The 126,280-nt window shown below is 38.1% G+C and overlaps 8 protein-coding genes and 1 long non-coding RNA gene across 16 annotated transcripts in view; 4 read left to right on the forward strand and 5 right to left on the reverse strand.

The window, feature by feature from the left end:
- Positions 1-227: 227 nt before the first annotated feature.
- On the reverse strand, positions 228-41,261 carry osbpl3b (oxysterol binding protein-like 3b). Of its 5 annotated transcripts, none has more exons than XM_028013490.1 (23): positions 41,095-41,261; positions 27,168-27,318; positions 22,298-22,414; positions 21,577-21,630; positions 20,442-20,555; positions 20,080-20,244; positions 19,836-19,959; positions 17,943-18,046; positions 17,602-17,694; positions 17,348-17,507; positions 13,431-13,561; positions 12,763-12,864; positions 11,053-11,190; positions 10,375-10,468; positions 10,027-10,271; positions 8,731-8,868; positions 8,519-8,582; positions 8,354-8,432; positions 7,800-7,944; positions 5,794-5,938; positions 5,586-5,712; positions 3,951-4,073; positions 228-1,357 (listed from the first exon to the last, which is right to left on the reverse strand). In XM_028013490.1, the coding sequence occupies exons 2-23, from the start codon at positions 27,261-27,263 to the stop codon at positions 1,261-1,263; spliced, it is 2,655 nt and encodes an 884-aa protein (XP_027869291.1). In that variant the 5' UTR covers positions 27,264-27,318; positions 41,095-41,261; the 3' UTR covers positions 228-1,260. The 5 variants fall into 5 exon arrangements, with proteins under 5 accessions (XP_027869291.1, XP_027869290.1, XP_027869292.1 ...); XM_028013489.1 differs by having other exon boundaries at positions 27,168-27,321; XM_028013491.1 differs by lacking the exon at positions 41,095-41,261 and adding an exon at positions 39,263-40,002 and having other exon boundaries at positions 27,168-27,321.
- Positions 41,262-42,673: 1,412 nt separating this feature from the next.
- On the reverse strand, positions 42,674-46,715 carry spmip4 (sperm microtubule inner protein 4). The gene is made up of 8 exons (XM_028013196.1): positions 46,637-46,715; positions 46,477-46,548; positions 46,342-46,371; positions 46,046-46,236; positions 45,052-45,140; positions 44,789-44,963; positions 44,593-44,681; positions 42,674-44,521 (listed from the first exon to the last, which is right to left on the reverse strand). Exons 1-8 carry the CDS (start codon positions 46,702-46,704, stop codon positions 43,664-43,666), a joined length of 1,572 nt encoding a protein of 523 aa, XP_027868997.1. The 5' UTR covers positions 46,705-46,715; the 3' UTR covers positions 42,674-43,663.
- Positions 46,716-50,996: 4,281 nt separating this feature from the next.
- pde11al (phosphodiesterase 11a, like) lies at positions 50,997-65,858 on the forward strand. Its single transcript, XM_028007828.1, has 20 exons — positions 50,997-52,077; positions 53,732-53,890; positions 54,822-54,911; positions 55,000-55,140; positions 55,291-55,355; positions 55,597-55,717; positions 55,849-55,924; positions 56,003-56,070; positions 56,161-56,253; positions 57,159-57,209; positions 57,362-57,508; positions 57,603-57,710; positions 57,839-57,948; positions 58,025-58,115; positions 60,467-60,567; positions 60,765-60,842; positions 60,938-61,001; positions 61,948-62,022; positions 62,149-62,232; positions 62,966-65,858. Exons 1-20 carry the CDS (start codon positions 51,295-51,297, stop codon positions 63,269-63,271), a joined length of 2,811 nt encoding a protein of 936 aa, XP_027863629.1. The 5' UTR covers positions 50,997-51,294; the 3' UTR covers positions 63,272-65,858.
- A 15,033-nt stretch (positions 65,859-80,891) lies between these two features.
- On the forward strand, positions 80,892-86,995 carry cbx3b (chromobox homolog 3b). 2 transcript variants are annotated; one of them, XM_028012858.1, is made up of 5 exons: positions 80,892-81,122; positions 81,432-81,572; positions 81,665-81,821; positions 82,400-82,548; positions 85,758-86,995. In XM_028012858.1, exons 2-5 carry the CDS (start codon positions 81,433-81,435, stop codon positions 85,876-85,878), a joined length of 567 nt encoding a protein of 188 aa, XP_027868659.1. In that variant the 5' UTR covers positions 80,892-81,122; position 81,432; the 3' UTR covers positions 85,879-86,995. The 2 variants fall into 2 exon arrangements, with proteins under 2 accessions (XP_027868659.1, XP_027868658.1); XM_028012857.1 differs by having other exon boundaries at positions 80,893-81,137.
- A 983-nt stretch (positions 86,996-87,978) lies between these two features.
- On the forward strand, positions 87,979-92,048 carry snx10b (sorting nexin 10b). Its single transcript, XM_028012856.1, has 5 exons — positions 87,979-88,151; positions 88,233-88,333; positions 88,438-88,539; positions 88,716-88,925; positions 89,105-92,048. The coding sequence occupies exons 1-5, from the start codon at positions 88,059-88,061 to the stop codon at positions 89,214-89,216; spliced, it is 618 nt and encodes a 205-aa protein (XP_027868657.1). The 5' UTR covers positions 87,979-88,058; the 3' UTR covers positions 89,217-92,048.
- An 8,650-nt stretch (positions 92,049-100,698) lies between these two features.
- On the reverse strand, positions 100,699-112,462 carry skap2 (src kinase associated phosphoprotein 2). Of its 2 annotated transcripts, none has more exons than XM_028013693.1 (12): positions 112,268-112,462; positions 111,081-111,186; positions 110,920-110,945; positions 110,613-110,711; positions 109,807-109,887; positions 108,795-108,878; positions 108,567-108,691; positions 108,243-108,306; positions 106,849-106,959; positions 106,613-106,717; positions 105,579-105,691; positions 100,699-101,052 (listed from the first exon to the last, which is right to left on the reverse strand). In XM_028013693.1, the coding sequence occupies exons 1-12, from the start codon at positions 112,305-112,307 to the stop codon at positions 100,960-100,962; spliced, it is 1,047 nt and encodes a 348-aa protein (XP_027869494.1). In that variant the 5' UTR covers positions 112,308-112,462; the 3' UTR covers positions 100,699-100,959. The 2 variants fall into 2 exon arrangements, with proteins under 2 accessions (XP_027869494.1, XP_027869493.1); XM_028013692.1 differs by having other exon boundaries at positions 110,613-110,714; positions 112,268-112,460.
- A 4,624-nt stretch (positions 112,463-117,086) lies between these two features.
- Positions 117,087-119,347, reverse strand: hoxa2b (homeobox A2b). The gene is made up of 2 exons (XM_028009034.1): positions 118,244-119,347; positions 117,087-117,908 (listed from the first exon to the last, which is right to left on the reverse strand). Exons 1-2 carry the CDS (start codon positions 118,626-118,628, stop codon positions 117,286-117,288), a joined length of 1,008 nt encoding a protein of 335 aa, XP_027864835.1. The 5' UTR covers positions 118,629-119,347; the 3' UTR covers positions 117,087-117,285.
- Positions 119,348-119,516: 169 nt separating this feature from the next.
- On the forward strand, positions 119,517-122,541 carry LOC114139241 (uncharacterized). The gene is made up of 2 exons (XR_003594404.1): positions 119,517-120,653; positions 121,139-122,541. It is a non-coding gene; the product is annotated as an uncharacterized LOC114139241 (long non-coding RNA).
- A 2,959-nt stretch (positions 122,542-125,500) lies between these two features.
- Positions 125,501-126,280, reverse strand: part of hoxa10b (homeobox A10b) — a 7,971-nt gene continuing 7,191 nt past the window's right edge. For both annotated transcript variants that reach the window (XM_028013684.1, XM_028013686.1), the window contains one exon: positions 125,501-126,165. In XM_028013684.1, the coding sequence (XP_027869485.1) occupies positions 125,910-126,165 (256 nt within the window). In that variant the 3' untranslated portion in view covers positions 125,501-125,909. The remainder of the gene's footprint in view (positions 126,166-126,280) is intronic.

Raw genomic sequence — 126,280 nt, forward strand, 5'->3', positions numbered from 1 at the left:
ATTTTTCTTCGGCAGAAATAACAGCGTGCCTCTAGGGCAGTAATTCCATCCATACTTTGGATGTTTTCCCTAAGCTGACTGAGGCAAACTTTCTTTTTGCCACTCGTCCATGAAGCCCAAATTTGTGGACTAAACATCTAGTAGTGGTAAGGTGGCTGTTTATATACTGAGATCAAATTACACAAACATGGGCTCTTTTTATTAATAAGTTGACTACTGAGGGTTAACAAGTTGTACTGGATTTTATTGACTGGTATCAGGGTACAGAGATCTAAATATAACTTGAGAACAAAAAACAAACAAACAACAAACTTGTTTTTATCTTTCTCCAACACAGTACATTGTATTGGCCTGTTACATAAAATAACTTAAGATTTGTGGCTACAATGTAATAAAATGAGCAAAGGGGAAAGTTTAAGGTTTATGCATTCTTTACAAGGCACTATAAAGAATGACTAACTGCACTTAGTCATCCTGCAGTCTTGAACAACAAACAAATAACTTGACAAATAACAGGAAAGAATAATATTTTATTACTCTTTTATGAACATTGATTTGGACATTATTTTAACTCCAAACCCAGTGTCAAGATGGTGCAATGGATAATGTGGGAACAAGTGATTGGAATTAATGTTGGCTACCGATGCTCATATATTATTGTACAGTCATTCAGAGTAATAGCTAAAACGTAATCACTTTATGAGACATGAAGACACCCTCAGCACAGTGAGAATATAAAGATCATTTCAACAGTTGTTGCATATCCTTACAAAACAGCAATGCAAATGCAAAAATTAAATTAAATAAAAACAATAGAAGTACAACTAGTAAGGCATTAGGCGAATAAACATGTGTGCACACAATCACTGAAATATCAAGGCTCGTTTTTCTCCGAGGTAGAGAATGTCCATTATAAGACACAACCTTAAGTGACTAAGTAATTCAACATTTTCAAGCTGGAATTATGGAAAAAATGACATTTTCTTTCATTGATTTTACCAAGTTTCTTCCCTTTTCTGAGAAGCCATAACATAAAAGATGCAGAAATGTGGGCAAAGGTTTCAACATCAGCATTCCCTCCCAATGGTTCCATGAACAGATTTGCGCAACACAGATAAGCACTTGTTATTAAGGCAATAATTTGAATGGACTGCAATATAGAAAACAGCAAGTTGATGGGTAGGAGTGGGCTACAGACATCGCCAGAACCAGCCTGGGTCACAGTGGAGGCTGTGTGGGTAGAAACTGTGGGTTCTGAGGTCACCACAGAGTTGGAAACTCGATGTGGGAGAAGCCGGGGTCCCTCCTCAGCTCCCAGTAAGTGTTGTTGCTGACCCAGGCGTCCTCCTTTGACTTCCTGTGGAGATAACGTCCCAATCAGAGCCGCATAAACATGATGACGATGACAAAGTTATCTCACAACCTTTTAGTTACTGTGACATGATGCATGTAGGACAGAAGAGACAATAATTGTAACCCTGCAAGGGATTTTATTTCTTTTAGATTCTGTACCCAAAGGGAGTCAGCATTTTTTTGTGTGGATGATTTACGTATGTTCTATGCATTGAGATGGTTCAAACTGTTGATCTTAGTTCAAACGTACTGTTCCGGTGAAAAGTTTGCATACACTCATTGCCGACATTCATATTGATTTGGGGCTTATGTTGTTTTGGGTTTTTAGAACATTTTCAAAAAGAAATTGTTACATTTCATGAGATTTTAAAACTTTACATATAGCGCAACATATATACACCCAGGCTAATATGTTTTTAAATGTTACTAAGCAAGATGCAGAGAAGCCACACATTTTTATTAACCACCAAAAAGATTCTGGCATTATTCTGGTTATCTAATTTATTTTAAATCTGGTGGTTCCTTTGCACTGACCAAGCATCTAGCTGTATCCTTCATCCATTCCAAATCCAGTTTTGATGTGTTTTTGCCCTGCTGGGACACACAACTGGGTCAGTTTTATCCTTCTATCTGTTGATTCGGGGTAAAGTTGGCATTTGTTAGATCTCAGAGAGTTAGATCTCTCCATTACTCCACCACTCTGTACAACCCACTAGTGTTACTAGAATCAAACAACCCCAACATGAGACTCATCCACAAATTTAAATAGAAATAATTTCCTTTTGTCATTGTGACCAAACAGCTAAATCTTGTATTGTCTGTTCACAAAACACTTTCCCTGAATACATCTGGTTTTTGTTTCAGTTCACTGCTCTCTGAGTCTTAGCAGTTTGTGGCATCTTCATGAACATACCACACCCAATTAATTTGCTTTTCTCTGAGGGTGACAGTTTGGATCAGATTATTAAACCTGAGTGTTTCAATAGGACAATAATCCCAAAAACTAATTTAGATTAATCAGTCTAACGTGAAGCTGCTGAAATGGTCTTCCCAAAGCCCCAATCTTCTCATTGTGAAGCATTAATAGACTAAATATAAACGCCAGATCTGTGCTAGGAAAACTAAAAATTTTAATGGTCTCTATAATATCGTGGCCAAGCCTCAAGCCTTCTCTTCCACTAAAAAGTGATAGCTCACATCTGTTTTAATGAATGGTTTCATTTACTGGTGTACACTTTGGCTTTTGGGACAAAAACCTTTCTTTCAAGCATTCTAAGCATGTTATACTTTTGTGGTTTGGAATAATTATTTTCTGTATTTGTATTTAACCCAGTGGCGACTCCAAAGGTGCTGTAGCTCCCTCCAATGAAGACACAGAATCCCCAAGAAAATAAGAAAATAATAATAATAATAATAATTTCTATCTGATGACATGTTTTACAAATTTTGATTGTGATTAAATCCCAATATCCCAAACAAACGTAACAACAAAAAAGGACAATGGCAAATTGTAATGAGCTTCATTTCACATCCTGTAAACCAGTGGGTGGGAGAGCTGGACTGTTTGGCGATTATTCAGATGGAACGACCAATTCTGCAAAAGAATATCCACCGTGTCTGTCTGAGTCGCAACAGAGAAGTTTCAGAAAAAATGATCTAAAAACACATTCTGCTTCTGTTGCATCACTGCAGTCAGTCAGGAGCTCCTAGCAACATGCTGCAGAGCAAGTAAGGGTGAAGGTCTCTTATATATCATGCAGCATTACAATCCCATCTCACATTTTCAGACTTCAATAAGTTGATATCTGTGTGTATCACATTTCCGGTTAATCAAAGAGCTGTAAACTTATGTTTGCTTTGTTGGAAAAAACTTGAGACAACAATGACAGTTGAACCACTGACCTGGGAAAAAAATCTCCAGGACCCTATATCAAGACAGAATTGTTTAGCGCCTTCCTCCAGAACAACAACTATCCTTTCCTTTTGTGCACAGATCTGACACCAAGAGACTGTCACCTGACATTGAGTTTTGGTGTTGAAGACCAAGCTTGTTTCTAAATAAATGGGTTTCAGTCGTCTTATTTTGTATGGCATCACTGAAAAGCCAGAGATTGTCTATGTATTGTGCTTGGTGCTTTGTTGGTGACTCTAGTGTCTGTTGAATGTGTTGTAGAGAAATGTAGGGAGTCCTACTTCACAGTGCTCTCAAGAAAATGGCAAGCTCCCCTATAACACCTGCAGAAAACTGGTTTATGTTTGGTCAATGGTCCATAAAATACCTGAGTGGAATTCATTCATATGGACCTTTTTCATTTACTATTATCTGGTTAGTTACCTGCATTATTAAGGCCTTTTTACTTGATGACAAATGTTGACTGAAAACAAAATGAAACACCAGCATTACCACTGTGTTATTAAACCATTCCATCTCACAAGTGAATCTAAGTAGCATCTTGGTTTAGGTTTCACTAATAGAAATATGCATCTACCCTTTATTGCTCAAAATAATCTATTCAGCACAGAACACACTAAAAAAGGGGGAAAGGAGAATAATGAAAGTTTTTCACTTGAACTGTAAGTGTATCTACTCATGCTACCTGAAGAATTTAGGCTGATGTGACACATTGTTCTCCTCCAGGATTCTCCGTCTGTCTCTCTGCAGCTGTTCAATCCTTTGCTTTTGTTCTTCTGCTGCTTCCAAGTTCCCCTCCTCCAGCAGTCTGCCAGAGACACACGCTTTCATTATGCAAACGTGGTTCAACATTTATGTTCAATTTTCAGATTTAATCTCCACTCTGATGTTTTGTTTGGGACTCATTACCGTAAGATAATTTAATAATATAACCAGAGAACCAATCATGCGGAGGGGCAGAGTTAGAGACGTTTTTTTTATTTTTTATTTTGATGGCTAAATCATGAATGTTTCTTCTTCTTGTGCTGCCTGAGGATAGAGGTGTTACACCTGAAGCACCCATATTTAAATGTGAGCTAAAATTAGCCCGCTCAACCTGCCTGCTATTTTTATCGGTTTTGCTGTGGTTATTTTTGAGTATGTGTTGAAGAAGATCACACTTTTTTGACTCACAAGAGCCTGTGATTCCGAGTCCTGATTGTCAAATTACATTATTATCTTTCGAGCATTTAAAGATACCTTTTTAAACTTTTCTTAGTGAAATATTATTAAATTGTTCTTTTATGTCAGTAATTAAATTAAAAAATATAATATATACTCACTTTTATTAAGTTAAAGGTAAGTTTGAAGCATTTTTGTCTGTAAACATTATTGGGGACAGCAAGTGAAAATCTAAAATTAAAAATTATTTTCACAAAAATTTGAATGTTACATCTAAAAGGATATTTGATATAAAAATGATCACCTATAAAAAGGTTTTTCCATATGCTGTAAGGCAAAGACAATTCAAAGTGCTAGTACAAGGAAGTTAAAAACAGCATATAAAAAGAAAAAGCATATCAAACAGATTTAAAATGAGACAGACTAAGTTTAAACAAGACGGTTTTTTCCATTTGCCGTACAACATGTGCCCTTAACGTCGTTATTAATAATGGAAATCTCACACTTAATCTCAAGCCACCTGGATTCTGTGCTTTCTCCAAACTCTGTGACCTGGATTTACCCCCCACAAAAGGCAAATTTCCTCGTCTGAAAAGAGGTCTACGAAGCAGCTTAAACGTTGACTCTGACTTTATACAAGAACAACAAATGTAGCTCATGTCCTCGACACGTCTGCTTATGGCAGCTTCTAAAGTATTGACCCAACTTTGACAAAATCTTAGGCTAGTTTTGCTTTACAATCCCTCAAAACCACAGTTATCTTTTTAGTTTGCACACATTTTCAACCAAACGTTTTCCTTCCATTCAACCTCTCATTAATATGATTAATACAGCGTAGTAAGTCTTTACTAGATGTCTTTAGCAGAGACCTTTTGTCTTTGATAAAGACAAAGATAAACATGATCTTTAACAATAACCATTTATGGCAGTCAGTCTGTTTAATAGTGTAAACAATAACATAGTCATTTAATAATATTTCTGTATTAAGTCTCCTTTTATTTGTGTTTTGTAGAATTCAAATTCTAATAGAAACTGAATTTTAGGTTAAGATTAGCTGCAAGACATTAAATTTGATAAAAGTAACTCTGAAATGCAACCGTATCTCATATTTAATTACTGCTAATATGCAGGCACATGCAAATCTTCTTTTCGCCTTTACCTCTGGTCCACTCGTAGTCTGGTGTCTGTAGGGGGCAGCAGCTGTTTCAAAGAGGGCTCCAGCTCATTTAGCTCAATTGCAAACTTTGTAAAGCCATAGTACTGCTCATAATTCATTGGCATCTGGCCTAGACAGAAATGAAATGAGACACATTAACCAGGAGAATTACTAGAAGAGCTGATTGCGCTCACTAATGGCAGACACATACTTGCCCTCCAGATGCAGGTAGCTGACGGCGGGTCTCCGCAGTAAACTGCTTCGTGCCACTTCCCAAACAGTCTGTGGATGACCTTTCCTTTGATATCCGTAATGGTTCCCTCCACCTCATTTACGCTCGAGTTCCAGTATCTGGCCTGTAAGAAAAAGCCCCAATAAGCGACGGCCGGGGGATGAATGAGAATGGACATCTCATGGTAATGTCCTCTTCCCGTCAGCAGATGATACCATTGTGTAAACAATCCTCCTCTCCTGCCCCCTCAAGTGTGTGTTTGAGTGGGGGTGAGTAGCAGCAGGGATAGAGTGTGTGAGATGAGAAATGAGGATGCATAATGAGTGCTGACATGTCTCGACTTGCTATCCTGCACAGCTTTAGGACGTCTTTCAAGTGGCACACGAAGGATCACCCTGCTCCTCTTATCAGGGTAGGCTGATGTATATCAGCAATTAAAAACATGCAGGGCAATGCAGACGACAGGCACCATCTGTGTGGCTAGTTCATAAACTAATGAAAGAGAAACAGAATTTACTCTAATACATTCAATTTACGAACAAACATATGATGAAAGCGAATGATTCTATAAATAATAATATTACGGTCTTAACCGGGATTATATTTTAGACTAGCAGAAGTGGCATCATTCCCAAAGCTTAGACGCTGTTGCAACACTATTATAGCATTGCATAATCAAATGGTTCTCTATAGAGAAAAATATATATTTTTTTATTTATTCATTTAAAACGATTGCAAGCAAAGCATATCAGTTTAACATGGAAAAAGGTTAAGAACTTGTATTCATTTTCTATGAATTACCATAGAAGTGATTTAGATGCTTAGTATTCTTTGACTGTAGCAAAGTTTTGTAAGTATGAGGAATTAAAGTTTTCCTTTGCTGTTAAATTTGAGAGGGAGGAGTACACTCACTAGCAAATTAAGAGCTTCTCATTTTTTATTCCGTTCTTTTCTGATGCACCGCCTGTACTGCAAATGAGGCATTCCACATCTATCCATCTTCCATCCGGCTGTCACTCATGAGAAAAACACTAAGATACTTCAGAGTCTCTGCTTGAGGCAGAAACTGACCCTGGACCTGGAGGGAGCAGTCAACCTTTTTCTGATTGACAACTGTGGCACTTAGACTTAAAGCCACTTAAAGCCACAAACCACTACAAGAGTAAGTTTTGAAAATGCAAAAAGAGCTTTGTAGAATTCTACAAATTGTATAATTTGTAGAATTACAAATTCTACAATTTGTAATTGTACTATACTAACAAAAATATATAACTTTTGTTAGTGAGATTATCCCTGACTGTTCCTGATTTTGTTCATTGTTCTACATTTCTTGTACTATTTGCAATATCTCATTTCACATTTAATTCTTGGGATTGCTTTCTAGTTTTATATAATCATTCTACTGATTTTTGGGGTCAATGTCCCAAGAACCAGATGTGCATGTGCGCATTCGACAACAGCCTCCATAACTGCTATTGAGAATATTCAGCATAATAAAGAGAAATTAAGTATTTTGAAGTGATTTATTAGTTGGCACAAAGGTGGATGACTATTTTGGAGTTGTTTTGAAACTTTCTATAAAAATTAAAATAATTAAAAGGAAACATTAGTTAAGCTGAATGTCTAATTTCTTATTTAATCAGGATGGCCATTCTTTCTTCCATCAGATTGTAAAAGCAAATGAGTTATTTTGTGTAAAAAAAACACACACACAAATGTTTTTCAAGTGGTTAACAATTAAAACACTAGGGTGATGACAAAAAAAAAAAAAATCACATTTATAACCTTTTGGACTGTAAACCATATTTGAACAAGCGTTTAGCTTTACACACAGATAGTAAAACAAAAACGTTCTTAATACATATTTATGTATTATCCTCTGGTACATCCGTTACCAGAGGAGTGTTAATGATAGTAATGAAAAAAAGTGCAAAAAAATGAAAAAAAGTGCATTCACTTTGAATGCTTTCAGTTGTTTCCATCACCTTGATAAAAGTGATCTTGCATTGGCAAACATCGCTGTTGGAGTTTCTGATTGAGATCTCCCCATAGTGCTCGATCCAGCGCTGACCACTAAGGATGTTGTGGATGCAGGACGTCACTTTGTTCCATTCATAGTGATCCCCAAATCTAAAGGGAGCAATCATAACAATTCTATTACAGCTGTCACTCTTGGACTCTTTTTGTACAAGAATGTCCACATACAGATTTGTAGCTATTTTCTATTTCTGTATGTATTGTAGGTGGCGAAATGGTTGTCTTAATTTATTTCTTGGGTATTTTGATCTATTGTAGACATTATTATACACATTTAGATGGAGATCACAGCTTTAAAAACCAATACATCTCCTAAACAAACCTAAATGCACTATGACTAATGGTCGAAGTGAAAATAAAGCAAAAACGTAGAGGAAAAATGCAAAGTCAGTACTGCATTAGGATTTATTGCAGGATTTTTCTTTTACTGTAGTTAGTGTTAGAGGGAGGATAAACAAAAGGTTGGGTCAGTGCTTGTTATAATCAGAGCAAACAGACTTACCTTGGCAGCGTGACATGAGTGGTACCCACAGGAACAATCTCCATTGATTTTCCCCAGAATTTGTTCTTGCATCTCACATCTAAAGAAAGCAGTTTAACAAATTACCATCGATCCTACGCAGGTTGGGAATGAATAAAAAGAAAAAAACAAACAGTATCCACATACCTTGCCAGAAGACAAAGTTTTTAGATTCTGCATGGCAAGCTGAAATAGGTGGGTGATGACTAACCTGACGTTGTAGAGAAAAACAACATTTATCTTTAATGTGTCACACACATAATATTGCTCATTCAGGTAGGACTGGTTGCCTCAGACTTCTCAGTCAGTCCACATATTGTGGTATGCAGAGCTGACAAATGAACCAAAAGCAATCCTACCTGCTCACCAACAAACCGAAAGCCTTTGTCTGGACGGTCGCATTCATACGTCTCTCCCAGAACAGGATTGAAAGGTTTTCCTCCAGTCCTGTAATAGCTGGACGCGCATCCGGACACAACAAATGTGGCGATATAAATCTACACAAACAGAAACCAGAACAGTTAGAAGTGTGTGTGTGTGGTGATCTTTATGTCAGACTCAAACCATCTTATGAATATTGTTCATCTTACCTTAGTATCCACTAACATTGGTGCAAAATGATTACCAGATAACATAATACTGCAATAAATACTGGAGCTGAAAAGTCACTGAAAGCCTGCTCCACCTCATTGTTTAAGGTCAGAACATGCACTCCTTCACTAACGCGACTTATAAACACTCCTTAGACAGTCTTAGTTGATGTCTCAGTGGATTTTTCTTTATGCGTTTGTTATGCTTTAACATAGATTTTCCTCATAGATTTTTTTAGTCTGCAATGCACAACATCTTGTGGCAGCCTACTCTCCATGTACTTGTATAATTTATCATGCTTTGTACAGCAGACTGAATATATTACTCCACGTACAATCAATTTCTTAAAATTATGCCTTAATGCATAATACTGTCAGCAGATTTTGGCTGTACTGGTCTCACACAAGAGAAGCAAATTTCAATATGTAAAGTTTCTTCCTTTAAAAATAAAACAAAAAACATACAAGAAATCCTTGGTAAAAAAATATTTACTGACCGACAAAGAATATTTAAAGTGAGCACTTTTTCTTAAAGGGACAGCCTTTGAGGACGCAGTGTCTCCTCAGAGCTTTAGTTTCCAAGCTGAGCCTCTGCCTCACCTTCAAACTAGCGCCAGCAGTTTGAAGGAGTTGCCGGCTAATTGCAAATCAGGTTTTGGAATTAACAAAAACCTGGAGGAACTGTGCATCTGCTGAGCTCATCACACCACACTAAATGATATCAAAGGCTTAACAGAGGAGCAATGTTGTGATGACTTCCTGAAGGAGGAGTGTCAGAAAGAAAAGGAATTTTTAAAAGAGACAGAAGCCCAATTTCAAGGCCTTAATTTACAAAGTCAAATTTCTTTTAAATCTTTTTTGATATGTGGAGTATTTTTTATAACAACTGAATGTAGTTATAATCAAGTAACTATGTTACAATCAGGTAACATAGTTATTTGATTGTGTTATAAAATGATATTATGTGCCTAGAAAACACATAATAGTGCCTTTTCTCAAATAAACAACACAAGACAAAAAACAAATCCCAAAGCAAAAGGGCAAACAGACAATTTTCTATCTCACCATTCGTTCAAAGGGGTCCTGTGTGATAGCAGCTCTGTCCAGCAGCTCGCTGTACTCCAGCTCCTCACAGAGTTTTTGCAGGGCATTGAGGGGCTCGTTAAGATGCACAGGCATCGTCACCTTGGATAAATCTTTGCCTATGTTGTTTCTGAGGATGTTCCACAGGCTGATTGTGTTGTTGGTAGGGCTGGGCGTGGGCAGACAGGATCTATGTGTACAAAGGACAGAGCCCTCTTCCACAGAACCTGCATTGGAAGAATAAGATGGATAAGCTTGTAGGCGAGAGGCTTTCAGAGAGGGAAAAGCCATTTACCAAATTTATCTTTGGACCTGCATGGCGAAAATTACCTGAGTTAGGTCTTTCACTCTCTGTCTCGTTGCTGAAATTGTCCATCGAAATGTTGTCACTAATGTCACTGATGTATGAGTCATCATCTGACACCTAAAGAAAAGGACATGGGGACTTCAGCTAGTAGACAACTGACATACTTGCACAAAGGATGTGGACAGGTCTCTTTCAACATCCTGTCATGTCAGCACTGGTTTTAATAAGTTGAGATAAAGGCTCTCTGAGCACACAGAGACAGAGCTGCACCTCGCCTCGCTGTATTTTTAGATGAAAGTAATTAACCTCTATTTTCACATTTCTGCCGCTCAAACTGCCAGGCCATTTGTCATGAAGTATGAAGAGAAGATTCAAGGTTAGAAAAAATGTAAATGCATTGATGCTTATTGAAATCCTACATTTTCCTCTATGTAATATAACCACTAATTGGCAAATACTGCTTTAAAATGTAGTGTTGAAGTAGTGTTTTGTGAGAATCCCTTCAAATGTTAAAATTCTGTATATTTATTTTTCTTTGCAAATCTTTAAGTTGTTGCTGAAGACTTGCTGCAACACAGCGAGATATTTCTGTAAACAATAAAAAACGTCTCTGAATGCCAAAAGTAATCCTCATTTCATTACCCAGCTCTGACTGTCAGGCAACACTACACGGGATTCTTTAGTTTACCAACCAAACTTACCTCATTTTCAGAGGAGCTAGCTGACAAGAGAACCTCTTGTGCGTCAAAGAACTCTGACAAAGACTCTGCAATTGAAGCTCTGCTCTCATTGGAAACTTGGTGCACAAGAGGATGAGGGTCTTCTGCTGAGTCCTGCTTCTGAAAGGAGCAACAGTCATACTGTAGTCACAATAAGAATGAGAAAAAAGCAAATCAAAGCTCCAATTGCTTAGAATACACAGCACCTTCCACATTGATTGACACTTCTGGTAAACCTTGTAAAACAGATTCATCTTCTACTGCAGCAGCAGAACCTCACTCTAGATGTTTGATAAAAGTACTACCTTCATGTTAAAAAATTATTTCCTTCATGACATTTTTAAAATGCTACTGGGACTTCAGCTGAAACCATTTAGTCAGATTAGACCAGGAAATTTCATAAACAACCACTTAGCTTGTGTTAAAAAAGGATGAGCAGGACAATAATTACCGTACATCAACTTCACATCTTAACCAAGGGTACCAGTAAATATGGAAGGTCCTGTCTTACAGTAAATATGTAAAAAGATATACTTCTGGCATGCAGGATACTGAAAAACACTGATATCAAGCATTGTCTATCACAACATGCTCCATGATATGATTGGATTTCTTCTTTGGAATAAAATAGAAAAAAATATTAAGCAAAAGTTGAAGGTTGACACAAAAAAACATGGAGTTTTACTAACAGAAATGGTTAGTAAAACTATAATGAAAATTTAGTTTCACAGATTTCTTTTTGCAGGGAAGTGGAGCTTTGGTGCTGCATCTCAAAGGTCTCACAAGAGTTTTGTCTCATTTCAGAACTTTTAATGATCCGTGGGAGCAACATTATTGCACCTTTTCTCTTTTTAATGAAAGAAATTAAATAAGATTGTTAAAAATTCATGTTCTTAACACGATCATATCATCTATGTGGTCTGACTCATTTTCTTTTTGGTCACTTCTGGACATTATAATACACTTTGCCACACTTTTCTCACTAGCATTTTAATGTATTTATTTAGCTGTTTTTTAAACGTATACTTTACATTTTATAAAGGTTTAGAGGTATGTAAGGTTTTGTGAGGTGGGGTGTGCAGGGGTGTGTGTGAGTGTATTAGATTGTACTGTATGTGTGTCTACTGCATTGTTGTCAGTCTGTACACTGTGAGTTACTGTAAATAAGAGCAAATTCCTTGTATGCGTGAACATACTTGGCAAAAAAAAGCTTGATTCTGATTCTAGACAACAATAGGTAAAGTATTTTTTGAATGAAATGGCCTGAATTTAATATATACAGAGGTGAGGAAGGATAATGAGAATAGATCTGTATTACCCTGCATTATTTCTAAAACTGGTTAATTAACCTGGACTTAATCCCAAAAGGTGTTCTCATTTCCTTTTGTTCTTTCAATAATTTTCAAGGGATACAATGAACAGAATCAGCTCCCACTGTCTGCATACCTGATTAAACAACAAAAGGGTTTACTTTAGTAGACAATGGGGAGTTTGAGGTCTTTTTCCAAGCTGCAATGATGTGTACAGAGGGGGAAAAAAAGAAACTTAACATACAACTTATGTTCTTTATTCTTATTGCTGAGTGTAAGGAGTGGAGAGGGACTTCACTGATATGGGTGAAACTCAAAAAAGGGATAGTAGTAATAATAATGGGATGGGGTAGAAACCAAGTCACTGCATTCCTGCACCCACCTGCACAGGGGCAGGGAGATTTATTAGTGTGGGCTCTACGATCTGGGACTCGGCATGAATCTTGTTCAGGCGCTCTCTCAGCTCAGAGTTCTGCGCTAAAGCCTGGAAAAATAATCGGTGTAAACAACGTTTATGCACACACACCCAATCCAAACTATGTCGAAAACAGTAGAAAACAAACTGGTTTCCAACATGTCATTTTTGTTTAATTTGCAGATCTATTACACTCTACTGGTTTAAAACAGATGTGAAGGGATCAGGGGGAAAAAAAAGTTGGCACAATAAACACCAACATTTTAATGTGGCCAATAAACAAAGACATTCCTTACCCCACCTCAGAATTTATTTGTGCTTTGTGCCAACACATTTACTCACTGAGTGTGTGCCAATAAATGTGTGATGCTATAAACAGAAAACAGAAAAAGCCTCCAGGTGGGAGGCAGCAGCCACGGGACACAATAATGTTGAATGTGGTCTTATTTGGGTGGGCAGACATCATACTAGGAGGCTGTACAGTAATCCCGCTAAAATGCTCATCAATGTGTCACGTCTAACAGGAGGTGTGGGAGGACATGCAGTGTGAGGAGGGGGGTGTGTGAAAGAGGGTGAAACACCTAAGCCACTTCCGCTGGCTGAGAGAGTGCATGAGCAACCGCTGCTTCACCTACCGCTGCCAGGGTGTTCTTCAGATTGACGACTTGGGGTGAGGTTGGGGGATATGAGTCGTGATCCAGACACTGCTTCAGTCTCTCCCTCTCTGATGTTAGCGAGCTCAGTACTGATTTCATGGTTGTGTGCACTGAAGCAATGAGAAAAGATTCAAACATTAACCCCTTTTGATATGATCTCATAACTGTGTACATCTAATGTATTTGAACATAATAGGCAGTCACTTAATTATGGTTAAACAGGAAGACTGGATTATTTTCTTCAGTTAAACCCGGTGTCTCACCATGTAACTCCCCACTGTGCAGGGTATTTTTGGCTGAAGAACATGACTTGGGCACTCATTCAACAGTCTGCTAACTGACTTTGCAAAACAAAGAATAATGATGCATGAGGTTAGTGACTACTTGTTGGACGGAGTAATCCTTTCCTCGAACAATCTTGAGTTGTCAAATTTATGTTATGTTGTAAATTTCTCCTTTTATTAATATTTTTAATGTATCAATCATTATATTACGACCACCTGCCTAATACAAACCCAATACACACCTCTCTTGGACACCCCTATGTAAGACAAGGCTGTACTTTTGGTTTCGACCGACTCTGAAATCCTTCTTGTAATGAAACCACTGTTTCATAATAATTAAACTGTGGTTCTGCTGTCTGACCATCTTGGTAAAACCTTTTTTTTTTACCCCTCCTGGGGGTCTTTTTGTGGGCTCTAGTGTCCCTTTTACGAAAGTAGGCTGACAGGAATGGGGAAGTAGAGGAGGGAAGACATGCGGCAAATGTTGCCGGGTCCGGGAGTCGAACCCGCGACGGCCGCGTCGAGGACTCAAGGCCTCCAAATATGGGTCGCGCTAACCACTACGCCACCACGGCACGCCCTTGGTAAAACCTTTAAAAAATATTGCTAAACTTCTTCACCAAACACTGTACAGGTAACCAACCTGGCAGTCATGCTGAACGGGTCCCATCATATTACATCACTTTCAATAAATAGTGGTGATAGTGAAAGATCAAAGCTGAGGGATGCTCACAGCACAATGAAAAATCAATTCTTGTTCAAACTTGATAAAATGATAAATAAGTACCACATATATGATTATGTCTGTTTTAAATTTGTTGCAAAAAATATATTTGGTATATCATCCTTTAACAGATTACATTCCTATTCTTAAAACCATCAAGACCAGTATTGCATTTTGTTTTTAAATATACAGCTGTGTGCTATAAAATTAATGCTTCTCAATTTAGAATGAACTACAAAACATACCTTAGTTTAATCAAATATGATTTTAAATTAAACCTCCTCCTTTGTATAAGCTTAAAGTAAATTTACAGTTTTTAGTCAATGTGTTGTACCTGTTATCAGCAAATGCTACCAATTTAAGTATCAATGATTGACTAGATATACAATTTCCGTAAAATAGATTTTTAGGGTGAACTATTTTCATAATTTTGGTGGAACAACATTTTTTTGTTGTATTTACAAAATACAACACTGGTTTTCAAAACTGTTTCTGAGAAAGATGAATCAATAGGCTTCTCTTGGAGAAATCTGTTCTGATTTATACCCCAGCATATTCATATTCATTTTCATATGCTAAGATGCTACTTGTAGTCCTCCTCTGAGACAGCGCAGCACTGCTGTTCAGCAGTAAATTTAATGAAACTGCCAAATTCAAGTGGTTGCTTCTCAAAGCAGTCATTGCACAAGGCAGGTCTCAGTGGATATTGTCTAACAGTTCTCACCTCTCCAACACAAAGCTTACAAATCACTGCCTCGCTTCAGCAGAAACTGACTCGAAAAGGATAGAAAGCAGACACGGCAATCAGCTATTTTTCCACATGATAGAAAAATGTAATTGTTTGCAAATAGAGGCTTGACTTAACTTTAAAAAAGATGAGGCTTTCATTTTAAACAGCAGCTACATTAAATCATGACGATAATAGAAAACGCTTTGTAAGCCACAGGGCACAGCGCATTTGCTGAATTAAAGAGGATAACAAGAGAGCAAAACTGCAGTAATATTATTTCAATATATTGTTACAAAGACTGCAGAAAGCTTGGCCTTAGGCAGGACTGAGCATTCTTGTAAAACGATATTCTGGTTTTGCAACCTAAGAGGTAAAAAAAATAAAAAAATAATAATAAAAATTTTTTATATATATATAAAATCAACATTTTATTTAACGTCAGGGGTCAGGATCCGATAGTAAACAAAAATCAGTTGAAATACCTATCATACAATAAAGAAATACAATTGTGATGCTAAAACAGTGGGAGAAGGTTCATTACTGCCATTGCATTACACTGATGTGTCAAACTTTGTGCTTAACTTTGACCAGTATCACTGAGGTCTGCAGGCATTTGGTCTGAGCCTATTTTCTAAAAAGTGGTTATTTGGTACAAGTATTCTTCATCTGACAGTTCTGCAGACAGAGAGAATAGATGCAGGGAAAGGCAGAGACCTGGAGTAGACACAGCACAGTGGCATCAAGGACTGTCAGCCTTTGTAGACGGACTGAATGCTCTACTCTCAGTGCACAAAGCAGTCCACATTTGGCCAATTTTAAATAAACAAGCTCCTTTGTATTCCGGCATTATTGTGTCCACGTGGCTGAACGCGGATCAGAGAAAGTTCTAAAGGAGAGAGTTGTCAGTAAGAACATTATAGACATTTATGTCCAAGATAAAAGTATGAGAACAGTTGAAAGCAGCTTCCCGCTCCTCTGACCATGACTGCCAATAGCATTAAAAAGTTTATGGGAGTACATGCAACCTCACCAGATGTGGATGAAAGTTGTAATGCAACTGGGATTGCTTTGTAGTTTTATATAAAGCAATTTTCATCATATGGATTTTCCATCCTAAAATATTCAAGTTGGGACCAAGGTCAAGGTAAATTGCTTCTAGCTACTGTCATGATTATCCCCTGAGATAGTGGACAGGACATTTCCTGGACTTTCTAGGCAGAAATGAATTATTTTAGACACATTAAATCCTAAATCCTTTCCAACATTATGGTTTTTTGTGGACCACCATTTTTTTTTTTACTAATACTAATAGTAGACTAATAGTAGTCTATTACCTTTCTCATATCTCAAACCAGTCTGTCCATTTTCCTCTGATCTCTGACACCAACAAGAAATTTTTATCAACACAGTTATGGCTCTGTGGATATTGTTTTCTTTGCTAAAACACTCTATGTAAACCTTAAAAATTGTTTTTCTGTGAAAAGCCTTGTATATAAATAATTTCTGAAATGTTGCACCACCAAAAACAACACCTCATTTAAAGTAATTTAAATCCTATATCTTCTCTATCCTGATGTCCAATTTTAACTCCAAAAATTGTCTTCAGCACATCCACATGTCAAAAGGTCAAAATGATGTGTAAATGGCTGATTTCTTATTTGCGTTAACAAGCAATTTTTAGCTGATGGCGGAATGATACCAAGTAACTTGTTCTTGTTTGCAAGAATCTTAAACAATTCATTAAAGCAGGGGCTTGGTGTATTTATTTTAAATCAAAAAGTCTTTAAATCCCTTCTTAGAAACCACAAACTTACATATGTAATTACTGAGGGGCACTATGCTAAAATTTGTGATGTCACCATGTACATGCTATGTTATTTAAAATACAAATGCAATATCCACTGTGACCTAGAATAAATTTAGAAGTTTATTTTAACAAGAAAGAAAAATTATGTTAATATTATATTGACTTTCAATCCAAAGATCTTCTTACTAAGACCAGACCACTAGCAGGACAAAACTAATAACCAAACCCAACAGGTACAGAAGACTGACTGATTTGGTAAAAGTGACCAAAGCACGTGACAATCTACAGCAAGCGTTCCTCAAGCATTTCTTCAAATAACCACTGTGAAATAAATCAACAGTTTTAACTCACAGTTAGTGGCAACACGGCAGAAGTCCTCCTGCAGCTTTGCTACGTCAAACTGTGAATCCAGGGATTCGGGGTCGACTTTGTCGTTTCCGAGTGCAGCGGTGGAGAGATTGGGGTTGGAGGCGTGAAGGCGGATCGAGCCAGAGGAGATGCAGCTGGGTACCTACAGTAATAGCAGGAGGAAAAGTGTTTTTATTTCACAAACTCACACCAGGAAAATATCAAGCTTGGCCACACTTTATTGTCATTCTGGCTACCTGCAGAGTTGTTTTGACATCTTTATTGTAGTTTTTATTGCGCCATTTTCTTTGAAGTCTCTTTTCTTTTTTGGGACTGTCCAATGTGGATGTCTAGTTAAGATAAAAAAAAAATCTAATGAGGATAAAGTTTACTTTTAAAAGAAAAAGACAGTTCCACAACCTTTGCAAAATGAAAAAGTCTTTATATTTGGCAGCAGATAACTTGACAAAATACAAGGAAGTTATTTTAAATACATTACGAGTCAAGGTATTTTGAATATGATTTACAGTACGAGTCATGCCGTATTGTAGTCATTCCAATTAGATCTGTTTTAAATGGTTAAAGTAAACAGTCTGACCTGTAGTGCTTGAATAGATGGAGCAGAATAAGTGCGGTGGAGGACTTCCATGCTCTGTATCAGGTGGTTCAGCTCCTGCAGGTAGGCCTCACACACTGCTAAGTCTAATAAAATGAAATAATAACAAAAACAACAAAACAGGACACCACTTTAGCATATGCTCTCTGGAAGATATTCACTGGTTTGGTTTATACCGCTTTTAAAAGTGGTATAAACGTGGTAAGTGTTTGGTATATCACTTTTGAAAACCCAAAAGTGGTAAAGAACAAAATATCTTTTCCAATAGGAACAATAGCATGTAACCAAACAAACCAACCAACCTTTAATGTACAATTTCAACACAACCTGCTTAATTTATTTTGGATGAGTTGGAAAAGTTTAGGAAGGTCAAGTGAAATGCACTCTTACCATTTATTGAGACACACAGAGCATTTTGATTGCTCACTTTTAACATTTGTAAACTATTGTTGGTGAGATATTCCATGTCTGACTTCCTGAAGGTTCTTTATATAGTGATCAATTATATGGATATTGAAGCTATTTCAATGCTCCTCAGATTAAATTATTGGTCATTTTTGCCACATTGAGTGTTACCTTCTTTCAGTCACAAACATTTTTACAATCCTTGAATTTATTGTTTCCTGACTTTGCAGACATGCTTAGTTTTTCGAAGAAGGACATCATTGTTCATGAAAAAAATTAAAGTCAAAACAAACAAAAACGATAGTGGAATATTAATAACAAGTCTGTGCTCACTGGATATTCTAGCAACGTTTTGGTATTGTGAAAACAAAAGCATTGCTAAGCAGCTTGAGATGTTTTCAAAAAAGTTCCTTAATTTATAAAATCATGTCTTCTCAATAAACAGTCTGCTTAGCTTCATAAAGCATGCCAACAGAATTATAATGACTGAAAACTAAGACGAACACTCCAGCTGTAATTACAGATTTCCTTTGTTCATTAACACCACTCAGTGAGTCTTATCTGATATGCAAGTCAGATTTTACATAAGCGTTATTAGTGTTAAAGACAATATGGGGAGTTTTAAGATGAAGTTGAACAGACTTCAAGATATATTGTTTGTGCAACATCTACACTGCACTAGCATAGGCATTAATCTCATACTGTTTTTGGCTTTTATTAAATTATTTGAACTTCTTTGTGAAAAAAATCATTTTATGAACAATTCCAACAAGCTATTGCTAAGAAGATTTAGAGGTACAAATGCTTGAGGTTACTGTGAATTATCTCTAATCCACAAAATCCTCAAAATTATACATACAGATAAAGTTTTACATACATCACCAATGTTATTTGGTTGAAACTCCTTTAGCAAAATGTACTATTTCTGAGATATCAAGCTTTTGGCATAATTCTGACTAGATGTTTAACTACGTTCCTTGCTGAAATGGTAGATTTTATTAATACTGATTGGTTTACTGGCACAACCACCGCTTTGCATTGTACTTGATTTGTCTGCATTTATCAATTATTGCAAACAATTTCTTGCACGGGGGAAAATAGATCAGATGGAGTGGTAGCAGTGACAAGCAAGATCTTATTTCATTTCACTGTACTTTCTTCCTTCTCTACAGTTTGCAACAGAATGCAAAAGGAACTGAGTTCATTCTGTTGAATTATTTACTAACTCAACACTAAGTTTAATCAGCCATTGTTAATACCACAAGACATAATAGTTACTAGACCAAAAGGAAACGGAGATATGAGCCATCAGAGCTTCAAAGCTGAGCATTAACTGAGTTGTTTCACCATCATTTGCATTTCAAAAACTGTGTTGACAGGCAGTAATTTTGTGGTGTTCTACTTAGCAGGGGAATTAGGAGCTTCTTTGAGTGTTACAGAGCTCACATAGGTTAGCGGTCACAGCCTCACCTTTAGAGCATTTGTCCATGTCATCTGATGACTGGAGCCAGGCAGCCACCTTTGCCTGGCTGTTGGAGCTCAAAGGGAATCCTGATGCAGGATGCACTGAGGACTGCCTCCGTATAGACAAGACCTGCAGCGGCAAGCAACCTCTAAATTACTGCACAAACAACTTTCTCTTATTAGTAAATCTTTCTCTACATTAAGTTGTCAATATAAGTCTAATTGTGTGCTATGTAGTGTTCAGGTGCACCTTCCTCAAGGAGGGTCCCTCAGCTATGCCAGGGGAGTTGGGGGAGGGGTACATGGGGTAGAAGAAGGCTTTCTCGTTGGCACACATGGCAATCTCATTCTGCCGATAGAGCCGATGGTGGCGCAGCTTGGAAACCCATTCGTCAAACAGCTCCTGTGACTTAATCTGCCATCAGAATTAAACACAAGATTAAGGAGTTGGAAACATCTGCAGGAAGTTATCAGCCCACATTTCCTCTCACAACCAAGACAATAAATTCATTTAAGTCTTGTTACCGTTAAGGAATCCAAAAGAAAAAAAAAGAAAGGAAACCATGCTGTTCTCCTGGGTGAGTTATTGTACTTATTGGCTTGCTGGTTTACCTTCAGGTGATAGATATTCTCCTCAGCGTCAAGATCAATACACTTGGCTTTCTTCTTAATGGCCATGACGGAGAGACCCACGTCAATGCAGCCATGCAGTTTCCCCTTCTCAACCTGTGAGGCAGCATCAGCACAAAATATCACAGTCATGTTTGATGGATTGTTACGCAAGCGCTGCAGGATGATGTCCAGTTTCAGAACGAAAGAGTAATCCCATTATTGGCTCATGGAGGCTGACTTACTGCCTGGTTTAACAAATGTGACTCTAGTAAAACACACATCATTCATTGCAATGATAAAGAGACTGAGAGGAACTTATGACTTTTGTGTGAAGGTTCTCATGTGTTTAAGAGAAGATTTACAGAGGGCAAAAAGTGTTCTTCACAGGATTACCTGTCCTTCAATTTTACCACATTTTGTCAGACATATTAATGAGTATTATTAAATTTTATGCATGTAAATATTCTGGATGTTTTATTTTTTGCTTCCTTGGAGAACAATAAACTTTGCTTTGAAAGTTTTTTAAGTCTCTTAACATGTGGCATACCAACACAAAGCACAACATCCTTTGGATGTAGAAGCAAAAGTGTAGACATGGTTTCAAAACTGATCAAAACTGAACATTGAAAAGTTGGGTGATATATTCATGTTTGATCAAGAAATTCTTCTGATATCCCAGAATGAAATCCAGGGCAAGCATTTACCTCTCTGAAATAAAATGCTTGCCCTTCAGAAGGCAAATGAATTTAATTAGATTTGGATTCTACCTACATAGGCAGTATGAACTTAGCCGTTTTATGGAGACCCCAGAGATTTTTTAGAGAACATTAAAGAACAAACACCATCATGAAGACAAAGGGAAAGGAAGCCTGGTGCTAGATCAAGTCGTATTTGTGTGTTTGAATGAAAGACTTGCAGCTGTAATTGCAGCAAGATGTGTTTCTACAGCATATTGATCCAACACAGAAAATTTAATTTTAAGCAATTTTCAGTCTCCTTGTCCTTCCTTTTCACAGTTATTCATTCTTTTTTTTGATCGTCAAAGAAAATTTCAATGAGATGCACAAAAGTCTGAAGCTGCGAGTACTTTTGCAGATTACTATATTATCTGACTACATGATAATTATGTACTCACATCAGCGCTGCCCTTGCCATATTTAAGAATCCCTTTGTCCAGGAAGAAGTATCTCTGTAAGGAGAGAAAGTGACAGTGAATACACGCGATGTAGCTGGAGGGATATGGAGCATTCCTGAGAGCAAAGCGGGGACTCTGCCATAACTCTGTAATCAGGACAGAAAAAACCTCTTGATGATGTCTGTAATTAATTTTTCGACAGCAAGATATTTGTCATCCCGGACTCTCCTCTTGTGTCTGCCTGCCTTTATTACTCCTCCTCTCACTCAGAGTCACTCTTTCTCTTCCACTAAATGTAATTCTCATAGCTCATATTGTACATCACGAGAATCAGACTGGCGAAAGCCCAGAAATCCAACTTGAAGTCAATACTAAATGCGGTATAGTAACCAACAGGCCATCAGCTAATGCGTCTGAGTGGAGCACTAAGATATCTAAGCATTATCTTCCGAGGAAAAGCTTTCAGACTGAGTGTAAACAGGCGCTGACCCCGGTCACATGTGACGCTTTCCAAGGGTGGAATCATCTGCTGCATAAGCTCATTCAATTAGTTTGAAGCGTCCATGAGGCGTGTCAGCAGGACTGGAAAAGCAACATGAAAATTGTGAAGGAAAGATGTAAAATTAAATTGACCTTCAGTCATCGTGGCTGGAAATAATTCACTCCAAAGAGAAGCACATATGAAAGGAAACTTAAGGAGCTTGAAATAGTTTAATTTTACCTTGTGCCAACCCTTCATGGGCCACTTCCTCCTCTTCAGCATGTAGCCCTCCTGTTTCTGCGGCTCCAGGACATTACTGACCCCCCCACGCAGACCCTCCACTATTTCCCAGCTGTCCTGCAGGCACAGATGGACGAAAATATGTAATTGTGATGCATCTGCTAAACATCGTTATGATATTGATTACAATTAATCCAGCTCATCCTCATAGCATCTCCGCTATTGGAATACACTGTACATCAGGCAGTAAGAGGGAACAGAGGCTTTCCAATTCACCAAATATATCAGTGGTAAGCTGGGTTTTAATGCATAGCACTTAATGGCATAATGGTCTGACAATTGTTGCATCCTTTGAAGATGTGGTATTGCCCTGATGCTGTGATGACAACTGCAATTCAATACATTGTGCTCTAAAAACTATATTTATTCAGATCAGACACAGAGGAGGCAGACACAGAAAGTTTTAACTTACGGTGCAAAAATCTTCATAGTTCTTTAACTTTTACAACCACAAACTCAAAAGTATTTTACTGTGATTTTATCAAAACAAAATCGCATCGCAGATTACGATATGAGGATGTTTTTCTCCAGCAGGAATAGGGAAGCTGATCAAACATACAGGACAATCCGGTAAGAAGTCCTCTTGCATCTCACAGAAGACTTCAGACTGGGGATCAGGACAATAGACCTAGAAATACAACCTGAAGTACAATGCCAAGCTCAGTAGAATAGTCATATGGCTCAGTCAAAGTCAGATCTGAATCCCATTCCAATTTATGAAAAGCTAGAAAATTGATGGTCACGTCGTGTCCTCCGCCTCAAAAAAACCAACAAAAAAACATGATGTTTAAATCACAAAAGTGTTTGAAAATAATGTGTCACTTTTCTTCAACTACACAAATGTATCTACTTTTGTACTCCATTTATCCAAATGAAATACAACATATGTTGTGGGAGTAGCCTCACAAAAACTCAAGGAATAGTGATACTGTAAGAATCAAAATCCTGCTTTGATTTGTTCCCTCATTTCCTTTGATCATCAGAGGGCGATTGCTGTTGAAACAAAGTGTCCAATGAATGAACTTTCTCCTCATTGTCCCATTTTACAAAATTAGCCTTCTGGTTGGGTCTGACTGTTTCCAGACTGAGATTAAAAGGTTTAAGTCCAAATCCCCAGCAGATACAAAGATTGAGATGATATTTTATCATAAAATTAATCCCCACGTCCATGTTTCTGTTACAGCAGTGAGATTTCCAGGAAGGCTTTAGAAATCCTAAGAGGAATCTAGGATATGTGTGTGGCAGGGGGAGTATTAGGATGTGAAAACATGGGGGTTTGACCCCATTCAGAAATAGTTGAACTTGATATGAATGCAGTGAAGTTTATAAGCTATTTAACATTAAAACAATATAGGACGTATTAGTTTTCTGCCTAGGCTGGGTTTTAAAGAAAAGTTATTTTTAACAAAAAGTGTACCTCCCTCTATTTGTTTGAATATTTTCTGTCAGAAGCTGACTCAAAGAACTACTGTTTGATAGTGCAGACTGTGCATCTGTAATACCATAATCATAATTTCATGTCATTATTTAAGGTTCTGTTTCTTTTTAGGTTAAGATTTGTCTCGATTTCAGATAGGGACCGATTTTTTCAACAGCTCTTCTTGTGCGCTCCACTTTGTTCATTCTTTCTATGTGTTTCACATGATTTTGGTTTGCTCTCTGCCTCTTTGTCACACCAGGTATCTGTCTCTAATCAACCACCTACAGGATCTCTGTGATTATTCTCCTCTCTTTATATAGTCATACAGTTTTCTTTGTTGCTTGCCTGTCATGCGTTTTTGGTCCTCAGTAGTACTTTATTCATCTTTAATTGTTTGGGCTTGCAAATAAAACCTCTCGCTTAGGCTTCTATTCACTTTTTCCTAACAATTCCAGTCTTTCAAATTATTTAAGAATAAAGCCAATTTCCTTAACCAGTTGCCAGCAAAGGTTGGATTTAAAATCATTGTGTAAAACAGTAACCTGTGTCCTGAACCTTTTTTAATTTTATGGTTTTCCATTACCTTTATCATCTTCTCCTGCTGGTCTAATTAATGAAGAAACCAACATCTGATCAGTTTTGTAATATTTTAATGCGAATATAAAGCTAGATTGCCAATGACAGCTCACGACAGCTAAACCAAACACACAAAGCCCTTCAATGTTTTTGTGGCATTAGTTCCTTGTATTTACAGTAATCAGAGAGAAAATGAACAGAAAAAAAAGGTGGGAAGACAGGGAGCAAAGATCCCTAGGCTAGGAATCGAACCCCAGATGGCTGCATTAAGGTCTAATGGCTTCCATGTATGGGGCGTCTGGTCTACCTGCACCTCTGTCCATCGTCCTGCCCCAGGGACAGGGACAGCTGACGTCACGCTGGAGTGGGCCAATTGTTTAAGCTTGAAAAAGATGCTGCTCTTGAGGTCATATCTAACATCAACCATGACTTAAATACCACAGCTATCATCAAATGTAGCTGTTGAGTAAAAAAATATTTACTCAACAGTTAACGTTTTTACGTCACGGCTGTTTTGACAGGCTTTGGGTGTTTGGAAGCGACTTGCACATTGTTGTCTCAGTGCATGCCCTTCCCAGTTGAGCTAACAGTATCTGTCAGGCAGGGTGAATGCTGAAGGTGAGAACATCTAAAAAAAAAAGAAAAAAGAATGAGGGCAGGCAAGGACAAAGCTGGTGGACTGCTCTTTGAGTCTCCCCATCTCAGTTTGTCATGAGCCCCTCCTCTGACAAAGTCACACTGTGACTCATTATCGTAGCGCACTGACTGGACACTTCAAGGTCAACAGATTTCTGATAAAGAAGCAGCGATATGAAGCCCAGAGGACAAGGGCTTCTTACTAACACCACTTACATGGAAATTGTTCATTAAAATGTATCATAGCAGGTTCATTTATTGTTCGTCCTTAAGGACTACGTCTTGACCTTCAAAGCTTAATGTTCTATACTTTTGGTTCCAGTTTCTGATTAAATAAAACAATGAAGAATGAATTGTTTCATCCTCTGCTCTCTGCTAAATATTCTTGCTTTCAAGAGCCATAGTGGCTCTTTCTCTTTGTGTCTTGTGCTGATTGCAACAGGTGGCTCAAATGCACTACTGCCACAGACTAAAGTCAACCCTTATCTCCTGTGGTCTCAGCTGCTTCTTCTACAACTTCACTGCCAGGTTGGAGAGTCAAACACCTGCTGTCAGTGCTTAATCCATTATTTCAGTGTTTTGGATGGCTGGATTTGCAGTAATCCTCCTTTTTTCCCCTTTAACTCCCAGGCTTTCTGGCCTGTCCACACCTGCATGATTCACCGTCCAAATCCACTCTGATTCAGTTCATTTCTCCCAACTTATCTCACTCCTGCCTTATTCTGCTTTTCTGACTAACAAAGTCTACTGACCCATTTCCTAATTTGGATTCAAATTAAACATCTCATCCTTTGTAAATTAAACACCCTACTAAATTTGGACATGACATAATTCTTCATGAATTAAAATAATGAACTTTGTCTGATTTAAGCTTACATGGTAGAGATCTAAACATGCCCCTGGCATAACTGCAGAATTATTTTTTTATTTTGTTATTGTGGTTTTCTGGAAATGGAAATACCTTCTCAGTTCCTCTATTTGTTATTCCCATTAAATGATCACTCAAATGTTTGTCTGGTGGATAATGCTTGAATAATATTAAATTACATCTCCCAAAAAGAAAGTCTGTTCTGTAGTAGTAGCTAAAATTAATAGGTCTGCTGAAAGAAGCTTGAAGCAAAAAAAAAAATCTATTGATTGTTTTTTCAAATGATCTTTGTTTGCTTGGCCCTGACTGATCAGCTGCAGGGTCCTGCTAACAGCAACACTCTTCTTTTAGTGCATGCTGTGGATTGCACAAAAGAAGAATGTTTCAAGGTTTTTTTTAAAAAAACATTCTTAAGAGATTTTGGTCGATATTGAACATGACAGGGTTTCTACAGATTTGTCGACTTAGCATATTTTCTCTGTCTTTGAACATTTCCCAGGAAAGCCAGCTCCAGTTTCTCGAACAAAGCTGCCTGAGAAAAGCAAACGCACCACATCCTCATTGTGGTCCTCAGTTTGGGCTTCAGTGAGCTGCCCTCAGCTACAGATGCCTCAATGCATTGAGTTGCTGATTAACTTCTGTTGACAAGCCGTTGAAAAGGTGTAGCGATAACCTCCTCTTGTTACACTACAGGAAGGGTTTCAACTCCAGTCCTCGAGCATCGGTGTCCTACAACTTACAGATGTGTTTCTGCTTCAACACAACACAGTCATATAATCAGGTCATTAGCAGGACTCTGGAGAACTCGACTGCATGCTGACGAGGTAATTCAGCCATTTAATTCAGGTGTGTTGGACCAGTGACACATAAAGGTCACGCAACACTGGCCATTTGTTATTATCATTAACCTTTATTTCACCAGGAAAATTTCATTGAGATTAAAAATCTCTTCTACGAGAGAATCCTGGCCAAGACCGGTAGCAGCACACTGAGTTTACAGAACATTCACAGCAAAACAGAGAAAGTTGGCGCTGTCATAAACAAATTAGTTAAAAGATCCTCGTCATTGAGGACAAGACCCTTTAACTATGGGCTGTAAAGAGAAATTTGTGACCAGGTTTAGTGATAAAAGGTGTTGAGCAACAGGCATTTTTGCTAAGCCGATTTAGGTAAGTTAGCACAAAATGAAGATTTTTGTGCTCAAATGAGTCATACCAAGTCTCTTCTTATTCACCATGCAAACTGCTAGCTGAGGAAATCAGTCATCAAACATCTCTCCTCCCTCACATTCAAATATTGTGAATTGTTACCTGTCGGCTGTCGTGCTTGGACGAGGAGCTGCTGTTGCTCCTCGATAAGGAGGAGATCTTCTGTGACATGGCTGAGCTGCGCTCCTCTGAACTCATCCTGCTGCTGTCTGGCCCCTTCAGGCTATAGCTGGATCACGAAAGGCATCGTTTCCTGCTGTAAGAAAAAGAGAGTGAAGAGCTGGTCAGAAGAAGAGAGAGTGGCAAGAAATATGCTGTGAATAGGAAAGTCCTCTAAGAGGCTTTTAGCGTTCACTGAAAAATGCATAAGGTTATTCAAAGTGATTAGGTTTTCCATCTTGGTGTAGCAGAAACTTGGTCTTTAATGAGGAAACCTTCACTCTGCTCTCAGAGTGAAGGTTTCCTATCGAGACAGCAAACTCGAAAGTTAGGACTGGGGGACATAAATTAGGGTGCAATTGAGAAACCAGAGGTTTAAATATTTCATACTTTACCCTTTCAGAGGGTGATGAATTGTCAGCAGCTAAGATCCCATAAATCTAAGGTACCCACTTGAAATGCATATGCACAGCAGTGTGGGAACATATACTGTATTCAAAACTGAGGAGAAGTATTGAACTCCTCTCTGCCATTATGATACAAGTGGCCTCATTTGCTGTGTATGAAAAAGTGTTTGCTGTGTATGAAAGTGGTGAAATTATGAACTGTCCAATATAAAATCTGGACTAACAACTAATGTCTATCATCCAGTTAAAATGTGCTTATTTTTTGCTTTAGCAAAAAGACACCAATAAGAAAATACATCATTTCTGCCAGACATGCAACTAATATTCCTTTAGCAAAAAGTGGAAGGTAAAAACACATTCTAATTAAGATTAATCCTCCCTTTGAGACACATGATCCGTACAATTGCTATGACTCATTTCACATTGCATCTCCATAAAGTGGAAATTAAAGACAAGTGGCACGTGTAAACACTCAGTGAGATGTGAGATTGTGAGTGAAATATGAAATGATCATTTCAGCAGAGGGTAAAAATAAATGGGCGCCTTAAAGAAATGTCAGCCTTGAGTCCTCTGCCACACAATCCTGGGATCTTAGTAAATAATGTGCTCATTATTTGGCAGAATCAGAACATCAGTGGTTTGCTAATTTGATCTAAGAGGTGGTTTGTCAACCTATGCTGATCAACGTCCAGGTGTATCTGCATATTTTATCATCCATGCAGGAACAAGCAGAAGGTCAGTTTTACCAAAAATGTGACAAAACATTGATTTTATGGCCCATTAACCTCCTGCTCATTAATGTGTGAAGGGACCATCTGTAAAACTCAAAGACGCAGCTGGTCTTAAGGCTCTTCATCATAGTGGCTTTGGTGTGTAGAGTATGCTACTAGCTAATTTTCCCAGAGTGAAAGGACATTTCACTTCTGTTTACCTTAGCTTCACTTTAAACATTAGCCAAAACCACTTAAGGCTCACACCCTAATCTAAAAAATAAAAAATAAAATAATAGACCAAGCTGAGTTTTTATAATTTGCAAAGGAGATATTAACACTAACATTTTCTGCCAGAAATCAATCTGCGTGATGTAAGATTTTGCCTAATACATATGTGCTTAAACAGATTATGTAATCTGGCTTTGAATCTCGCCACATGCTCTAGTGTTGGGCAAAAAAATGATCAGTAAACACCGATGCCATGTCGCCAAGTCGCACCAGTTCTTCGTCTCTGAACCGGAGGCTGCGGTTAACAGCGCAAAGCACTTAGAATGAATCCACAACAATAGATCAAAGAGGCTGGATGTAGAAAAGAGACACAATGTCAGGGCAGGAAATTTTCCAGCTCAATTAGATCTGAATCCCATTAACTAAAACCATGTCAGGAAAAACAAGCCAAGATTTAGACAGCACTATATGCTGCCTCTCAGTTAATCCGCTGCTTTCTTACTATATTTGCATGATTTATTCATCCACTTTTCTTCTGACCAGACCAACTAAAGGTCTGTGACACAGTCAACTTTCAAGATGCAATTCTCCAGTCTTTCATCATTGTGACAGTAGCATCAGAACGCTAACATTTACCCCTTTTCACTGATGATCACATGCACTGTGCACTCATAGTGAAGCAGCAGTAGCTGTGTTTAAAGCAGGAATGAATGGATGCTGCTTCACTTTACTTAGGTAGGATGAAGAAAACAGAAAGATGAAAACCAGTAGGCTGACATGACGAGATGACAAATTCTACTGCATAATATTATTCATTTAAAATGAGTTACATTTGTTTTCTTAAAGGTTTTATTGGTGCTAGTGGCCTTTACTTGAGAGTGATCAGACAGGAACCTGGGTAATGAAAGAAGGGAAAGACATGGAGGTAAGGTCATCAGGTCGGGTTCAAGCCTGTGATGGCAGCGTTGAGGACAAAGGCCACCGCAGCTCATCCCAAGTTACATATGTTTGAAAAGAATAAATAAAACTGTAATGTTTATAGTGGCGTTTCAATGTGTGAAATGTGTCTAAGAAGAGAAGAAAAGGGGTTGGATGAGTTTTAAGTAGCCTAAATGAGTGTGGTGAGCTTGAGGTTATATTTTATTGCTTGCTAAAAACAAATAAAAAAAATTACAGGAATAACAAGTGCTTATGATGTGGGTAAGGATTTTAAATACATTAGTCAGGGAGGACTTTACCAGTTTCTCCTAATGTCAGACTGGATGGATTTTAAGCACCATTATCACGATTCTACAAATGTGGAGAAATTGAGCAATAGTGAAACTCTTGTACTTTTTTTTTTTGATTATTACTATTTCAGACTGTGTAAAACCAATGATTTACATCTTCTCTCAGGCTTAATGACTATGTTGTACAAAACAAAGAGACCTATAAATATATATAAACCGATGTTCGTTCTAAAGCAACATCAGAGACAAAAAGATAAACGGTTTGCGCATAGAGGGGGATCACATCTTTTGAAAACTTCAGCAATGTGTGGGTGGGCAGTAGCCACTACTGTTTCATAATGAGAAACCAGAATGACAGTTGGATAACATCCGTGTTTAACTAGCAAAAACTAACTGATTTTCTTGGTTTTCTCACTTTGTGTGTTTACTCAGCTTCTGCAGAGTAGTTTAACGTAATTTAGTTTATTTTTGTCATTAAGAAGATAGGAATAGGCAAAAATGAGAAAAAATTGCGCAGCCAGTAAAGGATGGCATGACTAGACTCCCAATCAACAATGTGGAACATGGAAGAAAACTCTGAATAACACTTGCCAAATATAAATACAGTTTAAATTGCATGGTGATGCACTGAAAATGTTAAACCTGCCAGTTTGTCTATAAGCATATAAACAAAGAGCAAAATAAAAGTACAACGTAGAATGTGAAGAATATAAACCAGAATGACTGAAACGCCATGTTTGAAATATATATATATTTTTAACTAAATGTCTTAGCATTGTCACTTCTCAGTGTCCCAGGTCTAGGAGGGGAACCCAGACTGGCCCGTTCATTTCTGGAACTTCCCCTCAAGTCTGAAAAGTCTAGAAATGAGACGAGATGGAAGTAGTTCAACCCAGATCTATTTTTGGTTCACACTATTGAGGTGTTCAGGGAATACACTGGTTTCCATAAACATCCGTCATCTGTGAGCAAGTAGCCACCCTAGCAATGTAAATTGGGTATCTAATGTTTAAGCTTAGGTAGAAATGTTTTTAAGCCTTGTGGACTGTGGCCCCCAAGCATCTGGCTCGTTTTGATTAATTTCATCGATGGTCAATTGGACTGGGATCAAGGGAGATTGGATATATGGCCTCAGTGTTATATTCCTTAAGCTTTTCCTTAATATCTTTAATTGCCAAGAACTTTTCAAAGTTCTCCTCCACAGCTGATGCTGATAGTGGAGTTTTTTGAAAAAGGCAAATGAGAGACCTGTTTATGAGTTCTGCAAATTTCAGCCTAATCTCTCCTTATGCTGTCCCAAGTACACAGATATAAGCCAAAAGCCTTCCAGTCTAGCTCCTCTGCACTTCCTGTTACAGATGTTCCTCTGTCTATCCACCGTCTCCAGAGGCTGCAAGAGCAGCACACAAGCCCAGCAGGCTTTCAGGCCTCATTAGGATGTGACTCACCAGACTGAGAGGCTTTTGGTCGAACACCCCACAGTGAAGCTTTCATCGGAAATAGAGTCATAAGTTGTAGAAATTACAGTGCTTAATCTCCTATTAGCAGTAGATGTGACAGTGTTTCAGAGAAGTTGGGTGGAGATGGACTCTCATTTCTGAGAAAGGATGAGAGGAAAGTAAAAACGAGAGCGCAGGTCTGCTAGAGTTTAGTATTTAGGAAGGAAAGAAAAAAACTCGTAAAGCAGTTCTAGAAGAAGATGCGATACAAGAAAAGTTACCGTACAAGAACATCTAAAATTTTTGTTAATATGCAAAATGTAATAGCAATGGGCTATCCTTATGAGGGTGTTTCAGAAAGTAACCAGTGTTTATGTAAAAGCCAAGCAAAGTGCAGATAAAAGTGTGATTGATAACCCAGTTCTATCAGGCTATTCAACTTGAAGTGAACTCTTAACTGAATCCCTGCCTTGTGATAATGCCTCAGCGAACGAAGCAGAAGAAAATCAATGTTGATTTAGTAATGCCTCACAGGTCAAACGTCGCTCTAAGCCCCTGTGTGGTCGTCTAAGTTGTGCTTACAGGTGACAAGCAAATGGTCTCTAGATATGCCACACAGGTAACATTGTGCTTGGTAACAATGTTATTTCTGCAGCCCACCAGCAGTTCTTGTCAGCTGATTCTTCTTGTTTAAACTGATTAATTGCAATGTAAAAGTTAGTAAAGTGGGTGGAATGCAGAGTCCTCATCTCGTAACTGGAAGTTATTTATTTATTTATTCATTGAATCTATACTAAATTTGTTAGGGTCAATTCTCCTTTATCTTTTTCACTTTTCTTAATGTAGTTAATTATAACCTTTTGTGAAAAAAAATTGTGATAAATTGTAAAGTATGAAGAAAATTATGCATGGATTTTCATTGCAAAGTAATAAAAAAGGGGAGGTGTGCACATATATTTAGCCTTTTTTTAGAACTACTTTTCACTGTGATTACAGCTGAAAGTCAAATTTTCGTTGTTATATACACACCAGATCTGTGGAGTGAACAACTAATACTTGTCCAATGTTTTTTTCAGATTTGTGGATCTCTCCAGCTCTTTCAAAGTAAAATTGAATAAAAAAATTAAAATAAGAATGACCTGTGGACTGATATGCTATATTACTTTATGCACATTATCTAATAAGTCAGGGTGTCAGTTTAAGCAGATGGCAATGTCTACCTAATTGCCATACTCTCTCCATCGTCAGAAGGTTTGTACAAGGCTCCATGGGATGCTCATAGCATATTGTTTTAATACCTTAGCCTGACCTTTCTACTGTGTTTTTTGGTCTATATTATGTTTTTTGTTCTCTAACAGAGCTCTGAGCCTTTCACTGAACAGCTGAATTTACACTGTGATTAAAACACCTGCAGGACTCTGTGTTTCCTTTTCACAGGTGAAAGAGCAAAAGGAGCTGAATAAATGCCAGCCAAACTTTTCAGATTTCTATAAACAAAAACTTGGAAAACAGCATATCAGGTTTTATTCTACTTTGAAATTATGTTGTGAAACATTCAAGAAATATTGATACACAAATTAGTGTCTGATTGTTTCTCATTTAGTGGGAAACTCCCAGCTGCCATGTGTCATTTAAAACGTGCCACTTTAATAACAATAATCTTGTTACAACTGTGCATCACCAGGGTGGGTTGGTGCCACTTAGTCTTTGTTTTTCCATTAGTGAAATGCAGAACAACAATTGTTCAGAAGAAAATGAAAAGCTTAAAGATAAGTGGACAATTACACACAGACTGTGACTACAATATCAATGTTTTACCCCAAGATGTTCAAGCAGTTAGTAAATACAAAAAGAAAAGATTCAAATCAAGTTCATGAGTCAAGCTCCAGAGGAAAAATGCCAACTTATGGATAGTTATGGGAACAGGAAAATGTCTCTTAAACAATAGCATAAACTTGTGCTAGCAGCTCTTTCTAAAAATACTAAAAATACATGCCATAACAGCGCCATAACAGAGGCAGCTTATGGTTTTTAATAGAAATCATTCAGATATTGTTTGTTAATGAAAATTTACTACGATTAGAGAATTATTGCAGAAGTTTTTTTTATGTGCAAAAAGCAGAGAATAAAAAATAAAATAAAATGAAAAAAATCCCTCCAGACGGCATCCGAGGTTGCAAGTGCAAATCAATACCCTTAATTGTTTCACTTTAAACTTGGTGGAATTAATTATTCATAAATTAAAATGTACAGTGTCTCAAAAAAATCCCCTCAACTCTGACAAGGGTCCAGCTGTACAATCCAATAACCACACTTTGAGCATCACAAAAGACTCAATCAGGCATTAGCTTAGAGTCACACCCAGTGTAATTGCTTGCAAGGCTCAGAGCTGCATGGCTTCATGACCAAATATTGTAATGTGTCAGCCCGTCTGCTCTGGCTGCAATCCAACTCATTCTCCTTTTGCAAATTAATTTCACATCTCGACAACTAAACTGAACATCTGGTAAAATTCTTCTTACTGAGCATAGACTGTTAAGAACCAAACAAGGAAAAACATTATTTGTTCTGAAGTAAAACTCCCTTTTCCTAACTGTGCAAGGTTTTTGATCAGTCAAATAAATCAGTGCTTGTATTTCTTTTAAGACACACCCTAACTGGGAACCGCAATGAAAATCCAAATCACTAAACAAATGTAAGAGGAAACATTGTGGATGTAGAGCAAATGTTAAAACCATAGTTTCTTGAGTGTAATGGGAAAATTATATCTTGGGAATATAAATTAAAGAAATCTGTAGCACTGTAGCAACACATAGGATTTAATACTATGTATAGTGTTTGAAAGAAAAAGTGTGTTTTTTTCCTGGCTTTAACTCTATGACTGAAAGATTTCATACAAAGTGGAAAGGGAAATGGATTTGCTCGCTTTTCAACACTGACAGAGTAATATTGAACAATTTAAGAGCAGAACTGTATATTTACTGTTAGTTTGTGTACATTCTGTTTTCTGTTGTTTTGATAGTTGGAATTAAATAATCAAAAAGCACTGTCTCGTCTGCTCAATGAGGGAATAATGAACATTTTTGTCTTCTTTAATGTGGTAGTGACTGATATGATGCTGAGTGGCTCCCACATTTGAAATGTTATGCTTTTATTATGCAAATATCATAAGAGGAGGATAGCATCATCCCCAAGTCGAGGAGTGATTAGAAACAGCAGGAGAGCAAGAGATAGAAATACTCAGACGCAAAGTTGCTCATGCTGTGTCACTCAAAAATGGGATTGGACTTTCCTTCAAGGGGCTGCAATCAGTCAAAGAGGATAAATAACGGCTTCTGTCTGAGTCAGCTAACTACTTAAGTTTTTCTGGTTAGTCAAACAAAATCACCCATAGAGGAAAAAAGAAGAAAGTCAGAGTTTCTCTTTTTCTATAAAGAAATGAGGATTTTCTCTGGAGCAGAAAACAATGTTGATCTTTTCCACAGAGAACCGCACGGAGATTTCAAAACATTTCTGTAAAATGACTGTGTCTTATTTAGCCAAAAAACTGGCTCAGTTCCGGCATGAGATTCATTATTCAGAAGACCATCTCCTGAACAGGGAGGGTCATTCTCACCAGCCCACAGTCTCTTGTGCATCAGTGTGTTTGTGAGCCACACCTCTTCTGAAAGAGATGCACAGATGGCAATGCGTGTCCCTGTTCTGCTTAAAGGCATCTCGGTGAAAAGTTGCCAGTACAAGAGGGAGCCACTCCAAAAAATAAGACACACAGAAAACAAAATCTCTCAATTCTACAGAAAAAAGAGATAATACTCACATTACAACCATAAACTTTAATCTATTTTGTTGAAATTGTATGTGATAAAGCAACACAAAGTAAGCTTATTTATGAAAAAGTAAATGGTTGTTCACATTGTTTGTGATGAAAACAATGTTGGGCATCAGTACCGGAGATGACTATTTGGAAAACCTTTAAATTGGTTCATCAGTCCTCCATCTGTGCCTGCCATGGGGGGAATCAGTGTGAACTTATGCACCAGCTCTATTACCGGTACACAAATCATAAACTATCTAAAATGTATCCCGGCACAGATGACTCGCTGTTGACCTTGTACACATTCGCTAGTACTGCCTCAAATTACGGGACTTCTGGGCTATTATATTTTGATACATTAGCAAAAGGATATAACGTTACAGCACATCCACACCCACTTCCAGCTCTCTTCGGCAGCACATCAACCTGTTCCCAGCCAGTTGAATCTCATTCCTCTGCTGACTATCTTGCTTTGGTGGAAATGTGCTATACCCTCTCTCTATTTTGCATGGATCAACGACTTTTTATAGAATATAGTGTTAGGAAGGCTGGGATTCTCTGGTAAAGGCTTTCAAAAGATTTTTGAGCTTATCATGATAGATAATCATTATTTAATAACAATGATTATCTGTAGCCACAGATAATCATTATTATAGAATCATGAAGGGGCCAATATCTGAGAACCTTTATTCAGTGTTTTACTGAATTATTGTTTTCCTATTTTTTATTTTCTACTTGTTAATTTATTCTTGGGGTAATGGTTTATTGGTTGGGTGGAGGGGTCTGATGCCAGATATTACAGATCGCTTGCAGAAAATGGACCGTCAAGGACTGCTCTTGGACATCAATGGTGTAAATCAAAGCATATTGGCCCACGTTGTCAGACTGGTCCAGTCAAAGTTACGACTAATTGAGAATCAGTGGCAAGCAAGACATAAAAATTGAAATTCTTAGATGCTTCCCACCCAATCTCAGATCTGTCCCACAGATGATATTCTCATATTAATGAGAATAAAAATAAGACATAAAACTGATTCAACTGTAATTGAATCAGTTCAAAAAAGGTTCACTCAGAAAGACTAAATACAAATTTACATCACAATTTCGAACATGTGTTTGTAAAAATACTGAAAACTATGTATTCTCTTCCGCTTCACGGTTTTGTGATACTTTGTGTCAGTCAATCACATAAAATCCCCCCAAAATACACAGAAGTTTGTGTTTGTGGCCCGGCAAAACAATGAATAGTTCAGGAAATATGAATACCTTGGATCACAAGTTCTAGAGTTCAGCTCACACTGATCCAAGAGTGACTAAAGCAGTCAGTCCTCGTTAAGTTGCCGTGGACGATGTATTTTCATTCATGTCTAAAACTGTGAGACATACGAGAAATGTTGCATCACACACTGACAAGCACCGCACTGCATCCTGTTAAGCAACCACATCCTCGTCACGCAGCCTCTCCTCTCCTTAGCTTTCTCTCTCTCTTTCTCTTGTCCGCTTACTCTATTGTCAGCCCCAAATGTGGCAGAGGTCCTTTCCTTTGTTACACACACAGTGAGGGGGAAGCCTGACAGCCTCATAATTCAACACCAGCTCATGAGGGCACAGAGGAGCTGCGGCTCAGTTCAACAAACACTCACCAAAGAGCAGGGGGAGAAAGAGCTGAACAGAAGGGTGAAAAATGCTCCTCGTTCTGAAATTTGGCCTACCTGCAGTTTTTCCAATTAAAAGTTCTGATACCAGTGTAGCAGCACTGATCCTAATTCACAGATTAACGAAATAATCCATCACTGTTAGAGGCCAAGGTGAAACATCACAAAACAAAACTGAAACAACGTCTGCACTGCGACAAGCCGTTTAGATGTCCTTGGAGAAGATTTAGATAATGGCACAGTTTTTTCACTGATTTCCATTTATGGACAGACAAAGATGAAGTGTCTATCTGATACAGCTTTAATTTTTTATTGCAAGACTGAGCACTGTGAGTTACATTAGCAAAGCAATTTTTGACTAAGTGCACTGCAAGAATGAATCTGTAGCATAAAACTATCTCTGATAAGGCATATCTAAGAAGTTGGAAAGTTACAGAACCAAAAGCAAAAGTCATAAAATGATGCAAAAACTTGACAGCAGCTCTGAATTGTTTTGTGTTTTTGTGGTTCGATTTCAGTTGTGTTTTTCTTTTTTTCAGGACTCGGTTTTCTTTGCAGTTCAACTCAGGGCCTTTCTGAAGTTTGGCCTTGGTTTTTAAGTGCAAACATTTATTGACCCAATTTAGTTCAGTTATCAAATGTGTTTTAGAGTAAGAAAATCTCTTAATCCCCAAACCAAATGTTCACCATATGGTGGACTATTTATATTTCCTAGAGATGAGAAAGAAAAGGTTAAAAATAGTCCTCTTTTTGTCACTTAAAGTGCCTAAATAATCATAGGGACGACATGAATAAGAACAAATCACTGGTATTACTACATCTAAACAACGTTTGATAGTGTTGACCACATAGTTCAACTATATAAAGTCTGACTGATTGCAATCTTTAGAACTGTCCTCAAGCCCTTATCACACCACTGTCAAATTAACTGGAAATTTTAGATAACAATTCATTTGCATACTTTTGACTTAGACCACAGAGTACCCCAAAAGCTCAATTTAAGGTACCGCATTTTTTAAATCTATGAATCCTATAACATGTAGATTTTCATAGTTGATGCAGAGTTCTAAATTGTCGTCCTTCCTACTGAACAACTGATGAACTCTTTAATAACATTTTTGATATGTGACAAATTTTACAGAATTTTACTTTGCTCAGTCAAGGTTAAAACCTAAGTTCAGTCTTTGAGGCAGACATTTGGAGACAGAACCTCACCATGTAACTCTGAACACTAGCTATTGACCGCTCAGATCTGGTCAAAGACCTCAGTCTCATAAATGTATTATCGGAATATATCTTCAAATAGTAAGCAAGGGAAAAGTGCAGTAGCTTTTTATTACCCAGCTAAGTGTCAGTAGGAAGGGACAGGGAAACTATAAGAATATGACAGAAAATACAATATTTGCATGTTTCAGTACTAGTAACTAACCCACGCCTTGAATCTATACCACATACTGCAAAACATTTAAAATGAAAGTTATAATTTTGCTAACAGATCCAATTTGTTGTTATTTTTTGGATCTGTAACATTGAGAGATTTGAAATGTATAATTTTATTTTCAAATTGCCATAAATAACAACCAAAGACAACCAAAAAAATCTTACATATTTGCAATATTATATTAATATGAGATATAAAACTGATCCTGAAGTGACCAAATTGTTTATTTAAAATAATTTACAATACAGATATTTATCTGTATTGTAAAGGAACTAAATCATGGTGTTATTTTATTATTCAAAACTTAAAATGTTTAATAGCCTGGTGGAGAGCGCTATTGTATTTAAGTATAATGTAACTGCCAGAGCCACCCATGTAAAAATTTGATGCTGATATCTGGCAGTCTGGGAAGAAGTTATGAAATCAGCCCTGAAGCATCCTTCAGTCTCTCTGACGCCTGGAGAAGGCTGAGGAGACGAGCAGCCTGCCATTAAAAACCTAATGCTACTTATCTAACAACAGCGAAGAAAGCAGGATTGAGAAGTTGCTTGTTTTAACAAAGAAACTCTAACATTTTCTGCAAATGGTGCAAATATCTTAATGTCTCAAAATAGACGTGTAAAGAAGACAACATACCGTACATTATGAATCCAATGATGCAGTTACTTCAGTGACAGTCTCAAATCACATGAATATATTTGTGCATGCAATTAAAGGACTACTTCACATAGTGCTCCTGCCCACGCAAGGAGAGAACCAACACCTGCCACATGCTAAGTTCAGCTGTTTGGCTGTTTTTTAATCCTCTTTCTGCATTATTCACCTTTTACTTGGCAGATATTCAGAAGACTGTGGAGCAGAGCTGTGCAGACCACTGTATAATTTACAGCGCTGTGGCTGAATCACTAAAAGTATTTGTACTTTGCAGTTTGTTTCTATTATTCCTGCTCTGTTAATGAGTGTTTCGCTTTACAAACCATTAAGTCTGCATGACAATGAATTCTCAGGAGGAGAACAGCACACAGCAGGTGACCCACAAGCTGCAGCGAGACTCAACACAAAAATAAACAGAGGTGACACACATGAAACACCATGTCCCAATGGAGATATACCTCAACTGTTAACGGTGTTTTCTCTTCTGTAACATTCCTCAAATTCTATTGACTCCTCTCCTGCACAGCCTCATTTCGCTTGTTTGACTTGAGGCTAAGATAAGGAGAGAAAAAACACAGAGAAGGCCAACTGGCCACCAAACATACCACAGACCCACTGGGGACAAATGTTCTGAGAAAAGAAAAATAGAAGGCACAGACAAACAAGCTCCTAAGTTCTGACTCACAACAAACACTAGAAAAATAAGAAAGTGCAATACCTCTGACAAAGTATGAGTAATCATACCCTTTTAACTTGTTCACATTTTGTCACAATATAACTACAATGTATTTTCTTGGAACTTTATGAGATAAATAAAATAAAACTTAGTGGAAAATTGCAAAGTTCAAACAAGAGGAAGAAGGTTTCTCCAAACTCGCAAACAGAAATTTGAAAAGGCGCATGTCTTGTCTAGCACATCTAGAAACTGAATGTTTTGCTCTTTGAGAGAGGTACAATCATCTTCTCTCTTTGAGAGGCACAATTTTTCCTCTGAATTACAGGAAGGCCTTTATTAAGTCCACAACATGTTTGAACAGACACAGCACCTGGTAAGCCTCCCCTGATGGCAACACCCAAGAGAACTTCGAGGACGCTACGCAAGTCCTCAAATTAACAGGAGTACAAACATCTCACTATACAGATGAGTCACAAGTTTCAAACCTATTTTTCCAATCTGAAGTTTAATGTGCTTATTGTGTATGTTTGGATTATACTTTTTGTGGTGAAATGTTTAAGCATTCTTTTTATTAGTATCAGTACACTTATTTTAAATGGGCTGTTTACTTGATGTGTATCCAGAACATAAGCATGAGGTCGATCCAGAGGTTAGCCTGCTTAGTCATACTAGAACCAGTTTTGATAATTACTCTGAATTATTGTCTTGTTGGAACATCCAGTTGTGCTCAACATCTGACCAAAGCTGTCACGGTGACATTGAGAATGTTTTTCAAGGATCAACATTAGGAATTCAAACTAAGGGAAACTGTAGCCAACTTAAAGCCCAAGTCCAGTATATTTAATTAGGTAAAAATGTGTCTTTCTATATTTGAGCCTGTTTGTATATGATCCTGTTGTCATTCAGCCTAAAAATAATAAAAAGTTAAAACTTCCAAATTTATAACAGTCTTACCTATAAGTCTGCGTAAACCTTTCAACCACATTATGTTTCATTATGCTAAAACTATAAATGTTGTCAACATATTAGTCATTTCCATCTAAAATCTCTGCTGTTACGCAACTAAAAACTAAAAATCCTAGTTTGTCATTGAACACTATGCAGCGAGGAAGAGACGCCCTGACGAGATCTTCTGCATGTTCACCATCACACACCTACATCCTCTCAGCATGACATAAGATCACACTGAAGCCGGTTCACTATTTTTACCTTGTGGGCTCAGACTTGTTAATCTCCGCTGAACTGTTTTAGCTTTATATGGAAAAAAGCAAGTTGTCGTCTTTCATCCAACACTTCATTTCTTCATTTTATTCAGAGGAGTAGGGGGCACAGAATAACCATGGAGACTAAAAAAATATCTATTGGTGCTTACAGGCCGAACCACAGATCATCTTCACAAAATATCTGCTGCTCAGGAAGCGCCACAGGCTTTTACATGAAGCTTTACTGTACTTCTCTTGACCTTAAGCACTTTATTACGAGTTTGTTTGACTTAATAGTTTTACTTTGAGAACTTGGAAATGTCATATTTAAACTGCAATGAAAACTGAACTCAAAATGCCCTTTATGTAGAGAAAAGGTAAAAAGAGACTGCAACAAGCTGACATCACTCACCTTGAAAGTCCAGATGGAAAACACTGGGTGTGATGCGGGTTATAAAGCTGCAGCCAGTGAGGAGATTTGCATGTCAAAATTACCGAGTGAACAAAATGCAGCCTGAAGCAGTACTCCCGGGTGACATGCACTCACATGCAGCGCTCTTTCCCTCTGAAAGCATCAATTTCTCCACCGCTGTGAGGAGGAGGGCACAGCAGCGTGACGGAGTGAGACAAGCTCCAATTAAAATCAAGTCTTCAGCTCCTACTCTTCTCCAAGGGGGCGGGATCTGCATCTTTGACAGCATCTTTTCTGTGACGTTTAGTGAAGGAGACCCCCACCAACACTCAAACAGCTGAAAGAAAGAAAGAAAAAAAATCAAGCCAAATTATTTTACTCGTCATCTTACTTGTCATTTCATACTGGATAGAGTTATACAGAAAAATCATGTTTTATATGTATCAGATGTTAAATACCACAACAAAAACAATAATGATGCTACTGCTTCTACTACTACTACTACCAATTTACTTGTCTATTTGTTTAATTTGGTCAAACATTATGTTAAACCAAACTAGCTGACCCTAACTATTTCAGAGTTGCAGGAGCAGCTGGAGGTTATACTGTGCTGCCACCTGCTGGAAAAATTAACGATTTGCAACCTTTCAGAAATTACAAACGCGAAGATTATAATTAAAAGCAAACCAACCATTCAGGAAACGAATGGTTGGGGTGTCTTATGTCTTATGTAATTCAGAAAAATCTGAATTACAAATCTAGTATTTTTGTTTTTTAAGTAAAAACAAACACACCACACATTTATTTCAAGAATGTGTGTTATATTTCATTTCTTTTTTCTTGATGTACAAAAGTAGATATACCAAGACAATTCAGCAAGACGTGGCTTAGATAGAGTCTTCATAACCAGACCTGCTTGCAGTCTTCATCAAAACATGTTAATTTTGCTTCGAATTCTCTTGTATTTCTTCTAGAAGCCTTTATGAAAATAATAAGGGAGCTTTTTCTATCAGTCCTAGATGCAGGCTTTGATTCTCAAGGACTATCTGCTATAGAAAAAAATACATAAAAGCCTTTTACGTGAGTCTGCTTGGCTGCAACAGATTAAGAGCAAAGGAGCACATTTTTGCTTCTCACATTTTTTTTTATAACGAGTTTGAACTACAGATTACAGGTGCAGCAACCTTCAAAGAGCTGAATTTCATTACAGAGGAATGCAGCACAGAACAGCTCTCTGTGGTCCACTCGGTTTGACTTAGAAAAAAACGTAATCTTGTTCATTTATTTCTTTTCATCCATGTTAAATGGCTATTTGTTGGAACTATGAAGACATCTGTTCATCTTAATGGACTTAGTGCTTTTCAAACATTCAGTGTGAGTGCAGACACTGAAAGATGAAACATTCTATGAGGATTCCTATAGAAGAAAGTGCAGGGATTTTATTTAGGCATTTAGGGTTGCACCCAGAACTCTTGGAGAGTTTGGCATGTTACACTCTCAAACTTGAATTTATTTATTCAATTTATTTTATTTGACATAGCAGCACAAAAATGTGCACATTTGTGAAGTACAAGAAAAACATTTGTTTTTATTTCTTTACTTAGAACCCTGTATAGGGTTCAACTGTGTGTTGTTGAATCTCAGTGTAAGTACAGATGTTCTGTAGAGTCCTCAGTGATTTATTAGTGACCAAACAGCATCATAAAGACCAGACATCAAAGATTCAACAGTTAAGAAATTAAAAGCAGGATTAGGCCGTAAAGCTACATTTCAAAGCTAGAGCTATGTCTCAGGGCGCGTTCATCCAATCACCCAAATACAGAAAAAACAGCAGAACTGCAGACAAATTACAACAAAAAAGTTCACAGCATCATGTTATGGAGATGAATTTTTTTAACAGCAGCAAAGAAGCAGCAAAATAGCCAGAGTGAAGGAGGTGGAACCTTAATGGTATGGGGATGATTTTGTTATGCAAATTGTGGATGCACTCCATTCCTCCACTGAAACACGACAGTGGGAGCATCTTAATCTGAAACTTGTCAGTGGTGATAGAAAAATAGACCCATCTGTGACTACACAAAAAAAAACTGCAAAAAAAAAAAGTGGTTTTTTTTCAAAGTATCATTAAAAAGTGACATTAGGCAAAGGTGTGCCATCCAGCAGGGCATAAAGTCAAGGTTATATTATTAAGAAACAAATTAGATCAAAATATTTCTGTGTATCACAATGATTGCGTCACAGACAAGACACTTTTTCAAATACAAAAGGCTGTAGTTTTGCAAAGCTTGTTGCTAGGTGATAAAATGTTCACGGTATTTAAAGGCAGTTGTAGAGGACAACTAATGTTGCACTTAGTGCAGCTGCTTTTTTCACACATCTAATTTGAAGATGTTGTAATGAAAGTCTGTCTTTTACTATAGACATTCAGAACAACCATGTATAACTACTAATAACAGAGGTTGCATCAAGCAATTGACTCACAAAAAATGTTGTAACTGGGTGAGTTGCTGGCAGTTCAAGTCCATTTGAAAACATTATTTGCTATTAGCTGGAAAGTCAAAGTTCATATTCAACCATGAATATGGTTGCAGTTAATCCCATAAAAGTTGTGTCTTTTCCCAGTGACTACATTGTCCCTCAGGTCCACAGCAGCATGTGTGATGGAGTTGTTGAATCTTTGATGTGCCTCCGACTTACTGAATGAGTTTTGGAGGTCTAGAAGGGTGAGGTTTGTGCCTGTCCTACCTGCAGTCTCAAAGGTGTTTGTAGGAACACCCAAAAAGACAGAACCCCGCGGCAGGATAGAGACATTAGGAAGAGAGCTTAGCAGCTCACTGCCATTTGTCTTATCGTCCTCTTTACTTGATAATGCATCGTGTAATTCAGACCTGAGTGGATTTCCAACTCTGAGAGACTGCTTTTTGATTTGTGGATCTTCTTTTTGCAGCTCCTCCATTGAGTTTGTCTCTGTCTTTACTTTTGCCTCTCGTTGGAAAGAAGACTCTCTGCTCAGGTTAAATTGTTGTGTATTTGAGAGGTGAACAGTAGCACCTTCGCTGCTTTTTGATTCAGATTCTTGAATTAGACTTTCGTTGAATCGAATTTTGCGGTTTTCCCTTTCTCTACCATGATCAACAGCCCTTTGCTGTAAGATCTCTAGGGATGGATCAGTATGCTGCACATCTATTAAGCCAGTTTCAGACTCTGATTGACTGTGACCCATTTGGCTCATATCTGTCACTTTGTTATAATTAGCCATAAGCTCCTGGGGCTGTTTTTGGTATACGTAAGATGGAGCAGTGCTTTGATTTACATTTGACATTTGGAGACCAGCAAAATTTGGGCTGTCACTCCGTTTTGTCTGCAGTCTTCGTCTACGTCCTCCTTTGGGTTTTGATGGAACAAACACAGGACAGGACAATTCTCTCTGTAAGAAAAAAAGAAGCATCAGCATTTCAGTTTTACATGTGACTGACAAAATTGTAAAACGTGGTTTACCAGAGGTGCGGAGTGTGAATTAATCCCAGTGAGAGAACTTATTTTCTCCTTAAAATCATCGGTCTTTAAAGGGTTTGCAGGCCCTGATCCTGCAACGTTTAAATCACTTGGTCATTTGAAGTTTTAGAAAATGCTAAAATTCAAATCTGTGTTATGTGTATCCAGATTTCTAACAAAAATCCTTTCGGCTTCTCACCAGTAAAGTCCATCTGGTAAGACGTGATCCAGAGTTTCCTCTCCAGGTTTCTCAGAATGTTGCTCGTGCGCTCTGATAATGACAGATCCCAGCGTCGGAGTTTTGGGTTGGGCAGTATTGTTTTCGGAGGAGCTGGGTAGAAAATCTTTGTCTCCCCTTTTACCGGTTTTGAATGCTGGTGTAAAATGATGGAGGGTAAGTCTTGACTTCTTTATATTTGCCATTATTATTGAGCAAAAATATTGCATGTGTTAAATGCTCACATCCAAAAATTCATTTTCTCCTTTCCATGAAACGTCCATTTTCCTGGATTTAAATGGGTTTTCCAAGATTTCATGTCGGTATGGACCTCCTGTGGCCGTAGACAGAGTGGGATGAAATGAATTAATAGGTAGCACAGTCAGCAATGAGGCACCTGTCTTTTCAACGACTGCAGGTGCCTCTATATGATGTTCTCTCATAATTTCACAGTCAGAAGCACACACTAAGAAATGTTTGAAGTTTGAGCAAGGTAAATCCTTTTTCAAATCACCTGTATATGATTTTAACCATTTCATGTTGGACTACGTTGGGGTGTCCTAATATAATCCTCGCTCGCAAATAGTTTCAATTATTTTTTTACAAAAACACGCAAGATGTCTTTTTTCTGTTTTAATTCCTTGTTTTACATTTTCAATAGAAAAAACACAGGATTTTAGATATCTTAATTTTTCACTTGATCTGCTTGTTGCAGTTGTGTGACCGTCTTTAAACCATGTCAAAGTTTTCATTAACTTGTCAAGGTTGGTGTTTGACAATGTGAGTAACTTAGTGAGTTTCTACTATTTAATCTTAAATTATAACAAAACTCACAGCTGGACAAAAGGCAAAAGTGAGACAAGGAACTAGAGTGGATGGAAGAGAAGGAAACCAGCAAAGAAAAACAAAACAAAAAAAAAAAACAGGAGGCTTAAAAACTGAGGAGACTGAAGTGTGACATTGAAACCAGTTGAGTCTTATCACAGGGATGCAGGGCGGCTAGGGGAGAATCCTGAGGGAAGTAGATCAATTAACATCGAGGTAGCTGAACTAATAAAATGAGTCCAATTAGAAAAAGCCAAACACTAAACTCCAGAAAAACAACAATAATAAATGACCCAGGAATGATCAGGGGGAAACTAAAGCACATACAGATCATGACAGATCCACTCGTGCATGTATATAAATATATATATATATATTCTTCTGCAGAAAGAATGTATAACAATAATATCTCACCTATAGTTTTGCTGAGCAAAGTGACGTCAGGAGGTTTGTTTGGAATGAGAGGGTTTGTGAATCTCTGTGAAGCCGCTCTGACTCCCCTCTCCGGGTCATCCGGGGAGAGGAACGAGGGGAACATGGCAAACCGAGAAATGTGCGATGAATAAGGATGCTCTTTCAGCGTAGTAGTCTTTGTCATTCTCTCGCTGTAAGAGAATAAATAATCAAGAGTAAATACACAGTTTACCTAGAAAAAGATATGAGAAGAAGTGTAAAACTCAAGCATTTCTTTATAGATAAAATATACTCACAATAAATTTATATCAGTTGGTTTTGGTATGCTGGAAAAAAAATACAATCTTTTTTTTTTTACATTATCAGAAACTTCATTGTATTTATTGAAATTTTACAATCAGTTTGTCCATGACAACTGAACGACAACTCACAGTTGGTCATTGAGGCGAACGTTGCTTTTTTTTCTGATAGTGCTGGCGTGGCACGGCTGAGTGCTGACGGGTCTGCAAAATAAAACCACAGAAAATCAATATGCCACAGCGGTCAGTGGTTCTGTTAGTGTCTTCCCATGTTGATCAAACCTAAACCTACGCAGGTATCGTTCCTCCATACCCCCAGGCAGGAACTCCGCTGAAATCAGCAGAAGACTTTGGCTCCATGTGGGAGCTGAAGGGAAGGGTTTACTAGCTATGAATCAAAGGCACATAGTTCTAAGAGTTAGAAATATATGCACTTTGGGACTCAAACCATAAGAGGAGAACAACAAAAGTGGGTTTACTAAAGTGCTTTAGATATTAATGACTGTTAAGCTCAACAAAAACATGCAAAATAAGATGCAGTCATATTCGCTTACCTGCCAGAAAGTTGTACCTCTTAAAGTTTTTTTTAATCTTCCTGTCTTAGATGTCTCCTCCAAAATGAGTCTTAAAGCTGAGTTAGACTGATCTGGACTAGACTGGACTTCATCCTCTTTGCTTGTAACCAGAGGTGGGTTTAAATTTCTGTGCCACCTGGAAAGAGAGTGCGGCAGTAAACAGTAGGCTAAAACCTGGCTGACACCCAATCCAACCACACAAGCCGTTAGCACAAATGTCTTCTTCTATGAACTCCAATATCTCACAACTTTTCAGTTTTGAAGAAAGGAAGCAAAATTTGCAGTACAAACTTCGGTTTTAGTCACTGCAATTCAGGGATCAGGTTGTGTGAATGCTTCCTACCAAGCTCCTGCTTTTGTAGCAGTGGGCAATCACTGCCCAGGATGTCTATCTTCTACTCATCAAGTGTGGATGTGATAATATTACATGTTCACAGCTTGGTGCACTCATACAACTAAACATAAGGTGGAATGAAAATGTAGCTGGATCCAACCAGACACTGACACCAGACCGAAGCTGGTGTTGAGTTTCAGGAGTCATGTTTCAGAGTCCCAATTCCCAGGCAACATAGAAGAGGCTGAGGCAGAGACCTCCTATGTAGCTTACTGAAAGCCAAAATATAATTAAAAGCCCTGTCAGTAGAAATTACTTGTTCTCAAAACAGTTCATCATGCTAAACTTCTTGGGCTGATGTTGAGCTCTGAGCTATTCTGTCAGTCTATCTGAACTTTCCTTCTTGCTTTTAACGTAAAGTAGTTAGTGCAGACACAATTCAGGCATGAATGTTGGTCTGAGAAAACCCTTAGTTGAACCCTAAATAATAAAAAAAATATATATATTTTCTTCAGAAAAATGTTTATAACTTTTTTTAAAATTTCAATTACTGTAAATAGGTCAAATTATGAGAATTAAGTAAAAATGCAAACCCTATTTTGGACATCAACTAAAACAAACACCTATATCATTGTTGTACCTTTTTATCTACTAAAGTAAAATAATTAAAAAAAACATTAACTCTGCTGTATCCAAATACTAAACTCAACAATATGGGTATTTTAATACATAAAAAATAGTTTAGTCAATTTGTGTTGGCAGTGTCTTTAATGTATGCGTAGTGGAATGCTTCATTTTTGAGATTTTGTAGAATTTGCACAAACAAAGAAAGAATCCAGTTTCAAATGACAAAACATGTACTGTATTTTAGATCCTCTAAAATTAGCAAAACACCACTTTCATGCCTTTTCTCATTAAATAATGAGAAAAAACCTGAAAACTCCACTGACACGTAAAATCAGTGCATCTGTCTCTCTCTCTCTCTCTCTCTCTCTCTCGCTTTCTTGACAAGGCACAGACTGCTTTCCAAAGCACCAGAGCTTGTCTCCTTTCTTAGTCTTACAAAACCCATATTCTGCATTCTGCTTTTTAATTGGGATTCTCAGGAGACCTTGTCTAAAGTCTTTGCAACACGCCCAAGCCCTATCAAGGAGCCCATAAGCTTAAGTCCAGTAACCAATTACCTCGCTTTGCCTCAGCAGAGCCGCCGCTATACGGATTACAGTTCACGCTGTGGCTTTACAAATGCTGCAAAGCTTGCAGTGATTTCCCCAAAATTAAGTCGTTGTGCAGAGGGAAGTTGGTGTTTACCCTAACAACATTTAAAACACAGAGAAATTGAACCTAATCAGACAGCTAACTTGTAAAGTTAACAACAGTTCCAAAGCTACAAAAAAGTACTTTCCCACACTTATATATCACTTCATTTTGTGGTTTGTGTGACATGTTACAGATCTACAAATATGAAAAGAAATACAAAAAAGTCATTTTACTGAGATGACTTTCTTTATTTAATAAAAAAACAGCTTAAATTATGCATGTAACATTTGTCATTCACTCAGTTGACTGAAATAATTTCTTAAAATTAATCGACCTATAAGCTACTTAAAAATTTCTAACTACACCTGTAGCCTGAGATTTGTTGTACCTCTTAAATTCCTGCATTTGTTATAAAGCAAATCCATTTGAATGTTAGCACAGGGTAAATAGAAAAAATGGCAGCAGAACACAAAAGGAAGTAAAGGATTCTTCAACTTTTCTTGCAATCAACCCAAAGAACATTCCTTACAACAGATTCCTCTCGTAAACTTAGTTTGAACAACAACAAGAAAATAATCTCTCAGGATGATCTACTTTGTGTGAAAATTATTTCCAAACATTATCCTTTCACTGTTAGGGACGCTGTTGGCATCAAGCCCTAGCTGACTGTCCTTTTCTGCCTTATCAGTGGACTGCAGGCCTCCTAAAAGCAGTTTTGCAGACGTTACTGATGTTTCTTTTATGCCAGAGAAAGAATGAAAGCACAACATGTGAACTTGGACCTCAAAGCTCACAGCTCTGAAAAATGTTCTTTGTATTATTATTCATTTTAATTTCATGTGTTTTTTTCTTCTTTTTTTTTAAAGGGAAGAAAAAAAAAAAAACTACTTCCAATATGACAGAGGTACAGAGGATGCGTAGGTGTTCGTATGAATGTGTGTGTGTAGCTCCAAGGTTAAACACTCATTCCTTTTGCTTCTACTAAGTATTTGAAATGATTTTTTTCCCAGGCCAGTCAAACCCATGAAAGCAATGTTTTTCGAGCTGCAAGCATCGGTATTCTCATATTTATTTTAAAGTTATGCAGTTACATTACCCAAGGAAGCTAAGCGCCCTTGAGTTATTCAGAGCTGTTCATAAGGCAAAAGAAGACAGTGTACAACCTCTTTATCTATCTATCTATCTATCTATCTATCTATGCCAACAATATTCTTTGTTGTGGTTAAATTTTTTTTTATCTCCCCAACAGAAAAATCCATTGGATTTCACATGTATTCGCACATGGTTCTCATTTCTCACATGTGATCAAATATTTTGTTCATGTGTTCGATGTTACATTGCGAGAGTGCCTGGAGTGGTCCATCTGTAAAATTGGAAATATGTGATACAACATGTTCCAAATCCACATGTACACATGTGCCTTCTTTCATTATGAAATATGTGAACATTTGTATACCACGTGTGATACATGGTTTTCATGTGTGATTTTGAAATGTGGCATCATGGGATTTTTCTAATCAGAAATTTGCCATTTGCTTTTGTATGACGCGTTTCCAAGATTCTGGTGTAGAGAGCAAAACTGCAGCAGGAGGTTTGGTTTTTTTGTAAGTCCGCCTATCACAGATCCACAACTTGAAGGGAGAACACATGTTTGCCATGGCAAATGTAACAAATCAAATTTCAAACATGATAAATCTCACATTTTCTCTGGTATATTCCCCACAATCATACACACACAATTTGATAACATCAAAACTGGTGTCCTGCTAGAAATAGTACTAACCCTTTCATGCATGATTTATGATCCTTTGTGTCAGAATTGTTTTCCAGTTTAAAAAAAAAATTTCTTAAGGCATAAAAAAAGGAAGGAAATTGTTTTTGTAAAAATATTTTTTTTTTTAATTTTTTTTTTTTTATGTGATCAATTGTAATTTTGTCCAAATACAAAGTTGTTATTTGAAAAATACATCAGTAGTATTGTTCCTTAGGGGTTATCTGATGTCACAATATTTTTTTTACTTGCAAGAGTCGTCTACAGTAGAAGGAGGGACCGGGTCGGTTCTCATGCTTTTTTGTCTGTCGGCCATATTGTTTTTAACAAAAATATTTTTTTGCATTTGCAGCTGATGGCCAGTAGTTGATGGTATATTTTATGATGCATTAGTGTCCACTTCAGTGGTCTGTGTGCATTTATAACATAAAAATCCACAGGAAGCACAAGAAAATGGCTTTTAGAAAGCTGTCCACTGTAGTGACCACTATGCATGAAAGGGCTAAGAAATCACCAAAGTTATGTTTGAACTTTGAATAGGACATTCTAACAAATAATTATGCTTTTTATGTACATCCATCAATTTAACTCTCACTGGATGTGTGAAGTTGCTTACTGATTTCAATCTATCTGAAAAATTACAGCCACAGTTTAATCTCTCTCTCTCTCACACAATGAGGAGAGAGAGAGCGAGCAAAGCGCTGCTCTGCATTTTTTCAGTTACTAGGTATAATATATAGGCGCCACATTTTTCTACACCTCTGCACACTTATCCACCACAGACACAACTCAGGCTTTGACTGACAGATGTTTCCCAGCAGTGCCTAAGGTCGGTCTCAGCAAAATGAATGTGTTTGACCACCGTTGGTATTTAAGGCGAGAGTTTGGGAGGCTGGATTAGACGATACTGGGAATGAATAGATGAGTACAGTTTCTTGGCTGAATCCGTCTCGTTTCTTTACTCGCTCAAAAACTCTTCTACTTTTGCACGCTTTCTTTCTGCTGTCATCATGACAGCCTTCGACTTCACGGATGTAGAGGCGTTTTTGGACAGCCACCCGGATCTGTTCGAAGAGTATCTGGTTCGGAGAGCCAAATGCGATCAGGTGAGCAGGTGGCTGAAGGAGCATCAGCCGTCCAAAGTCTCCGCATCCGAGGAGAGGCGCGCCGCCGCCGCCGCCGCCACGGACCCGCTCTGGTCAAGCAGCGCCGATGGACTACGGCGCAGGTCGTCTCACATGGAGCTGCGGCGAAACTTCGCCCGCTCCAAAGCCACAACCGCGCACCGCACATACGACGAGCATGTGAGCCTGAACGAGCACGAGTCCCAGTCGAGCATGAGGCGCCGTGCGCTCCTGCGCAAAGCCAGCTCGCTACCTCCGACCACCGCGCACATCCTGAGCGCACTGCTGGAGTCCAGAGTCAACGTCCCCCAGTACGCGTCCAGCGCCATCGACTACAAATACAGACTCAAAGAGACCAACGAGAGGGAGTTCTTCCTGGAGCTGGTGAAGGACATCTCCAACGAACTGGACCTGACGAACCTGAGCTATAAAATCCTGATCAACGTGTGCATCTTGGTGGATGCTGACAGGTGCTCGCTCTTTCTCGTGGAGGGACCCGCTCACAAGAGGACGCTGGTGTCAAAGTTCTTTGATGTGCACTCAGGCACCACGGTCAGACCCTCATCCAGCACTCTGAACTCCAATGAAGTGCAAGTGCCGTGGGGAAAAGGGATTATTGGCTATGTGGCAGAGCATGGAGAGACCGTCAACATCTCTAATGCATACGAGGTAAAGGACATAAATTAATGTAAAAAAAAAAAAAAAAAAAAAAAAACCACAACTTTATAATGAATTTGTGTGTTTTTGTTAATATAATCACATAGAAATCATTACTAAAAAAATATTTTAAAAATCAGTTCTACTTATGAGGCCCCTTAGCAGCCCCGGGTAACTAAGTGGCCGTTTAGTTTGCTTGTGCCTTGGGCCGACCCTGACAGAAGCCCTAGCCCCTATTTATTGAAGATAAATGTGCCATTGTATCAGGCTTCACAAATTGATGCACCTTCTGCCACATTTCACCTCTATGCATAGCATAACCAAGAAAGAGAAAATAAAAATAAAAGTAAAGTTTTTTTTTAGAATTTGTATTCATTCATTTTCCCTCAAACCTGAGTAGAAATGTAAATGTAAAATATGGCGCAAGAGAAACATAAAATTGCGATGTTCACATCTCAATTGGCAAGACAACAATGCCCTGATCTCCCATGTACAGCATGGTTGAATGTTTTTAAGACAGGATTCACAATGAACAAGACAACTCATAAAAAGGTGCTCCTTCAGGCCTACAATTTAGATCTGTTTATTTTAAATGTACTTATTTGTCTGTTTAGTGTTCGACGCAGTTAACCAACACAAAGTAGCTTAGCAGATAACTTTGAAATGGAAGGAAAAACGATACTTTTTTTTTTTTTTTTTTACAAAGACTAATCTAAAAAGATTTGGTAGTACATTAGTAAAAATTGTCCCTGTGTGGGGAATTTAGTCACCTAAATCCAGCTGTTCTGTCAAGGTTATTTTGCAACAATGAATAAGCACAAAATACCAATTTCTGTGCAAAGACAGTACAGCCACAGAAATAAAGATTTTCCATGTTGAAACAAGGCAAAGGCAGCAGTATGCTGTAGAGATAATTTAGTTTTACCAGTTTAAAAACAGAACAATCCTGGAGAAAAAAAAAAGCAAATGAGAATCTGAGGCAATACCTTATATTCACAGTTGTCTTCATGCACTCTAATGAAGCTTAAACTATTTTGCAAAGAACAGACAAGAAAGTTTCCAGATGGGCAAAGCTGATAGAAACATAGCAAAGAGCTTGCAGTTGAATAGATGGTTCAACAAGTTTCAACTCACCTTTGGGTGGAATACAAATGCATATGACACTTTCCATATTTTTATCTATTAAACATGTGAAATGCATTTAGCACATAAAATCCCACTTAAATACAATAAGATCTATGGTTGATTAGTTCAAAAGGCATGGACACTTTTGCAAGACATTGCACATCTAGTGCTGTATGAGAATGAAACTCCTTGGAGCAGTTACTTTCTTTTGCAAACAAATCCCCATTAAAGTTTTCATTGAGGAAACGGCAGACAATAGTATGAGCTTCTCCCTGGCCAGATCTTGCCTTGCGTGCAGCATCATTATCTCATGGCCCTGAGCTGCTGGACCTGCTGAGGCAACATGATGATGTGGATCCCCCTGCAGAATATTCCTGCATTTATGCACCCCAGCAAAGGTTATTGTTAACTTCGACGTGAAAACATTTGCTTCTTGCAGAGCTGGAAATAAAAATTGCGCAATGTTTGTTTTAAATGAGGGACTTTGTGAGAGCTGATAGATGTGTAATGTTTGTTTGCATAACCCCCGCCCCCTTTCCAGGACCACCGCTTCAGCGACGAGATTGACAAGTTAACCGGCTACAAGACTCAGACCATCCTCTGCATGGCCATCTGCAACAGTGATGGAGACGTCATTGGTGTTGTGCAAGCTATTAACAAAAATCCCATGGGCACCCCTTTTACAGAGGACGATGAAAAGGTGAAGCTCTATTGTGCTGGAGGAAAAAAAATGCAGAGGCAATTTGTCATTTGTAAAATCCCTTTTGTGGTTTGTGCTTCTAAGTGCATTTTAGAGAGAGTGAATGTGCAACTGAAGTGTTTGTACTCTAAATCGTCTTAATGGCTTTAGAGAGGAGCAAATTGTTCCCTTTGAAGCAAAATACCAGGAAAAATAAGAGAAAAGGTCAACCTTTTACTCAAGCGTGAAGCGTTAAATGTGTTCAGTAGCGCAATAAACACACACATTGAGGAAACATAGATTCTGTTTTTCTGTTCTGAATTGTTCCCTTAGTAATTAAGATAAAATTGGTTTGTAGAAAACTAATGCGTTATATCTTTTTACCGCTCACGTTTTTTTTCCTCAGTCTCCCAGTTTGCTGCTTAGCAATTATTAATGTTAACCTTGCTTCTTTTTTTTTTAGGTTTCCTGTTATTTCAGCTAAAGCCCATAGTATACTTGTTTTATAAAACAACTGAAAAAGTCAATAAGAAAATTAATACCAGATAAAGAAATGCTGAAGCATTTGATGTTCAGTCACATTGGCTGGAAAGCAAATGCACCTAAATCAGTTGTGTCCACTAGGTGGCAGAATAAAGTTTTCTGCAATCAAGTTGATCAACTTTAGATTCAAATTATTTTTTTTTTCTTGTCATTTAGGCTTTTATAAAAAAAAATACTTTTAAATGTGAATATTAAAGATTGCCACAATTAATTCTCATTATCAACTTTCATTGACAAAAAAATAGGGAAGCATTCTCGATTTGTCGGTCTTGTGCTGAGATAAAGCTGACTCCATCCTGGCTTCCCACTGACACCACCACATACTCGCTCTGCTCCTCTCAACCTGTTTAAATTATCACAGAAATGAGGCATAAACGTCTTTCACTCCTTGTACTGCTCCTTTTCTTAGGTGTTACAGATGTATCTGCCCTTCTGTGGAATATCGATTTCCAATGCAAAGCTGTTTTCGGAGTCTCGCAAGGAGTATGAGCGGAGCAGGGTGAGCAGTTTTAAGGAGTTAGATTATCAGAGCTTGTCGGATCTTTTTTCTGGGAGTAAAGAGCCGGATGGGGTTGCTGTTGCCACAGGCCTTGTTGGAGGTGGTCAATGACCTGTTTGAGGAGCAGACCGACCTGGAGAAGATCGTCAGGAAGATCATGCAGAGAGCGCTGACGTTGCTGCAGTGTGAACGCTGCTCGGTACTTCTCCTAGAAGATATCGACTCACCCGTAAGACTCCTGCTTAGTGGATTCTGCTGATTCTTCTTACCTCTTCTCGATGCTCTCCTCTCCAATATTTATTTTCTGAAGTAAATTATGTAAAATGCTTCATAACTTTGTTCCCGAGCAGATGTGTACTGATTTGTACTTTCTCTGTAGGTGGTGAAGTTCTCCAAGACATTTGAACTGATGTCTCCTTTGTGCAACATGGACAGAGACATCAGGTGAACGAGCAGGGATGCATTTTTAAAATATAATCATCAAATTTAGTCTATTTTATTGGAACGGTTGGTACTAAAGCAAATGTTTGCATTCAGCTCCTTTTCCTCTGATATGCCTAAAGAAAATCCAATGCAATCAAAAGTGTTCAGAAGTCAACTAATTTGTAAATGGGGACGACCCATGAAAAATCCCAGTAGTCATGGTCATACTTCCTTCTTTTTTTCTCTTAATTTGCTAACTGAGCATGGAGAAGTTATCCTGCTCTGACTGGCTCATCAACAACAGCATCGCTGAGCTGGTTGCTTCCACAGGGCTGCCTGTTAACATCAGCGACGTTTGTCAGGATCCACGCTTTGATGCTGAGGTTTGAACAAAGTTGTACATTTTTTGCACCTCCAGTTGGAAACTTCTGTTTAAAACCCATTAAAAATGTGGAGCCATATTTGAATCAACTTGAAAAGGATTCTGAAATTATTGTGTTTTCTGTCTTTCAAGGCAGATCAGGCATCGGGTTTTCACATCCGGTCTGTGTTATGTGTCCCGATCTGGAACAGAACTCACCAGATAATCGGTAGGTTGAACCAGATTTTTTAGATTTTTGAAAATTCTGCTTTTGTTGCTCTTAAGGATCGATGTGTACTTTGCTAAGGGGTTGCACAAATCTTGAACCGCCTGGACAGAAAGACATTTGATGATGCAGATCAGAGACTGTTTGAGGTCAGTTTAAACACTAATACTTAAGTCTTTTGTTTTTGTGTTACTTTTATTGCTTAAGGTATTAATATTAAATTTCTCTTTTTTTTGCAGGCATTTGTGATATTCTGTGGACTTGGAATCAACAATACCATGATGTACAATCAAGTTAAGAAGACATGGGCCAAGCAGTCTGTAGCATTGGATGTGAGCAAATTAATTGTTCCAGTCTTTTTTTTTTTTCACTCTCCATAATACAACTACAAATCCTGCTCCATGAAATGTTGCCTTCTAACCTTCTTTTGTTTCAGTTTTGGGATTATTTAATGAGATCTTTTAAATCTGTCTGTTTAATGTCAGACAGATTCTACAGTTTTGATAACCATTTCTTCCATCGGCTAGTGACATTGAAAAAAAAATGGTTATCACAGGTTTTCATGGTTCTACCCAAGTAATCCTTGTCTAACTTTGAAATTTATTTAATCTGAAATAGTAAGTGACAAAAAGCAAAACCATGCAAAATCTACAAATATGTTTCATTCTTCATATAGTTTAAACCTTTACTTTACCGCTAGTTTACTTTGTTAGATACTCATCAAATTTCTTAACTATTGAAATGTACTTTCTTTTTATATAGTGTGGTACTAAGTAAGTATGGTACTGCCACAGAGGCTGTTAACATTTATTAGCGTCTCTCAGCCGGTTCTGCTCCATTGTCCAGTATCTAACCTGAGCAGTCACATTATCCTCAGAAAAACATGGTTCTCCTTCTCCTTAATAAATATTTCAGCTGCTCTCAATAATTCACAATAAATACATCACCCTCTCTGCTTAACTGGTATCAAAGACAACACACTGCTGGATCAGCCTCACTTATTCAGTGCTGTCTCTTTAATTACCAGGTGGAGGCATTTTACACTTCGTTCACAAAAGAATGTGACAAAAATTGAAATGTGCCGATCTGATCCGGACGTAAGGAGATAAGTAGGGCAGTCGGAAGATTAGTGGAAAAATATTTACTGTAATCTGTGTTGATGAAAAAAGTTGGGTGGTATTAGGATTTGAATCAGACTTCTGTAACGCCCGTCTTTGTGAAATGTCTGTTGTTTCAGATGTTGTCTTACCATGCCACCTGCTCCAAAGTAGAAGTTGACAGACTGAAGGTAATTCATAAACTAAATCCTTTCAATAAATTTATAAATTCAATTTGAGTACAGAGAGCAAAAAACCTGTCAGTTGAAACTCTAATTAAAACATTGAGTGTACTTTTCTTTGGAAACGTTTGACTGACAGCTCTGTCCTTTGTCCTGTGAAGGCTGCAAAGATTCCCCTGAGCAGTGAGCTGGGCATTGATGAGTTCCACTTCAATGATTTTTCGCTGGACAATGATGCGATGATCACGGCGTCACTCAGGATGTTTCTGGAACTCGGTGTGGTTCAAAAGTTTAAAATTGACTATGAAGTGAGACAGCATTCCCTGCAAGATGTTTCTTTTTCTGAATATTTTGTGTTTTAAAGTACATGAAGGTATGACATGATTGTTTCTCTCCTTGTAGGTTTTGTGTCGCTGGCTGCTCACAGTGAGGAAGAACTATCGAACTGTGGCGTATCACAACTGGAGGCATGCCTTCAATGTGTCACAGTGCATGTTTGTCATGATCACAGTAAGTTTTTAGACAAAATGATTTCAGCTTATTAAAGATGTTATAAAATACCAACATGCTAGTATAACTAAGACTGGTTAAACTGAATAGTTCATAAGCTTCACTGACAGTCAATGACTTTTATGCAGTCCAGCACTTTCCAGGATGTGCTGTCAGATGCGGAGATGCTGGCCCTGATGGTCGGCTGCTTGTGCCACGACTTGGACCATCGAGGCACAAACAATGCATTTCAAGCCAAGTGAGTTACATAAACCTACACGGTTATGAATGTGTTCCTTACGAGTGACTGAACCACTGACCCGTTATTCCTCCAGGACCGGTTCTGCTTTGGCCCTGCTCTATGGGACGTCGGCAACCCTGGAGCATCATCACTTCAACCATGCTGTCATGATCCTGCAGAGCGAGGTCAGGCAGAATATATTGATTAGATCCCTCACTGGGATCTTTAGACACAAGTGACATTAGTTATGTAAAACAGTTGTAAAGCAAATCACATACTGTCTGCAATCTCTTTCTGTACAATTCTGTCCATTTCATACAAAGATATTTGAGTGTAACATTTTGATAAAACATAAATTCCCACCATACGGGCTGATTATAGCAGCTTTGATCTCCACAGAGCCCTGACATGACGGCGGACTGCATAAAAGCTTCCTGAGCAGAAAACACAACCGTCCTTTCATTGCAGACATTGTGCTATATTTTTCCCTTGTACAGTGTGGAACAAAAAAAAATAAATTGAATATCGCATTTTGAGTCAGAGCTTGTATATTCATTTACAAGCTCTGTAAATGAATATACAGAGCTGTGACAAGCATATCACAATCTACCTGCTTGTATATTGTGTAAAAGTTGGTGTCCAGGCTGTAAAATAATTTTTAAAAAAAGCTAATGATAATACATTCAAATGCCAGTTTGGAAGATGAAACGGGCTTATTTTATACTAAAATGAAAAGTGTCAGCAAAATTATGCGACCTAATTTTGAAAGATAAGCAGAAAGAGATATAATGGAAACATCCTGTCGACTATGGCGTATGAAGTAAGGTTTTATTATGATTGACAAGAATATAACTGAAAGTCTTACACCATTTTCATAAAACGTCCAGGCCATAACCAAGGAGGAGACACCTTTATACAGTGATTTGCAAAAGAAAATCAAACTCCCCAAACAATGCTTATTTTGCTAAATAGCATCAACAAACTTTAATGCATTTAGTGGGATTTTATGTATTGGACCAACACACAGTGGTGTTGAAAAAAAAATCATTATATTTATGATCTTTTAGCAGGATCAACACTATACTACAACCAAATAAAAACTGATACAAAGCAACTACAATTAAGATAAAAATTGTTGTAGTAGCAGCATTTGCATGAATACCGATCAATAGATTTTAGATACACTTACAGTAAATGTTGAAATTTATCACCATTTTTGTGTGGGAATAAAATTTTCTTGCACCTGAATTTCTACATGGCTTGAGCCAAAGCACACAGTTGTAAAAACAATACTCTACACCTCAAACTAAATATTTCAGATTATGCGAGGTCAAACAGCATGGATATCCTGCTGGACAGATGTAGTGATAGCTAACAGTTTTCTCATGAGCTGTATTACAATATTCCTATAAAAGTTCCTGCCATAAATATAAGAAAAAAAAGGATACCATTATAAGAAATGTTCCTCTCTTTGGATGACTTAATCAGTTTAACAGATAAACATGCAAATCATCTGATGCTTGACAACTAAAAGTCTTAATATATCTGTCTAGTTGATTGTCGTTGGATAAAATGAAGGAACTTTAATAAATAAACACATAACTTACATGCAGACACAAAGGGATACATGACTGGGATCTGGTAGATATTCAAAAAGCAGGGAACCATGAGGTGACAAGAGAATCCAGCAGTGACAGAAAAAAAAATACTGGGGTGCTTGATGAGTCATAAGTGACAGGTGGCTGATTGAGGACAGGGTGCAGCTGTGAGAGGAGACAGAGCAGACAGGCTGAAGGAGAGCTTAATATGATGTTTGTAAGAGGTACAGCGAACATTGCTTATAGGTGCCGCCATGTTGAAATCCCAACTTCTTACCTGAAATGCTGCTACTTCGGGTCTGACGTGAAACCCAGCTGTGAGTTTCAGCTTGCGAGGAAACTGGAATGCTACAACAATTAATGGAAGCTGAGGAGAATGTAAACAGTAATCTTGGAAAGTTGTAAAACACTAATCTAAGGAAAAACAACAAGAATAAACTAAGCGGAAAGGAATGAACTGATATATATAGTGAGATCTACGTTGGAAATAAATAAACAAGGAAAATGCGAACAGGAAAAAAATAAAATAAAATCCCAACATCCCAAGATCATGATAATATCCCAAAGAAAAGCAATTATATTCTCTTGCTGTGCCTCTGGCTATTTATCAGAAATGTATTGAGACAACTGGGCGTGCTGAAAGTCCCTCTTGCACAGTTTCTCCTAAGGAACAGCGTTGTACACAAACTGCTGACAGGCAACACCAGTAACCACTGCGCTTTGTCTCAGGGGTGGATCAGTTTGATCACCAGCTGTATACTGCATTGATTTATTTTAGCCATGGACAGAGAAAGCCCATACGCATTGCTAATTAAATTGCAAATTGGGGCTTCAATTGACAGTGAGCGATGACTTTACCGATGCTCCAAATTTAACGGGAATATTTTTTGCCAGTTGTACAAATCCACCGCTGCTTGCAACTGTGTTTTATTTTGCAGGGACACAATATCTTTGCCAACCTCAGCTCTAAAGAGTACAGCAACATGATGCAACTATTAAAACAGGCGATTCTCTCCACAGACCTTACTTTGCACTTTGAGTAAGTGGCCTTCTCAGAGCTGATCGTCTTTACAGCTAGATTTAAATATTTATGGACAGATTGGATTTGTGTTTTTAATACTTAACATTGTCTTATTATAAAGCACATATTGTATAACTTATATCCATATTTCTTGTATCTCTCAATATTTTCTGCCTGATTTGTCCCTCTTTTGACTGTTTCTTTCATTTAAAAAGGCGCAGAACCAAGTTCTTTGAGCATGTTTTGTCAGGAGAATTCAGCTGGGCGGTGGAAGAACACAGAGAAGTCCTCAGGTTTCTGCATTTGTAATAAATAAAGATACTAAAGCTGTAAGGAACACAACTGAGATAAAAATGTATTTTGTCTCCGATCCCTGCCTAATCAACAGATCCATGCTGATGACTGCATGTGATTTGGGTGCTGTCACTCGTCCTTGGGAGGTATCAAAACAGGTTTGAGTCACCTGTGCATGCTGGGATGTGTTATTTCCTAATTGTAATCTGGACAATAAAAAAATGCAATTATGTTTGTTTAGTTTATGTATGTATTTAAAATGAGTTCTCATGAAAGACTTATGCTTTAAGGGGGAGGTAAATTTTAGCTGTTGACAAAATCCGAACTGAGCAGAGGCAATTAAAAAAATAAATATTTTTCTTTCTTTACCTTTTCTTCCAAGTCCTGGGGAAAAGCATGCAAGGTTCCTAAAACTACTTAATAAACTCCCATTAGGTTAGTTTAGTTTGCTGGGCTGGTGCCACAGCTCAGTTATTTCTTTAATCCGTTTAGCATGCTAATCTGCTTACTGTTGGTCAGACACGGAGAAGTGTTGGATTTACTGGCGAATCCTAAATAAGCTTCCAGCCTGGTCCTTGTTTATACCTCCTGTTTGACACTGATGTAACCTAACAAGAAAAGTCCAAAAATAGGACAAAATCTAACAAGAAGTGAGCCGTGTATGCATAAAAAACACTGTAAAAAGAGACCACTAAATCTAATTTCGGAAATTAAAGGAGAAAAAAACAATATTCACAACAAAGTTAAACGTTTGAATTTGAATTCATGCATAAATCTAAAGGTCTAACCTTGATTCTTCCAAACATGAAGCTCGTTGAATCCTTATTTAACTTCTTTAATGAGCAGCCTCTCAGTTCGTGTTTATGTAAAAACTTGTGAACAGTTACACTGGTGTACCAGCAGCTTTAAGTTTTTGGATCAGTTGTCGTGAGTCTAATTTCTTTCCTAAGAGTTGCACAACAACGTACAACAAACACCGTACAGCAACAAAAAAGATGAATCATTTTATAGTAAATTTTAATATACACCCTTCACTAGGCTTAAATCCTTAAACGTTGCATAATGCATGAGTAAAATAATGATTGTTTCCACCGGTGTCTGCAGGTTGCCGAGTTGGTAACGAGCGAGTTCTTTGAACAAGGTGACAGGGAACGGTCGGAGCTGAAGCTAACACCAGCAGTGAGTGTGAAATGTTTCAAAGTCTTTCCTGTCACTCTGATGTTCTGAGTTAAAAATATTCAGGAGGAAAATGGTTCTGACCAGAGTTCTGGTTGTGGGTGACAGAGAGTTGTTGCTCCCCTGCAGGCCATCTTTGACCGTAATCGCAAAGATGAACTACCTGCCTTACAGCTTGAATGGATTGATGGGATCTGCAAGCCACTTTATCAGGTAGGCCGGCCACAACTAAAGCTACACATTGAGAGGGCTTTAATATTTATATGTTATAAATATTAAGTATTACACTGGCTTTTCATAAGGATAGCCGACACAAAGTAGTGGATAATGGTGAAGTGTTTTTCACATTTAATTTTTTACGAATAAAATGATTAAAGCCTGTGTATTCAGCTCTTCAGAGTCAATTCATTTTAGAACCACCATTCACTGCAGTTATAGCTCAATTCTCTCAGGGTTGGTCTCTACCAGCTTTGCACACCCAGAAACTGAACGGTTCAACTGAGAGGTGCCCTTCATGTCATCCAGATATGATGGGGCAGCGTCTGGACATAGTAACTTTCAAGTCTCAGGTGGTCTGGACTTTGGATAGGCCACTGCAACACATAACTACACTTTGATCTAAAAATTTACATTATATCTTTGTCTCTGTGTTTTGGTGGATGGGTTGTTGGCAGTTTCTAAGTATTTTTCCTAGGTTTGTCTTTTCAGATTTTTATTTGTAATAAATCGTTAAAACCATGAATCCCTTCCCTTCCTTTTCACACTCCTACATTATGTTGCTCTCTATCATGAAATCCCAATAAAATACATAGAAATTTTTCTTTTTGTAAGCTCAAGACATTTACGTTCAATAAAAACAATGTAGGCTTCATGTTAAAATGTAAGTGCATGAATAAAAACGTATGCAAATCTGTAGATAACCTCTACTGTTTGGTGTCTCTCTCAGGCGCTGCTGAAGTTGAACAGGAAGTTAAAGCCGATGGTGGATGGAATAAATGGGAACAGAGAGAAGTGGCAGGAACTCTGCTTGTCCGATCAACAGACAAGAAGAGCGTCAGTCTCCAGCCAGAATACTGACCCGGGTCAGAATACTGAGTTCAGTGACGACGCAGAAACCAACGAGCTACTAGAGAAAGCAGGGAAAACTGCCCAGATTAAAAATACGGAGTTTGGCTCAAAATCTGATTGCCGAGAGGTATTGAGGTGCAGTCATGACACAGGAAACAACAAAACAGTCCCTGGAAAGAAGTAAAGCAGAGAGGTTGTTGTAATAAATAACTTGACATTTTTTGATATCTTCTAACACAAGCATCCCCCTGAACTGATAGGGTGAAACAAAATGCAGAATTCATCAGCGGAGCCTGCTGCAGCGTCACTGTGTTAACCTCAGGAACAATGGGACGAACCCCATGAGGTCATAAATCTATTTAAAGGGCAGTGTTCATACAAAAGAAGGGATTTCATCACTTCGCTAAGGAGAGTCCTGAAGTTGCATGTTTTGTAGAAACTCTCTCCTGATCAAAACCTTTTGGTGATGCCTTTAAAATCATCAGGAAATCACTGTGAATTGTCACACAAAGCAAACTGCACATCAATCTGCTGGTAAAGAGGTTTTAAAAGACATGGATCTTCCACTGCAGCAGCATAAATTAACACAGGAAGTTTAGGAGAAATACAATATTAACTACAAAATTCCCATGTTCAATTTTAATCATTTCAATTTAATATGATTTGTTTTTGTACCATCAAATATACCATAATTTTTTACCCTATGCTGTCCACACTACAGTCACTCTAGATCAGGGGTCTCAAACTCCAGGCCTTGAGGGCCGAAGTCCTGCAGTTTTTAGATGTGCCACAGGTACAAAACACTGGAATGAAATGACCTCCTTGTGTAGATCAGTTTTCCAGAGCCTTAATGACCTAATTATTCTGTTCAGGTGTGGTGCAGCAGAGGCTCATCTAAAAGTTGCAGGACACCGGCCCTTGAGAACTGGAGTTTGAGACCCCTGCTAGATCATCGCGAGTCCCCGGTCCTTTCTGATGCTGTCTTCTCCTCACCCCACAAGGTGACCTTTTAGATGTTGATTTGGTCATATGGTTTGTATATTTATTCTGCTAAAAGATGCAGTGATGACCCATTTTCAGTTTACTGGATATTTATTTAAAACACACTGGGCTTTAATAAATTCATCATGCCATGCATGCTAACAAGGTTTCCAGGGAGTTTGGAAGAGGAACATACCACATTGTTGTCAATGCAGTACCACTGTATGATTAATGCAATGACTCAAACAGATTATTTTGATTTAATTATTTTTATGAATCTTTACCAGGGTATGTCAGCAAGTGTGGAGGGAACTGTGAATCCTGTCATGAATGTAGACTGAACCATGATCATGTTCATGAATGTCATATCTAGGCTGTATTGCTTTAGTTTAAAAAATCTTTGCCTGCATGATCTTACAGTGTTGTTCTTTGACAGCCGACTGGTTCATAGAGTTGCATGTGATCATTCTTGCCTTTCAGCATAAATTCTCTGTAGATCAATTAATCAAAATTTCATTGACTGCTTGTGCATCACCTTTAAATTTTCTTCAAAACATGAAGACAGGAAAATTCAAATGACTCTGAGACGCATTTTAAGATTGTACAAAATATATGAAGTAATTTATTTGCAGCAAATGATGTTTTCTGTTTTTGAATTCAGTTCAATATTTGAACTGCTGCTGTTTTCTTGTTGAGTTTCTGAGTCTCACTCTGACACTTACCTTCAGAAGAGTTTTGTGATGCTTAAGTACAATAATTCTTCTGTTTTATTTTTATGTAGAGTATATCTTTGTTTGCAAATGCATGCCAGTTATGTTGTTACTGCATGTTCAATGTTGACAATGGTCATTTTGATGCCTTTGATTGCCACAAGAGATTTGCTTTGCATGTAGTCATACTGGTTCTATTCTGTGTTCTGATATCTTCTACTATTTCTGCTCTGTTGTTGTTGATAAGAACAGCCTAAAATGTCTACTTTGAGCTGCAACCTTTACCCAAATTATAAACTGGTGAGTTTTCATATGCTGGACTCTGTATTTATGACAACCCTTTTAAAAATAGTTTCCTAAACAGGACAAGGATGTGATTTACGTAAGAGAAGAGGAAATCTGAATGACTGAAATGCCTTTGATATGGAAACTGAAGGATTGTTATCACATGGGGCTAAAAAAGGAAAGCCTAGATATGATAATTGATTTTGTTTTTTGTATAAAACAAAAAACAAGAGTTTACGTTCAAAACTGTGAGAATTATGCTGAAATGAAACTGTCATGTAATTCTCAAAATCTAAAGGTGGGACAGTGCCTTGAAGTGTAATACCAATCATGTCCACAAGTGGTTGGCAAATTTATTTATTTTTTATAAACAATGTCATTTAAAATGTATTGCGTTATATCCTTTAATGCCAAACTAAATGCATTTTTCTTTTGGTTTAGTTGTTACATTAACCAAGTTCACTCCTACTTATGAGTAAGATAGTGGGCCAAATGGCTATTTAAAAATTAAAGAGACTGCAGATCTTGAAGGTTGTGTTGGGGTGATGACCAGATTGATTGTCACCTTAACATCAGGAAGTTAATTTACCTTAAAAGTAAGTCATGACTGTTGCCATTATTTCTGGTATTTGCAATGTATCTTCCACGTACAACTTTCCTGAGGATTTGACTTAATTAGGTTTTAGTTAACTGTATTATGTTTGTACTGTTAATAATTTGATACTGCAGTGCTGATTACTGAGCTGATGCGTTATCCAGTATTTTATGTAAGTAAATGCTTATTTTCTTAATGTTTCCCGTTGTTATGCTCTTTATTTACAATTTATGTCACTGATGATGCCTTCAACAGTTCCTTTTCATTTAAGATAAATGGCTTAACCCCTTGCCTTAAATAAACTATGTTTTCCTAACAACTAAATACTGACATGATTAAAATTTCTACCACACATAATATTTTCCATGGTGACCAAAAAGATTGTACACAAGTGGTCTCTATTTACAGTTGCTATGGAAGGTACTACAGTACATTGCGTCCTTTTCCATCTGCATCGTCAAAGCTCAAAAAAACGTGCAGATTGTAGCTGCAATATAATAATGTAACAAATTTCATCGAGTGTTAATACTTTTGCAAGTGACTGTATCAGATCCTGTTTGCATTTCTGAGGGTCTGTGTCTCTGCATTTGCATCATCAGCTTTGAACTGAACACAGAGCATTAACTCTGTGTTTTATACTGTGTCTTACAGAGAGGACACATAAAAAGGTTAATTAGCATTTTAGAAAACATCTCATTAAGTGAAATGGGTTTGTCAGAAAGTAAAAAGTCATTCTATTATACGTAGCATAATAGCATCCAGGCAGGGAGCATATTGTGCTGAGACCCTTTACATATTCATACAGTTTCTTTTCGAGCCCGTTCTTCATCTGTGGATACTGTTTGATGTTGGTTTTAATAAGACTGTGAGGTGAGGCAACAGCAGCCGTGAAAATGTGCGAAACTCAGTGTAGCTCAGTGTTTGCGCAACCGCCAGCTCCCGAGCTTCAGCCAGAGTCAGGCCTTAATCTATAATTTAACATGGATTGAGTTTATTCTCCTCAGGGTCGACGATCAGGGGGAGAGTCGGATGGAGAGAGGAGGGAGAGCCTTCCAACCTCGTTTCTGATACAGAGCCTGGCTCTGCCACGGTGTTTGATCTTTCTCTCTCTCTCTCTCCATTCCTCTCCTCTGTTATTTTTCAGTTTTATCTGCCTCTCACAGACACAGAATATCTGACTTTTAGTCCTATCCTTGCTGACATACTGTACTTTATGTACAAACTCTGTAAAAACACAAACCACGGATGAAGAACAAACACCCTGAGGAAACTGGTAATGTTATACAAAGCATTCATACATCTACTTTGTATCCTGAGTCACATCTCGTGAGGTTGAAAATAATCATTAAATGAGAATGAATTATCATGAAGACTTTAAATACCGTACAGACACAGAAGTGAAACTGTTCTGCGCTGCTCATATGTTAATCTACAAGAAATGTTCCTCAGCTTTTTAGAAGGGTTCATAGAAACTAGACTTTCTGCAGTAGACCATAAATATTAACACACTCTCAAAATTAATGTTCCAGATATAGACCAGCCTTGTTCGTCTAATGATTATTTAGCCCATGTTGGTCATTTAGTTTCTATGTGTAGGCGCTCCATTTAGTTATGAAAAATAACCCTGCTGTGTGTCAAAAAGATGGCCTCAAGCAATGCATAATAAATCAGCACATTTGTAAAATTTCATCTAAATTACCCATGCAGTATGCTTAGTGCAATTAGAACAAATCCAGCAATTAATCCTAGTGGAAGGATTTGCATTGTTATTGTTTTGCATTGCATTTTTCTTGCTGTAGAATGTGTTTGACAAAGTCTCAGAAATAGGGATGCTTTTTAGATGGCAGAGCATGTGGCTGAAAAAATGCAAAATGTTCAACATCCATGGTTTTTCTTTAAAGAAAATAAACAATTTGAATTGGTGCAGTAATGTACAATAATCCAACAGAGGAATTCTGGATGCGTAAGCTGGTATTCTACATTCAGTTTCAGCATTTGGTCTTTTTGAGTTCACAGCTGCCATGAATTAAAGATAATCTATTTAACCTGGAATGCGGTTAAACTTGCCATGCTGCTGTGACACTCATTAAATAAATAAATAACGAATATGTTCTTACTACCTAATATAAATCTGTCTCTTAATATAATCTCATAATGAATTTTCTACATGCACAATCTGTAATTGTTCATTAAGAGTTTTAAACACCAGATTAGAACAGTTAATCTAAATTTTCTCTGTTATTGCTGATGTAAAAATTTCAATTCCACAAAGGAATCTACAGTACAGTAATAAATTATTTCTGGCCTTGTAGTTGTTCCATTTTTAAAAATCTGGTCAGCATTTTCTACACATTAAGCCGTCTTTTCTTACACAGCCTCACCATTGAGACATTAAAAATAGATATGTTCTAATCATAGCTCAAGTGTCACAAAGATTAAAAACAATGCCATCACTGGGACCCAGATGTTCTTTGTTTTTCTGTAGAGCCAATATGTATTTGAAACTGTTGAAGACATGAAGGACACCTTGTCAACGTGGAGGGTGGTGAGTTATAGCCTTATGTTTTACTGCAGACTTTTTTTTTTAGCTCTTAAGTGCTGAAATGCAACCACGGTCCTCCTAAAAGCAAACCTTTGAACCATTCCTACTCATCATCTCTTCTTTCTCTCTCTCTGACTTTGGGTCATCAGATAAGCTGTCCAGAGCAGATTCTCGTAGTTTATCAACCTGACAGATACATTAGAATGTTTAAAATCTGATACATCCGCAGAGAGGCTTATAGTCCAGGTCTGCCTAAATGAGGGCTGTACATTTAGGCAGACGGATGCCTGAAACAAGTCTGAAAAGGATAAACATATAAATCTTCTTCCTGCTGTCTTCCCTGGACTGACCATTTCAATGTGAAAAAGGATGTTCCCATGTATGGAGGAGGATAATTCACAGCAGAGGGCTATTTGTAGGAATTCTTCTTATCACTTAATAAAGATTCCTAGTCTTCATGCTTTCTCTCTGTCAGATGTGCCAGCAGTTATGCTGTGCATTGTTAAAAACAATTATTTCTAAATATGTATATTACTCCTGATGAATTGCTGAAGTCAAATTAAAGATAGGATTTTTATTTTTAAAAACAATCATGGTGTGAGATTATGCTATTGCAATACCATACTTATTTTAAAACACAGCTTTAACAGGAGTGTTAGCTAATCTTTCCATATCTGTATACTGTACAGGTCAAGCTGAAGCTTAAGTCAAAAAAGCAACATGACATATGCATACACCTCTCAGCATCAGCAAGCAACCAATGGAGAGAGTTCATATGAATAGAAAACTATTTTGTGATTCCCTCCACCCCCAATTTTGAAAATCCCTGTCTTGTGTTTTGTCTCATTGTGTTGCAGTGAGAGAAAATAGGACAGGGTACAGAACAGGAAACCATGCAGGAAGCATAGGAGGATCAGACACTGAACTGAAGCCTGCAGGAGGCATAAATGTGTTTGGGACAAGAATGAGAAGCCTATGTTGCTCATTTTTCTAATATCAGGAAAATCCTTTATTAAACTTTTTAAACATTATGAAAGGCTTGTAAAAATAAATGAATGTTGTGCTCCATCGAAAATATATTTTAATCTGTGTATACAAACTAAATGAACGTCATTGCATCATCGCAAAGAGCAGTGAGTGAACTCATGGAGATGAAGTCTTTTAACTGTTCATCAGGGCTGCAACTTGAGGGAAGCTTAGTTTTGCTTCCCTCAAGTGGTGAATTGGAGCACTGACATTATCAGCAATGAAACTGTTGCAAAAATATGATGAAGACGACAAAAAAAAAAGCAAATCGCAAATATGAATTTCAGTCAATTAAACAATACTCTGGCTCTCCAAAGAGACAGAGTAAAGATGGAGAATGAGTGCTGTTGTTGACCAATGCGAGGAAAAAACAAAACAAAACTAACAAAAAACTAAAAAAGATGGCTAGTCTGAACGCATAACTCTGCTGACAGCTGGGAATGCCCCTCGCTGATGGTAGACTGGAGCTGGATTCCCTCCATGAAAAAGCCTTTGATTTTTGGCAGGAACTCCTCCTGTTTAGGCTGAATGGCAGACAGCTCTGTCGGGGTGATGGACGGGCGGTTGTTTCACCCCCCCTGATAGAAACAAGCCCCTGATGGTGAGCTGCAGCCTCTGGAGGAGCAGGACCCCTGCCACTCAGCTTCTGACCCTTCTCTGAGCAGATGGAAACATCCTCCACATAAGTCGTGTGAAAGTAAAGTTAGGCAAGTTAAGGTTTGAATCCAGATCCAAATTATGAGCTCTCCTTCCACTAATTGATACACTTTCCACATAGCCCATTAATTTCTCTTTTACTATGTCCCCCAGCAGAAAGAATAATATAACAACTGGTCTTCCTTTTCTTTTGTACTTTTAATCACTTACACAGATTTTCGAATATATTTTAAACAATTTGATAAAACTTTACTTTAATTTTGTTTTACTTTTCACATTTATGTGAAAATAAGTTGGTTTTAATCCCAAGAGTGCATCAATATTTTTTTATTATTTTTAAGAAATTATTGCTCTCCATTTGCCCTGTAGAAACTCAGATTGGATCCGCCACACGGGGGCGCCCATTCGCACTGTGTGGGCATGCAATGATGCAATAAAAACACCCTTAAACATGCAAAATCCCATTTAACATTTTTAGACAATCTAAAAATAAACAACATTTCGAACACAACGTCTACGTGCCTGAAAGCAGCAGGTTAACGAATAACATTGCTGTATTATTCATTGAACTACATTTCTTAATTCCTTCACAAAAACCATGTACAACATATAATTCATTTAAAATCAAAGTTCAGGGAAACACCTTACAGTTTGGCACATTTGCTGCTCTATTCAACATTTTAAATGTGGCGATAATAAATTGCAGGGCCTGTGTTCTGTCACGGAGATACAGAACTCCCAACTCTTAAATCCTAAGCGTTTTTAGTGAGAAAACACTCACACAAGAAAAACACAACAGTGAGAGCAGAAGTTTTTATCTAATTCAGCTCTCAGCTCACTTGGGGAGTAATATTTATCTTTTATTCCTCCCTGATTCACAGACGTGGAGTTAGAATAAATCAGCTCAACTCTAATTGTTTACTCTGACTTAAACGGAGCCCTGGGCTCTTCGCCATGAATCAGCGTCACTTCAATGCGGCTCTCTCTACTGAGGTGGTCTGCAGGAGTGAGGCGGCTCGGAGGTTTGTGTGGGCGCACAGCCAGATCTGACTTCTGAACATGTGAGTCCAAACAGGAAATCTCTGTCTACATTAATATAAACCACCTGTAATTTCATTTTCCACTCTAATTAAAGGCTTCTCTTGAAGAGTATGACTACCGAAATGCTCTGTGAATTATTACTGGTAGTAGTTTATTTAATGTACCTGTTTTACATGTTATTCTTAGGATTTGCTAATTGATGATATATTTGTTATTCACTGCAACATTAGCGCTACAAATGTGGGGATTCAATTTTCAAACCAAAGGTATAAAACCATGTATCTTTTGCATTGGGTAGGTATTGAAAACCACAGGGTTTTTTTTTTTTGTCTGAATACAAGTCCTCTTATGTGTTGTTGTAACCGTCCAGCATCTAACATCTCATAGTAGATACATGTCTTGGCATACTTTCTGTCCTCATATACATCTTTATTTTGCTGTAATTATAGTTTCAAGACTTTTTGGAAATGACTGCCAGCTTTTCATGTCTACAGACTAAAATTGTGGCTCATTCATTTTTGAAAAGTTACTAAAAGTTAATCATATTAAATGGAGAACATCTGTGAAAAGCAATTTTCAAGTGTTACAACAGATACGTATTTGAATTAAGGTCTTGACTTTTACTGAACTCCTCAAAATACATAAATGTGCTTTGATCTGCTGTGTGTTTGGTGTCATCTTTCTACAAGATGAACCTCCCACCTAGTGTCAGGTTCTTTGCTGTGCCTAGCAGGATTTTCCTAAAGGATATGAAAGGAAACAATGTTTGGTTTGCTTTTAGCTCCATCTGTGATGAAAATGTAATTCATCCTCATGATGTTCCTTGTCACTCTGATTGAGTTTTTATTTAGATTTCAAATTTCTATTGGGAAAAATTCATAAAACAGTCTTCTCCTTTCACTTTGCAATGGGCCGGGTACACAATCTCTAAATAAACTGCTCCTCTCTTATGGTTATCAGGTGACGGTTTCAATAGTTATGAATACTTCTGTATGGTTCTGCATATCACTCTGCACATCGAGATTGTGTAAACTAAAACACATTGTGTGCAAGAAAAACTTTTTCTCGGTTGACCTGTCATTCAGACTCACAAAGAATTTGAGTTCAGTCCGAGCTTGTAGAAAAATGTTTTTACACTCACTTTTTTTGCTGGCAGCTGGGGGCCTTTATTCATCGCTCCAGGTCGAGGTGAAACGTGAGATTTTGCAGTAAGAGTCCCGCTGCAGCAAAGGCCCCGCATTCTTTTAAAATACGGGCATAAAGCAATGTTTTTTTTATGGTTGTCACAAAGCAAGCTGTGCATTGTTCCATTTAGTGCAGACATGCACTGGTGAAGTGGATGTTTTGACATAGCTGACAAATCTGTCTGATTTTATTATTTATTTGATTTTAGGACAAAATCAAAAATCCCTTCCACACACATTTTAAGCCCCCCCCTTTTTTAAATTTAGACTAAACATGACCTGGTATGGCATAAATTTATGTTGCTCTTTGACATCACAGCCATTGATTCAGCCAGACCCCAGAGACAGAGAGGCAAAGGGTATGAAGGCATTAGATGGGGGATGGTTTGAGGAACTCAAGACTTTGTGGCAACATGCCACTGCAGCCATCAAAAGCACTTAACCTCCTAAAAATGCTCCAGCAGTGGTTATTGTCAGCTCTGCACAAACAAAGGCGGGAGCCCTTGTGTCTCCACGCTAACGAGGCCTATCTAAAACCCGGAGGAGAAATCCAAGCAGGTCTATGCATGTCACTCCATTTCCCTGCTGCTGAGAGCTTGTTTCCTGTGCGTCAGCCTCAAGATGGAGGCTTCACAGGAGTAATTTCACCACTTGTTCTCTTTCCGCTTTACTTCTGACGCCCAGCTGCAACCAATTTATTTTCAAGACTCGCTGAGTAACAGTTTCCAGATTAGCCCTCTGACAGAGTTCAGATTAAAAAGGACATTTTGGTGGAGTTGAAGCCTAAATCGGCTTTATGTTTTGGCAAGCCCTGCCAGTAGTTTTAGCCACAGGAGCAATTTGGGTTTTCCAGCGCTTTACCCTCATTTGAATGAATCAGGTTGTGCAGATGATCTTTTAAATCGACAATTGGGCTGGTCCTCAGTGTAGACATGTATGTCTTAGGAGAGAATGCCATCCATACAGTCAGTTGTGGCAGCAATTCAATTAAATCTGTTTGAAATATTTCAAAACCTTGTTCTCCTTTGATGCAACCATTCAACCAGGGCAGGACATTTATGTTTTCTTGACCTAAGAAGAACACAGCAGAGCGTTGTCACAAGTTGAACAGAAACAGTCCTGCCTGTTAGTCTTGTGGCAAATACCCTGACACTTTTTGTCTTGCCTTTGGGCATTCTTGGAGAAATGTTACTGGTCTATGTACCACAGTCTTATTTGCAGTTTCCTATCAGAAAAAAAAAAGTTCCTTTGGTTAAATCAAAAATAATTTTAAGTCTAAATCTGCCAGGTGTTTGAATAATTTAGACCTAATGGATAGTGTGTTTATCTTCTAAAAATTAAAGACATTCAGAAACATATTGGAAATTAATTGTCTTTTCAAAAGTGCATCATCAGACACAGTCTCAGATTAGACATGTCAATGGACAGGACAGTGTTTCTTGTTAAGCTGTCCTCCTCATTTGTTCTGTTTTTATCTGTGTGAACTTTGATTTTGTTTGGCGTATTAGGGTCTACTCCAAGATTTAATATTCCAGATGGTGGTCTGGGGGGAGAGACGGTTAATTCCAGCTCCCCAAACCCTCTTTCTTCTCTAGATGATGCAACTACTGCAGAAACTTCTGCAGCTCTCATAATGTTTTTATTAACAGGGGAGGCGTTTGCTACAAATCAAATCAAAATCTTTTTTTCTGAAACTTTAAATAATCTACTTTTCTGCAGTCAGAAGTGAAGGAGTACATTTTTTTTAGGGGTTTTGAATGTGAAATGGATGTAAAGCAGATGAAAAGTTGAGTGCTTACAGCTGTGTGTGGGGTGGAGTTAAAGGTCAGCAGACTAGATTCTGAGTCTGAAGAGCTTGATGAGAGAAAGCACCCAGCAGCTTCACAGCAGAGAAGTATCATGGCCAAATGCTTCACGCTGCTAAAATGAAAGGAAACATTCAGCTGCCAAGATTGGATAGATTATTTTAACAGTTTCAGCAACTTTTTTTTTATTACGGTCCATGTGCATAAGTTATAAAGTGCAAACAATTTCAAGAAAATCACATTGCACATTTCAAACAATATGGCTTTGTTTTGTATACTGTGTTGCTTTTGAATAGAGATTCAGGAAAAATGCTTTCAATGCTGACCTTGTTTATGTCTGTTATGAGTTCACATTTCATTCGTTCACTTTTATGCATTGTGAAGAGGAATCTCTGTGTTCCTGTTTAGTTTTAGTGAACAGTGATGGGCAGCTGAGAATTGAAAACCCTAACATTTACAGAAACTCAAATGGAAGGCTCTGAGTGATAATAAAATCAAAACTCAGAAAGCACCAATTTCTACTATGTGACATATGGAAAATAAACTATCAAAAGGTTAGTTCTGCAGTGAGTTTACCTTAAAATAAACACAGAGAGATTTGTTGAGGCCAACTAGATGTTCTTCTTCAAATGTTTTTGCATGAACTTTTCCAGACAGGTTTTCACAACTTTTAAAACAAATGAGCCTGAAATTGATGTGGTTATTAAAATTTTAAAAGAAGTGTGCTTATAGTTTTGCTTTTGAACTAAAACTGCCAGGTGATTAAGACAGGCAAACTGCAAAATAAATAAATAAAAATAAAATTTAAAAAAAAGAAAAGTCACTGAAGGACTTTATAAATTCAAACTTTTCCTTCTGTGATATATCCACTTGATCTTTTACCCAGAAAATAGAAGCATTAGGGAAGCGAGTGAAGCAAACAGCTCAGCGAGGAATAGAGAAAATGAAAAGAACAAGTGGGAAAACGTTCACAGGCAATATTCCTGTTATAGTAAACAGACTCCTCTCTGCGGGTAAAGGAGGGGTCACTTGTCACCACTGACCTGCCAGTCTGAAAGTTACTGCATGCAATGGGCTCCACAGTGAGCAGCTTGAAACTCGCAGCCAGGAATGAAACGGTTTTGTTTGTACTGGGAAAAAAACGTTCTGCAGTAGTTAAGCTGAGCCCAGTATTACTAATGCAACACTCATGACTTTTTTATAGTATAATCAATATATTATGATTTGCTTGTGTTATTTGCCTCTAGAAAGGTTTGTGTGATAAAGAGGTTTATTCTACTTTTCTATGCTACTTATCTGAAAAAATTAATTTCTCCCTGACAAAGACATCTAAATCAGTCATTTACATATAATATTTATATTCTGAACTTGCACAATTCCCTTAACTCTCCATACTTCAAAAACTTAAGATCCAATAATGTTACATGTTCACTGTTGTAATTAAGATGCTTCAAACACAGACCTTCCTAACAAGTTATTACCATGATGTAATGAAACTTTCTGATTTAGACGACAGTTTTACAAAAGTTCAGACTCAGTTCAGCCTCCATCCACATGAGATTGTTTGTAGTAACATAATTTAAGGATTTTATTCTCCCATTTGTTTTTGGCAGCTATGCTTCTGGAGGCATTACTGTTCTAGTCGTGACATTTGTTATCACCTCAGACTGGCAAATTTGTAACTTGATTTGAAAGCTTAAATACTCCCCCATTTTTCTCCTTAAATATTTAACATTTTTGCATTAAATGTAATCAAGAACATAACTTATACAAAGTTGTATAAGTATTGTTTGTACATTTCAGGATTTCTTATTAATTTATATAAACAATTGACATTAGCAGTTGACAAGTTTGAGAATTTTTCATTGCAGTATCTTTGATTATGCCACCTAAACAGAAATAAAGACTCTTTTATCACAACAAAAATAACAAGAGATCATGTAAAATTTTAATCAGTTGGCACAGAGTAACACATTTTTATTTCCATTTTGAGTGAATTGGTGAAACTCTTCATTTGTACGATATATAAAGATGAATGCATTGTACCGAACTTGTAATCTGAAAGTTGTGGGTTCAAATCCAGCTTCCTTCTGCTGCATGTCAATGTGTCCCTGGGCAAAGCACTTAAACTTAAGTTTCACATTGGTGTATGATTCTGATTGGGTTGAAATGGCCGCAGTGTGCAGCATTTGGACTTGTCGGGGTTGTGATTCATTTTTCATTAACAATAATAAAAAAAACACCTATATTTGGTTACTCACATTTTTATGTTTTGTAGAAAATAATGACTCATTTTATGCATTAAAGAATGATTTAAATATTGGCAAGCTAATCAGTAATCCATTGCATCTCCTGATACTGAGGCAGCATCACTAAAATGTGTTGAGTAGAAATATTTTGAAATAGATCCGACATTAGTTCATCATGAAGTAATCGGTGACTTAACTTAAGTCCAACATGTACTAGCCATGCTTTATTATTCGCATTATTAAAAAATATAACAAGACTACAGTGAACTTTCTGTGTGGCATTTAGTATCAGTATTTATTAGTAATACAAACAACTTTAAACCCAAATAGTTAGCAACACCAGTAAACATTATTTCACCCACATCTGCTTCTACATTTTATGCATAAAAGGACCTTTCTCATAATCAGCAGCAATGAATCAATCCAGCTAAAACGTAATATCTCAATGCTCAATCCTCTTCAGCCAGATATTTCTTTCAGGGTAGCTGGTTGTAAATTGAGAGCTGTGATGGACACTGAGGGGCCCTCTATGTGAAAAAGTATCCAGGGAGGCAAGAGAACAGAGACCTCTACTCAGACCATCTACAGACCCTCCCAGCATGATCCCACCATCTGGACTATTTTCAGTTGTGGCAGGCCGGCTCTCAAAACCGATAGAGGGGCATTCACAGAGGGTGAGAAGAATGTGCTTTTTCTGGGAGGCCATGTTGTAGATTTTAAGGAACGAAGTCCTCCAGTTGTATATCTTTTCACTCTGTATGCTGGAATTTGACATTTTTTTCAGCCACTGTATTTTATTTTTAGTGTTAGGGTCAATCATGGGTTCTGCCTGCTTCTCAAAACGGCCCCCGAACCATTTAATTATAAATGTATTTTTATTTCTGTATGTCTTTATTTTTTTTTTTTTCATTTTAGTTACAAAAAATATATATCATGAATTGAGTTTAAATAATTTTACTTCCAACTTCAGAAGTCCAGAAAGAAATAAAATACATTGGTTAATGTAAAGTTAGTGTGAAAATAGGGATGTTTTTCTTTTTGTCCCAAAGCTGATACAGCACAGGTTTCTGTCTTTGGTACAGAGATCTTTGAATGATCTGTATTGTAAGACAGCAATAAATCTGGACATAACCTTTTTGCTCTGTCATTCCTGCACCTGCAGCAAGAGCTCAAGCCTATTAGTTGTTAGGTTTCCATCGCAACTGTCTGAAAAGCTCTCAAGAGTAGATGGGGCGGGTTTAAAGGGCAACAGTGGTTCATATGGCTGATATCCAACACATGACCTGATAGTTTCTAGAAGAACTCATTTACAAGTCTATAATAGCAACATGTGGGGTAATATTTTGAATAAATAAAACAAAGAAGGGATTTTTTAGTCTAATAAATCTTATTTTAAAGTGACACTTAGGATGCAACATTTAAAAATTATATCATGCTTGAGATGCAATATTTTAATCAAACCTGAGTTATTAGGCATTTAGTCTGCACAAACACTGATCTTATTCTGCTGGCAAAAATGAAAAGTTTCAGTACAAAATATTTCTTTGAGTCTGCCCAGTTGTATTTTTCTTGATTTCCTTTTGTGGCATTTATTAGTTAAAATTACATGTATAATTTGGGAATGCAGCAAAAGTTTGAACATTGTAGGGAAATTGTTGTGTTGATTTGAAGCAGATTTTGCACCAACAAAGCAAACAGAAGCAGTTTCTGAAGAGCAACAGAGCAAATTTGAATTGTCCGATTTCATTAACAAAGATCTTTTATCTTTATTTTGAACCAAGTTTTTATCAAAGCTATGGTCAGATTAATGACTCCCATAAAATTTTGCATTTTAGTCCTAACAATGCTTCTTGCAGAACTGCTGCATCACTAACTACCATCATCTAAAACCTATTGCCAGACAGATGTAATGAGTTGCACCATACAGTGCAGCCTTTATCATCAGTATTATTCCAGGCTACACCAGAGAAATGACATTAAAAAAACTCCTACTTCTCTGAGAGAAGTTAGCTAACGTAGTTTAAATTCAGAATTCATGTAATTGTGCTGGACTGGCAAATTCAGTCTCTATTAAAGGTGATGCTTATTTTTATTAGAGACAAGCTTGAGTAGAAACCCTTTGGGATTAAAAATGTAAGCATGAATATGAAGATATTTGTACCTTAAAGTTTTAAAGACAATTTTCAACATAGTCATTGCTGTTTCAGTTTTGCAATCCACTGCAATATCTCACAGACATGCAGTATAATGCAGAATAAGTTGTGTTTTTTGTTTGTTTGTTTGTTTTTATGTCCAGTTACTAAAAAAATGTATATTGTACAGTCCCTCAGTGGAATCCCATACTTCTAAAAATGATTTAATAGAATGGAGGTGAGTAGCTTGTGGTGCTACTGAGGTGTAATGAAAGGCCAGGTTGCTTTTTGTCTGGTGTCTCTCATCTTCCTCTCAACAATATCTTATAGACTTTCTATGGTATTCAGGTCAGGACAGTTGAGGAATGACCAATCAAGCACAGAGGCACCATGGCTGATTGTCCTGCTGGAAAATGAAACCAGTATCCATCAGCAGAAGAAACTATCAGGTGCTCTAAAGTTTCCTGGTAGATGGCTACTTTTACTGTGGACTCCAGAAAACAAGGTGGACCAACACCATAGGACAAAAAAATCACCATGAAAACCTCACACTGGACATCAAGAAACATGGATTCTGTTCCTCTAGATTCTGGTGCCTTGATTTCAACATGTTGAATTTACTTTAATCTGAAAACAGAAAATTTTCAAGTAATGTGATTGATGGTCACAAACTGCTGCCTTTTCCTTAAACAGCTTTTATATCTCTCTTATATATTATTTTTTTGTTCTTTAGGACCTTCAGTGCAAGAGAAAGTGAGATCAAAATTTAACTAATTCTGGCTATTATATAATTTTTTGTCTGAGTCTGACATAAGTCTCGCTCATATTTTACCTAAAAACATGGCCAAAACATCAACAGTGCAGTTAATGCTGTGAGGTAATGGGTCAGGAATGCAACAGATCTTTGATTATAGTTTTAAAAACACAGACTTTGTGGGACAGTGAGGAAAAATTTCCTCTGAGATAATACGATGCATGTTTCTAGCACAATAAATGCTGGAACAATGCTCAAACCCTGTTAACGCAGATATTAACCACAACCAAACAGTGAATATTTCCCACTATATTTTCCATTCACTTGAGCTCTGTTTCCTATTCTACCAGAACTTTTAATAACAAGCTCCTTTCTCAATAGCTCATGTATCTTGCACATTAATCTTTCACACTGGCATTGTCTTTGACTTTTCCATAAATTTTAAAGCCACATTTAATCATATCTCAAGGGCCCAGAAGTTTTTCTCATTGAGAAACTGAACAATTCTCTCAAACATGCAGCATACAGATTCTTTTAGTGATGTTGCAGCGTTCTTGAGTAACTTTTAAGAGCAAATTCTCTCCTTGTTGAATAATTCTTCCTTCAGGATGAAACTGTATTGGAAACAGAGGGAAATCCAAAGCATTCCTTTGTTAGGCCACCTTCAGAGAAAAGCTGTTTGACTGCCAGGATCACATGCATAAATCCAGACCTATTGGAGGCAAAAGAGCATTTGCGCAAAGGACCACAATTTCCAAAGCAGTTAGGCAGCGCCCCTTAGCGATGTTTACAAAAATAATATACAAAATCGGACTGGGCGCGGTGGGATGCTAATGAGGCTTATTTGACCAATTGGCAGTGCTGGCGTTTCTCATTGGTTAAATTTGAGCTGCCAATCAAACCTTCTCGACACTTATTTTCTTGAGATCTCCGCAGTAGCGCTCAGGAGTGTGAGGGGAGCAGACCTCTTCGCAGACAATAATATAAACTTAGAAACATGAGTTAATAAGTGCATGACAAAACAATAATAAAAAAAAGTCGGACAAAATCTCAAGTTCATGGAATATCTAATTATATTGACTAAGAAATTGACTGCAAGTCATATATATTTACAAACAAATTAAATTAAGTAAAATTATTCAAAGGTTATTTATATACTTATCTCCAGCGAACTATATACTGTATATATATGTATGTGTGTGTGTGGGGGTGGAGGGGGGGGGGGCTGCGCGCGTGTGTGTGTTATATACATAAATTGAAGGAGTACACACTATTAATTAATTATATATTATAACATTGTAAAATAATATTATGAATCACAGTTTCTGTGTAATTTAATTTCATTCTTATTTTATGTGCTTCATATTTTTTTGTTTAATATAATTTCTATATATATTTTTATTTTTTTACCTCAGTTTTTATTCATTGTTGACTGTATGTGGATATTTTGTGCATTGTTTGACCTCGCCTTATTTTAGCCCACCTTAATGTCAAATTAACACCTGCGACAATCCATCCATCCATTTTCTGCACACCCTTGTCCCCAACGGGACCGGGAGGGGTTCTGGTGCCTATCTCCAGCGAACGACAATCTGGACACTAACAAAAATAAGTATATAACACTGTACATAGACACATATATGTGTATGTATGCATGTGGATGTACGTGTAAAAATCTATTGGTCAGAAAACCGCCCCTTGCGGTACCCAACTGACACCCCTGGGTGGCAGGGCAGTTCCGCTCCGGCGGACGGGGACGCAAGAGCAGGAGAAGCGGACTGCTCTCCGATTGGTCGGCGGTGTGCGCGTCCCCGTCGTCTCCTCCCGGTTTCCCTGGCATGACCTTTTCCCTTGGCAACCACTTCCTCTGAGCATCAACGGCCATCTTTAATTGTAACTCATTCATGAAAAAGTTGTTATCGAGCGTATAAAAAAAGAGCAAGCCGACCCGTTTGCGCGCGGAGCGGCGTCGACGGCGCTTTTTGCGTGCAGTTCGCTGCGACTCGCACAAAGCAGAAGCAGAAGCAGAAGCAAGCCAAGCAGCACCGCGGAAGACACTGTCCGCAGAGAATAAGTAAACACCGAGAGCGTACGTCCGTGTTCCTCATTGTGTTATGTGGTCTAGCGCACTGTCTCTGCTTCATTCATTCAGCCTGCTGTCTGAGAAACAGACTCGTATATAAAGTACTGGCGTGAATACGTGGATGCTGACATGTTGTGTGCCGAAGTGAAGTAAGAGTACTGAAACAGCAGGTGGAGCGACGGCGCGCTTAAATCTCTGCCATGTTTTTATGCAAATATCAAAGGGTCTGTTGCGTTGATAAAAACTACTTTACTATATATATATATATATATATATATATATATTTCCTAAATTGTGCAGGATGAGAAAGAAGCAGACTGCCAAACAGAGGAAGACTGAGGAGACTACAGAAGTCCAAGAGTTTGTGGTGGAGAAAATAATTCGGCGGAGAATCTTTAATGGCAGAGTGGAGTACTTCCTGAAGTGGAAAGGCTTCACCGAGTGAGTGGGACACTGCAGAACCTGTCAGTGAGTGTCTGTGTTGGTTCACATGATCGTGAAACACACTCCCTCCTCCTGCGTGTAACCAACAGTGCAGAAAACACGTGGGAGCCTGAGGACAACTTGGACTGTCCCGGGCTCATTGAGGAGTTTCTGAGAGACGCTCATCTACCCAGGGAGGCTGAAGAGGAGCAAAGTGAGCAGGAGTTCACTCCCAAAGAAGAAATGGCAAAGCAGGAGACGGAAATCGTGAGTTAAAAGCGTGGCATCCATGTTTCCATGTTAAGTTCCTTAATGTGAGTAAGGAAAAACAGCACTGCGTCAGTATTTTATATTTTAAGCACTGTTTAAATTTGAAGACAATTGAGGAAGAAGAGTCTGATCAGCTGACCAGTCTGGCAGATATTGTTCCTGCTACAGCAGAACTGAAACACGTGTGACGGTGGCTGGTTTTGGAACAGATAGAAAGTGAAAGTGGTGTCAGATTTTTTATAACTGGCTTGTGTACAAGAACAAAAAAATATACAAGTTATAACATGAGTATTCTGGAAAATTATGCAATTTTATGTAAAAATTATTTTTTTAAAATCCTAGTATGCGATAAGAAAGTATAGAAAGATATATTCAGGCCCAAACTATTCCTATGTCATTGTCTAAATGTCAGCTATCCATCAATTTCGCAATCTATTTATCAATTTGTCTTCTTTGGCTTAAAGGCAGAGTGTATAAGGAAACTTATTTCACCCATTTCATTGGCAGACGTGTTAATCTCTCATCGCTTTCTATAAACTCCTCTTCCATATTTGTCTTTGTTATTCCCGCTGTAGTCCCATGTGACGCCTCAGGAGCAGAATAGCAGCGTCCTAAAGCCAGATGATGAATCCGACGCCCCCACTGACCTCAGCACTTACCTCGAACCTGAATGCATCATCGGCTCCACAGACCGAAAGGGAGAGCTCATGTTCTTAGTCAAATGGTAAATTCTCAGCTTCCTCTTTACAACGTCAAAAGTGTTTTTATTTTCTGACATCCAAAAGTGCAGAACAGACTTTGAGGCTGGTGGAAAATTACAAGCACATAGAAGCGGCATTCTGGGATAATGAAGGAAATTAGGATTTTCGTTTTATTATTATTTTCTAGGTTGCAATGGAAATGTGAAATGTGTTAATCAAGCTGTCTAAGAGCACCAGGCATTACATGTAGAAATGTGGAGGGATGCAAAGGAGGGAAATGTGTGCAAATAGCAGGTAATAGGGCTAATAACAGAGGACTAAAACTCCATTCATCAAGAAGCTGTTGCAATACTATATTTTATGGCTGGGTAATATATTTTGCAGTAGACACGAGATCAATAGAAAATACATCTGTTCATTTCAGTGAACTCCAATCTAGACCTGCCAGTGTCCTAGGGGACGTTGGCAGAGGGAAGACTGTAGCTGCTCAGCCTGTCACAGCCCAGCTAAGCAAAATGGATGGCATCAACTATCTCACTCATTGTTTACCCAGCAACAACTCGTTGAGTAACTTGCTCAGGGAGGTTTTGCCCCCATTCTACCTAACTGCTTACAAATATTTTTATAAAATGGTGTAGAGTGAAAGGGAGAAATGAGTACAGCAGCTTGGAGGAAATTATGGATAAAGCAAGAAAGATGACATCATCAGTTTGGCAGTATTTCAGATATTTAAAAGAAAAAAAAATCAATAATTATCAAAATCAACTTTTATGAAACAGTTATGTCATATGTTTTTCAGCCTTATCGCCCGGCACTACCATATTTAAATCTGCTTTAGCTCAGTTAAAATCAAATACATTGGACTGCAGATGTGATACTTGTGGCATTGTGGTGGGATGGCTAAGAAAGCAAGGGGAGGGGACAATTACTAGAACTAAAAGCACAGTGGAGTCACACTTCAATCATACACAATGAGTTTTGTGTTTTTTGTTGGTTTTTTTTGCCGCAATCCAGCAAATTGTGAATGTTAATGGAAGCTGTATGCTGGTCTTAATCAGGTGTGAAAGAGGCTTTAATGTCCTGTAGCTGGAATCAGCTCAAAACTTTGGAAAGTACTTCTGACCACAGCAGATGGGATTTGTTGTTTTTATTTTACTGGACTGTTCCACACAGTTAACTTCCTATAATGTGCGACTGTACAGTCAGTTACACGTCATCGTTACTTCCTCATGTCTATTCCCCTTTTTGAGGTTGGTAGTGTTCAGCGTTAGATGAAATGGTATAATGTCAATGAGCAAAAAGTATGACAAACAAATAAAACTGAGAAAGAACAGCTGGAAAGTCTAACTTCTTTCACTCATGTCGCTTTGTCTGCAGTCCATCTTCCAGTATAACCTGATTGTTGATGTCCTGATTGTAAACATCAGAATCTATTCCTTCAGTGAATTTATGTGAGCCTGCTGGCCGTAAGTAAGGCCAGTTTTGAACTTTAAATGCAGGTGAAATGCAAATGTGTACCACGGTAGGTGTATTTGGACAAATTTGTTGATGGCACTTTGACACCAACTGTTTGGGTCTGAGAGATTTACTGATTTTCACAGATTGTTTTCTCATGTCTGCCCATGAGGACAGAAAACATTTTTGCTTTACCCAGTCCAACCGAAGCAAATAGGTAAAAAAGCAAAAACATTGTGCAAGATCGGGATTAATTTTAAAACACTCAACAGCCAGAGCAAGTTGTTTGTATTTTGTTGAGGTGATTTTATTTTATTTTTAATGTTGAGACACTTTTTGCATGAGAAATTGTACGATTTTCCAGTTCACATGTACTTGAGGTGGGTTTGCACATATGAAAAACATTAGAATTTAGCCCACAAGAAGTCAATTGGCTCAATTTGAGCTCACTTGAGTGAACTTAAAGAGGAGAGGGAAAAAAAGTTTAAAAGCTGACACATGTCCAAGCATCTACCTTTGGTATATATTCAAACGTTTTCCACATTAGGGTTTAGATTTCTTTAAAAATATGTGGTTAAAGAACCATTAGCAGTAAAGACCGACTCTAAAATCCTTCACATATTCCATTTCAACCAGCTTGACACTTCATTTCTCAGAGGTTCCTCACATCTTTCCAGTGCAGTGAAACTGAGGAGGGAGTGTTTGTACAGAACTATTTACAGATGTCATCAGAGATCTTTTAAAGGGCATATTTGTGGGCCTCTTTAAGATTTGGTTGGAACCCCACTAATTAATCAAATCACTTAATAATATAGATAATACATAATACAAAAGTACCTCTCACTTAGCTCAAGAGATTTTGTTGTTCTTGACTTGGGTCACCAAGCTCATCAAAGTTCCTCACTGATAGCAAAGTTACTTTTAGAAGTACAGTAAATATGTGGACTTTGAAAAATCATTCACTTTTCTGTGTTGAGAAATCCAGTTGAAACGCAGTTAAAAAAAAGAGAGAAATGGAAACTGTCTTTCTCAACAACATGTTGAAAATGTCTTACTGTAAACCAGTAGACTTTTTCTGTTGAGGCTTTCTTATTGTTTATGGTAATTTTAGATATTGGGTTTTTCCTTTACAAAATATTACCAAAATATTCAAATAAGTCTAAAACATCAACTGTAATTTTCTAAATAATGAAGCCATAAGCTTGACGCTCTCCGTCTTTCCCATTCGGTCCACTTGATAACGAAAACGACAAAACAAAAAAAAGGGACTGGATCCTCTTTTTTAAACCCTTCAATATAGTTGAATGGTTTACTTCAGAAATAATAATAAAAACGGTACAAAGGTTACCTTTCCACAAAAAATAAAGAGAAACGACAATTTAGAAGGAAAGAGAGTGAAATCAAAAAACTGTGTGGCTCCACTCCAACTGCCCAACTGACTCTGGCTAGCCACACCCTAAAATCCATAATTCCAATTAGATGTGCAAATCTTCAAGACTTTAGTGTAGTCAAATACAGTAAATTACTATGCAATAGATTTAACTAGTTATCATTTTTATCCAAATAAACAAATTATAATAAGAAATATGAACATAACTTATCCTAAAGTCTGAATGAACAAAAACTGAATTTAGGCTTCTACATCAACCTCCTTCTTTAAAAAAAATGTGTATATATAAGGACACCAACAAAAACAACTTGCTGCAGCTTGACTGCATGGATTTTAGAAGTAGAAGGTTGAATCAGCATTTTCACTGTCCTGCGTTTCCCCTCACAGGAAGAACTCCGACGAGGTCGCCCTGATGCCGGCTCGCGAAGCAAGTGCCAGATGTCCCCAGGTGGTCATTGACTTCTACGAGCAGAAGCTGACCTGGCACTGTGGAGAGGGCGAGCAGTAAATATAAATAAATAAAATGTGTGCTGAGGACTGTGGATAAGCAGCTGCACTTCCACCTAAAGATTAGTTTCTCCTCCATCGAGTGTCCTCCATCAGCTGACATTAAAGGCACGCGGCATGAAATCACGTCCCGCTGCAGGTGGAGTTTCCCACTCTGGCAGCTGTGAGATTCTCAGCGGGGGATGAGGGTTTAAAGCACTGCCAGCTCTGCGGTGCTCAGTGAGGTTACTTTACCTCTGAGGACACCAAAATGGAGACTAAAGCTAACTTTAGTTCAGAACAGCTGATTTTTATTTTAATTTTGACTAACCTATTGCTGCATTCCTTTTCTGTGATTATGTAGCAGACTCGGTCACTGTGGTTGTGCTTTGTTTTAAGATACTGTTTGTTTTTTTTCTGTATTAAAGCACTAGGTACCTTGAAGTTTAATGTTAGCAGAGTGAGCTAACTGCAGGTCAGTGCACATTTACCACATGTGTAGAGGTAAAGATTAACCGTGGTTTTTTGGGGGGTTTTTTAGGGGGGTGGGGGTTAATATGTGTGGTGTGAATTAACAAAAAGAAATCATTTTGTCTGTGTGACTCTAAGTTTATTTTAAAATATTAAAACTAATGTTTAATATTTTCCGATTCAGCAATCTGCAGCCTGTGTGTTACAGGCTACATTTTCTTGATTTGGTTGCAATTTTACGAGATTTAGGTGTAGTAGCATTCTTTTTGCCAGTTGATCAGAAGTGCACAGCAACATGTGGGAGAGGGGCAGCAGTGAAAAAACTACTGCAATTTACAATTACGCTTTTTTAGGTTCTTTCATCCAAAGTGTCGTCCTGGTAGAATTAAGTTTCTGAATAAGTTGAGTTTGACTCCTTTTAATATTTACCTTGTGAGCACCCGTTATTAAATGTAGCACTTTAGTTAAGAGACTGTACATTTACAGAGCTGAGTCGCTGCTGGAATGACTCAGCTGTTTGTAGTAGATAACTGTTCTGATGGCACTGATGTGACTTTACATATCTCCCGTGACTGTTATGGGACACCCAGCTGAACCTTAAACACACCTTCTGCTGTAACTGTTGACCTTAATCTGTGAAGTCTGCAAATAAACAAAACTTTTTATAACTCTGTCACTTATTGAAATGCCTTCATCGCACTAGCGTCAGCTTTACATGTTTCCTGACCCACTGCTTGGTGCATAGAGCCTTTTTTCAAGCACTCTACTAATCTGGGCCTCTACATAAGAATAGAAAAAAGAAATCCATCATGCCCTTTTCAGGCAACTTTTCTCAATCTATATTGGGGACCCAAACGAGAGGATGTGAGATCAAAATTGATCGTCTTGGCCTACGTGTATAATGCTACGTACTAACACATGACTGAACACATCAACCACAAAGTGAAACAGTAGTAGCAGAATCATGCATGTCAGCTGATGGAGCAGGTCAGAAAACAGAGGGCTGCCCTGGAAGGAAACCTGGTTGAAACTAAGGAGTGAATCTCCTTTATCCAGCAGAATAACCTCTAAACACACCCGGAGGTACAGTTGAATTACTTAGATCAAGGCATATTTATGTGTTGGAATGGTGCAGCCAAGGTTTCTATTGCTCCAATAAAACACTACTTATTGTTGATCTGTTACACAAAATTCCATTAAAATGCACTAAATTTTGTGGTTGTTATGTGACAAAATGTGAAAAGGTCAAATGACTGCTTTTGGAAATTCCCAAAAGAGGCTGTAGATACAGTACTGTTTTATAGATTTTACTTGACAGTTCGGGGAACGGCTTCTGTTTGTCTCGTGACTATAGTTGGAAACCTTTGCTCCTCAGCAGTAGAAGTGGAAATAAAGGCACAAGCACAATGCTGTGCACAGCACTATCAGTGTCAGGGATAAGCTTACCGACTTTGAGCTCTGTCTATGTTTTGTATTATGAGAGAAGAAACTAAAAGTACTGAGAATCCGGTATGTTTTCTTTGAAATGTGATTTGATAAAGAAAAAAAAAAGCTACACATATGCCAATAAAAGAAAAGGCAAAACAGGATTTGGAATGCATGGGAATTTCCTCCCCTCCTCTTTTTTGTTGGGCTTGTCATTGCACTTCCTCTGTCTACTCATAAAACCCTTCCTCTTTGTTTCACAACACGGTTCATTTAGTTCAGCTCAGGATCTCTCCTGCCGTCTCCATGCAGCAGGTTATCAGTGTCTGGGTGCGAGACCCGCGGATACAAAAGAATGACTTCTGGCATGCCTACATGGACTATGAGATTTGTTTACATGTAAGTACAACCGCAGAGAAGATAGTTTCACTTATGTTGTTTCCTTGTTCTAACTGTGTTGCTGCTGTGTCCTGTTTTCAGACCAACAGTGTGTTCTTCACCAAGAAGACTTCAAGAGTGAGGAGGAGATTCAGTGAGTTTGTGTGGCTCAGACAGAAATTACAGGAAAATTCTCTCCTACTGTGAGTAAACATGTCATTTGATAAATCTCAGAAAGACAAAGGTTTCTGTTTTCATGTTAAACTTGAAGTCCTAAATGGTTCTCCTTTGCCTGCATGTTTTGTAGCTTACAGCTACCACACCTTCCACCCAAAAACCCCTTCTTCAGTCTGAACAACGCCCAGCAGGTTGCAGATCGGATGAAAGGACTCCAGAGGTTTTTGGAAAAGTAAGGACAACCTCACATGGCAGTGCATTTATAGTTTGGAGATTTCACTTCACTCAACCCAACTGGTGTGCACTGGTTTTCACCAGCTCCGGACCACAGGATGTTTTCACATCCCCAGGCGGCACGCTACGCCACACATGGAAGATCCTTATTTGTTTATTTCCTTCATTTCTCAGAATCCTCCAGAGCAATCTGGTGTTATCCGACAGCTGCCTGCACCTTTTCCTTCAGTCCCAGCTGAGCATTTCCAAAATGGAGGCTTGTGTTGCTGGAAAGACCAGCTTCACCGTGGCCCAGGCTGTGCAGAGCTGCGGCCTGAGGAGATTTCACTCAGAAGAGGACCTGCAGAGGGACCTCAGCGTGTTCTGTGACTCTGACTCAGATAGGTAATGTAACACTGTATTTTCCACTGCCTCATCGGGAAAGTCCAGACGGAAACACTGCTCTTACAAGAACCTACGACACATTAACACAAACTTGTTTGGCAATGATTGATGCTAAACAAGTTAGGGCACGGCACCTGATTAACCTGTGGTAAACGTTGCTGTTTGTTGTGTTTTTGCAGCTCAGAGTGCAGAGATCCAGGGCACAAGACAAGAGAGTTGACATTAAACAAGTCAAGGAGTGCAGCTACCCTTGATCTGAGGGGAACCTGCCAAGAGGAGATGCTCAGCTGATCGCCTGGTTCTGTATGAAAACTGAAAACTACTGGATGAAAGTTCGAGTCTATTTACTTGATTCATGTTCATCTTTCTGGATATGAAATCACTTTAGGAAAAGCAACTTGTTACCTTTCCCTGAACCATTTTCACGTTTGTGTAATTTACATTGTCCTAATTGGAAAGCCAGTTTCACAAAATCAGAGTTGAATGGAGAGATGAATGGCACTAAATTCACAGCAATACTGGATGAAAAACTGGTAGAGGCTTGAGACTGATGGAGAGGTTCACCTTACAGCAGGTCATCAACCCTAAACATACTGTATACCCACAGCATGTTCATGTGGCAAAATGGCCCTGTCAAAGTACTAACCTAAAAATAATTGAGAATCTGCTGCAGAATTTGAAAAAGAATGTTTATATACACTCTCCATCCAACTTGACTTTACTTAGCTATTTTGGGGGGAAAAAATGGGTAAAAGTATCAATTTGTTAATGTGCAAAGCTCATTTTTCAGACTCCTATTTCAGAAACAACTTATTTTACTTCTGTGTGTCAACTAGATTACTTAACTACGTCGCCGAAAGTGACAAAATGTGTGAAAAAGTTTATTCGGGGGTATGAATGCTTTTGTAAAATTATCCATAATGTTTTGTTGTATTGTGATATTACGCTGTGTGCATGGTAGAAAATGTGTAGCAATGTTGCGCCTGTGGGTGGCAGTGTTGTCACACTTTATACATTTATCTCTCGGAAGCATGTGCTGTAACTGTGTGTTGTAGCTTTATAAATTAATTTTGACAGAAGCATGACAGAGTTTGCTCATTCGTACCAAGAAAATGTCCCAATAGCAGGATAATATGTCTAGCAGTCATAGCCTGATGTCACGGTATAGGTCTCCAGTGTGGGAAGCTTGTCATCTGGTGGCCACTGCAGTGCTTAGCAGGATGACATGTTTAATAAGGTCTCAGCAGAGTTTCTGCACACACACACCCCTGTCAGGTGTGTGACGGGCAGGAGGTCCTCTGGACTCCCACTGGACTCACTCCTGTCTGAGAAGGCCACCAGTAAGACAGGAAACATTGCTTTCTGCTGAGCAAATGCCAGCTGTGCTGACAGGCTGCTCCTTTAATCTGTCTGCCTTGCTTTGTGTTAGTTTGAGACCGTTCCTTGCAGCTGTTTCTGCTACTGTGTGTGTGTCTCCTTGTGTTTGAGGCATTGTAAGGACTATTTTCCTAACATTTGTACCATGTTGTGTGACTCACAAGCTTGATTCCCATAAGAAGAAGTATTGTTTTGGAGCTTTTAGGTTAGTTTTAGTATTAGGTATGTTCTGGTAATTGTTAGGTTAGAGTAAGAGCCAGGGTTAGGCCGTAGATTAGCTGTTTCTCTGTGCAGCAGCTGAGGAGTTCATTATGAATTCAGAACTGGCTTGTATTAGGAAGAAGAGGTGCAGGTAGCCTTTCTTTTCTAAGGATATCTTGTCATATACGTGTGCATATGTTACAATACAGTACACATTGTTAAAAAAAATCAGACCAATGTTTGAGTGTGTGCTGAAGACAGTTCTTTTATCTGATTATTCATAAAGAGGTTAGCTGTTAGCTGTTTTTGAGCTTATTGTTTCTAAAGCTAAAATATAAATAGTGTATGTTGTTTCATATCGAAACTAAAGTATTAGACCTTCAACTGGGAATCTTAACAAAAAGATTAAGTGAAACACTGATTCATTATTCCAATTCCATTATTGTCCAATTTAGCAGAAGTGGAAAAAAAAACCTGTACTCTACATGTTCTTTTCAAGATGTTGTAATAAGTGAAGTTTTTTTCTCCGTTAAAACTTGAACAACCAACACGAGTTTTTTTAGCTAACTCTAGTTTTAAGATACAGCTTATTTTAACATCCTCTAACAACTCAAGTCATCAACGACTTTAGAGAACACATACAACACTTAAAAGATCCCATCTGTCACTTCTCTCCACATTTCCAATCCGAGCAGAGCTGTGGTTGGGGTCGGTGATTTTCTCCCAGACAAGACAGCACAGAGACACACACAAGTCAAACACCTCAGGTAAATTCAAGGATTCAAGGAATTCAGATAAATGTTTATTGGCCAAGAGGCCTAGCTGCCATGTTTTTGGATTCAGAGAGGAAGTTATGTATTTGGAGAGAACAAACAAATGCAGTATTACACCATACAATCTCCACACTAGGAGGGACCAACCAGGATTTCAATCCTTGTAACCGCACCACCGTACCGTCCCTCATATCTTCTTACTCTTCTCCTTAAAGACAGATTTTAAATGGATGTGGAAATATATTTTCCCCCCTTGTGAAATAAAGAATTAATTAAGATTAAGAATATTTTTTGGTTAAAATTTAGCAGCCAGTTTCTCTACCAACGTTTGAATTGAAATGTTTAAGCATTTCAGGACTGAAACTGTTGGGTTTCACTCAGCCTGACGGGGAATATTGAATCAAATTTTAATGGTCTGTGACTCTGGTATACCGGCCATTAACTCCAGGCTACTGTAATCTGTCAGCAAAGCTCTTCTGCCGTAAAACCAGTAACTACTAAAAACAGTTTGGTCCGCTGCTATACAAACATTGTGTGAGCCTCTATAGAGGTGCAAGAGATTTGAAAACATAGCGATTCAGTAAAATTATCAGAGAATGCGTTCTATAAAAACAACAAATGCTTTGTTTCTATTTTAGTGTGAAATTAATGACTACAGCTTAATAGTAAATAGTAAAAGATTGGACAGAGGGATGAGCCTTCTCTGAGAGAAGTGTCTGCCTCATACCACAACATCATATGTGTTTCTCTAATAAATCCCATCTCAAATCTGTGTCATCCTCCCTTGCTGTATTTTCTTTCTACAGACAACAAATAAAAGTCCATCTTTATGTTGGACAGAGTCAGAGATGTAACAACATGAAATCCCAATAAAGTTTTCTGTAGGAAGCCGAGAAACCAATGGGTGCACTGAGGCAGATATGCTCCAGTGGAGGCAAATTACAGATAAATCAGGGGCTGCTCATGCATTTTAAGTGCTGCATTATACAGAATCCATTAGTAGCAATAGCAGCTCAGCACAATTTAAGATATTAAATCTCTTTGACTGCAATTCTGCGGAACCCAGATGAGTCGATACTAGACAAAACTGAGCTGCACCTGCAACAGAAAGGCAGTGGGACCTAAAGAGATAATTTAATAAGTATCTACCAAGAGTATTTGTACGATAATGGGACAGTGAGACGTATTATACAGCATTGCGACCACTGAAAAAAATGCACAGAAAGGCACTAGATATTTAATTTCATGCCAATATGAAATCTCCAGTTTGTAAATGGAAATATGTATATATTTTTTATGTATGTTTAAAAGCCAGTGCTACCTTAATACAGAAAACAAAATAAACACATTTAAAAAAGAAAAAAAAAGCTTCCTTTACAGCAATTCTTTTTTTCCTTGTCTCTGAGATGTCACAGATGAAAATGAGCTGACATAAAATGACATCAGTTATTCATCAGACCTAGCAGCCATACCTTTCCTCAGTTTTGCTCAGCTATAGCTGCTGGTCTGCCTCCCTGTGCCATTATCTTATGTGTGCTGCAGATGTAGCAATCATTTGGAAGGAGTGTGATCACTAAACCAAGGAGAGCAACAGCTTCTCATCTCCTTCAGATGGAGCCGATCAGCATTAAAGGAGCATCTCTGAGCCTGAGGGAAAAGGCTGAGATTACAGTTTGTAATTTACTGATGTAATATAGTATGGAAAGACATTTCCTTTGAAATTGGTACTTTAAAGTAGATAGATGAGGAGGCTGGGCCATGTGTTAAGAAAAGAAACATGTCTGTATTATACTGTCTCTTCATCAATTCTATGCTAAAATGTTTTTATATAAGTGCCTTGCAGAATTGTTTATACTCCTCAAACTTGTTCACATTTTGTCACAGTATTACCACTTGAGATAAACCAACACATGGTTTATTGTGTTATTGTGCAGTTGTTAAGTAAATGAAAAATAGCATGTTTTGGGATGTTTTTGTTTTACAAATAAAATCTAAAATATGCTGCATTCATTCCATCTGAGTCAACACTTTGTCTAACTTCCTTTTGCGTCTTTGCATCAGCTTCTCACATCCAAAGATGGATTTTTTTTTCCAATTGTTCTTTGCAGATTAGCTGGAATCTATAAGCAATCAGGTGATCTATAATGGTAATTGATTGAAGTCGATCTGATTTTGGACCATAAGAGTAGATATTACAGCAAGGGTCCACATTTCACAAGACCCACACTGATTTGATTTCATAATATATGCAGCATATCAAAAAACAAACAAAAAAAATCTGACCCCCCCCCCCCCCCCCTCCCCGCCTCCCAACCCACGCACACACACCCACCCACACACACACACATATATACTGTATATACTCTCTCCTCATCAGTGCATGAATTTTTTGTCTTGCTTCTGGGGAACGTCACCCTCTACATGTCATAGAATCAAGTCCCTCTGGACTCCCGTCTTGTTAGGGATGAACAATGTGTAGAAGGGGAGCCCTCTGGTCAGACAGGGAATGGAGACAGTGCCAGCGATGGCACTGTGAAGACGACAGAGGAGCGGAAGAAACAAAAGAGTGAAGTGGAGGTGTTGAGGGCACCATCTCCAGGGGCGTCGAAGCTTTGCTGCCAGCATGTGTAAATCAGCAAGCAGCTCACGGCTGCAATGAGGTAGAAAATAAAAAAAACATAAAAATGTCTGCGTGAAATAGAAGGCGAGGAGGATTTTTTTTTATGATGAGCCTAAATTTTCCCCTCTCTGCTGTAGATCCAGTGACCGGCTCGGATTGTTTTTCATAGACAGTCCATCATCTCGGTGTCTGCATATTGACACAAATGATTCTCGCATGTCTAATGTACAGACCAAATATTATCATTTTGAGTCAGGACATGGATATGGGACTCTTCGGACATGCATATGTATATTCAAGCAACTCAATTTAATTTACATGTGTTCAAAACACATGAATGTACAGGTTTCTGTCCCTTAAAAAGCATTTGTGCAGCCTAATGCTTTCAGGAAAAAAAATCTTTAGTTTAAATTTGAATTGTCATCAATGTTGTAAAACAGAAAAAGCCAAATGTTAGAGAGATGTATATGTTTTTGTTAATTTTCTACTTGGACAATGTTGCTCTATGTGCTCAAGAAAAACAAGAAATCCAAAAAGACTTGAAGATGTTTTTGTGATATTTTAGATTAAAGTTGTTTGACACCAGAAGAATTAGCTTGAAGTTAGTGTCTCACCCCGAAGAAGCAGCTACTTGCAGAAAAGCATCAAGACTTTTGGGAAGTCACATTATCCACTGACTGCTTCAAATACACGTGAAAGCAAACTCACCATCCAAGTGGTGGTTCGTGCAGGAATCGGCTCTTCTTCTAGCACCCCACAACCAATTAGCATGGAGCAACATGCAGATTCTGTTGTTGGATAAAATGCACACAGGCAGAACAAGAAGCTTGTGACCTAACCTCCCTACAATCAGTAACAAGCAGATGGCCTCTAATCAATACTTGGTGGTGTCAAGTCCTCTTTAATACACACATAAATGCAACAAAATATGTTCAGGATGCAACTCAAAGATATTTAGATAGTACTTGAGTACTTGAGTATGCGGCCTTGGGAAAATGCCTTCTATCCAAAGTCAAAATCCATCACTGCACCAACAAGTCCAACATATGCGAGTAGTTTACACCCACTATTGGGGCAGGTCTCAGTTGCCCTCAGCCACAAAACCTCCAGATCAAGGAACTCCTAAAAACTGGGGCAACAAAATGTCTGTGTCAGAGGAGAACCATGTTGGGTTCTCAAATACCAAAACTATAATTTAAGATTTTTGCCACTCACAGATATATAATACAGTAATCTGTCTCTAGAAGTACAGTAAGTGGCTAAGTTTATACCTTTTTTCAAATTATATTCTCTTCATGCAATTGTAGGATTTTTGTCTAACTCAGCACTAGATTCACTAAAATCTAGTGAATATCTGACAAAGTCTAGAGTCATGGTGTGCTTATGCCACTTTGTCGTGATTAGCAGGTTCATCTGTTGCCTGAGCATTAAATCAGCTCACATTAACTCAAACCTGGTCACATACTAAAGCTGACACAGAAGAGGAATGATGGCAACCACATTCCTCTTCTCTAAGTTACTCCGGGCTCTAAGTTACTCCGGGCAGCTCTTGTAATTTAGCCTTAACACATTTACTTCCTCCAAGAGGTTGTCTTACAAGGACTGGCTATATAAAGAGCTGAGATAGAAACTCAAGAGGAAACTGGAGGCACAGAACTTAGGGAAGCAAAGAAGGAAAAGTAAGAGGAGATGAGGCTGATTGGTTTGCAAAGGAATGACAGTCACTCAGCTGCAGTTTATGTGGGTGTGAAGACTGCAGAGGTCTGTAATTACAGTTAGAGCCTCACATGCTTCTCTGACCTGTGCTGATTACAAGCTGTCCTCCCAAAGCTTCCCGGATCATTACTCACTTTGCTAACTAGTACTGTAAATCAGCTGTCGATCGCTGACCTGCTATCAGAGCTACAACAAGAGAGTAAACAGAGGGGCAGGCTGTGGTGCCCGCAGACTAGTAAATAATTTGCAAAGACATGAGCAGGAGCGAGATGTGGGAGATGTTTATGGCAGGTGAACAAACACCTGTCACTTTGATAAGCCTGATTTATCTCAACTCAAATGTAAGCGGCATAGCTCTGGTCTTCGTGACAGCTTTGGCTTCCAACCTCACACACTGGAGCGCGAGTCCTGTCTGCGGTGGTGATGTATACTGGAGAGTATGCGAGAGAAATGACTGACCAACTCACAGCAGTAACAGCTTCATTAAGGATCAGCTGGTGTGTTATGTGCATTAAGGTGGCATTCTGACCGCTAATGCAAGAAAAACTGACTGATACCTTTAAACTACTTGTCTCTCTGAAGGAAGACTGTAAGACAGAAGGCAATGCTATCTTACACCATGTGGTGCCTATAAAAAGCCTATTCAGTTTCATACTTATTGGCAACTAATTTCTTGTATAAAAATAAAAGTGTAATAAAACACGTTTTAAAAGAACTCCATGCCTTTACATATGACAGAAAGTATGCCCAACAAAAGTATTCATATCTCTTGGACTTTTTTATGAAATTAGAGTACAACCAGAAATTTAAATCTATTTTATATGTCACATGCCAACATAAAACAGCATATAATTGTAAAATGGAAGGTAAATGAAACAGAGTTTTCTTTTCTTTTTTTTAATAATGAAAAATTCCCCAAACTATACTCCTATAGTTATAAAACCACTTTTCACTGCAGGTAAAGCTGTAAATCTCTTACATTACGTCTCTACCACCTTATATCTTTGAGCGTGAGCTATATTGCAAGGAATAATGGGTGATTATATTAAATGAAGAGTATCTAGAAACATCAATTGTCACATCTTGCCACAGATTCTCTACAGCAGGGGTCCTTAAATTCACTTCTCAAGGGCCGCTGTCCTTCAACTTTTAGATGCGTCTCTGCTTCAAATAATGACCTCATTATTTGAAACAGAACTTGACTGCGGAGGTAACTGAGCCATTTGAGGTGTGGTTCTGTTCCAAATAAACTCCAGAGCAGTTCGTTTATGGTGTGAAACTGATCCAACCTCATTTCAACGCAGCTACCAGGTGAACGCTGCAAGTCTGGCCTGAATGCCATCCCCCTGCTGAGTGGGTGGTGAATTGTGGAATGGAGTACAGTAAATAGACTAATAAACAAAGGTTGTACATGTTTTTTGGCAGACCTGACTTGTACCATTCATGAACTGCAGTTGGAGTCAAATATCTGCTGGCGGCTGCAAATGATCTGGGGGCCATAATCCTGATCCAAACCATTCCATTGCATCTCTGGAAGCATGACTAGTGCCACTGATCTACTGGGAAGTGAACTTTAATCCCCGTCTCTTGTCTTTTGCAACTTCTGTCTGTCTGCCATTGATGTCTTTTATTTAGATTAATCCAGTTTGCCCATCAACTCTGACCCGTTTTCCTGTCCCAGAACAAAAAGACATTTTATTTTCCTTCAACTTCATAATTATGCATGTCTTTCTTATTGGTCAATCATATAAAATTCCAATAAAATACTATACATTTGTGGTTGCAGCAAGACAAAGTACCAAAAAGTTCAAAAGGTATAAATATTTCTCCAGGGCTCTGTATGTCACGACTTCGGTAAGTTTCACTTTAAATGTGCCACATCTTTGAAAATGTCATAAACCAAACTGTACTCCATCTGCTGCTGAATTATGTTAAATGAAACTGACCTCTATTAATAGTGACTTGCAGTTAAAAAGTGACCATTTTAGATTTTAAGGTTCAATCGCAGATGTGGGGTGAAGAGCTTTAATTGAATCCTGATATATGGGGCATTATCTGGAGTGGGATAGGTGATACATATCCTGCAAAAAGCTTGGAGTTATCACATGAATAAAGCCTGAGTTATTCCTGACAGAAACTCTCCATGAAGCTGAGGTGAGACCTGCCGCTTAGTGACCTGCCCAATAATCCAACAGCTGACGGACTGATCCGGATTAAGTCATGGAGAGCAGCATAGATCAACCATCAGCACTCTTACTCTGTGCTTGGTAATAGTCAGCAAACATGAGAGCACTAATATCAGGACATTATTTGCAGCCAACAAACAATGTTGATGAAAATGATCAAGTTATATTGATAATTTATGTTAGTTAAAATGTTTTGGAATTGCTTTATCTGAGCTGTAAAGCAGCTGTGAAAACTGACAGCTTCGTGTACCATCAAACCCAAAATATATTCATTATTACCTCCCCACCCCAACAGCTCTGTTCATATATATTCAGCTCATGAAGGTGTGTTTTTATGGGGAAAAAGTATTAATTAGTGATATTCTGGTATCATTAGTGTTATTTACTGCGCTGAAGGATTAATGACATGGTGGCATTTATCCTTTAAACATTATATCTTGATTTTAAATTGCATTAGAAGCGCCTGTATATATTGAAGATGTGCCTGTCCAGAACTAACAAGAGACAGGGGGGTTGAAGTTGTCATGCATTAAGGATATTTTTTTATTGGCACTTAAAGATGAGAGGCAGCTTTTAGCCTTGTTTGCCACTGACTAGGTGACCCATTGCCAAATATTTAAAAAGCAGGGCTCAAAAGGGCAAACACTGGCCCTATTTCAGTAATGAAGGCAATGTTTCACTGCAGTAGTCATACCTTGAACCTTGTCCCATTTTATCATGTTACAAGCATAGATTTTAATAAGTGTAGGGTAATTTATATGACAAAGTTGCAGAAATGAGAGTATGATTGTGTTTTGTGCATTTGCCTGTTTCCAATTCATTCACAGTATAAAGCCGTTCTGTGCAGGCCTGAGGTTTGTTAGATAACATTAGTGCACCGTAAAAACCAACAGGCACAGGTCAGAAATAAATAAGTGAATAGGTTTACAGCAGGGTTAGCTCATATTCCAAGTATTTAAGGTCTCACATCACTGTTCAATTCATGAAAAGAGAAAAACTACAGCACAGCTGCAAACCCAAGACATGTATTTAAGCCCGTGAGCTAAACAATGAGATCATTATTAAGGGAAACTGACAAAATGCCCATGGTGATTCTGAAGGAGCCCACAGAGGTTCACAGCTGAGCCAAGGTGCAGGGACCTATTGACAGGACCACTACGTGTTTTCATGACCAAATGTGAAAGTGTGACAAGAGCAAAGCCATTGATGAATAAGAAAAGTTCTGCTTTTCTTATTCATCAGATGACTGTAAAACATGTAACCGCTTCTTTAGACGGTTATGGAAAACGCCATCTAAAGAATGGAAAACGCTGGTCTAATCAGACGAAATGTAGCTTTTCGGCCAACCTGCAAAATATCTGTGGAGAAAAACTAACACGGCGTAGCACACTGAGCACACTATCCCAATGGGGAAGAACGGTGGTGGCAGCATCATGCTGTGGAAGATGGAGTTATAGACAAAGGATTTGGAGTTGAGGCAAATATCCACCTTCCTGCAGAACAGATCAAACAGGCAGCTGGGGCAACAATGGGATGGCTTAGATCAGAACATATTTATATGCAAAAATGACCCAGTCAAAGTCAAGGCCTGAAATCGGGAAAAATCGCAGATATTTTCCACCCAAATACCTCAACATAGCTTGAGCTATTGTGCAGCGAAGAATAGACAAATGTTTGAGATGACATAAGTTTCCACAAAGGTGGGATAAATACAAGCCACACCTTTCATACTTATTTGTAAACAATGCTTAGTTTTCCTTCAGCTTCACAATAACATAAAGGTTTTCTGTTGGTTTTTAATATGAAATTCCAAATAAGCTTTATTAAAGTCTGTGTTTGGAATGTGAAAAGCTATAAAAAAAAAAAGTGAAAGCATGTGAACAATTTTGCACAGCCTTATTGTTCTGGGCTTAAAATTCACAAATGATCTTTGATAGAATTAAAGATTTAAACACAAAGATGGTTTCTAATGTCATATCTCTTGTTAGTTTTTCTACATTGACAAAAAACAAAGCCATTCTTCTCCATTTCCAGTGCTGTATATTCAATAAGTAATTATAGTAATTCATTACATCTTCAATTAGAAGGGAAGCTTTATTGCTGCACTATACCATAAAAGTCAGGATTTATGTTTTCTTTGAATGTCACCCAGAGGACAGAGGACTGTGGCTCATCACTCAACTCGAACAAAGCAGAGAGACAGCAGCCAGAAAATAGAAAAAATAGATACAGTAAGTTATTGGTTGATAAATGCATTTTTCTTTCCATTTCTCACTACTCTCTTCCCCCGACTCCCAACCTTGAGAAAACCCCTGACAAGGCCACGTTGTCGGAGTGCATTAAAATTGAAGCCCGGTTTTGGAATAACGGAGAAAAAAAGAAAAGAAAAACACACGTACAGTATATGTATCTAACCTCAGAGGGACACTGCACTGCTAACGCCGACTCTCCTGCTGTCAAACAGCTCCTCAGAGGGCGATAAGCATCCCGGCTCTCTGTGTGGCTGCCTGTCCTATTAGTGCACCTCAGCTGTTACAGTCAGGCAGGCGGCACAACCTCCCATCTGCCGCCGCTGTGATCCTCTGCCCAGCAAAGTCTCCCAGGTGCTTTAAATAAAAGGTCGCTTTGAAGCGTGGGATAGAAATGCTGAACATATGACAAAAAAATATCTATTTTGATGAACCATGTTTTAGCCTTCTATGCTAAAAATTATATATTGGAGATCCGTTAGTATTGTTAAAATAGGTGGGTTATATACTGTATATTCTTGTTAATATGGCTTGTAAACCTCAGGTAAGGATTTTTACTCTGTCACAAAGGTCACTTATGATTCTATAAGGAACTAGATTGCCACCTTGTGGCTTAAAAAAGGGGGAAATATATATATAAAAAAGCATCAGTGAGTGTTTGAATGTTTATTATCTTTGCCAAAAGCAATTCCAGAAAAGTATCACAAATAATTTTAACAGAAAATAAATACAAAAGTGCAGAAAAATGCTGGAAATATACTTTCAGTCAAATTGGCATTTTTATAATCATCAGCCTTGCTAATATTGAAACAATGGACTTATCTCAGAACCCTCCCAGCCCCCAACCCCAACATTCGATATATGAAACAGCAGGTAAGTGTATTAAGCAGGAGTCTCAGCAGCATAGAGAGTTTACATAGCGTACAGCTCCAACAGGTAGTCTCTAGGAACGATGCCGATCGCTCCGTTCTTCTCCCCGACCCACCAGCCGAAATTGTTGTACTCCTAGAAGCAAAGGAACAAGAATAATAGGCATGACTGCCTTTACTTAAACTGTTTAATTAATCATTAGCAAGAAGGAAAAAAAAGTTATTACAGGCTGAATCACACCCAGGAGCCTCTGCGTAATTGTCAATCTCAGGTTGTAATATTGAAATAAAAGGCCCTCGGCACACAAAGGGATAAAAAGCAGTGGCTTAAAAGATGATCTGATGAGACTCCACACACACAGTGATCCAAATGACTTTATAACGGCTTCGAGGCTTTTTAATTTTTTATTATTTGTCAAAATTTAGACATAAAGTATTTTCTCTGATTTGTCTTTAAGCCAGTTTTTGATCATTTAGCATTTGCTTGATTTGCATTTCACTCGGGATCTTTCTGCAAAGTTTCTGATTTTTCTCTGATGTAGATTTACATTTATTTTTGTTGCTCTTCTTAGTGTCCATTAACGATCTCTTTGTGACCATTTTAGCTCTAGAAATTAAATCATTCTGTCCTTTTTATAGGCCCTCTGCCTCTGACTTAAAATTGTGTTCAGTTGTAACATAGTTATATTATTATTATTATATCTTTCACTTTAGGTTGCTGTTTTGATTGAACTTGATTGGTGTTTCACTTTTAATATCTTACTCGTCATTTTCTATCCAGCAACAGTCCTAAAATATAAATTTTTGTGTTCATTTTGTCCATTGTTTCCATTCTATTTGGGCTGTTTTGTCACATTCTCTGTTATTTTACATCTGTCTTTTGACATCCTGCTTTAACTGTCAAGTTTTATTGGTCATTTTAAAACAAAGATATTTTCTCTGGAAATATAAAAATCAAGCATTAATTTTCCCTTCTTTCTGAGATGTGATTTTTTAAGCCCTACTAATCATCTTAGCTAGCTTTGTAGTAGACAAGGTGGCATATCCCATCAACAACTTCATACAGTTTGTTGTTGCCCATCCCCAACATTCAGCTGTCACGTCAAGATTGCAAACCAACATTTTAATCCACGGCACCAAAAAAAGTCATCAACGGGCATTGCACGTAAATTTTTCCAAGCCCAAAAGGAGACAGCTCCTAGTGACGGTCAGAATGCTGAGATGAGAGAGAGACAGCATGAGGGGAGATCTGAGACCATCTCTCTCTTTCTGGACAAGAGCCTGACCTCACATCAAAGTCTTACCAGAACATGAATCAAGACTAGAGCTCAGGTTCTGACAGGGCAGAAGGAGGGCAAACTGAGGGAACATTTTAAAGACAGAATTCAGGGACAAGCCGGAGCCACATCTGAGTCCATCTTATTCTGCAAGTCAGTGAATTAGATGAATTAGACTTCACTTTGCATTATATGTTTGGGTAGTAGTATTAACAATAACCAGATTCTGGTGTTAGATTATTTCTTTAGATAAAGAAGAGAGCACTTGCAGTCTGTGTTAGAGTCTTGGCATAACACTTATAAATACTTTACAGTAGTCCATTGCACTAGAAAAATTACTTTTGGAGGGTGTAAAATGTAAAGGATTTAAATTCTAATCAATCAAATTGATTAAATATTTAAACTCTTGACTGTCATGATGACACTGGTGCCCTCATGGACCCATTGACTTGCAATTAATCAATTGAGGGGTGATGGTTATTAATGTAGAATAATAGTTATATATTATTAGTATTAATTACTTTAGATATAAAATATTGTCTAAGAAAATTTTGGTATGAATTCAACTTATATTGGTTCAGTTAGCTGTTATTTACATTAGTTGGTAATACAATGCAAATGTGTTTGTACTTGTATTAGAAATGAATAGGATTAATTTATTACAGGATTAGAACCATGATAGGGTTTAACCATTAGAAGGTTTCTGTTTTAAATAAATTTATATTGAGCTTTAAATCTTTTTTATAACAGTGCTGACGCTAAAGCCCAACTTGCAAGCAAGTGGTGTTTCTTGCTAATGAACAGCACATAATAACTGGTAATTATTAAATGGGTAATTATTAAATGATGGCTCGTTACAATAAATTTCGAACATTTACTAGCTAGCAATATTTTGTCATTATTAAGCTAGCATTAGCTCTAAGGTTTTTGTCAAGTTGGTTAGCAGGCTAGCCCACAAGGACAGCCATTGCCAAACAGCTCGTCTTTTCTTAACTCTAGGAGAAACTTAGAATTAAAACTAAAAGTTCGGTAACATTTTTTTAGCTATAACAAACCAACTCTCAATATTTGTCAGGGTTTTTTTTTTTTTTTATGGATTGTCAAATTAGTATCAAAAACATTAGAAGATTTGAATAGTTTTTTTTTTATCAACATAACATTTGATTGATTGTTGATAACATTTTATCAACATAATATCAACATAAAATGTTTGACTTTAAAGGTGTGTTACATGGTCCAAATTACACTTCATCTGGACCACTGGAGGAGTAGGCTGTGGTGTGTGTGCATGTCTGTGTGCGGCTGTGGGGGTGCACAGGGGTGTGTCCGTGTGTGTGATGACTTCCTGCTTCCAGCCTTTGAAAACAGCAACACCTCATTGTATAGTTGGCTGGCTGACAAATAAGTTAAGGTTGAGTGAGTGCTGGACACAACTTGGGAATGAATATACAGAGCTGTGGATGACTAATGACACCACACCCTGTGAGAACACACGCACATTAACACAAACACCCAAAACCGAAAAAGGGCACGCTGTCGTAATTGAATTACAGGAAATTCTTCGGTTGCATCGGTCCATGAAGATGAAATGTGAAAACGTTCCCCCTAAATGTTGAGTTTTTAGATGCTATGCTCATTAATTATTCTTTGCACTTTCTGTGGGGGGGCTCAGAGGGTTGTGCACTTGCGTGTAAACGGAGAGCAATCGGCTGTGCAGCCTATTCGAACAGCTATCAAACTCTCAGGTCCTGTCTTCAGGAGGGGTCTCGTAGCTGGAACACCACACCTATTACTGGGATCTGTGGTGGGGGAGGGATACAAAGCAGACTTGTGGAAGAGGAAGGGAGACGGCCAAGCTTTTAGCTGCAGCTGGCTGTGGTCCAGACGGGTTTTATGGTCATTGCACTCGGAGCAGGCCACAACCCCCAACACCAAGGTTTCAGCTAATGGCACTCTTAGGCAGTGAAAGGGCAACTTGATTCTTGGTTTTTTTCCACACAACAGGACAGAACAATAAACCAGGATTCAGCTGATTAGCATTATTAGGGTTTTCTACTTTGTGCATTTGGATTTGCACAGTAATGGCTGAGTGGTCAATGGAGAATTAGTCTGGCTGATGTTCTACTCCCCAGTGTGACATACAAAACAAATTTCAGTCTCTTAATTACAGAAATCAAATAATTTCTATTTAATTATTTTGTTAGCAAAAGGGAATATAATTTTATTACCAAAATTACTTTATTATATTTGATTTAAAGAATATGTTACTTTATTTTTTTTTCTTCTCCCTCCCCAACCCTTTTTCACAATTTAAAGGTTTTTTATTCCGGGTATTAGATTAAGTCATTTCCTGTAATTAAAGATTAGCATTAAATTATATTTAACCATTACCAATATTAAATTATTATTTTGGTTAGTAAGGCAGTATTTCAACAGTAACTGATCAATAAGTTAGGTACAACCTATCTGAACAAAAGAGCTATATGCTTTGCCACTAGATGGCAGACTTGAATTTTAAAAGTTACTCGGCCAGCTGTCGGCAGTCTGTCCCATATGACTGCATGCATCATAGGAACTAAACCAGACAAGAAATATAGTCTGTTCAGATGGAGCACATTTCACACTTTTTTTTTAACATACCACATAATCCAACATCCATCTGTAAAAATATGGAATTCCACCTCTTATTTCAAGACCACTGTTCCAAATGTGGAATGTATCAACAAATCCTATTTGGTGCTTACTCAAAGCAGCCAAGTACAAAAGAGCTCCTGTTTGATTACAGAGTGGACGTAAAGAACAGGCCCTCAGTTCTCCTGGCACTGCCCGGCTGACAAGCCTCGGAAATTGTGCGTCAACTACATGTCTTCACCTGCTCCGAATGCTAAGCCTGGGTTTCCTGAAAACACACATTCCTATTTAGAGAGGTGATAGAGATGCATGAGAGGTGTGTGTGGGCTCGGGGCAGCTCAGCGCCTGGCATGGCAGCAGTGACAGAGCGCTGAAATACTCCAGATGGGAATGATGGAATGATGTTGTGTGCCAGTAAAGCCAGAATCTGCCAACGGCACTAAAGCAGTTTCCACTGCGATACATTTAATCCTCTGTGTCAGGGTTGCAGAAAAAAACCTCTAGCCAGGTCCATCTCTGACCGTCCCCTCAGGCTGAGAAACAAGCACCGCCAGTAAAATATCAAGAAAATCTGCTTCTTTTAAGGACTTAGACAATTTAGCTTCGATGGGCTAATCAGTAGAGTCAGATAATCATTTAGTCAGCAGACCTGATTGTTTTTACATTTCCTCAGAGATGAATTGTCGTAATTCTATCCTCTATAGGAGAGAAAACAACAGTTGATCTCTGACACCCAGAGCTCCCTGATCCATACCTTGCTCAGGATGTAGATGGCCTCTCCACGTTTGAAAGACAGCTCATCTGGGTGGTCCCCAGTGCAGTCCCATAAGCCTTGGTAAAAGTTTGCATAGTCTGTGCTCTTGTCAGCTGTGCAAGGAGAAACAAATTGAGGTGATATAAGGAGTTTCAAGTTAAGTTAATTTAATTTTCCACTTGCATTAATCAGGATGCTGAGACAATTTTTTTTGGCTGAGATAAATATTGGTAAGACAGACTCACATTTGCTCTGAGATGCCATTGATACAATTTAGAAATGCTAAAGGTCTTTATAGCAGTGCTGTAATCTACCCAGTGTTCCTAGCTGCAGAACTAAACAAGGGCAGGCATTGTTGAGTTTCTAAGCTCCTCAGAACCATATGAAACAAACCATGTGAAACAAAACATGTGAAACGAACCATAGGAAAACCAGAAATGTGTGGAAACTCTTGGCTCCTTTAAATCAAGATGAAAAAGATTGCTTACTGCAGCCTTTGTTTAAGATCTTTCCTACTCATTGTTTTTCTCAACCTAGCCATTCTGAAAATAAAAAAAACAAACAATTTATATAAATACCTTGCTTTAGATGGAATGCTCTTTCCTTCTTTTCCTTTATTTTTTTAGTAAAGCTCTTTATACTACCCATATGTATGCACAGGTCTATGCACATAAACTGGCTTAAACAGTTTGTGTTGGAGTTCCTGGTAGGAAAATACTTGTCTACATACATGTTTTGGGGCAGTTTCTCTATTTAAGCAACACCCATTTTGCTTCTGTTAGTGACCCTATTTTTTTTTTGCTTAAAATATGCAATGATATTTCTGGTGTTTTAACATGCTAAGTGTCGTAAGAGGAAGTTAAGCAAGTCAAGCAAAGTTATTTCCAGAATTGTGTACAGTAACTTTCAGTTGTTCTCAGGCGCTTCCTCTGTCATTGTTGCTACTTCCTCTTCACTGCAGCTTTTAAACATTCACTTGATCAGATCCATCTGCTGTTATTCGTTAAAGTTGTATGTATATTCAGAAACAATACCTCCAGGTGCAGTAGAATTGGCAGCAACAGGAGGAGGATGAAGAGGAGGTTTGGATGATGGTTCAACTTTTGGTGGAGGTTTGGCTGGAGTAGGCATCTCGTCATCTGGAGAAAATACCGCCATACTGATGCATTAGTGTGCATTTCAAATTTTGTTGAAAGGACAGAAAATGGGATTTGATTTTTTAACATCATATCATAACTGTGACAGTGATTAGTGTAGAATGTGGTCAGACCTGGCAGCTCTTCGTAGATTTCTTCTCCCGGGGCAAAAGCAGGAGCAGTTCCAACGTCATCATACATGAACTGTTCGTCATCTTCTTCTTCGGGAATAATGCCCGACATATCTAATAAAACAAAAAACAATAATGGAAAGTTCAATAGAAAGTTTATCTCGTGTTTTTGGGGTTTTTTTCAAAAAGCACATAAATGATTTTATGTTCTTTGGTGAACTTTTAGTTCTAAACCAATGAAAATGGATACTACAGATGAAACAGAACCAAGACTCCCCAACTGTGGTGAAAGTATCACTGGAACTATGTGATTCGCCTTTACATGGTATTCAGAAGAAATGTTGGTACAAACCCTTTGCAAGGTAAACACAATGTTAGACAACAACACAAAGAGAAGTGGACAAAAGTGAACCAAAATCAATTCACTTTTGTTTTTGGTTCTATTGCTATTTATCTCTAAAGTTGGAATGTGAATATGATAACATTGAAGTTGAAAGTTGAAACAGGACAGAATTTCTTAGCATTTTATGCACTAAAAAGGGACCCGCTCACTAACCAAGGCTGCGCAGTACTGTGTGCAGGACGGATTTAATGAGAAACTAACCATGAGAGATGCAACTACAAACTCTAGTACAGTAGCTGTCACTGCATCTCAACACTGTTACCAACTCCTCTAAGAAAAATAGCTATAAGCATTCTTAATAAGTTGCTTAATGATGTTATCAAGTAATTTACCTAAGTTGCATAAAAACAGATACTCATGTATAAAATGATGCCATTTAATTTACCTGAATTGCATAACTAACAAATGGTATGCAATTGTCATGGATACTCCAGGAGGAGTGAACAATATAGCAGAAGTAAAAGACACCCTAAACATGTCTAGAATTACAAATTAACTCTTTTTTTGGTTGTTATTTTAGTGTATATATTGCTATTTAGTTTAATTTTTCTGATATATTTGGGATGGGAGTAGACTCCATTGCAACACAAGTTATTCTTCAACAGAAGCTAGATTTATCACTTTTCTGAAACAGTAACTGAAGAAGTCTAGGCAGCAGCCATAATATCTTTAAGGACAAGGTTGATAAGAAAGCTACGACTTTTCAACTTATAGCTAACCATTTTTATTATTATTATTATTATTATTTAAAAATGGCTACCTATGTTTAAAATTAAATATACAACTTAACCCTAACACAACACATAGAAAGCATAAAAAAACCCAATATTTTAAATAAAACTTCCAAAACAATCCATTATCACAGTTTTAAGATGTCTGTTATTGTGTTGGTATTTGGAATTTCTTGCATTTACTGAGGTGAAGCTGGGTATACAAAACTTGGAGAACCACTAAAACAAAGCCCAATATAGTATACATGTGGAAGCCCTCATACCTTTCAACACAAAGTCTATTTGTTTCACCCATTCCTCTGCCTCCTTCGTTGATGATGCACAAAACTGAAAACAAACAAAAAAGAAATTAAAACAGTGCAACACTCAAGCCTGCATGTATTAATTAGTGGTACTGCATCTATGCATGAGAAAATGTTCTGCACGGAGCAGCATGAAAATTAGGAATACGCATTTAGACATTTCAATTTTGTGTTGAACTGTTGCACAGACAGCAATGATTGCAGAGTAAAATGACTGATGTGAGTAAATATTACCGCTCCATTGAAAAAAAAAAAAGTATCAGTGAGACAAATTTCACTGCGAACCTGATAGACTCGCTTGTCTGGAGCAGAAATTTCAAAGCAGCAGTCCTTCTTTGAGTCTTTCCGTAAGCTGTTGTTCATTTTGACAGTGTAGCCATCGATGCCGAATTCGCCTTTCTGCTGCTTGTCTTGTTGCAGAAGATAAAAGTACCATTATAAACGGTCAACATAATGCAGATATAATGAAAAAAATAATAACAATACAAAAAACTCTTTACTGCCAGACTATACCTTTCTCACTGCCATAATAGTAGAAGGTGTGATGGCTCAGAGCACACCATCTCTTCTGCCATTCGGTGCCAAAAAAGCTGTGATCTGTGCAGAGAAAGACGATTTACATAAAAGTAAAGCGGCATTTTAGTTGACCGTTTCAGTGGTTTGCACGTAACATTGTTTTCATACTACAGTTTAGAGTAGGATCATTATGTACAATATTCAGTGTTTACAAATATATTTTAGAATACATTATATAATATATCGTATTATGTATACGATATATGCTATTTTGTGTCATGCAAACGTCATTATGAACAAACTTTCCTTTTCAAAAGTTAAAAGGTTTAACAGGAGACCAAAGACTCGGCCCTTAACTTTCACAGATCATACAGTGCCTTAAACAAAGGTTGCAACTTTTTTTTTTTTTTTACCCTTGTTCATGTTGCAGCCACAATCTTTTGCTTGTTTTATATGAACTGGTTGTGATATATGCAGCGCAATCCTGAATGAAAGCCTATTAGAAGCTGCAAAGTTCATGAGACTAGGATAACGGTTTAGAGCAAAGCACATTCATGTGTTGGAATGCCCCAGTAAAAGTCAAGACCTTTAACCAAATGAGAATCCAGATAAGACTTCAAAATTATTGATCACAAATGCTTCCAATAAAATCTGACTGAGCATAAGCTATGTTGCAATGAAGAATTGTTTAAAAAAATAATCTATAGATATGTAAAGTTTGTAGAAACATATACAAAAAACAACTTCAATGACAAATGATAAATAAAAAGGAGTTCCACAATGTACTGACTCAGGGAGTCCACCCAATTCACAATTATGAGCCAACATGCTGACTTATCACATAAAATCCTGATAAAACATATTGAAATTTTTGCCTGCAATTTGACAAAAAAGTAAGAAGGTTCAGGGACTTAATATTTTTTTGCAAAGCTGACTGTACTTCATTGTCCAGACAAACAGAGTCTGTTCTAGATTTAATTTATTTAGCTATATTTATTAGAGCACCAACCCTTCCTGCGTTTCTCCAGATATCCTGCTTTGAAGACAGATGCCAAGTCCTGGGCTGCAACGGGCGGGGCCTGCTGCGCACCTGTAGAGGACCAAGAACAACGTAATGTATCAAATCAAACGCATCCTTTTGAAATGTTAAAATGAAAAAGGTGTTGCTATGTTTTCATAAGTGTGTCAACAATAGTTTCAGGGAAACTTTGTTTATTTGATAATAATTAAACAGCAGAACCCATAAAGGCTCCACTCACCTATATTTCTCAGTATGCAAGGCTTGCCTCGCAACTTCAATGCAAATGTCTAAATGCTGTGTCATAGTTGCTTTGTGTGAAAGAGAAGCCATAAAAGTGGCAGCTGCTTAAGGCCCATAAACCCCCACAGTCCCTTAATCATCATTCCACAAGGAATTCCCTTGTACTTTTCTCTACACAGTAAGTATGAAATATTGGATTGATTCCCTTCGAGAAGCATGCTGGATTAAAGTGCTTGAAAACTGGAGGGGATGTTTTTGCACAAACTTCAGCCATGGCAGTAATTTTTAGTCCCCTGGCCGTGTCTGAGAGCAATAAAATACACTCTAGCTGTAGAAAGAGGGGGTGGTGGGCTAAAAGGAGGCGGCGAGGGGCAGCAGTTGTTCCTCTGAATTGCTTCCCAAGTGTGTTGCCGAGTTACAGTTGGAATGTCTCCCTCACCGTGTCACTCAAAGTCACTTTCTCCCCGGGGCAAACACAGATTTGTGAATTTCCTGACGTTTTTCCACAGCTTGATCAGTTAATGTGCTCTGCGTGTACCCCAAGTGGTTTATACCTTCGAACGCATCGTCGTCCTTGTCTGTCCGCTCCGACTGCATAGAGCCTCCGTCGTTGTTGCTGTCAACTTCCTCATCCTCATCTGAATCATCTCCACCTACTGGAGTAAATAAGAGCTGTGAGGGCAATGTGTGATTTGGTTATGTTCATGTACTGACGGTTCTCCTTTTCCAAGCTACTTCGACAAGTGTCAAATAGACAAAATGGTTAAGCATTTATGAATCAAAACCAAAATTCTATATTTGCAACTCCAGATCTGCAACAGGAAGAAAAAAAAGAATAAGATGATAAAGACAAACACTCACCTTTGTCTTTGAAATCTTGGGGGAAACTGTAGATAAGACAATATATTGACATTACTCGTTCAAAACATGCATCAGTGATAAAGTATTTGATGACTTAATGGCAGGTTTGTAAGCAATCATGATCGCAGGAAATGTTTAATGCCCAGTACATGTGGCATTACCTTAGTTTGACCTCCTTGATCCGTTTGATAAAGGTTTCCCTCCTCTCTTTTGCCTTCTTGCTTAAATTTTCTGCTTTTAGTCCATCACAGAGGAACTGTTCCAAATCTAAATAAAGTAGCAGAGGAAACATTTAAAGATACAGCTCAGTGGTGTGCTTCTTTCCCTCACAGCAAATAGACATTGACAATAAAAAAAAAACACAGGATTTAGTAACGAAGTACAGATTTCCAGAAAAAAGTCATGAACATGTGTACTAGTGAAAAGCAAAATCTGTGAAATTACAGGAAGAATGGAGCTCATCAGTTGCTGTTGATAAACAATCTGGTGGATGAGCGACTGTAGACAGTTGATGATGATGAAGATTCTGAGACGCTACAGCTGCATAAAGCTGCCTGGATGGTTGAGATTAATGATTCATTTTAAGTCTTTCTTCCTGGTAATTACTTTCCCCATGGGTTATTCTGTAAATTATTGTTGGTGCATGAAGCAAGTTTTTTCTCTGTCTTGATCAGATTTTCTCCTGATTTTAATCCTTTAATAATTTGATTGATATATAATAAGATCTCACATCCCCCAAAAATGAATTCTGGCCATTCCAATGTGCTCTTGTTGTTTTCATAACATGCGAGTCAGGTGTCTCCTTTGATTAACCTAACTTTAAATATCAAGACTTTGAATGCTTATTTGTCACTAGCCTGTTGTGATGTCACCAGACGAATGTGTCAAAGTTTACTTTTCAACATTATTTCCTCTTGATTAGTGAATTATTGCGGTTTATCACAAAAATAGAAAAGCTGACCGTGGTGAGCTGTTCAGTAAGTGTTAGGTCATGTCTAAAGCTGCTTTTGGTTGATTTTAGAGAAATATCTGACAGGCAGCTTTAAACGTCCTTACTTTGTACGTTTACCGCTGATGTGCAGCAGACCACAACGGCATCAAACCGGATGTTTGAACTATAGCTGACTGTCAGGGTCACCAGGTGAGAGCAATGTTTATTGATTAAGCTTAAGCAGCGAAATTTGCCGCTGCAAAGAGGTATGACAGGAACTGATATAACGAAAGAACATCACTCGTTTTGAGTGGATGGTTCCTCTTTTCTCAGACTGCTTTCCCAAAGTCTAGTGAAAGAAAAATCACGCGAGAAAAAACACCGACAAAACAATCAATCACTGATCGATGAGTTCACCTGAAATCAGCGTTGTTAGGTCGTCGGGAATCGCACGCATCGTAGCAAGGAGTGACAGCTTGAGCTCGGTGGACGCCAAGAGAGAAACGTAACAGTACACGGAAGCAGCAGCAGCAGCTCTGTCTCTCACACGGAAGTCTGTTTGTCAATTATTTCTAAAAGTGACCACTCGGTTCCGCATGGGGATAAACAAGCGAGAGCCGCGTGACGTTCACTCGGGAGGAGCCACGCTGACGTTTATTGGTCTCTGCCTGTCAGCGTGTTGCTCCGCAGGCACGGAGCTGATGCTTTAATGGTCCTCCGGCTCTTTAAACAATAATAAAGTCCGGAAATCATATTTTTTTGATCGATTCAACATCACATAACTATTTCACTAAATAACTGTCTTCGCTGCTCCTAACTTAATGGACACATTACTACGCCCGTGGGTTTAATTTTTTATTTTTATTTTTTATTTTTTAACACTGATGTAAGATGTTTGTAGTTTATGAATATGTCAGCACTGTAAATCTAAAACAGTGGTAATTAATAGCTGCAAAGAGCATTAGTGAAGCACTCAATCATTATAATGGAAGAGTTAAGAAGTGGGCTGTGACGCCTCTGGACGGACCGACGGACAGACAGACAGATGTGGATTTTTTTTTTTTTTTTTTTTTTTGCAGCGTTAGTTCAATTGATCCAAAAGTTTTATTTCATTTTCATCTACCTTATATCTTCTTGTGTTTAACCAACTCATAAGTAATCTTCTAAATAAATATCCATATAAGTAATATATGTTGCAGTTGCCATATGTCCTACGTAGCTTGCCGTAACCTGCAAACCAGGCCTGATTTGCAGTGTCTGGATGATCAGCTGTCGTGTCAATTTTTCTACCTGACCAGTGGATCTGTGCAGCTCTTCCAGGCTTTCCATTGTTCCAGGGCCGCCCCAAGCCTTTCTGGGGCCCTAAGCAGAGTTTATTTTGGGGTGCCTCATATTAATATGTCAAACCTAGATACATCATCATTTCTAGACTACACTACTGCAAAAACACAAAATTCTACCAAGTATTTTAGTCTAGTTTCAAGATAAATATCTTATTACTCTTTAAATAAGATAAAATTAGCTTACAAGCAACCCTTTAGCATGATATAGGAGCTTGTTTGTACTTGTACTTAGGAATATTAATCAATATTAAGGAATTATTGACTTAAAAAAGCTCCTATATGTTGCTGAAAAGCTACGTTTAAGTTAGTTTTGTCTAACGTTAAGTGTACTAAGACATTTACACTAGAAACTAGATCAAAAATACTTGGTAAAATTTGTATGTTTTGCTGTGTGCATCATACCGGTGTTATTATGACTCTTGATTTTAATCTTACAGGAGTAGTAAACATTCAAATCTGCTCTACTAAATTTGCTTTTTGAAATGGAGAATGGAATTACTGTGTTGTAAATAAGTGTGGCATATTAATTTCATGTTTGTAAATTCAAAAATTGATTTTAGAGTTAACAAGTTAGCAAGTTTAATATCTTTTGTTTTTAAAAATTGAAACAGAAAGTGTAGACAGTGTAAAATGTGCAATCTACCACTATAAAATAAAATAAAATGATGCTCTTGCGAGCCCCTTGGTGGTGTTAGGAGCCTAAGCAGCCGCTTCACTCATTTGGATTGGCTGTGCCTTTAGCCTCTGTTCTGATTCACTGATTAATGCTCTCCTTGGACAGTGGTTCTTTTGCTTCATCAGACCATCATCTTTTTTTGTAAAGCCAAATGTGAAGTGGTCAGCTTTAAAATGAGCACCATCAAATTGGAAACCATGTTCTTGAGCTGGAAAAGGGTTGAGGTCTGGGTCAGCGATGAGGTCCTGACCCGAGTGGAGGAGTTTAAGTATCTGGGGTTCGTGGTCACAAATGATTAATGCTCTTTGCAGCATCAATATGCAGATTGGCGCATAGATGTAGTCAGAGCTGAACCAAAAGAAGAAACTCTCGATTTATTGGTCGGTCAATGATTAGTGACTGAAAGAACGAGATCACGGATATAAGCAGCTAAAATGAGTTTTTTTCTGCAGGATGTCTGAACTCTTCCATAGTGACACAGTGAGAAGCTCAATGTCCCAAGAGGGGCCTAGAGTAGAGTTGCTTATTCCCGATATTGAGAAGGAAAATCTGAAGAAAACCTATGACACGCTGACACGCTGTGGGGACTGTGTTTCTCACCTGGACTTGGACCCCCGGGAGGAGCTGGCCCAAGTGTTTGGAGAGCGGGAAATCTGGGCTTCTCTGTTTAAGCTGCTGCCCCCGCAAACCGATCCTGGACTAGGCAGAGGATGGATGGACCCTTTTGCTTAGAATTTTAGTTGCACTAATGTTACCCTCTGAGGTTCTAGCAGTAATACTGTATTCGTACAGAGATTGAGTAATACACAGGAAGACTCCATTTTATAATTAGGAGAATTTTCAAAGCAATTGGTTGCACTGGATTTTATTTACGAGTCTCAAAGTAAAGAAGGGCTGAACTCAAATGCTGTCATGAGGGTCTTTTACACTGACAAAAACAACAATAAGTCTGCTAATTGTTTTGTAACACCAAACATTTGTTTCTTATTATGTTGTTCATGAATGTGAAACAACTTCATCATAGTCATCATCAAAATCAACTAATTATTATTGATCATTTCCACTATAAACCAAAATAGGGTTTATTTAACCCAGTACAGAACCCTCATGAACACTGAAAGGCTCTTTGACCAGACCTGTAGTCTGATTTTCCAAGGCTGTTGCTGCAAGCATCTCATGACCTCACTTCCTGTTTAAGCTGCCATTGCATTTTTATGAGCTGTGTAGTCATTCAAAACCTGACCCCCTCCTGACCTTGCAAGAGTTCCTCCCAGCTGGAAGAGGAGAGGAGAGCCAGTTTGACCTCTGACCCTTGCCAGTTTGTGTGTGCATACATGGAGGGAGGAATGAATGTTGTATCTGGTTTCCCCCATAAAGTTTGCCTGTTATCCTAAGGATGACCATGATGTCGGCTGAATAAAGCAAAGTCGTCCAGACAGGTTAACGGATCATCATTCTTTAAATAAAATGCAGGTGGAAACTTGTTGTTTATTGGATCAAGGTGTTGGAATTAGTTTGACAAGAAGGAATTTTTGGTAGCGGCCCATACCTCACCAGATTAGCAGCACTTATTAACATCCCTAGTTTCATGTTTACTCAGTGTGCCCATGGTTTAACTGATCAAATAAAGGGAGAATAATGTTGTGGGCCTGACATGATGAACCTCGTATTATTTACTAAATAAACAGCGCTGAGTAAATTGTGAAGGTACGTACATTTGTCATGCCTATAGCTTTTTAATACACACTCATACAGTCAGGAAGGAGGGTCCATGTTAGATCGGTAGTGCTTACAAGCAGTTAAAGACAATAATTATTTATTGCAAATTGCAAAATTCATGCAATTTGGCTCCATAACGGAGGATTTATAATGAAGACATTTAGCACAACTGCCAAAGTGTGCCAGTATTCCTTGCATAATTGTGAGGTTTTACAGATGAAATATTGCCATTCTTTACATTTTAATATTCAAAAACCTTAAAATTTTGAAATAGACCATTGATGAATGTAATTGAAGTGCTCTTGTGGGCCCCCTTCTGGTCTGGGGGTTCTAATTCTTCAGTCTATGCCTTAGTGCCAAAAGTGTGGACTCAAGTGATCTCCCAACGTCCCAGCTTGTAAAGTTTTAATTCACGCTGTTCTCTCTTCAGTTAAAATAATGCAGAAGTAGCATCGTTTGAAATGATTTTCAGCAGAAGCAGCAGTTCGTCAGTTTTATTTGTGGCGTCTTTGATGACGCATCCCGCAAAATTCAGACAAAAAATCTTGTTACGCAATGTTTCCTTAAAGCAAACATTCACTTTCCTCCTTTTAGTCAGAAACAATGAGCTCAAAACACTAACTACACTACAAAACATATTAAACCATGTTAAAATAAAATAAAAATAATGTCATTAAATCTAGGGATTTTTTTTATATAATTAAATTTTTAAGCAATTTATTCAACTGGTTAAAGTATGAGCAAAATGTGTGGGGGAAAAAACTTTTTCGGAGTAAATATTTTGGATTTATAATATAAAACAATTTCGAAATTCTGAACGATTTCACTTAGTAAGTACATGATGGGCGTTACCTCGAAGGCCTCTCGGTTATTATTGACAAAAAGTTCAAATTCAGTCACTGTTCCTTGTGACTTAATTTGTTAGTTGTGTTGAAATATCGCACTGCCATAAATGTAAATTATGCTAACTCAAATATTCAAAGGTTTTGAGAAATACGAGAGAGTGAGGCTGAAATTTTCATGCAAAGAAACGCTGGTGCAGTGCGGTTCAGACCATAAACAAGCGCCCTCAACCCTGTGAGTTTTATAGGCAATAAAACTTAATTAGAAAACCAAGAGGAGTCCCCACTTTTGGCCAGGGTTTCCCAGCAGGTTCTCTATTTCTTTGCTCTATTTTAGTTTAATTTAATCATTTTATTTCAGTTTTGTCAAAAAATAAAGACTGTTACCACTGTGGCGCTAAGGTAACAACTCCACACGAAAAGTCGCTGAAATTAATTTGTAGTATTATAAAACGGAATTTAGCTGGGCCACTTATATTTAATTTGCAATTTTAGTATTAATATTATATCTTTTTATCAATTTTTTTTATCTGTTTATAAAAATTTACTCCACAACTCTCGTGGACTTGTTCTCTTTCTATTTACCACGCATATTTTTTCTTTAAATGGAAACGCATTTTCTGCAAACGTCAACTCGGAGAAATAAGACAAACGTGTTCCCAATAATTGTAAAAGTTTATTTCAAGAAATATAATAATCTCAGATCCATATAAAAATAAACCAGAATGTGTGTTGAAAAATGTCCATTGACTCACCTTTTTGCGAGGTCCTTTTTTTTTTGTAAATCTCCCACCCACACGATAAACTGAATAAATGCATTTAATAATAATAATAATGATAATAATAGAACAGATTTCAGTAGCTGAGATTTTGCAGGTCCATTGTTGTGAGTGTCTCTGACAAAAGGTCAAAAGTTACAGATGATAAAGGCAGCGGACTCTGTGATGAATCCGATGAGAAAAAGGACGATGAGGAGAAAATGTAATCCTGCATTGAGTTGTCCGGGCCTATTGTTGACACGCCGATGGGTGCTGGGCTGCTAAGATGCTTTAAATTTTTCTCAGTGCTGCTCGGAGGGCTGTGGTCCTGGTCATTGTGTCCGTTTTGACACCGTTGTGAAGTCAGTGTGTGTTGGTGGAGGCCGGACCGCTCCTTCTGCAGGAGCGCGCAGTCCTCGCCGCTTTCCTCAGCCGGCTCCAAATCGTCCCCCAGTCCCGCAGAGTACTTGCCATCGCTGTCCCTGTTCTCCTTGCACTGGGTCTGCCTTTTGTGCTTCATTCGCCTGTTCTGAAACCACACTTTCACCTGCTTCTCCGTTAAATCCAACAGCGCAGATATCTCTACCCGCCTGGGTCTGCAGAGGTATTTGTTAAAATGAAACTCCTTCTCCAGCTCCAGGAGTTGGGTATTGGTGTACGCGGTCCTCAGTCTCCTGGATGTCCCCACAAACTCAGCAGTCTCTGGTCTCTCAGGAGAAACTAAAAAAAAAAAAAAAAAAAAGGCACAACATGTTCAGATACTTAGCAAGACACACAGTGCATTGGCGGAAACTAGCATAGCCTGGGAGATTTATGGGCTGAATATGATGGGCCTGCGTGGACAGGACAGGACGCAGGGTGAAGATTAATGAACATGCCAGTTGCTGGCCCGTGTAGGAGTAATCTATCACTCTCTATTACTGTCAAACATTAGCGCGCAGACGCTGCATCACAAGCTAGTGCTCTGTTTGATGGGATTACACAACCCTAAATCAAAAACTGTGTTGCGGCTGCAGGGGATACCCATGATGCACGCAGCAGCTCTATGCGGAGACAACGAGGAGCCTTTTGAGGAGGAAGGTTATTAATCAACCCCGTCTTGCCTTGGGGAGAGAGGTCAGATGCTGCGGCAGCGGCGGAAGAAGCGGTAGTCTGGCTCCTCTTGACGCTTTTCTTCTCCTTCATCCACGGGTACTCCGTGGGCAGGGACGCACCCCGCAGCGGACCGCAGCCTTTCAGAGCCCGCTTGCAGCGTGGGTGGACGCTGGGCTTCGAGCCGCCGATGGTCTGCTCAAGGGGGGAAGGAGGAATCAGTGTCGAGCCCTTGATTGATGGACTTTGAAACGCATCACCGACGGGGTTAGTGAGAGATGTCAGGCACTCAGCGAGCGAAGGCCGGCTGTTGATGAAACCGCTCTCTCGCCCGAATTCGTAATTCATCTCCTCCTGCTCCTCGTTCTGGAAAAAGCGCGCAGATTCTGCGTAGAAACGGGCGATCGGGAATTAAAACGCTGTTTATTCTGACAGCCGTGTGGAGACCTCTGCGCCATGGAGTAATGCTTTCATTGAGACATGCTTGGAATTAGAGCGTTCCGCTTGTCACATGATTGCTTCTGCCCAATGACAATTTAGGTGTTTTTTTTCTTCTTCTTCTTTTTTCCTCTTTTTATCAAGAGAAGTCACCGTCACTCTTGTGATTGATCGAGAAGGTCTGAAGGGGACCGCCTCATTCTGGGGTTTTATTTACATTTTTCTTTTGGAAGGAGGCGGTGGGAGGGGGGGTCTGTTTGTTCGCCATTGCTCCTCTCCCTCCAAATCACTCCCTTTCAACGCCTCCGAAACACATACCAGCACAGGCAGAGAAGGTGGTAGAATAAATGATGCTCAGGGGCAAGCTCTACCCCCCATCCCCCAATTATTAATCCATTCTGCAAACCATAAAAACATTCTTTAATTATGTATCTAATCAGTTATTTTAGTTAGTCAAAGATCATTTTTCAACCGTTGGACTGGATTAACAGTTTTTGGGTTTTTTTGAGAAATACATTTTGCCAGCTCTTTAGTAAGATTGTTTTATGTGCTTTGTGTCCATCACATATTTTACAGGAAATGACAGGCCAGGCTTTGATTCACAACACTTTATTATGTTGACTGCATTTACTTGTAGTTTTTAATAACATGAAAATATATATATATATTAATATTGTACATATATAAAGACACATGTACATTGTACATAATATACATGTATATATTGTCTTATCTTCCTTACCTTACCTTATGCTTTTTTCCCCATTAGTGCTTCAATGTGAATGTCCTGACCACATTCTCAAATGATACCAGGATCAAATATTTAGGTCAAACATTTTGTAATATTACAGTATTTTCTAATCGTGGACACTACCTGTTAGTGGGACAAAATACCATGTTCTAACATACTGAATGAGCAACATAATATTATGTTATTGCTTTGGGTTTGTCTTCCCCTGCGTTTTAGTGGCCACCACTTATGAAACTTTCTGGAAACGCCCCTGGCCACAGGCCGCCAGTATTTGGCACGTCTGCGCAAATTGCGCATCTCATAATGTGTTTTCTGAAAGGTGAATTATTTTTCTAACGCGACCCTTAAATCATCAAGCGTTTGGGATACCGACACAGTCTCTGTCAATAAGGCGCTCATCTTCAGTCTTTCTTGACGGAGGAAAACGCTGCAGACACATGAAAGGACATGTCCACCCCTCCCCCAACACTAACAGAAGCTGATGCGCAGAAAGTCTACTGTTAATAGCTTTGGAGAGATTTCTGATTTCACAATTCGATGTAGTGTTGATGTCATGTGTGATTACGGTTAACATCTGGAGATCAAAATCGTGTTAAAATGTCATTGTCTGCTGTTGTAATTTACTGGCGCTGCTTAAATATTCTTCATCCTGCAGTGATCCAGTGAGCCTTGACCCGAGCCTCCTGCTCCCCGTTATATTGCCGGTTTTGAACGCAGAGAACGAGACCTGCAGAGGTTTGTCATTGCAATGCTGCTGCAGGGAAGATGCAGGGATCTGAAGGCTGTTTATTCCTCTGCCTCCAAACAAAGAGCCCGGGTAGCCTGAGTGTGATCAATCTTTCCAGCCAAAAAGGTCTGACAGCTCTCTGCCAGAGAACACAGCTGAACCATCCAACACTCCTTAGATCATATGGTGCCAGGAATAGCGCAGCCGCGCTGGCTCTGGGGCTCTGGCTTTAATTTAGTTTCTTTTAAAGACTATTATCAAGAAATTACCAACTTTATATTTGGAATCCACGTGCGTTTTAGAGAGATAAAACTTCTTCTTTATTTGTCGATTACAAAAAACGGGAATTATATATTTTTTAAAAAAATGGAGGTGATAACTGGACTGTCATTTTTTTTTTTTTTTTTTTGCAAGGAACGGAGCAGCTTTTGTCATTAAGGATCAATTGTTCGCTGAGGTGAGTGCTGAGAGCAGATGTCTTGTTTTTGACGGTTTGACTTCAGCAGAACGTTTTCCGTCCTGGAATAGTTCACACGTGTATAAATGGACACTTTTAAAATGAACGATTAAACAGTTGTTTGAAAATGAGCATTCTGAATATTTGACCGACATACGAAGCCAGATATTCGAACCTACAAACCGGGGTGTGACTAAAATAACAAAACACATTTCTATGCAGTTGCATTTCTTCAATCTATATTTCATTCAAGCTCTGAAATACAAAATAACAGAACTTCCCTTGAATAGAATAGAATAGAATAGAGTAGAATAGAATAGAATAGAATCACTGGACAAATTTTCTGAGAAAATAAATCTGTATTTTCTATGCATATATATTCATGGTTTGCTTTTAATACTGAAACATAATCTATTCACTTGTTTCTGAGTCTTTGAAGGCAGTGGAATCTTCATCTTTTTTCTCTCTGTTGTGAACACTTGCAGACGTTTTCCGGGCGGACCAGCGAGCGCCCCGTTTCCCGTCTGCTCTGGAGACATCTGGGAGGCAAAGAGGCCAAAAAAAAAAAAAAAACTGCAGCCACGCATCCACACGGACACAGAGTCTTTTTAAAGCGATGATATTTCTGTCACCATGCAGGCGCAGATGTTATTTTCATTCTAAGTAATAAAAAAACAGCAAATCTGAAATGGCACAAGCGTGCGTCTGTGTTTTTAATGTTTGCAAAAATGATTAATTTCATCAAAAATATGCACTCATCTGTAACATTTCTAACATAAACATGTGTGATAGATTGGTGGGTTAATGTTTAAATAACTAATATAATACAGTGAGAAGACTGAAGTGTTTATTAAGTGTTTTTTTGTTTTTTTTGGCAAAACGGTCGGAGGTCTTAACATATATCATGTTATCATGTTCTTCCCGTTGAAAGAAAATAAAATTGGTGAAAAAATACACATAACCTTAAGGCTCACATTATCCTGTACATACGCTGCCAAGCGTGTGCAAATGTGTGAAATCATAACAGTGTTTATGGAAGAAATTTTATATTAGAGTTTTTATGTCTGGAGCTTCGGGGCAAAAATGGGTTTGTAAATTTCATTGTTCTGACTTGGATAACAATACTGCCATTTTGAAACGAAATTATGATTTTTTTTTCAATATCAGATTAGAGGAAGTAATACCACGAGATCAAATATTTACATTTGGAGATTCTGCCTAAGTCCAGGTAGCGGGTTCTACTTCCTATAAGTGAAATAACACCGACCTCTCCTGCCTATAGAAGAGTCAGCTATCTTTGTAAATGTTGCGACACTACGTTTTTGGCACATTTATGCGTCAGTTGTGCGTGTTTTTAACTTTAACCAATCATCTTTGTTAAAACGACACGGCTAGTAGGTTTGAATTAAAAGTGCAATGCCAAGTGTTATTCTATCTCTCCGTGCCAAAATCCACACAGAAACACTACAACTCCGACCGAGAAAACAGTGAATATGTATTTTTAGATATTTTAAGATTATTAGATTAGCAGCAATACTATAAGAACTATTAGCAGTAGTATTATTGATCATCTTGTTGTTGTATAGGATATTCAAAAATAATCTCAACTCAGTAACTATATTAGTCTGGATGGTAAAACCAGCAACTTTAGGGTTAGATCTTGTATTCTTGTATGTCAATAAACCTATGATATCACGGGTATAAACTCACTTTTCTCATCCCAGACTAACAGACTGCTGACAGTGCGACTGGAAGGGGATAAATGTGTTCAACTTTTCCTCCTCCTGGACTCGCCCCCTCCCTTCCAAAATGGCCTCATCTGTCACTGCTGGTGTCGTGAGGTGTGATGAATAGGGGGAGGTGGTAAAAGGTCGCTGGAAAAAAAAAACTTCTTAGCAACTTTCTGTTTTTCTGCAGCACTGCTTCTCACATTGGTGTTTGCTCGTGAGACCGTCCAGTCCCAGCATCTGTGGAGATCATGCGGCGGGAAATGGCATTTTCGCGCACAACAACACTGTACTCCTGAGTGAGCGCTGGACGGCGGCGTGTTATTTATGGTTTTGGGCACATATATTAATATCAGCTCTCGTTAAAATATCCCCGTCAGTGTCCAAGACAACGAAATTATAGAATGAATGTGTCACATGGCCTTTTGCTATGTGAATTAGGGGTGAGGAGTAAAAAGCATGAGAGTAAGCAATTTACGCCGAAAGGGAACGAAAAGGTTGCTGTTTGGATTACAAATACTCTAGTGAAATACTCTTTAGATGATGTGTTGAATGAACTGGACATATTATGCCAGTTTTTATTTCTATTTTATAATTTCTTTACTATCAGCTGTCATTCATGGAATTTTTAAAGGGAAGTATGGGAAGTCATGTTTTTTTTTTGTTTTTTTCCCCATCATATTATAACGTTATTCCCTCAATCGAAGTATACTGTACCTGGAATGTTGCTTTGATTCTTTCATGCATGTTTGAGAAATTATTGGATCTCCTCTGGAAGTGATTTGGAGGTGTCTAAATACTTGCTCATGCAAAGCCCCGCCTATTTTCACATGGCTCCTCCTTCAAACTGCATTATCACTCTGTGCATTTTCACAGAGCACCGCTCCCCTGTGCCTTCCCAACTCAGCTCCACCAGACTACAGCAGCAGCAGCAAAACCAGGTGGAACTGCCCGTCTGCTGAGCTCATCATACAAACCATTTCTCAGTCCAATACTCCTAACAGCAGTTGTAAACAAAGGCAGTGTCAGAAAGACCAGGAGCTTCTTAAATTGAGAGTCTAATTTCAAGGCATCAACTTGTAAAGTTATATTTTTCAAGCTATGTTGTATACAGGTAGCATTTTTAAAGCTGAAGGTAACTCGATTGTGCTATTAAATGGCGCCGCTATTTGCCCGGAAATAGCTTAATACCGCCTCTTCAACATCAAACATTGACTTCGTGTAATTTGTTGTATGAAAGCAAATGTGTAAGACATGAATGAGAAAAATCCCAGAACACAGTTTATGATTCGTTATGCTGGTGACTCCAAGCGGAGCTCTGCACTCCAACGCTTGTGTGCCTTGAACGCATCATCTGCTCTGCTCCTCCAAATTAGGCTTTGGTTCCCCCTGCTGGTTGCATGAGCGAATCAACGCTCAAGTGAGCACAAAGCCCTGACTACGTCATCACAAAGTATCAGTCTTGGACTCTACTAAGCTTAATTGGTTCCAACATCAGTGCCACTTTTCAGGTTGAGTTGGTCATTTCTGATGGGGTAATATACACTTAGACGTTCTTCCAGCAAGTAAAAAGTTATTTTTCGCTCCCCCCGCTCCCTTTTTAAAAAAAATGTTTCCAAGAGAGAAAAAACAAAAAAAGTTTTGTTTAAATAAATGAATAAATAAAAAGACAAACAACAAACGGATGCCTCTGTGCCGAGACGGTGGGATTGCGACTAGACGGTTGTAAAGTAATTACAGACCCAAATGCAATCCCGACCGCGGCACCCAGCACCCCCTTCTCTGTGGGGGTCTTTGTTGGTGCCCTCTGCTTCATTCTAACAGTATCCCAGATTTGTTTGCTGGAAGCAACTCAGAAATGCTGCCTGACGGGCTGCCAGTGAGCCTCTGCGTGCTGCACTGTTTTCGCACCTTATAAACAGTCAGGTTGTGATGGTTGAAGAAGGCAGCTACAGTTCACAGAACGACAAGGGAGCACACATTCCAGAAAAGCCTGGATGGATGCCGTGAATCAGAAAACAACCGCGTCGATCTTAATGTTATACTTTATTATTAGTATTATTATTATTATTATTATTATTATTATTATTATTATTATTATTTTTACCAATCTAAAAATCATACACCTTTATTTAAAGGAATTTCTTTGGGTAGTGACAGTCTCAAGCTCCTTAAAAAAAAAAACATTTTCAAGGTTTAACTGAATAAGAAATCCCAACAAAGATGGTAAAAATAAAATAAAATGTTAAATATAAGATTGTAAAAATAAGATAAAATGTTACATATAAGATTGTAAAAATAAGATAAAATGTTAAATATTTTTTCTATTAGACAGAGTCCCATTATGAGTACAAAAACAGTCCTCTTATAACTTTACAGAATTGCTAACAGTGCTTCTGGCCCTTCTTACCGGTTTGAATATGAATAGCTTGAATATGAATAAAATAAAATAAACAAATAAAAATAGAGACAAGAAAAAATTGCAGTACTAAAAATGTAAATAGTCAGAAACTTATTGAATATGTTTTAGTCAGATCATTTCCATCAGCTTTGCAGTAATTGCTCTGAAATGAGAGCGTCAAATACTTCTGCCAAGTCATGCTAACAAGTCTAAATAAATGTATTTTGATTGCAAAACTTTAAAAGCAAACAAAACAATAAAAATAATAATAATAAAAGATAAAAAGTAAATGGGTTCGTAATAGGATAAATCCCAATAATTTCATAACAACAGCCTAATCATTACTAACGTTCTTATCTTTCAAGACAGTTTCTTACATTAAATAAAAATAAAACTGCGTTTCTTGTACTCGTTTTACGATTAAATCCCAGAAGACTACAACAAACTGATATCAAAGTGTCTTTTTGCATTTTCCTTACCTAAATGGCCCCTCTTCCCCCGCTCCTAGTTGAAATATTTTCTAACTTTGGAAATTAAACCTTTAGTCAGTTGGAGCCAAATTCAAAAACCGAAAAACATCTTTTTAATTTGTGTTTTATTTTTTGGCCGACTCTAGCCCACACTGCAGCGTAATGTGTTTATTATACATGTGCAAAAACACGATGCATTATTCTTCATTCAAATGAAAACGAATCACTGTGACATAACACGTCCAAATGTATGATACAAACTACACTTTATTTTAAATAAAACCAGTACATGTGAGGTATTTCAAGTGTGCGCAGGGTTTTCACAAATGCATCCAAACATTTAAACACAAAAGGCCGCAATAACAACAATAAAAATAAAATAAAAAATAAGTTAATCAATGCAGATAGGTAGCTGAAGGATATCGATAGGCTAGGTAGTCAAGTAAAGGTTCATGCAAATCATAGACGGCCTACAGAGTCAACACACTGTGTGCGCAAAAATACTAAATCCACCACGAGACACAATCACGGAAAATCAGTGTGGGGAGAGAGGGAGAATGGACACGCAGCGTTGTTTTAACAACACTGATTTACAACAACACGTACCAGGAATTATAAGTCCCCCTCTCCGCCCCTCTTCCATCCCCCTCCACCAGGTTTAAACGCAAATGGGCACTAGCTGTCTTTCCTTCTGTCTCTGGTTTCCTTCTTCATCTTCATTCTGCGGTTCTGGAACCAGATTTTCACCTGCCTCTCTGTCAGATTCAGGAGCCTCGCCACTTCGTACCTGCGCTCCCGGGGGAGGTACATGTTGAAGAGAAACTCTTTCTCCAGTTCGAGGATTTGGTGCTTGGTGTAGGGGCAGCGCTTTTTCCTGGTCGGCTTCGCGTGCAGCCAGTTGGACGACGGGTTGTCTGGAGGAAGATATCACCAATATTAATACTGAACAATGATAGAGTTACTTCAATATTTTATTGCTGTTTTTAGTTCTATTTTGTATCAAACACAGAGAAACCAACATTTAAACAA

This window comes from Xiphophorus couchianus, chromosome 3 (assembly GCF_001444195.1).
Source record: "Xiphophorus couchianus chromosome 3, X_couchianus-1.0, whole genome shotgun sequence".
NCBI lineage: Eukaryota > Metazoa > Chordata > Actinopteri > Cyprinodontiformes > Poeciliidae > Xiphophorus > Xiphophorus couchianus.

Coding starts and splice junctions, on each gene's coding strand:
- snx10b (XM_028012856.1), top strand. CDS start 88,059: ATGCAGCAGGTTATCAGTGTCTGGGTGCGAGACCCGCGGATACAAAAG. Junction 88,334..88,437: donor CAGGAAAATTCTCTCCTACT/GTGAGTAAACAT, acceptor CATGTTTTGTAG/CTTACAGCTACCACACCTTC. Junction 88,540..88,715: donor CTCCAGAGGTTTTTGGAAAA/GTAAGGACAACC, acceptor TTCATTTCTCAG/AATCCTCCAGAGCAATCTGG.
- cbx3b (XM_028012858.1), top strand. CDS start 81,433: ATGAGAAAGAAGCAGACTGCCAAACAGAGGAAGACTGAGGAGACTACA. Junction 81,822..82,399: donor CAAAGCAGGAGACGGAAATC/GTGAGTTAAAAG, acceptor TTCCCGCTGTAG/TCCCATGTGACGCCTCAGGA. Junction 82,549..85,757: donor CTCATGTTCTTAGTCAAATG/GTAAATTCTCAG, acceptor TTCCCCTCACAG/GAAGAACTCCGACGAGGTCG.
- pde11al (XM_028007828.1), top strand. CDS start 51,295: ATGACAGCCTTCGACTTCACGGATGTAGAGGCGTTTTTGGACAGCCAC. Junction 57,509..57,602: donor AGTTTAAAATTGACTATGAA/GTGAGACAGCAT, acceptor CTCTCCTTGTAG/GTTTTGTGTCGCTGGCTGCT. Junction 60,843..60,937: donor GAACACAGAGAAGTCCTCAG/GTTTCTGCATTT, acceptor CCTAATCAACAG/ATCCATGCTGATGACTGCAT.
- spmip4 (XM_028013196.1), bottom strand. CDS start 46,704: ATGGAGCCAAAGTCTTCTGCTGATTTCAGCGGAGTTCCTGCCTGGGGG. Junction 46,372..46,476: donor GTTCGCCTCAATGACCAACT/GTGAGTTGTCGT, acceptor TTTTTTTTCCAG/CATACCAAAACCAACTGATA. Junction 44,682..44,788: donor TTACCAGATGGACTTTACTG/GTGAGAAGCCGA, acceptor TAAACGTTGCAG/GATCAGGGCCTGCAAACCCT.
- osbpl3b (XM_028013490.1), bottom strand. CDS start 27,263: ATGAGTTCAGAGGAGCGCAGCTCAGCCATGTCACAGAAGATCTCCTCC. Junction 10,272..10,374: donor GAGTGAAAGACCTAACTCAG/GTAATTTTCGCC, acceptor CTTCCAATGCAG/GTTCTGTGGAAGAGGGCTCT. Junction 4,074..5,585: donor AGACTACGAGTGGACCAGAG/GTAAAGGCGAAA, acceptor TGTCTCTGGCAG/ACTGCTGGAGGAGGGGAACT.
- skap2 (XM_028013692.1), bottom strand. CDS start 112,307: ATGCGTGCGATTCCCGACGACCTAACAACGCTGATTTCAG. Junction 111,187..112,267: donor CCTAACAACGCTGATTTCAG/GTGAACTCATCG, acceptor TACTTTATTTAG/ATTTGGAACAGTTCCTCTGT. Junction 110,715..110,919: donor CCAAGATTTCAAAGACAAAG/GTGAGTGTTTGT, acceptor TATTTACTCCAG/TAGGTGGAGATGATTCAGAT.
- hoxa2b (XM_028009034.1), bottom strand. CDS start 118,628: ATGAATTACGAATTCGGGCGAGAGAGCGGTTTCATCAACAGCCGGCCT. Junction 117,909..118,243: donor TCCTCAAAAGGCTCCTCGTT/GTCTCCGCATAG, acceptor TTTTTTTTTTAG/TTTCTCCTGAGAGACCAGAG.